The sequence below is a fragment of the Anabrus simplex genome, chromosome 11, assembly GCF_040414725.1.
Source record: "Anabrus simplex isolate iqAnaSimp1 chromosome 11, ASM4041472v1, whole genome shotgun sequence".
Taxonomy (NCBI): domain Eukaryota; kingdom Metazoa; phylum Arthropoda; class Insecta; order Orthoptera; family Tettigoniidae; genus Anabrus; species Anabrus simplex.
This window is the reverse complement of record NC_090275.1, coordinates 52,051,412-52,179,474: the sequence shown is the minus strand read 5'-3', so window position 1 is coordinate 52,179,474 and position 128,063 is coordinate 52,051,412. Positions and strand designations below refer to the sequence as shown.

Genomic DNA, 128,063 nt, shown 5'->3' with positions numbered 1-128,063 from the left:
AAGTAGTTCCATGATTATTTTACAGATATGAGAAGCTTACAGTTTTGATGCGTAAAACCGTGGAGTAAACTTTCTGGTTCACACGTCTAGCGCATGTACTCTACTTCCGTTCGTGATGGCACCTTGTTTCAAGGCTTATCATGTAACTAGAGTCCCGTTGACAAATGAATTTCTATACTGCAAACCTTGTGTAACTTCATGAACAGCCTTCACAATGTTTAGTGAGTTTTATTATTTTATGAAATTTTCTATTTGTAATAAGACACGTTGAAATAGTGTAATGATAACATACAGGCTGTAACAATAAATTACAGACAAAATTTCAGGACACATTCCAAAAACTCAGAAGAATATGATAAGTTTTACAGACATGGGCTCGGAAACGCTTTATTTCTATGTTAGAATTTAATTTTTGTTAGAACTGCACATAGTACATTAATCATATGAAACACACTGGAACAGAACGTACCAACATACTTAACAAATGAAATTCTCTCTAAAATTAAGTGCTCAAAATGCCCATCGTTACCATTGATATATGCATCAACCTGCCATCAACGCATCCGGGATTCAATCCAGCGTTGGGCAAGAATTTCAAGTCCTTGTATTCTTTACCGGACAAAGTGCGATTCCCTTTATTTTTATTTTTTTGCTATTGCCTTTACGTCGCACCGACACAGATAGGTCTTATGGCGACGATGGGGCAGGGAAGGGCTAGGACTGGGAAGGAAGCGACCGTGGCTTTAATTAAGGTACAGCCCCGGCAGTTGCCTGGTGTGAAAATGGGAAACCACGGAAAAACATCTTCAGGGATGCCCACAGTGGAGTTCGAACCCACCATCTCCCGAATACTGGATACTGGCCGCACTTAAGCGACTGCAGCTATCAAGCTCGGTAAGTGAGAATTCAAAACTATGGATGTATTGTAGGCCCACATCTAATCTATAATGATTGCTGGATTCCAATCAGTTATCATCGATTTTTTACAATGTGTTTTACGTCGCACCGGCGCAGATATGTCTTTGGCGACGATGGGATAAGAAAGGCTTAATAATGTGAAGGAAGCTGTCGTGGCCTTAATTAAGGTACAGTCCCACCAATTGCCTGGTGTGAAAAATGGGAACGAAAACCTACAACGTGTTTTGCAGTCTGTGACCGGGTCGGGGATTGAATGAATTAAGCCCCGATCTTGCGGCGAGGATAGAAACTGTGTCGGCTGCCGAAGCCTGTCGCACTCCTCTGGGGCAATGATTAATGACTGAGAGATGAAATGAAATGACAGTATAGAGTGTTGCTGGAATTAAAAATTACGGGGGAAAACAGAGTACTCGGAGAAAAACCTGCCCCGCCACCGCTGTGTCCAGCACAAATTTCACATGGAGTGACCGGGATCTGAACCACGGAACCCAGCGGTGAGAGGCCGACGCGCTGCCGCCTGAGCCACGGAGGCTTCTTAGAAAACGGAAAACCACGGAAAAACATCTTGAGGGCTGCCGACGGTGGGGCTCGAACCTACTATATCCCGGAGGCAAGCTCACAGCCGCGCGCCCCTAACCGCACGGCCAACTCGCCCGGTATTCTGCATTTAGAGCTATCAGTCAGGTGGCAGACTCCCTATCAATTCTTTGTCTGCTCTTTCATTAAATAATTACGACCGGACGAGTTAGCCATGCGGTTACAGGCGCGCGGCTGTGATTTTGCATCCGGGAGATAGTGGGTTCGAATTCCACTGTCAGCAGCCCTGAAGATGGTTTTCCGTGATTTCCCTTTTTCACACCAGGCAAATGCTGGGGCTGTACCTTAATTAAGACCAAGGCCGCTTCCTTCCAACTCCTAGGTCTTTCCTATCCCATCGTCACCATAAGACCTATCTGTGTCGGTGCGACGTAAAGCCACTAGCAAAATGTTTACGAAGATGTGGAAATTAATTGAACATTTTTCTTGTAAAATTATTCCAGTCCCTTGCTTCCCTTCCTATAAACAAATAATTTCCCCAAATTGTCCCCTTGAACTCCAACGTTATCTTCATATTTCCTACTTTTAAAAGTTCCACTCAAGCCTTTTCGTCTACAAATGTCATTCCACGCCATCTCTCCACTGACAGCTTAGAACATACCGCTTAGTGGAGCAGCTCGTCTCCTTACTCCCAAGTCTTCCCAGTCCAAAGAATGCAGCATTTTCGTACCACTACTCTTTTGTCGGAAGTCACCCAGAACATATCGTGCCGCTTTCCTTTGCACATTTTCCAGGTGCATCACTAATGGATATCCTAATGCACCGATCCGAATGCTAGAAATGCTTCTTTTAAAACCAAAAGTGGAATTATATGGTTAGCAGTTACGAAGAAAATGGGTATGGATAGTTATATCGAAAATTTTATTACAAATCCTGCAAGAAAGCTACATTTGTGACAGGTGTTTGTCGGGTAGGAGGCAAACCACAGATAATAATCCATTTCTGGTAAGTTGTAAGAAAGTGCATATTAACATTTTTATAGAAAAATGAATTGATAGTACACTTGGTGAGGTCGATTTTATTACTGGACGAACTGTTCAGCCAGTGAATAACTTTTTTCTCTGCTATTGGTTTTACGTCGCACCGACAGAGATAGATCTTATGGCGACGATAGGATCGAAAAGGGATCGGAATAAGCGGCCGAGGCCTTAATTAAGGTACAGCTCCAACATTTGCCTGGTGTGAAAATGGGAAGCCACGTAAAACCACCTTCAGGGCTGCAAACAGTGGGGTCCGAACCCACTAACATCCGAATGAAAGCTCGCAGCTGCGCGCCCTTAACCACACGCCCAACTCGCCCGGTGAATTCACTTTTAAGGGTTCTGTGTGCACAATGTTTCCAATTTGCCCCGTTTAATCCAAGAATTACCAGTTCGTTTGATCAGCAAGTAGAATTATAAATAGCCTACAATAATCTTCAAGAAATAATCGTTCAACGATTAAATGAATTCTGAACTCTGTTTAGTAGTTCCTTAGATTGCCTTTCATATATAAGCAAAGTTACAAAATTTCTATTAGTACAGATTAAGTAAATCCAATGTCAAAAACTTCTATGAAGGTATAATAACTTCGTGTGGCTATTTCTAGCCGAGTGCAGCCCTTGTAAGGCGCACCCTCCGATGAGGGTGGGCGGCATCAGTCACGGGGAGGTAACTGCGTGTTATTGTGGTAGAGGAGTGTTATGTGTGGTGTGCGAGTTGCAGGGATGTTGGGGACAGCACAAAAACCCAGCCCCCGGGCTATTGAAATTAACCAATGAAAGTTAAAATCCCCGACCCGGTCGGGAATCGAACCCGGGACCCTCTGAACCGAAGGCCAGTACGCTGACCATTCAGCCAACGAGTCGGACTTCTATGAAGGTGAGGAATGCATTATGTATGCCCATACAGCGATGGACTGAATTTAAACTGAATCTCCGATTTTAACACCAGGCCTTAATTAAGGCCACATCCGCTTTCTTCCCATTCCTAGCCCTGTCATATTCCGTCGTCACCATAAGACTTTTCTGTGTCAGTGTGATGTACAGCAAATTGTAATATTTACGCAGCAGCCATGGAAAGCGATCTTTCATGTTTCGAGTGAGATGTTTACGCCCGAACCGCAGGCGAAATCTCGGAATGAGTAACGTAAACTTATCACTAGACTCCGGATTTTTGGGCAGTCGTCTAGTCCGTTCTTCCGTCATGTAGCAAGAGTAACACAATCTAGGGGTTCTGATGGGCCGTACCCCTAAAGTTTATGCAAGACTCATAACATAATCTTTGTGTTGAGTAGAGGCTATACTTGTTACCCGAGTCTGATGGGCCGTACCCCTAAAGTTTATGCAAGTCTCATAACATAACCGTTGTGTTGGGTAGACTATATTTGTTACCCGGCTCTGATTGGCCGTACTCCTAAGGTTTATGCAATACTCATAACGTAACAGTTGTGTAGGGTAGACTATACTTGTTACCTGAGTCTGATTGGCCGTACCTTAAAGTTTATGCACGGATCATAACATAACCGTTGTGTAAGGTAGACTATACTTGTTACTCGCTTCAGTACGTTTGCATTCTAATCTATTACTGCCTAAAAATCATGACTATACCGATCACTTTATTGGCTGTTGCGTACAATATTTTATTTCATACTCTGGTGAAATTATTTATTTCAAATTAAATGAATTTAATTCTACATAATTTTGATTCGTCGCGACACAAATCGTCCATGTTTGATCACCCACGTACTGATGTTTTGATTTGTTGTTCGTATCTGTTATGAAATATATAAGGGGTGTTTACATGGAGTTATATGGTAATAAAACATAAAAATTAATGTTACTTGAAGCAGCGAACAGTCCACTAAGCTACACAATCGTACACATGGTCCTGTGTTAATGAAGGTAAATGAACTTCATGATATATTCGACATGTTGGAAATGGATTAACCTGTACATTAGTCAGTGTAGTGATGGCGGCAGATTACTTGTGCTGGTAATGATGAAACGCCACTTTTTGTGTAGATGAGCACGGAACCTTGGTGCTGCACTCACATAGAGAAACATGTCAACAAAGCTTTCAAATTTAGTAGCAGAGTAGCAGAGTAGCAGAGTCAGGGCAGGTTCGATCCTGGCTCAGTCCGGTGGTATTTGAAGGTGCTCAAATACGTCAGCCTCGTATCGGTAGATTTATTGGCACGTAAAATAACTCCTGTGGGACAAACTTCCGGCACCTAGGTGTCTCCGAAAACCGGAAAAGTAGTTAGTAGGATGTAAAGCCAATAATATTATTATTCTTAAGTTAGGCACCATCCCGTCATTGGCCTGGAGAAGTGGGACACGACGGAGGATCACTTCCAGGATGACTGATGTGAGAATTGAACCCCTTCTACTCAGCTGACCTCCCGACGCTGAGCGGACCACATTCAAGTCCTCATAAAACTTTCAAATTTAGTAGCAGAGTCAGGAATTGCACTCAGGCCTCCGAGGATGGCAGGTAATCGCACTAACCTCTACACCACAGAGACGGACATGAGTTCCTTAATACATGACAAAATATCCGATGACTACCCGTGTTTATGTTACTGTGAAGCGGAGTTCAACCAGAAATATGAGTTGTGAGGGAAATTATTACATTACGGCAAAATATCATTTATCGTACCGTTTTGAGTACGGAAAGAAGGTAATTACGTCATAGGATGAAATTTAAAAGAAAAGTGAACCACAACGTAGGAAGCTATATTTTGACATAAATATGTCATGTTCCTGGGGGTCACGTAAAATATTAGTGATGAAAAAATGTGTAAAGTGATGTTAACTAGCAACCGTTGATTGATGGCCATAACCGAGAGATATTATAAGGCACATTTATGTTCTTTTGATTTTCCCATATGGAAATTTCACAGCAATTATTTTAGCGCACACGTAAATAATGAAACAGTTTCTACAAATTCTTGGAAATCAAAGCCTCCTCTGTTCAGTTACTTTTTTAATGCACGGAGATTCCAAGAGAAGCAAAGGAGAATTGTAGTAATTTTTAATATAAATTTGTAAGTATCAGAAATATTCTGGAACGAGTTTCTTAATTCATTTATTTAATCCTCCAGGGTTGGTTTTACCCTCGGACTAAAAGGAGGAATCCCACATCTACCACATCAATGGCAGTGTCCTGTAGCGTGAGACATTTGGTCGAGGATACAACCGGGGAGGAGGATCAGTACCTCGCTCGGGTGGCCTGACCTGCTATGCCGAACAAGGGCCTTCTGGGGGGTGGGGGTGGAAAGATCGTAAGGGATAGGCAATAAAGAGGGAAGGAAGTGACTTTTGTCTTAAGTTAAGGCCGGGCTGAATGGCTCAGACGGTTGAGGCGCTGATCTTCTGGCCCCAACTTGGCAGGTTCGATCCTGGCTCAGTCCGGTGGTATTTGAAGGTGCTCAAATACGTCAGCCTCGTATCGGTAGATTTATTGGCACGTAAAATAACTCCTGTGGGACAAAATTCCGGCACCTAGGTGTCTCCGAAAACCGGAAAAGTAGTTAGTAGGATGTAAAGCCAATAATATTATTATTCTTAAGTTAGGCACCATCCCGTCATTGGCCTGGAGAAGTGGGACACGACGGAGGATCACTTCCAGGATGACTGATGTGAGATTCGAACCCCTTCTACTCAGCTGACCTCCCGACGCTGAGCGGACCACATTCAAGTCCTCATAAAACTTTCAAATTTAGTAGCAGAGTCAGGAATTGCACTCAGGCCTCCGAGGGTGGCAGGTAATCGCACTAACCTCTACACCACAGAGACGGACATGAGTTCCTTAATACATGACAAAATATCCGATTTGTATGATTCCAAGTCTCCTTATCACCAATCAAAATGCCTTCAGGATGGAAGAGAACAAGAACTGACCACGATTGTGATGATTAGGCCTATTGTTTTGACGAGAAATATAACTGGGCAACCATCCTCTATCAACACTAATCACGGGAAAAAATGAAGAGGATCTATCCTTCGAAAAATGAAAATATTGAGAAAATGAAAGGAAGGGACTCGCAGAGCGTGAAAATTAAGGACTCCCTAGGTTTCGTAAGCCTAATAGTGTCCGAGTCGGAGGATAACAAGAGTTGACCAAGTGAGGTCGGACAGGAGTCAGTCATAAGTAAGTGGAAACATGCGAGATTCAACCAGGGCTTCGTGCTTGCCACCCACGCTCCCCTGTTGAAAGAACCTTGGGCCAAATTTAGTCACCTCTTACGACAGGTAAGGGATGCCCTATCCATAGGGAAATTTCTGTGCATACAGTAAGTTATAATTTTCGGCAAGGATGGGCCGATTGTCACTGATACGTAAGTTGTTTAAAGAAACGTAAGACATCTGCATTTTTTTTTGTTTACATCTTGCTTTGCGTCGCACCGACAGGGATAGGTTTTACGGCAACGATAGGACAGGGAAGGCCTTGGAGTGGGAAACAATCGCCCATGGCCTTGATTAAAGTTCTACCTCCTGGTGTGAAAATGGGAAATTACGGAAAACCATCTTCAGAACTGCCGACAGTTGGGTTCAAACACACTATCTCCCGAATGCAAGCTAACAGCTACGTGATTCAAACCATTCAGCTACCCTCAAAATCTACTCAACCTATTTCATTTTCCCGCCCAATCAAAGAAGGCACTGTCTTTAGAGTACACTTCATATCAATCATACCGTCTCATTATCAATTAGGAGATGTCGAGGCACACGCGGAACATGATCAAAAATTAAAGTGTATATGCTGGTTCATTTTCTATCTTACCAAGCGAGATGGCCGTGCGGCTAGGGGTGCGCAGCTGTTAGCTAACTTTCCGGAGATAGTGGGTTCGAACCTGACTTGCGGCAGCCCTGAATGTGGTCTTCCGAGGTTTCCCATTTTCACACCAGACAAATTCTGGTGCTGTACCTTAATTAAGGCCACGGCCGCTTCCTTTCTATTCCTAGCCCTTTCCTATCCCAGCGTCGCCATAAGACCTATCTGTGTCGGTGCGACGTAAAGCAGACTGTAAAAAAATATTTGACTTGGCTGATTGATCGACATAATGGGCTTCGGTTCACAGGGTTCCGAGTTCGATTCCTGGCTATGTAGGGAATTTTTGACTAGTTAAGTCCTCGGGTTTCAGGACTGGCTATTTGTCCTTCATACAAATATATTTATTGGAACACAACAGACCACACTGTCAATCACCATAGAAACACCCGGGAATGAATTCCTCCCTCCAGATACGATTGTGTCAAGAAGGGCAACCGACTATAAAATGGGACCATGTCCACAGATTCGCTACAACTCTCACCTGCGAGATCTCGACAGGTTGCGGAAAAAAGCGATATAAGAAGAATAACAAGACGCCCAACAAGTTGCTGCATTTAAAGGGAAGGATAAGAGGAGGTATGTTCATGATACTGTACATTTCTGAATAAGTATCGTATGCCCGCTAGAGAGCGATAGACCAATGCAAGTATCTAGAGACATCTGTTGAGAACTCAAGAAACTAGTAGAAATACTTAGTCTGCACTAGCGAATTTCACGATAATTATTCAAAGACTTATCACGAACTTACCTCTATCACGAATATGCCTCCCTTTATCCCACTAAAAGAATTCGAAATCTAGAAGGCGACTGAGCTGCTTTTAACCCTTTCAGACCGGAAAGAAAACTGGAGGTGTGAATTTTTGTTTGTACGTCAAGAACTGACTAAAATGCTCCTCAATACACATATTAATAGTTTATTTTACAAAATAAAAACTAACATCCGAAAAACAGGACCCACACAATTGTGCGTATCAAAATTCAAAACCTCGTTGTATCACGTACGATGGTGTAGCTTCAAAATTTACGTTCACTAACCAATGTACACACTTCATTGAATATATTCCGGTATTCAGTAAAGCTTCTAGATTAATATAAACGCAGTAAATAAATACTTACTTTCGGCACTACTGCTTCCTGCCATCTCGCCGATCAACTGTGCTTTTTAAACTCTTCTTCCTTCGCCCTGGCGGTCAAGCGCATACTAAAATCAATTGAAATACACGCCACGTGTCCTGCACAATCACTGCAGTCCGGTGTAGCGCCGAAAAAACATCAAATACGGTCAGGGATAACTAAAATACGAACCCGCACAATTGTGCGTACTCGGTCTGAAAGGGGTATGGGGAGATCTATTACTGTTCTGTTTCCGCTGTGGATCAGTGACACAGTGTCGGTCTTCGCATTCGAAGACAGCGGGTTCAAAGCCGGCAGAGGCAGTCGGATTTATGGAGGGCGGACAAAAGGCTCATTCGATACTGCATGTCGTACGATGTGGGCAAGTAAGAAGTCTCTGGTGACTCTTTTGGTGTTTATCATCAATCAAAATTAAAATTCAGCCATAGACGCCCAAGAAAGATTCTATTTCCACTGCCATCTAGCGGGGAACGTCTAAATCGAGGAGCACGCAGCCAGATACCGTCAAATTAAAATGCTTGCATATAGTGGCTGACGCAACACGATTATTATTATTATTATTATTATTATTATTATTATTATTATTATTATTATTATTATTATTATTATCATCATCATCATCATCTGTTTACCCTCCAGGTTCGGTTTTTCCCTCGGACTCAGCGAGGGATCCCACCTCTACCGCCTCAAGGGCAGTGTCCTGGAGCTTCAGACTCTGTGTCGGGGGATACAACTGGGGAGTATGACCAGTACCTCGCCCAGGCGGCCTCACCTGCTATGCTGAACAGGGGCCTTGTGGAGGGATGGGAAGATCGGAAGGGATAGGCAAGGAAGAGGGAAGGAAGCGGCCGTGGCCTTAAGTTAGGTACCATTCGCCTGGAGGAGAAGTGGGAAACCACGGAAAACCACTTCCAGGATGGGTGAGGTGGGAATCGAACCCACCTCTACTCAGTTGACCTCCCGAAGCTGAGTGGACCCTGTTCCAGCCCTCGTACCACTTTTCAAATTTCGTGGCAGAGCCTGGAATCGAACCCGGGCCTCCGAGGGTGACAGCTAATCACGCTAACCACTACACCACAGAGGCGGACCTATTATTATTATTATTATTATTATTATTATTATTATTATTATTATTATTATTAGTCATCCCAGTAGTGTGAAGGTAGCGTGCCTGTCTCTTATTCCAAGGCCCTGCGTTCGTTTTTCAGCCTGTTCAATTATTTTAATTCTGGACTGAAGAGTAGAACGGGGTTCACTTGATACGATATTTTCTCATTCTTTTAGTCACAGGAAGAAAGCGCATAGTGAGAAGATGACGCTGCTGACCGATTGTACATAGAGGAACGCTGATTGCTATGGTTACAATGGGGTCGGGAAAACAATGACGCTAATTCCAGAGAGACCCCCAGAACAAAAACATATCCAAGTTAAAAGGGAGAATTCACGATGGGTGTACAAATAAAAGACTCACTTGTCGTCAAATCGAATACCGTTCGAATCACAAGAGTTGACAAAGGGAGGTCTGATAGAAAAGATAAGCCTGGCATAAGTAAGTGGAAGCAATAGCAGACTTATTTAGGATACCCCAACCCGCGGTATTCCATCACATGATTTGTTCCCTGACCCCGACCTTTGTCTTGTGTGCACGAGCATCCCTCTTTGTTGACCTTGCACAAGTGATGTCCGATGTCGCAGTATTACTTCAGCTATTCCCAAGTGTGTGTGCGTTTTGCTCTTTTCGGCGATGGGTGGATGGAAGGATAGCCGCCGAGGCCTTAGTTATCTGGTGTGGAAATGAGAAACCACGGAAAACTATCTTCACACTTAGCACTTGAATTTCTTTAGCTGGTCACATACCTGTACTCGTATTTATTTTTCTCGAAATCTATCGCTAAACTGCGATCTGTTCTTATGGCTAAAACAATGTATTCTGAAAATCTCCATGAAATAGAAGCCAAAACAGGACTCCGAATTTCTTATGAAAGGACGAAGTATATGGAAGGAAGTCAACCGTTAATCACCAAATATACCGAGCTCGATAGCTGCAGTCGCTTAAGTGCGGCCAGTATCCAGTATTCGGGAGATAGTAGGTTCGAGTCCCACTGTCGGCAGCCCTGAAAATGCTTTTTCGTGGTTTCCCATTTTCACACCAGGCAAATGCTGGGGCTGTACCTTAATTAAGGCCACGGCCGCTTCCTTCCCACTCCTAGCCCTTCCCTGTCCCATCGTCGCCATAAGACCTATCTGTGTCGGTGCGACGACAAGCAACTAGCAATCACCAAATATAGAAATATCGCTCAAGTAGACAAGCTAACAAAGAAAGAACTGCTAAACTTCATAGATTATATAAAATTACTTGGAACAGATAACGTAAAAAACGGTAAAATTACTGCATTATAACACAGTAGTTAAAGCGGAAACAATTTATGCATCTGAAACTATTATAACTGGTGGCAAATCTCGAATAAATATGATCGAAAAACAAGAAAGGGAAATCCGCAGAAGACTCTTAGGACCAGAATGTGAACATGGAATTTGGATGAAAAAGAAATCACATGAAATCTATCACGTTACAGAAAAAAAAATTACCAGATACAATCAGAAAACGGTGGTTACAATTTTATGGTCACTTATATCGAATGGATAATAACAGGCTCACAAAGAAAATTTTTAACTTATCCTTATTAATAAAAAGTCGCAATAATTGGCTAAAAGAAATCAATGAGGGCCTAAATAAAATGGGCATTAATGAAGAAACCAACCAAGACGGAATGAAATTTAGAACCTTAATTCACAAACACACATTTTCTGTTAAGCCCACCTGAATAAATACAGGATGGACGGAACAACGTAAAATGGAACGCAGGGAGAGGATGAAGAGATGCTGGGAAGAGAGGAAGGAAAAACAAAAAAGTGCTAATTAGTTCAAACGCACTCCTTAGTCTGGCATAAGGAATTTTAAGAAAAGCTGGACAAACACTCAAAATGCGTGTGTCAAATTATTTCTGTACAGGTGTCAATATGTGAATGATGAAATTATTGTAAATATTAGCTTACTTGGTCTATGAAGCATCTAAAGTACATGTGGCTTGCCCTTTTTCATTATACCAACCATAAAATCTGTATTATTCGTAATAAATAATAGGGATGTTTACGTATCATATAAGGTACTGCCTGGCCGAGGCTTATTGGTTTCCCAAGCCAAACCAAACCCCATGGCACTACAGCCCTTGAAGGGCATTGGCCTACCAAGCGACCGCTGCTCAGCCCGAAGGCCTGCAGATTACGAGGTGTCGTGTGGTCAGCACGACGAATCCTCTCGGTCGTTATTCTTGGCTTTCTAGACCGGAGCCGCTATCTCACCGTCAGATAGCTTCTCAATTCTAATCACGTAGGCTGAGTGGACCTCGAACCAGCCCTCAGGTCCAGGTAAAAATCCCTGACCTGGCCAGGAATCGAACCCGCGGCCTCCGGGTGAGAGGCAGGCACGCTACTCCTACACCACGGGGCCGGCTATTGGTTTCCCAGTTATAGCAATCATCTTCTTCTGAGGAATAGGAACCCTTTTCTAGTTCATACTGACTGGATATTTCGGAAGCACGCCGATACTCACTTCCCGAATCATGTTCCAAAAAAAAAAAAAAAGTCATCTTCACTCGAGTTCAGATCATTCACAATATCACTACTTCTCAGCCCACTTGATTCGCTTGAGGCAATTTTGCGCCTTCCAACTGTAATCACAGCGCTGGATACATATTCCGAGGAGTGCCTGCGTGGATCAAGCTAAGACTTACATTCAGAAGGCCATGAATTGTCTTAGGTCTAGGTATTGCCCGAGAATCGCTACCTAGTTACATTATCCCGTTAAAAAACGTTGTTCTTAGAGTAAACATTATGTCGGAGAATTTCCGACATACCAGCATAAGGAATTATGTGGGATTGGAACGTACCATCTCCCGAATGGAACCTCACACCTATACGACCCTAACCATGCGGCCAACTCGAACGATTGAAGAACTGGTGGTGGTGATTATTGTTTTATGAGGAAGTGCAACTAGGCAAGCATCCTCTATATAAAAGTAATCAGAAGAAAAAATGGAAGGGACCCGACACTTCGGAAAATGAAGGTCACGACCAAGGGAAAACAAGGGCCACAAAGGACGCGAAAATGAAAAACTCCCTAGGCCTCAAATGCTCTAATACCGTCGGGGAAGGAAAAGAACAAGAGTTGACCAAGGGAGGTCAGATAGGAGAGATGAAAGTGAGGAACTTGATACAAGTAAGTGCCGAGGACTCCATGGTCACCATATCCACGTTCCTAAGTTAAAAGCCCCTGGGGCCTCTTTTAGTTGCCTCTTACGACAGTTAGAGGACACCGTGGGTGTTATTCTACCACCCCCACCCACAGGGGTTGAATACCTGACCAGTGTAAGTAATTTAATTTTCACAGACATTGAGAGTCAAACAATCAACTTATAGGCGGTCGTTCCGCACGTCTCTGGAATGAGCTACGGCCTGATTTAAAAGCCTCTAACGCAGTTCACAAAACATGAAAATAAAAAGATGTAAATCTGTGTGTGAACATGGACGAGAATGAAAGGGAGTGTGTTATCGAGTGAATCAGTTACTGTAAGTGTAAATATGTGAATAATGTAATTATTGTAAATATTAGCTTACTGGGTCGGTGAAGCAACTAATGCACATGGGGCTTGCCCTTTTTAACTAGACCGCCGGGCTGAGTGGCTCAGATGGTTGAGGCGCTGGCCTTCTGACCCGAACTTGGCAGGTTCGATCCTGGCTCAGTACGGTGATATTTGAAGGTGCTCAAATACGTCAGCCTCGTGTATGTAGATTTACTGACACGTAAAAGAACACATTCGGGACAAAATTCCGGCACCTCGGCGTCCCCGAAAACCATAAAAGTAGTTAGTGGCACGTAAAGCCATTATTATTAGTATTATTATATTCACTAGTACATCAATAAAAATCTGTATCTGTGGTAAATAAATATATAAATAAATACATAAACAAATAATAGAGATTTTTACGTGTTATATTTTCCATATAAGTACAAAATGTAATTAGTGGCTGGCCGAGGCAGAACGACCAGGCTTCGATTCCCCGTCAGGAAGTCGAAAAGTTTAAGAAATGAAATTTCCTTTCCGGAGGTGCACACCTAAACCAAAAATGAGTACCAGGGGCAAAGGCGCCCGGGTGTAGAGCTGACCACTCTACACCACCAAGTACCGAGGTTACGGATAGTGAAAGCCTTTACCTCCCACCCCTCCATGCTCAGTGCGGGGATATATTTGCCTTTTATAACGTATAATTGAAGGGTTTCTATGTTTAAATTCATTGCTAAATATTTGAAAACGTAATTCAATTGTAAAGACGAACCTTGTGCTACTTTAGAAACAACATAAGTGAAGGCTTTTTAATACAAAGGAATGATTTAGACGATTTTTACTAAACAAGGAGACAAATCCATTTTAAATGTGATAAAGAACTCCCAATACAATTATCACTATTCTTGCTGTTACCCGCGAATTTGCTCGCGTGAATTTCGTAATTTGATAAAAGTAATCATTCTAGCTACTGCACCAAGACATTTTATGAAAATTCCTAAGATATAAAAACTCACAGAAAAATTGAGTTTCATTAACCCCAGTACCTCTTTGTACACCACGTTCTTTGTATTGCCTATTGAGGCTAGGATGACCAGGCTACTGGCAGAGCTAACTTCGGATCATGCGACATAGAACTGTCCATGTGACAAACAGCCTACTCTCAAGTAGAAATAAAAAGCTCCTTTATTTTGAAACGAGATTCCAAATATCAATTATCACGTTTGTAACATGTGATTTTGATATATTAGTATCCCCATAAAAAGAATTCAACCCCCTTTCAGTTAAAGTGGAGTATCCGAAAAAATACGTATTCTTTCAATTTTAAAGGAGATTCCATATATCAATGTTCACATTTGCAATATCGTTACTTATTGAGATATAAGTATCCTCATGCAAAGAATTCAACTAAATTTCAATTCTTTCACCCCCTTAAGGGGATATTCCGAAAAAAAGACATGTTTCTTTATTTTTAAAGAAGATTCCTAAACAAATGTTCATGTTTGTAACATCTTCAGTTTTTGCGATCCTTATGAAGAGACTTCAAACCCTTCATCAGTCCTTTCAACAACCGCATAGCAAAAGAAATACATGTTTATTTATTCTCAAGTAGAAATAAAAAGCTCCTTTATTTTGAAAGGAGATTCCAAATACCAATTTTCGTGTGCGTAACATCTTCATTTTTGAGATATAAGTGTCCTCATAAAAGGTATTCAACTCCTTTCTCACTTTTTCCAGCCCCTCTTCCTTTAAAGGGATTTTCTGAAAACAAAAAGTACATTTTGTTATTTTTAAAAGAGATTAAGAATACCAGTTTTCACGTCTGTAACATGTCACCTACTTTTATATATACTGTATGTATACTCAGTTTAAAAATTCACCCCCACTTCCATCATTGTCATTCCTGTTCACTCACTCCTGGATTTTCCAAAAACAAAAAAATACGTGTTGCTTTATTTTTAAACGAGATTCCAAATAGCAATTTTCATATCTGTAACATATTCAGTTTTTGAGATATAAGCGTCGTCATAAAAGATATTCAAACCCTTTTTCACCTTTATTCACCCCCCCCCCCCAATAAGGGTTTTTTAGAAACAAAAATATGCATTTATTTCTTTTTTGTGGGGACTCCAAATACCAATTTTTACATCTGTAAACTGTTAAGTATTCATATATAGATATACTCTTTTAAATAATTCACCCTCTTACTAATGGAATATTCAATAATCCTCCCTCAGCGAGCAACTATACTGTAATAAAACTGTATCTCTAAAATTTCATTTCTTTATGTCCAGTAGTTTTGGCTCTGCGATGATGAATGTGTCAGTCAGTTAGTCAGTCAGTCAGGACATGTCATTTTATATACATAGATTTATGATAACAATATCCTTGTAGGAAGTTTTGTTTTAATTATTGAAAATTTGCTCTTTACTGAGACGTTGTTTCTGAAATAAATTATTCATATATAAATTAGCGTACCTTAGTCCTCTGCCTGCCCATTCTATCTGGCGGAGGCGCAAGTTCGTTCACATTGTAGCCCATACAGTAAGAATATTCACCCTGGGGAGGATACAACCCGCTCTACAGCAGCGATAACACGGACACGGGTGTCCTTGCACTGGCATAGCTAGGAGTTAAGCCGGCAAATTGTCCGCCCACGCTGTTAGGTGCCTTTGCATACCTTCCAGATGTTCTAACTGTAGGTACAAGCGGACTTTGGTCCCATTCATATATTATGCCCTGCCCCTATGGAAATCGTTCTATCTATGACTATGCTACACCTTCAGCCGTGGCTCACTTCCAGTAGTGAGCGCAGGGTACAAACAACAAGGCAGATAATGCACGTTCTTTGAAACCTACACCAGAGTACAGTATATGAGTCCATATACTCGTGTGTTTAAAGACGACGAGCTGACGTCATTCTTGAATGAGTCAGCAAGTCTCTAATGCAGTTAACCACTCAGGTTTTTTCAAGAGTGCCTGAAGAGAACGTCCGGATATGTTTGCTAGAATCTGGTAAAGTAGAGCTGAGCGAATCCAAGTCTGTCTGGGACTAAAGCTAGCTATAATGGTTGGACTCTCTAAAACTAGGATTTCTCACGCTCAGTCTAGACTTGACTCTTTAAAACCAGGACTGGATGATCGACTCTCGATGGACGAAACGTATCTTCAGTAATTTGACGCAAAACCAAAAACGGCAATGCCATGATACGTTAATGTCAAGAAAGATCTTAAAGAACTGGGCCTACAAGCAGAAGATGCACAAGACCGAAATCTTTTCAGAGCAGCCATCAAGACTTTTGGGACTTTCCGGGACGAAAAACGGGCAACTGGTGCTAAATGGACAGAAGAACAGTGAGCTAATGAAGACGATGTGGATCAAGCAAAATATGAACAAATGCCAGAATGTAAAGTGAGGCTTATCGTGGTCCCTAGTTGGCCGATTAGCGAATTTGAATGAATAATAATAATAATAGTAATAATAATAATAATAATAATAATAATAATAATAATAATAATAATAATAATAATAATAATAATAATAATAATATCATCAATATGTTATTGGGTTTACGTCCCACTAACTACTTTTACGCTTTTCGGAGATGCCAAGGTGCTGGATTTTTGTCTCTCAGAAGTTCTTTTACGTGCCAATGAATCTACCGGCTCGAGGCTGGTACCATCTGATATCACCGTACTGAACCAGGATCGAACCTGCCAACTTGGGCTCAGAAAGCCAGCGTTTTACCGTTTGAATTTCTCGGCCAAAACCGGGACTGATTCTGGATCATCATCATCATCATCATCATCATCATCATCATCATCATCATCATCATCATCTTGGATTCTCCACACTAGCAGGCCGGGTGTGGGAAAGAACGATCCTCCTCCATAAACTTGTATCTGACCACTGCTTCTCTGTCGGTATCTTCTTCTCCTTTGGGGTGCTCCTCGCCCAGCCTTTTACCGAATGCTTCTAGACAATTCTAGGTCTAGTTAAGTAAGGAAGAAGGTAATTCGTCTTTATTAGCGGCGAAGTTAGGGTTCAAGGCCCTCTCTTAAACTTAACTACAACATTAAAATTATACATTTACTAACTGTAGTACTTGTCCTTAAAATTCATATAGCATGTGAAAAGATATTTAACCCTCCTGCCACTACTACTACTACTGAAAATGAAAACCTACATCCTGTTTTCCAGTCAATGACCGGGTCAGGGATGTAATGAATGCAGCGGATATAGGCTATTAGTACGATGGGGTCGCCACTCCCAAAGTGATTTATTAGTGACTGATAGATGCTATGAAATGAGAATGGAGAGTGTTGCTGGAATGAAAGGTGACAGGGAAAGCCGGAGTACCCGGAGAAAAACCTGTCCGGCCTCCACTTTGTCCAGCACAAATCTCACATGGAGTGACCGTGATTTGAACCACGGTATCCAGCAGTGAGAGGCCGACGCTCTGCCGTCTGAGCCACGGAGGCTGCTCCTGCCACTACTACTACTAAAAGGTTTTCGTCCTCCCATGAAGGGGGAGGCGGGCCTCTTAGGCGGTGACGCCATCTCTCAGGCCGGGAGATTTGTGACGGTGAAGAAGATGCTCGGAGAAGGTGACGGGGTGTGCAGCCGTGGCCTATACTAGGAACTGTTCCGGCATTCGCCCTAGTGCAGGAGAATGGAAAACCACGGAAAACCATTCTCAGGACAGCCGACGATTGGGGCCAGTCGTGAGGTCCAGCCCTGTCCCGTTTCCCGAATGCAGAGGCGCAGAGCCACGGTAGAGCCGTGGCCACCCCTCCTCTGCTCGGGTGGCCGGTCAGAGTGCAGAGCTGCCGTGGTAAATAATGAGCCGAGACCCACTCTGCATCTACCAACCCCGACGGAACTCAGCAGTAATAATAATAATAATAATAATAATAATAATAATAATAATAATAATAATAATAATAATAATAATCGTATGGCCTCAGCAGTAATCTCATCTATCGGAGAACATGTACGAGAGTTAAGTTTGTAGCTTTTTACGGCTAACGGTCCCTCGAATTCGAACCGTGTCTGCGTGTTCCTTAACTCAGAAAGGATTGAAGACTTTTTGTAGAATAACTTTTTATTACAAGTAGAAAGGTCTGGTTGCTAATTACAAAGTTGCTTACATGGTCTGCTTATAGCATAAGACCAGCAGCGTGTCACGTTTGTGACCGTCGTGTACTGCACAGAACAGTGGTGAAGAGAATGAACCTCGAGTAGGGATTCCTTCCTCCATTTATACTATCTTAATGTACAAAGATCAATACAGTCATAACAGCAAGTGGCTGTTATGACCAACAGCCCTCATGACGCATGGGGTACAATGGTCAGTGCGAGTCATGATGTTGGTTCTCCAGTGAGTACAGTTTGGAACCTTTCAGACAATACGTTAAAATGAATATTCCTGTGAATTAGCAGGAATATTAGATACAGGTGATATTTCGGGCAAGGAATATAACTCGAGTGCATACAGCCGAAAACTGAAAAGGCACGGTCAGAGTATGGATGATGCCTGCCAATCATGTGGTCAACTGGACACTCTGGAACATCTAATAACATTGCGTGCAAGTGGTGGTGGTGATTTTTGTTTTAAGAGGAAGTACATCTAGGCAACCATCCTCTACAAAACACTAATCAGAGGGGAAAATGGAAGGGATCCGACACTTCGAAAAGTGAAGATATCGGCCAAAGGAAGGCAAGGGCCATGAAGGGCGTGAAAATGAAAATCTCCCTAGGCCTCGATACCTAATACCGTCGGGGTCGAAAAAGAACAAGAGTTGACCAAGAGAGGTCGAATAGGATAGATGAAAGTGAGGAGCCTGGCACAAGTAAGTGGAAGCAATGCCAGGACTCACCTAAGGGCCCTGTAGTCGCCAAACTAAGTTCCAAAGTTCAGAGGCTCTGCGGCCCCTATTAGTCGCCTCTTACGACAGGCAGGGGATACCGGGGGTATTATTCTACCGCCCCCACCCACATCATGTGACAATGCAGCAGTGATATGAAGATGGACACTCAATGCAGTTCGTAGGATTAGTAATGGTAGGATAGGACTATGAAGGTGGCAAGAAGCTCCAATATTTTGAAATCAAGAAAGTGTCAACTGAGAAATTCAATTCTATTCTGCGGCTCACAGCTGGGCCAATCCACTGCAACATTAGGGCTCATAACTTACAAGAACACACCTTAGCATTTTTTTAAATTGCCGGTAACGAAAGGTGGAAAGTAGTGAAACAGTGTTCACATCAGTCAGTGTTTGGCATGGACTTGTATCAATTTTAGGAAGTTTTACAAGTGGTTAACCCATTTATTTTTCTCCACGGAGGTAGTCATAGAAGCCGTACGCCATTCAGTTGGAAGCGATATATTCGGAAATTTATTTTATATGTTCATCCCGTCTCTCGCCTGCATATAGCCTATGTCCGTTTCTGTAGTATAAACAGGTATATAGCTTTGGGTGTATTTTCTGTGCGGGCATTTTTTGAATTGGTTGTTATTCTGTCTATTATAGCTACTTCTTTCTTGAAGAAGGTTTGCCTTTTTAGAATTAGACGATGCGAACTAAGTGCACAGAACTTCATGTAGGCAGTATCATATGAATCATCTTGTGCTAGCTGAGCAAACGGATATTTTTGTCAGAAAGGCAACACATTCGTAATCGATAGCTACAAGTTTTAAACCACCACGAGATTCTGGCAGATTTAGTTGATATAATCTATAACGGTATCCTGACCATAAGAAGAACCCAACTGCCAATTTCAACCGCCCCCACTGTCGGCAGCCCTGAAAATGGTTTTCCGTGGTTTCCCATTTTCACACCAGGCAAATGCTGGGGCCGTACCTTAATTAAGGCCACGGCCGCTTCCTTCCCACTCCTAGCCCTTCCCTGCCCCGTCGTCGCCATAAGACCTATTTGTGTCGGTGCGACGTAAAGCAACTAGCCAAAAAAAAAAATTCAACCGCTCGCATATCACGTGCTGTGCGAGAAGGATTTGAGCAATGTACCATAATTTAGACAGGGCATAGTTACTGATGCATCAGTTTTTTTTTTATGAACTTCAGTCTCCTCGATAAGTTTTCTTTCAGTTGAAATCTCACAGCATTCAAAGCCGAATGGAAACGAAAAACAATGTTAGAGAAATATAGAGTGCATTTATTTGTGTGTGTGCTTCTCTTTTCTTATTTCTCGTATTTTTCCTTGAGAAAGAATCTATATTAGTGTAATAACGTGAGTTACACAGGACGTTAAAGACATTAACAAACCGAAGAATATGCTTTAGTGACAAGATACAGTATATGAATGATGGTGGTTATTTTTCTGTCGTTCAATTGTATTATTTTAAATGCTTATGTATTTTGAGAAATTGTTAAAAAAAACACCGAATCTCGAGAAAGTGGGTGAACAGAATTTTAGGCGACACTCCGGAGATAAAATGATATTTTTACCTAATGCATGGATTTTCACGAAACTTTGTGGGAATGTCACCTACATAAAAGTAGAGGTATCACGAACATTTCATTGATATACAATTAATAGTTTTTCCAAATTAAATGTTTTCTTTTGAAAATTTTAATTCCTTTTTTTAATGAAATTCAATTAACATGTTAGTGTAAATTCGTAATTAGGTAGATAATACTTATTTGGAAAGCACTACGTATCGATTTTTCTGTACATAATTCATATAAGGATCTATACGTACAGATGTGTGTGTAATTTTTAGGTTCTAAAATGTTGGACTTAAAAATCCCTAATACTTGAAAAAATTCTGCAATCAAAAATTCCATATGGAGGTTTCTTAATATAGCGGTGATACATATACCATACACATTTTGTTACATTTGGCAGAATATTGTGGGATAAAATGGGATTTAAATGTAAAATTAAAATTGGCAAACAAACATTATTACAGTGATAAATTGTTTGAATTCAGCGGAATAACTTCGTGATAAGAAAAATGAAACTCAATCCTTTCAATATCAGTCATAAAAAGATTCATAAAAAATGACCAAAATATTGATTTTTATCTCCAGAGTGTCGCCTTAATGAAAATCCGTATGTAAAGTCTGGGAATAAGGTAGTACAGTGGTATTCAAACCAACATTTTGGTTGACGTGCCTCCAAAATCCAATTGTTTTACATTTGCACCCCCCCCCCCCCCCCGCCGAAGTACGAGTATATTGCGATTATACCAGAAATAATAAATGATGAGGCATTTAAAGTCGCATGTCCTTCCCGACATCACGGCAACACCAGGAATCAAACCACGGTCCTCGGGATGACAGGAAAGCAGCCAAGTGGCTACACCACCCTATTCCCCAGTAATAACAATAATTTACCGTATTAGGGTACATAATTGTCAATGGCTAAAGGGAACCTCGTAACTCCTTCCGAATGAAGTTTACAGGAACCCAGAACTGAGCGGCCAGCAATGGCCAGAGAACTGTTCCTGGAATGTTTATTACTTAATAATAGTCCAAGGATTCGACCATTGGAGTCTTCTGTTCCCTTTCTTCCTTCTCAGGTAACGCGGTAAGCCTTCACAAGACAGATGGAGAAGAGTGTTTTCCTCGTGAGTGGAATTACGACGTTTTCATTGCCTAGCAACGATATATATATATACCAGTACTAGCTGTTAACCGCGACTTCGCTCGCGAGGATTTCGTAATTTTATAAAATAAATCGTTCCCCGGTACTGCACTAAGACATTACCTGAAAATCCCAAAAGTATGGAAACTCACCGAAAAATTGCGTTTCCTTTACCATAGAACCTCTTTTTAAAGTACGTTTTTTGATATTGCCTTTTGGGGCCAGAATGATCAGGCTACTGGCAGAGCTAACTCTGCAACATGCGACATGGAACTCTACTCAAGTCGAAGACATTACAAATACCTATTTCCACGTCTTTAATATCCCCAGTTTTTGAGATATAAATGTCCTTATAAAAAGAATTCAACTACTTCACTTCCTACCACCCCCTTCTCCCGTTAAGTGGACATCCCGAAAACAAAAATACGTGTTTATTTTGAAACAATATTCCACATACCAATTTTCACGTCTGTACTATCGTCAGTTTTTGAGACAGAAGTACCTTTATGAAAATAATTCAACTCTTTCCTCAGGTTTTTCACCCAACATCTTGGCCTTAAGTGGATTTTTCCGAAAAAATGTGCGTTTCTTTACTTCTAAATGAGATTACAGTTATCAGTTGTCATGACTGTAACATGTTAGGTTTCTGTGATATATATATACATTTTAAAAATGTACCCAATTTTTCAATTCCTTTCACCCCTTTGCGTGAACTTTTCGAAAAAGAGTACGTGTTTAATGACAAGTTTTCCGGTTGTAACATCTTCAGTTTTTGAGATATATGTATCCTAATAAAAATAACTCGACCACTTTTTCGGTCCTTTTCACTCCCTTAAATGGACTTTTCGAAAACAAAAAGTACATGTTTCTCTTTAAAGGAGATTCCAAATGCGAATATTCACGTCTGTAACATATTCCGTTTTTGAGATATAAGTATCCCAATTAAAGGATTCAATCCCATTTTCAGCCGTTCTCCCCAGACCCATCAAGTGAATTTTCCGAAAACGAAAAGATACGTGTTTCTTTATCGTGAAGGAGATTCAAAATACTATTTTTTAAGTTTGTAATATGTTAAGTTTGAGATATACTGATTTTAAAATTTCACCCCCTTTTCACTTCTTTTCACCCTATTTAAGTGGATTTTCCGAAAACAAAAAAATAAGTGTTTCTTTGTTTGATGGAGATTCCATGTAACAATTTTCATGTCTGTAACATCTACATTTTTTTAGACATAAGCATTCTCATAAAAAGGTTTCAACCGTATTTTCACTTATTTTTACTCCCCTTAATTGAATTTTCAGAAAACAAAAAATTACGTGTTTGTTTATTTTTCAAAGGAGATTCCAAATACCAATTTCCACGCCTTTAAACTGTTCAGTTCTTGAGATATAGATATGCGCATTTTAAAAATTCACCTCCCCTTTTCACGCCCTTAGCGACGGTATATCTAAAAATCCTTCCTTAGGGAGCATCTACACTGTAATATAAATGTGTCCCCAAAATTTCCTTTCTTTACGTTCAGTATTTTCGGATCGGCGATGATGAATCATTCAGTCAGTCAGTCAGTCAGGACATGCAATTTTTATACAGTATATAGATTATTATTGTCGGCCCCGTGGTGTAGGGGTAGCGTTCCTGCCTCTTACCCGGAGGCCCAGGGTTCGATTCCTGGCCAGATGAGGGAGTTTTACCTGGACCTGAGGGCTGGTTCGAGATCCACTCAGCCTACGTGATTAGAATTGAGTAGCTACCTGACAGTGAGATGGCGGCCCCGGTCTAGAAAGCCAAGAATAACGGCCGAGAGGATTCGTCGTGCTGACCACATGACACCTCGTATTTTTCAGGCCATCGGACTGAGCAGCGGTCGCTTGGTAGGCCAACGCCCTTCAAGGGCTGTAGTGCCATGGGGTTTGGTTTATATAGATTATTATTAAAGCCCGGATTTTTATGCAGTAATAGGTTAGATTGCAAACTAATTTGGTTAGTAGGAAGTGTCGGCCACCCGCTCTGCCATAGTATAGTAAGAGTAACATAAATTACAGGGGTTTTGATGGATCTTACCCCTAATGTATATGCAATCCCCATAGCACAACGGTTGTGAACGTAGACTATTCTTGCAACTCGCTTCAGTTTGTTTGCATTTTAACCTATTAATGCATAAAAATCCGGGCTCTAATTATTATTATTAATGCAACAATTACTGCTGTACTGTATACATTTCTACTGAAGAAATCGAATTGAATGAGTGGATTTCGAAACATAAAATTAAACAAGAGCAATGCAGCATAAGTAAGGATTTTTACATACATAGTCAATGAGACATACAAAATGACACACATTTTAGAATGAATAGTTCGGAAAGTGGACACTTTGTAGTGGTAGACAAAAAACGCAACAAAAACAAGGTTTTGTTTGAAATGATCAGGCTGGACTCTTTTCTGCTGAAAACAGAAGCTGCGATAAATTTGCGTACCCCTTGGTACGCGTACTACACTTTCAATACCGCTGGTCTATGCTGTCAATTGTATTCACGCTGGATGAAATTGTAGTTGACGAGAAGGTGCCTACAGTTTAATGTTTTAAATACCTACGTTATTGGTCCTATCGAAAAGTATTACATAATAAAGTTATAGAGAACTAGCAAATGTACCCGTGCTTCACTACGGTATTCTACATTGTATACGGATATCGACGTAAATACTGTGCGTGCAGCAAATGAGATTGTTTTAAAATTGCATGTCTCTTAGCCTTATCCGAGAAATAGCATGGGGAGGTCCACATACGTTGTTTCCAATGTAAAGTGAGGGTTGCGGAGTTGTGATGAAAACGCCAGGCTCACTTGCCTACTGCCATTCACAATCGAGTTGGCAAGTTTACATTATAATTGCAGGCCCCAATGCCTACTGCGCGGTCACAATCGATTTGGGGAGTTTTAGTTACAATGGCAGACCCATTTCCTACTTTCAGACAGGTTACAGTTGAGGAGGTTTTATTATAATACCAGGCAACTTCCCTACCACCAGTCAAAATTGAGTTGTGCAGTTATCATTATAATGACAGTCCCTTTTCACTGCTGCTAGCCAGCTTACTGCCAGCCACACAGAATTAGTGAGTTTCCATGAAAATAGCAGGCCACTATGCCTAATGCTAGTCAAATTTTAGATTGGAACATTTGTTTATAATGGCGAGCACCCTGGCCTAGAGCCAAACACAATAGTGTAGGGGACTTTCGAACAAAACTGCATGATCCCTTGCCTTCTGCAAGACAAATCGAAAAGTGAATTATTCATTAAAATGGTAGGCCCTCCTTACTAATGCCAGTTACACAGGAGTTGGAGAAGGACCCCATTCCTACTGCCAGCAGTCAAAGTCGGTGTAGGGAGTACTGATTACAATAGCAGACACATCCTTTCTCGATCGCTACAAATCGACATCAATGAATATATACAGATGGACATACGAAAGTATATGAATGTTTACAATATTGCAGACCTTCATTTACAGATTAACTGCTGCTAAACGGTACGTCATATCGACAAAGGATTGTACCGTAAGGCGCAGTATTTAGCGATCTAAATGGCTGGTCCTATGATATTTTCTCGCATCTAATCTATTCGTGGGTCAGATTGAATCACAAACGTTGAATAGGTTGAAATTTGTGTAAGAATATCTTACATTGCATTACTTTTCGGATAATTATGTGACATAGCATTTGACTCAATATGGGTACTGGGTGGGCCAATGTTCGTGTAGAGTTTGATCATACTATCTTTCCTGTAAGTGATTGAAATGATGCACATGAGAAGAAAAGGTTTAGAAATTAATTTCCATTAAGGCAGGTAGATTTCCATTAAGTTTGGTTGTGTGTATTTTGAGGGAGTGCAAAATCACGGTTTCGGTTTCGTATAAACCTCCAATTAGTTCAGGGATTTAGAAACAATATTTGCCCTAAAACCTCCCCAAAGGACAGGTGGATTCTAAATATGAAGTTTGGTGGAAATATATCCAGTAGTTTTCAAGTTAGAGAAAAACAAACAGACCAACAAACAAACAAACAAAGAAACTAACTAACTAACTAACTAACTAACTAACTAACTAACTAACTAACTAACTAACTAACTAACAGACACCAAGGAAACCTACCCTTGGACAGATGGATGCTATATATAAAATTTGGTTCAAATATCTTGTTAGTTTTCAAGTTGTAAGAAGTACGCTTTACACGCACCCGCTCTTGCGTTAAGTCCGCTGGGATTTGTACCGAAAAACGGTCCGTTAATGATATCTCCCTTACTAAATCCTGTTATCGAAATGATGCACATGAGAATAAAAAAGGTTTAGAAATTAATTTTCATTAAGGCAGGTTGATTTCCATTAAGTTCGGTTGTGTATACTTTGAGGGAGTGCAAAATCACGGTTTCGGTTTCGTAGAAATCCCCACTCAGTTCAATGATTTAGAAACGATATTTGCGCTAAAACCTACCAAAGGAGAGGTGGATTCTAAATATGAAGTTTGGTGGAAATATATATTTAGTAGTTTTCAAGTTATAGAAGGACAGACAAACAGACAAACAGACAAACAGACAAACAGACAAACAGACACCTAAGCTAAAAATGATGCAGATGGTCATTATTACACCTGAAACGGATAACTGTACGGAAATTTTGCCAAAATAATCAATGTACAGACATACGGTCGTTACGATTTTATTTTTTGTGCTAAAACCTACAAAAGGACAGGTGGATTCTAAATATGAAGTTTGGTGGAAATATATCCAGTAGTTTTCAAGTTATAGAAGGACAGACAAATATAGAAGGACAGACAAACAGACAAACAGACAAACAGACACCTAAGCTAAAAATGATGCAGATGGTCATTATTACACCTGAAACGGATAACTGTACGGAAATTTCGCCAAAATAATCAATGTACAGACACACGGTCGTTACGATTTTATTTTTTGTGCTAAAACCTACCCAAGGACAGGTGGATTCTAAATATGAAGTTTGGTGGAAATATATCCAGTAGTTTTCAAGTTATAGAAGGACAGACAAACAGACAAACAAACAGACAAACAGACACCAAAGCTAAAAATGATGCAGATGGTCATTATTACACCTCAAACGGATAACTGTACGGAAATTTCGCCAAAACAATCAATGTACAGACATACAGTCGTTACGATTTTATTTATATAGATGACGGATAAGCATGAGCACGTTGAAAAGTGCAGACTTCCACTTCGAGATTCATATCTCCTAAACGGTTTATGATATTAAGAAACGGTTTGCGCCATCAGACGCGTCATTTATCTCTCTAAATGTTTGTTGCTAAACCATATCCTCGTATCTCCCATATTAAGGGGGTAAATTGAGTTCAAGGTTTGAATAGGGTGAAATTTGGGTGCATTTTTAACATTTTACATTACTTTTTGCCTACTTATGTATAAGCTAGAATCATGAAATTCTGTACACATATGTCCCTTAATCGTGCCAATGTGCGCACCTAACGCGATGATCCTATCATTCATATAAGTGTGTCAAACAATGAAATATACTTGTAAAAATCACCAAATTTACGAACAATCCAGAAATACGGCCAAATTTAACGTATAAGGGAGAGAGATACGACAAAATGTCACAGGACCAAAGTTGTAGATCACTCCGAATTGAAGAAACATTGTGCCATCCGTTTTGTGATACGACTTACCGTTTAGCCAAAAAAAATAGCTCAAAAGGAATGTCTGCACAGTCATTAAAATTGCCTCCATATTTCGATATCTTTAGGGGTAAAAAGTGAAAAATTTGAACATCTTGGAATTTTCCCGTCGGTTAGGGACCAAAAGCTATAATTTCACCAAATTTCAATTGTCTACGTAGTCTGGCAGGTTGGGCCGCCATCTTGATTTGGGGGGATAGGGGATAAAAATGAGGAAATTCCCGAAAATTTTTAAGCCCACGAAACCTATAGGTTATCGTTTTGGATATACTATACGAATGTGTTCTTATGCTGAGCCCAAAATTTGAGCCCCCCCCAGCGTGCCCCCTTCAGGGAATTTTGAGAATTTCCGATTTTTCTAGGGATCCTGGGGTCATCAGTTTCCCCCGTACCAAGTTTCAAATTTCTGAGATTTCTGGAAGTGCCTCATTAATTCACGTCTTTTTTCATTTTTAAATATTTATATATACATCGCTCCAGCCCGACTTGCTTTTATATATATAGATGACGGATAAGCACGAGCACGTTAAAAAGTGCAGACTTCCACTTCGAGATTCATATCTCCTAAACGGTTTATGGTATTAAGAAACGGTTTGCGCCATCAGACGCCTCATTTATCGCTCTAAATGTTTGTTGCTAAACCATATCCTCGTATCACCCATATTAAGGGGTAAATTGAGTTAAAAAATGAATAGGGTGAAATTTGGGTGCATTTTTAACATTTTATATTACTTTTTGCCTATTTATGTATAAGCTAGAATCATGAAATTTGGTACACATATGTCCCTTAATCGCGCCAATGTGCGCACCTAACGCGATGATCCTATCATTCATATAAGTGTGTCAAACAATGAAATATACTTGTAAAAATCACCAAATTTACGAACAATCCAGAAATACGGCCAAATTTAACGTATAAGGGAGAGAGATACGACAAAATGTCACAGGACCAAAGTTGTAGATCACTCCGAATTGAAGGGACATTGTGCCATCCGTTTTGTGATACGACTTACCGTTTAGCCAAAAAAATAGCTCAAAAGGAATGTCTGCACAGTCATTAAAATTGCCTCCATATTTCGATATCCTTAGGGGTAAAAAGTGAAAAATTTGAACATCTTGGAATTTTCCCGTCGGTTAGGGACCAAAAGCTATAATTTCACCAAATTTCAATTGTCTACGTAGTCTGGCAGGTTGGGCCGCCATCTTGATTTGGGGGGATAGGGGATAAAAATGAGGAAATTCCCGAAAATTTTTAAGCCCACGAAACCTATAGGTTATCGTTTTGGATATACTATACGAATGTGTTCTTATGGTGAGCCCAAAATTTGAGCCCCCCAGCGTGCCCTTCTAGGGATCCTGGGGTCATCCGTTTCCCCCGTACCAAGTTTCAAATTTCTGAGATTTCTGGAAGTGCCTCATTAATTCACGTCTTTTTTCATTTTTAAATATTTATATATACATCGCTCCAGCCCGACTAGCTTTTATATACACTGACTGACAGAGCAAATGCAACACCAAGGAGGAGTGATTCGAAAGGGATGAAAGTTGGGGGAAAAACAGAGTCGGCACGGAAGAATAATTGATGTTTTTTTTCAAACCGATATGCAGGTTACACAATGCGCACGGCATCGACTCAGTAGGATGTAGGACCACCGCGAGCGGCGATGCACGCAGAAACACGTCGAGGTACAGGGTCAATAAGAGTGCAGATGGTGTCCTGAGGGATGGTTCTCCATTCTCTGTCAACCATTTGCCACAGTTGGTCGTCCGTACGAGGCTGGGGCAGAGTTTGCGAACGGCGTCCCATGAGATCCCACACGTGTTCGATTGGTGAGAGATCCGGAGAGTACGCTGGCCACGGAAGCATCTGTACACCTCGTAGAGCCTGTTGGGAGATGCGAGCAGTGTGTGGGCGGGCATTATCCTGCTGAAACAGAGCATTGGGCAGCCCCTGAAGGTACGGGAGTGCCACCGGCCGCAGCACATGCTGCACGTAGCGGTGGGCATTTAACGTGCCTTGAATACGCACTAGAGGTGACGTGGAATCATACGCAATAGCGCCCCAAACCATGATGCCGCGTTGTCTAGCGGTAGGGCGCTCCACAGTTACTGCCGGATTTGACCTTTCTCCACGCCGACGCCACACTCGTCTGCGGTGACTATCACTGACAGAACAGAAGCGTGACTCATCGGAGAACACGACGTTCCGCCATTCCCTCATCCAAGTCGCTCTAGCCCGGTACCATGCCAGGCGTGCACGTCTATGCTGTGGAGTCAATGGTAGTCTTCTGAGCGGACGCCGGGAGTGCAGGCCTCCTTCAACCAATCGACGGGAAATTGTTCTGGTCGATATTGGAACAGCCAGGGTGTCTTGCACATGCTGAAGAACAGCGGTTGACGTGGCGTGCGGGGCTGCCACCGCTTGGCGGCGGATGCGCCGATCCTCGCGTGCTGACGTCACTCGGGCTGCGCCTGGACCCCTCGCACGTGCCACATGTCCCTGCGCCAACCATCTTCGCCACAGGCGCTGCACCGTGGACACATCCCTATGGGTATCGGCTGCGATTTGACGAAGCGACCAACCTGCCCTTCTCAGCCCGATCACCATACCCCTCGTAAAGTCGTCTGTCTGCTGGAAATGCCTCCGTTGACGGCGGCCTGGCATTCTTAGCTATACACGTGTCCTGTGGCACACGACAACACGTTCTACAATGACTGTCAGCTGAGAAATCACGGTACGAAGTGGGCCATTCGCCAACGCCGTGTCCCATTTATCGTTCGCTACGTGCGCAGCACAGCGGCGCATTTCACATCATGAGCATACCTCAGTGACATCAGTCTACCCTGCAATTGGCATAAAGTTCTGACCACTCCTTCTTGGTGTTGCATTTGCTCTGTCAGTCAGTGTATATAGATACAAGTTCCGATCATATACAGTTTTACCATACTGGTTACGATAATAGAATTCATGAGTTTAGACTTTTGTTGCTTAGTCCATACCGGGCGAGTTGGCCGTGCGGTTAGGGGCGGGAGATAGTGGGTTCGAATCCCACTGTCGGCAGCCCTGACTATGGTTTTCCGTGGTTTCCCATTTACACACCAGGCAAATGGTGGGGGCTGTACCTTAATCAAGACCACGACTGCTTTCTTCCCACTCCTAGCCCTTTCCTATCCCATCGTCGCCATAAGTCCTCTCTGTGTCGGTGCGACGTGAAGCAGATAGCTTAGTCCATATCAATATCGAGCGTAGCTAACAAGGAAATATTGTTTATTGTGTTAAATAGCTATGGTTTTTGTCATGATTGTCTTAAGGCGTAAAATCGCGTGGTAATCGGTCCATACCGACAAGAAAAATGTTGCGAAGAGGATTATTGCTAAATGAGAAAAATCGCAAAGGAATGATCACTTTAAGAATAACACAAGAGGGAACCATGAAAGAAGGAAGGACTCGATTTACATTAGATGCCCTAATATCACAGAGTTGGAGGAAAACTAAAATGTGTGGGCCTACATTATCGGAAGCTAATAAAAATGATCAAAAATTATGTAGGCATCTTTAGTCACTTTGTCAAGTTCCAGTTGATGCGTTTGCTTCGTTATCGAGTCCATTAATCTGTATTATTTCACCTAGGTATTTAAATTTATTAACTTTTTTGATTTTTCCGTACTCTATTATTATTATTATTATTATTATTATTATTATTATTATTATTATTATTATTATTATTCAGTGATTTCTCACGACTTTTCTGTACTGAACCATGAAGAGCGTGACTTCGGTGTAGTATTTCTTGACTGCTAATGAAGGAAATAGCTGGCTTTCTTTACTACAACGCTTTTTGTCAGCCGTGTTCATTTTCAACAGGAAACATGGTCTTTATTTTCCGTTTGTGGACAATGGCTTGCTTTAATACGTCAATTCTGACCAAAAAAATAAAAAAGCACACTATTAACAATAATGACGCGTCTGTTACCTGCACTGAATGCCAATTATTAGACCAGGAGTGAACGTCTGAGAATGGGTTAGTGAGTTGTCTGAAGTTCAAGGATAATATACAAAGAACCAATGAAATGGAGAGAGAAAGAATGAACACGAGACAAAGAAGCTCCTCGTAATAATAAGAGACGAGACGAGTGGGAGGGGGCCAGGATTGTTTCAAAACCTGTTCAGCAGTGTCCAGAAGGCCATGGAAAGCATTCTTACCCCGAGGCCACCTAGTGACGCATGGCGAAACACACGCTTCTCACACGAAAGAAACATATACACAGACGAAGCAGGCAGGTGGCGGTCAGGAAGAAAAAAAAACACAACCTAATCACACGTCACGTATGTTAGTTTTGTTCTGATCAGTGTATCGACAGCAAAAATAAACTACAGTACTTGTGTGACGAGTTTTAATACATGTGTGTGATGAAGGACTACCGGTTCGTGAAGTAGGTTTGAAGTGTCAAACCGGTGAGCTTCACTTCTTGAATGTAAAGTGTTTCTTTTCTCTTTTTAAATGTGTCAAAAATATCACAAACTGGATCTGTGAAGCAATATTAATCTCTTTCCTGGATTCAACAGGATCTGAAACGGATAATTACCGTGAGTATTACATAATGGTCTCTAGAAATGTGTCTTCTATCAGTCTTTTTTTAGTTCAGTAAAACGCCGGTAGTCCGAACTAATTGGGGGTGTGGTCTGATCGGATTATCCGGAATAAAAGCATGCCATATTATATACACAATAACGTATACAACCACAGGTTCAGTGTTTGTAGCCGCAAGCCAATACAGCGTACAGAATAGAACAATACAATGCTTTCAGTTCTTGGTTTCTAAAATTGGGGGAGGGGGTGGCGGTGAACCTCCCTGAGGGGGGAGAGGGGGGAAGGCTTGAGATATTTACAAGGGGGGTTCAGACAACTTACTCAAAATAAATAAGAAATCCGTGACTTGATAAATTATTTTATTGCCTGGTGCACGGCTGCATTTGCTATAGACACAGAAGTTTCAATATAAGTGCATGCATAATCTAAAAAGGAACATCCCGAGGTATCTACGAAAAGCACTATACGATAGTTTGGAGTAGATATTGTACTTTATTGTATGATATTGCTTAGATGGTTCTTGAGAATAGCCACTGAGTGCTTAATTATCGCTGTCAAGGCTTTTTGTCGCATGCTCTTCTCTAATTTGTTCATCACACACCATATATCTTTTTAAGAATCTTGCTATAATACAGCGAGCTCGTAGAAATAGACTAGTCACAGTTCTCCACTTTAATGGGAGTCATGAGTGAAATTTTGAACTTCTACATTTTACCACTTATCAAAATCAAATTGAAAACACACGCGTACATTAATAAGCTGTATCCCCACAAAAAATTTGGAGTTGATAAATTAATTGGCTGCAAAGTTATTGACAAATGTTTTTTATATGTTGAATGGAAAATACTTCCTGCGGCAGTTTTTCATTTCCTCGGCGATAATTTTGCAGACTTGTCAAAAATTCTCGTATATTTAAGAACAACTCCCGGTCTTTCAGTCAGGTATAAAGTATAGGAGATATTATTTTTTATTATTCATTCAATAGGCAGAAATCTAGTTTTGTGCTGTTTCAGGAGCAAAAATATGAAGGTAATATTCAACTGATAATAGAACTACTTTTAATTCCTATGTATATCAAACATTCTCTGAAAATTTCGGATGAATTTGATTTTAAAAATCTATCACAAGGACCAGTTTATGCATGACTAAGAGCTGAAATATTTTTAAGGTGACACTTCGGAGATAAGAATCGATATTTTGGTTAATTATTTTTATGACTGAAATTGAAAGGATTGAGCTCCTTTTTACCTGTCACGAAGTTATTCCGCTGAATTCAAACACTGTAATGATGCTTTGTTTACCAATTGTAATTTTACATTTAAATCGCATTTTTCTCTCATAATATTCTGCCAAATGTAACACAATTTGTATGGTATATGTATCACGGGCCAACGTCCGTAGCCGTGTTGAAACACCGGATCCCGTGAGATCTCCGAAGTTAAGCAACATTGGGCGTGGTCAAGATCTGGATGGGTTGCCACGCGCTGTTGGTGGGGGTTAAGGGAATGGAGGAGCGGAAAAGAACTGGCCACCCTACCGTACGTAAACTCCGGCTCAGGCACTCTGCGGAGGTTCGGACCTGCCTTCGGGCAGAATACACCTTTACTTATGTATCACAGCTATATTAAGAAACCTGCATATGGAATTTTTGATTGCAAAATTTTTTCAAGTAGTAGGGATTTTTAAGTCCAAAATTTTAGAACGTAAAAATTACACAAACTTTAGTACGATATATTTCCTTACATAAATTATGAACAGAAAGATGGATACGTAGTGGTTTTTAAATAAGTATTACCTACCTAACTACGAATGTACATTAACATGTTAATTGATTTTCATGAAATAATAGAATTAAAATTTTCAAAAGAAAGCATTTAATTTGGAAAAACTATTAATTGTATAAGAATGAAATGTTCGTGATACCTCTACTTTTATCTAGGTGATATTCCCACAAAGTTTCGTGAAAATCCATCCAATAGGTAAAAATATCATTTTATCTCCGGAGTGTCGCCTTAAGGTTAGAAAAAATAAATTGAACGTTTTAAGAAACACACTTGCTTTAAAACTGCCCTGGACTGTAAATTACTCCCTCAGATCTCAGCGTAGGCCAACTACAGGGGTATTATTGAAATGGTAGTCCGAAAGAACTTAAGCTACTGTTGTCTGACAGCGTGGGTGAAAGGGGCGTATGCCTGGTCTATATACGCCTTAGCGCTACCATCTAAATTTGGGATTTATAGTTTTAAAATGGTGTTAGGAAAAAAATTATGACGGGATTTGAAAGAGGAAAAATTGGGGTAATTTATAAGCTTAAAATTGAAAATTCAATTATTGTTTTTGGGTAAAAATATCGCAACTTTTCAGTCATGACTCCCCTAAGACGATATGATTGAAGAAAGTGTGGTATAGTTAATTCATACATATTTTTATTTTCGTTGTCCACTTCTTAGAGCTGATTTAGCGATTGCTCAAAGTAAAATAAATAAATAAATAAATAAATAAATAAATAAATAAATAAAATTTACAAAAGGGTTGTTAATTTGAATTCATAATCATCATCATCATCATCATCATCATCATCATCCGCCGCCTGCGTAGCGTAACAGTTAGCACTGTAACCTGCCGTCCTCGGGGACCCGGGTTCGATTTCTGGGACTACCTGAGATTTAAGAATGGCAGGGTATGTTGGTACATGCAGCTCACGTCCATCGGGGGGTGTGCCTGAAATGAGCTCCACCACCTCGGGATGAGGACACGAGTTCACTTTACTTATCATCATCAGTATCATCCTTCAACCAAGTATCAGACCATCTGGTGTTTTACGGTTTCACGTCGGACGTCGCTCCATGGTTAAATGGTTAGCGTGCTGGCCTTTGGTCACAGGGGTTCGGGGTTCGATTCCTGGCAGGGCCGGGAATTTTAACCATAATTGGTTAATTTATCTGGCACGGGGGCTGGGTGTATGTGTTGCCTTCATCATCATTTCATCCTCATCATAACGCGCAGGTCACCTACGGGAGTCAAATAGAAAGACCTGCACCTGGCGAGCCGAACATGTCCTCGGACACTCCCGGCACTAAAAACCATACGCCATTACATTTTTTCATCGGACGTCCAGTAGATAATTTCCCAGTGGGTATATATTTCAAACTTTTCGGTATCCTCCACCTGTCCAGTCTCCCAACATGGCTCTTCCAGTGTCCATGTACTGAGGCAACGCAGGCCCACAGTGTCGCTCATACAGTGGTACTAATTACAGGCAACGCAGACCCACAGTGTCGCTCATACAGTGGTACTAATTACAGGCAACGCAGGCCCACAGTGTCGCTCATACAGTGGTACTAATCGTAGGCAACGCAGACCCACAGTGTCGCTCATACAGTGGTACCAATTACAGGCAACGCAGGCCCACAGTGTCGCTCATACAGTGGTACTAATTACAGGCAACGCAGACCCACAGTGTCGCTCATACAGTGGTACTAATTACAGGCAACGCAGGCCCACAGTGTCGCTCATACAGTGGTACTAATCGTAGGCAACGCAGACCCACAGTGTCGCTCATACAGTGGTACCAATTACAGGCAACGCAGGCCCACAGTGTCGCTCATACAGTGGTACTAATTACAGGCAACGCAGGCCCACAGTGTCGCTCATACAGTGGTACTTATCATAGGCAACGCAGGCCCACAGTGTCGCTCATATAGTGGTACTAATCATAGGCAACGCAGGCCCACAGTGTTGCTCATACAGTGGTACTAATCATAGGCAACCCAGGCCCACAGTGTCGCTCATACAGTGGTACTAATCATAGGCAACGCAGGCCCACAGTGTCGCTCATATAGTGGTACTTATCATAGGCAACGCAGGCCCACAGTGTCGCTCATATAGTGGTACTAATCATAGGCAACCCAGGCCCACAGTGTCGCTCATACAGTGGTACTAATTACAGGCAACGCAGGCCCACAGTGTCGCTCATACAGTGGTACTAATCACAGGCAACGCAGGCCCACAGTGTCGCTCATACAGTGGTACTAATTACAGGCAACGCAGGCCCACAGTGTCGCTCATACAGTGGTACTAATCATAGGCAACGCAGGCCCACAGTGTCGCTCATACAGTGGTACTAATTACTGGCAACGCAGGCCCACAGTGTCGCTCATACAGTGGTACTAATTACTGGCAACGCAGGCTCACAGTGTCGCTCATACAGTGGTACTAATTACAGGCAACGCAGGCCCACAGTGTTGCTCATACAGTGGTACTAATCGTAGGCAACGCAGGCCCACAGTGTCGCTCATACAGTGGTACCAATTACAGGCAACGCAGGCCCACAGTGTCGCTCATACAGTGGTACCAATTACAGGCAACGTAAGCCCGTTGTGTTCTGCATGTAGTGGCACTAATCACGGGTACTGTAAACCCTATCCTGATTCACAGTCTGTTGCTACTAATCACAAACCTATTGTGTACCTAACATAGTGGTACTAATCGCAAGTAAAAGCAACCCATGCTGTTCCCCGCATGATGGTACTAATTAAAAGTAGTCACATGGCTCTAATTCGATCATCCCTTCGTCGCCCCTCATAGTCGCCTCTTACGACAGGCAGGAGATACCGTGGGTGTATTCTTCGTCTGCGCCCCCCACCCACAGGCGGTTGTGTGTTTGATCCGCGAGAGCTATTTTATTTCGCTCAAGTCCGCGGGCAACCCGGTTAAGACCTCCCACGAGAGATTGTCACCTCACCCCCTGCTACACCAGCGTAGTGGGTTCGTGGTCAACAGGAACAAGTAATCATATCTTGTGTGAAAATGGGAAACCACGGAAAACCATCTTCAGGGCTGCCGACAGTGGGGTTCGAACCTACTATATTCCGAATACCGGACACTGCCCATGAAAACTTTAAACACCGGTATTTTTCTGCTCCATGTGTCAGCACTAACTTTAAAAAATAAACAAATTATTTGTATTCTGAAGAAGAACGAGAATTGGCTTTCAAAGACTGTGTTCAGAATGACGACCACCAGTTTCAATACAAGCCTCCAGTCTGTCATGCAAAGATTAATGCAGACGTTCTAGCATTTCATCAGAAAGTTCAGCATAGGTAGCAATAATACGTCGTTTCCTATAATCTGGTATAGTCGGTATGTCCGTGTAAACAGTGTTCTTTAGCTTTCCCCAGAGAAAAATTCTAAAGAGATCAAACCTGGTGAACGGACCATCCAAGGTCCCCGTCGTCCAATCGAACAGTGTGGAGACAAGCTGTAGTACATGCAAGCACAGAAATGGTGTCCCGACGTAAACAATCAACGCTGCCCCACTCCAGAAAAGGAGGGGAGGGAGTGAACGAGTAGTGCTAAAGGCACAGTGTGTGTATTGCTATACATCCACCACTGTGCCCATTTCAGTCACAAAAGTTTTGTAGCGGGCTGTCTACCTGCAGCAATGCGTTAAACGTGGAGGTGGGGGTATACCATGTTTTGTTTATATCGGGACACCATTGCTGTGCTCGCGTGTACGTTGTGCACTACGCGCTGGACAGCCATCATACTGATACTACATGTTTCTGCTAGTCTTCGGTGGAACAGTCTTGTACCATCAGCGGAAGATGGTCTATTAGGAGGTTGAGATACTTTTGAGAATCCAGTGTTCTTTCTATGAACAAAAAAAAAAGGCCTATGGGCTGATAGTTCATATCACATATTTAAACTCCGCGGAAGCTGACGTTCCATTTGTCAAAGCCAATAGTGATTGTTTACGGACCAACTGCGGATGTTTCGTGATTTGTAAATGCTGCTTCATCATTAAACAAGATTCATGATAAATCTGGTGTGTATTGTGTTTGTGTCGCCCATTTACAAAAGTTAACACGATTCCCCAAATCGTTTCCATACAGCACTTGATGAAGACAGGCATGATAAGGATGGAACTTACGCCGGTGGAGAACGCGAAATACACTTACCTGACTTATGCCACTCCCTCACGCGATTACACGGGAACTAACATAAGGATCTACACTTACATGGAGAGTGCAATTCTGACAACCTGAATGTTTCTGAAGAAAAATCAATCAATCAATCAATCAATCAATCAATCAATCAATCAATCAATCAATCAATCGCCACTGACCAGCATTTAGGGTAGTCGCCCAGGTGGCATATTCACTAGTGTTTTATTAAGACATTGAAAAGAATTCGGAAATTCATTAAACACCTCCCTTGGTAAAATTATTCCGATCCCTAACTCCCCCTCCTATAAACGAATATTTGCCCCAATTTCTCCTCTTGAATTCCAAACTTATCCTGATACAGTCATCTTTCCTACTTTTAAATATACCACTCGAACTTATCATCTGCTAATGTCATTCCACGCCATCTCTTCACTGACAGCTCGGAACATACCACTTAATCCAGCAGCTCGTCTCCTTTCTCCGAAGTCTTCCCAGCCCAAACTTTGCAACATTTTCGTAACACTACTCTTTTTTTGGAAATTACTCAGAACAAATCGAGCTGCTTTCCTTTGGATGTTTTCCAGTTCTCGATTGAAGTAATCCTGGTGAGGGTTCCATGCACTGGAACCATACTCTAGTTGGGGTTTTGTCAGAGACGTATACGCCCTCCCTTTTACCCTTTACTTGTATTAACACCTAGATTCTTACAGTGATCCCCATAAGTAACTTACACCCCATCAACGCAGTAATTAAAACCGAGAGGACTTTTTCTATTAGTGAAACTTACAACCTGACTTTTAACCCCGTTTATCATCATGTTATTGCCTTCTGTCCATCTCACAACCTTGAAACTTATTTACTACTCTATATAATATATCATCATCCAGTTCTTTATTCATATCATTTATATGAATCGTTTTTTTTTTTTTTTTTTTTTTTTTTTTTTTTTTTTTTTTTTTTTTTTTTTTTTTGAAACGACACATGTCAAGATTTTGCCAAAATTGAGTTAAGGCAAGTAATACAGTCTTTAAGTATAGATCTATCGTTTTCTGCAGACACTACACACCTCACTGCATTGCTTTATCTGGTAGCTCTGCCTGGTAATAATAGTTTGTTGGAGAAACAGCACTTGTCACTGACATGTGCACTTTATCCGTAAAATGAACTGGCTTGTTGTATCCAATTGGCAGTTCCACGCATCCAGCTGGCAGACATTGCACCTATTATTGAAATGAGAGGGAATGTGCAATATACAGACATGGAGAAGAGAAATGAGAAATGCTTGGAAGACCATTCAATTGCTGCTATTACATTCGATTTTATGCAAAATTTGCCCCTGTCAGATATCCCTGTCAGGATATTTTTTTACTTCCGCCAGTTAACAGTGAATATATTTAGCGTCACATCACTGGGTCCTAATAAGACGAAGTTTTATACATATCATGAAGGGCAAGAACATAAAGGTCCGAATGAGGTTGTCTCTTTTCTTTTGGACTTCATTAACAATGAAATGCCTAATTCAGTACAACACCTCCATGTGTTTTCAGACTCTTGCCCTGGACAAAATCGTAACCACACGGTCATGCGATTTTTCTTAGCTTTGGTGACTATGGGCAGATTTCAGACAATTAATCAGTGTTTTCCGCAAAGAGGACACTCTTATTTACCCAATGGCAGGCATTTTGCTGCAGTAAAAAGAGTGGTAAGGAAAAATGACAGAATTTACGTTCCCGAAGAGTATACAGAGATGATTGTACTGCCCACAAGTCAAAGAACGTTTACAGTTAAAATGGTTGAATCCAAAGATATTATTGACTTCAAATATTGGTGGCCTTCATTCTTTTAAAAAAATTGCCTATCTGTGGAATCAATGAATCGCAGACTTCCACGAGACCAAAAATAATCGTTCCAGATATCGTTCTTCAGTCACTTCACATACTCAAGTGAAATGCCGAATACTGTTCAAGCTCGAGATTTCATTGACGGTCTAGTGCACATACGTTCAATCTAGGTATCAGGAATTCAATTAGTGTCATAACGTTCCCTACAAAGCTAGCATATCCAGGAGAAAGACTGCCTATTCAGGAGAAGAAAATACAGGATATAAGGAACCATGTGACCTTGCCGGGGTGGGGAGGCTTGCGTGTCCCAATGATGCAGATAGCCGAGCCGCAGGTGCAACCATATCGGATGGGTATCTGTTGAGAGACCAGACTAACGAATGGTTCATCGAAAGGGGGGTAGCAGCCTTTCGATAGTTGCAAGGGCGGCAGTCTAGACGATTGACTGATACGGCCTTGTAATAATACTCAACATGGCTTAGCTGTGTTGATACTGCTACACGGCTGAAAGCAACGGGAAACTACAGCCGTAACTCACTCCCGAGGACATGCAGCTCTCTCTGTATGAATGATATACTGATGATGGCTTCCTCCCGGGTAAAATATTCCGGAGGTAAACTAGTCCCCCATTCGGATCTCCGGGTGGGGACTACTCGAGAGGGGGCGAGATGAAGGTGAGATGGATAGATCGAATCACGAATGAAGAGATACTAAATCAAATTGGTGAGAGGAGATTGATTTGGCTAAATTTGACGAAAAGAAGAGATAGAATGATAGGACACATCTTAAGACACCCAGGACTTGTTCAGTTGGTTTTTGAAGGAAGTGTAGGTGGTAAGAACGGTAGGGGTAGACCAAGGTATGAATATGACAAGCAGATTAGAGCAGATAGGATGCAATAGTTACGTAGAAATGAAAAGGTTAGCGCAGGATAGAGTGGCATGGAGAGCTGCATCAAACCAGTCTATGGACTGATGACTCAAACAACAACAAGGAAAACAATGCAGTATATTCCAGAAGAGCATCTTGATTTCTACAATGAGATTATTAATTGGCCAGTTACCAAAGATAATGTGTTCGGTGATGACTAGAATGAATACTGACCAAACACTTTTGTAAAAGAGCGAAAATAAAGATATTTTGTAACAAATTAATTTTTACCGCCCATTTTTTTTGGTAAAACAGCACATGTCAAGGGAATATAATTTCCGACAAACCTAAACTACTGCAATATTAATTCGTTTCTTTTTTCAATAAAAACATAGATTTCAATGTCCTCTACCTAAAAAACATGGTGTTTTTACAACGTGTCTATTGTTTAGCGTTCCTGTGCGTCTTAGGTGGATATCTCCAAACTAAGATTTATTGACATGTGCTGTTTCAGAAAAAAACGATTCATATATATATTAAACATAAAGGTCCAATAAGGTATCCCTATACATCATATTCATTCTTTGAACCCCAAAAGGAACTTTAGAAACCTGCAGACCCCACTATGAGAACCGCTAACCAAGAGATAAATGAGTTAAAATTTTATGTCATTATTATGGCAGTTATCTTATCAACTGATGCTATATTTTTCCTTCCTTCTAATGAGCATCTTGTTTACGTTATTTTAATTAATCACCTATTCAAAAAAATGAATTTATTACGTGTTAACCGGCTGGATACCTCAAGTTCTTGTATTAACTCCCATACAATTTACAAACTACTAATTTAATACCTTAATTTGTGAAGCAGCTTTTTTTCTTGTTGTCGCTCCTGCTTGTTTGTGCGACAGGTAAAGTAATTATTTTCTCAACAGTACATAAGCCAACTATTATCTTGTTTGTACGGTGTTAAATATAATTAACATTAATGAAAGCGTGTAATATCTTAAGGACAATATGTAATTACCCACACTATTATATAAGCCTCAAAAACCTTCTGATGAGAAAAACACCGCGATAGATTTTGTAAAATATCCATAGATCTTCCCGGGGAGCTCACGATTTTACGAGACGTATTCAACGATAACGCGGACTATTCTTCGCACGTTCCTGGGTTAACAATATTATGTTTACCGTCTCTTGGCTGAGTGGCTCAGATGGCATTCTCATCCCAAGTTGGCGTGTTCGATACCAGTCCAGTACGTCAGTACTTGAAGGTGTTCAAATATTCCAGCCTTGTGTAAGTAAATTTAGCGACACGCAGAAGAACTCCTGCGGGGTAAATTTCCCGCACCTCGATGTGTCCGTATTTCTCCGAATCGAAGAGGACGTTTTATTCTCAGAATCTCATGTGAAAAATCAAGGGTCTTCTTTCATTCGCGACCTAACAGTAATGAACACCACTGGCAGGTATCACGGTAACCACGCTGCTACTTTTCACACCAACCCCCCACCACCACCCGCGTGCACACACATAACTCGTAGACACTCAACATCCGCCTCTTTACTATACATCGCTAGCCGCGGCTACCGGTTGTACAGTCCCTCTGTTTAACGTCACAAGATCTCGAGAAATAGAGAATAGAGAATGAAATTCTATTAGCCTCTACAAAAAAGTTTCTCAAATCTGCAGAATGGCATGAAACATGCCAGCCTTCGAATTCTTAGGAAGGCCACGACTCTCAGTGGTAGAGTTATAACGCGTCAACTGTACTTGACTCTTAAACTTAGCAAAATTAAGTTTTATATACAGCAGGAATATTTCCGTGATGGATTGTCGCATTTAAAGACACGCGGAACAGGTACTCCCGGCAAATTTTCAACGGGTTCTCGTCGATATTATGATGCCAATTTTAAGTTAATGGTTATTAAACACGCGGAAATGAAGAATAATTGTGCAGCCGCAAGACAATACGGCATAAGCCTAACCAAAGCCAATATTCGGCGTTAGCGTGAAGACAAAGATAGGTTAAAATATGCGTACTGTACAAAAAATGTATTCAGTGGCCCGCAACGAAGACGAAGATGAAATTGTTAGGTATGTGCGCGAAAAACGAAAGGGAGGAAAGGTCATACCATGGCGCAATAAACTCGTTCGTTGTCCTTCAGTGTCCGCGTCGTTATTAGGCCTATACATCGCTAGCCGCTGAAGTCGGCCGAACCTGGCAAGCGAGACGTGCGTGTAGCGGCAGCCGGTTGTACCCGAGCCGAACATAAGTAACAGTTTATTAGACAGCAGTAATATTTTCCTGATGGATCGTCGTATTGTAGAAGCGCGTGGAACAGGTATTGGCGGCAAATTTTCAACGGGTTCTCTTCAATATTATGGTGCCCAACTAAGTTAATGGTTATTAAACCCGTGAAAAAGAAAGAATATTTGTGCAGGCGCAAATAAAACCGGCATAACTAAAGCCAAAGACAGTCTAAAATTGCGTACTGTACAAGAAAGGCGCGGCCAAAAGTATTAACTCCCAGGTAGAATGGATTGGTGACCTCGATGCCATAGCTGAATCTGGCAATACCCTTCCCTTTCTTTGCAAATATGTTTATTCCCTCTGCTTAGTGTTAATAGAGAATGGTTGCCCAGTACTACTTCCTCTTAAAACAATAATAACATTAATTTTAAGGGCGTGTTGGCCGTGCGGTTAGGGGCGCACAGCTGTCAGCTTGCATCCGGGAGATAGTGGGTTTGAACCCCACTGTCGGCAGCCCTGAAGATGGTTTTCCGTGATTCCCCATTTTCACACCAGGCAAAAGCTGGGGCTGTACCTTAATTAAGGCCACGGCCGCTTCCTTCCCACGCCTAGCCCTCTCCTATCCGATCGTCGTCATTAGACCTATGTGTGTCGGTGCAACGTAGAGCAAACTGTAAAAAAAACTTTTTTATCTTATTTATTTAGGTACGACTGCTTGGCTGAATGGTCAGAGGGTAGCGGGTTTGATTCCCGGCCGAGTCGGGGATTTTAATCGCTTGTGATTAATTCTTCTGGCTCGGGGACTGGGTGTTTGTTTCTATCCCATCTCTCTCCTCTTCACATCCAGACAACAAACAACACTGGGAAGCTTCACACAAAGAGGCAGCAGTATTTTATTAAGTTTTTAACAATTTGCTTTAACATCGCACCATCACAGAGCGGTCTTATGGCCACGCTGGGACAGGAAGGGGCTGGGAGTGGAAAGGAGTCTTAATTAAGGTTCAACCCCACCATTTGCCTGGTGTGAGAATGCGTAACCACGGAAAGCCATTTCCAGGGATGGCGACAGTGAGGTTCGAACACACTATCTCCCGTATACTAGATACTGGCCGCACTTAAGCGACTGCAGCTATCGAGCTTGGCACGCAGTAGTGAGTAGATATCTCTACATAGGGTTGGCGTGAGGAAGGACATCCGGTCGTAAAACAGGGCCAGTCCAAGTGTGTGACGCAGTTTGCAGCCGCGACCCCACAGGTCAGGGAAAAGCTGCAGGAGAAGAAGACTCTCTTATTATTTTATTTAGCGTGTGCCAATGACAATGCAAAGCACAGGCCCTATAGATAATGGAAATGAACACTACTATTAAAGTAATGCAGAAAAAACAGGACATGATGGTCACTGGTGCGGTGATCCTTACACTTGACAATGACGAGTAACATCCGTAGTCTTGTCTATTACTTAGATAGGAAACTGAAGTGGATAATCGACTTCCAGTTCCTCCAGTCACATACAGATGACGGTTCAAACCCCACATAATTGATGACCATTCAGATAAGCTTCCAGACTGAGATCATATTATTATTATTATTATTATTATTATTATTATTATTATTATTATTATTATTATTATTATTAAGTCGTCAGACCATAGACTGGAATGATGCAGCCCATCGGTGCCACCCTATCCTGCGGTATTCTTTTCATTTATACGTAACTATTGTATCTGTTCTAATCTGCTTCTACTCCTGCCGTTCACACCTCCTACACTTCCCTCAAAAACTGAAGCTCGATAGCTGCAGTCGCTTAAGTGCGGCCAGTATCCAGTATTCGGGAGATACTGATTTCGAACCCCACTGTCGGCAGTCCTGAAGATGGTTTTTCCGAGGTTTCCCATTTTCACTCCAGTCAAATACTGGGGCTGTACCTTAATTAAGGCCACGACCGCTTCCTTCCCAATCCTAGCCCTTTCGTGTCCCATCGTCGCCATAAGACCTATCTGCATTAGGGGCCAATGACCTTCGATGTTAGGTCCCTTTAAACAACAAGCATCATCAAGACCTATCTGTGTCAGTGTGGCGTAAAGCAAGGTGTAAAGGAAAACTTGCCCCAGAAACTAAGTGAGCAAGTCTTGGGTGTCGGCCTCCTCTTTTGATTCGGTATCTCTTCATTTGTAATTCGATCTACCCATCTCACCTTCATCACTCTTCTGTAACACCACATTTCAAAAGCTGCTACTATTTTTCTTTCTGAACTAGATTTCGTTCACGTTTCGCTACCACACAATGCCACGCTCCAGGCGAAAGTCTTCAAAAACATATTTCTAATTCCTGTATCCATGTTCGAACTGAGAACATGGGTTTTTTTTCTTCTTCTTTTTTTTTTTTTTTTTTTCTTAAGAAAGGCCTATTTGCTAGTGCTAGTTGAATTTTATGTCCTCCCAACTTCTGCCATCGTTAGTTATTTTATTACCCAAGTAACAATATTCATCTACTTCCTCTAAGACTTCATTTGCTAATTTATTATTATTACTTAAACACACCCCTTCATGTTCATATAACATACTGTACTGTGAACCATAGTAGAAACATCGAATAATGAGTGCATACATTCCTTCATATATGGTTGGCGTCAAGTAGGGCATCCCACCGTGAAACAGGACCATGTGTGTGACTCAGTTCGTACCCAGTATCCAGTTGGGTCTAAAAAGAGCGGCGAAAGAAACAGGAAGAGAACAAGAAGAAGAAGAGGAAGAAGAAGAGAAGTAGCAGAGTTTTTAAAAGTACCAAAGATAACAATATGAAGATAAAGTTGGAATTCAAGAGGAAATATTTGGCTAAATATTTTATTTTAGGAAGAGTAGTTATGGATTAGAATAATTTACCAAGCGATGTTTGATAACTTCCAACGTCTTTGCAAACATATAAAAAAAGACAAGGTGAATAACTGATTCGGAATCTGCCACCTGGGCGAAAGCAGATTGATTGATTGATTGATTGATTGATTGATTGATTGATTGATTGATTGATTGATTGATTGATTGATTGATTGATTGATTGATTGATTGATTGATTGATTGATTGATTGATTGATTGATTGATTGATTGATTGATTGATTGATTGATTGATTGATTGATTGATTGATTGATTGATTGATTGATTGATTGATTGATTGATTGATTGATTGATTGATTGATTGATTGATTGATTGATTGATTGATTGATTGATTGATTGATTGATTGATTGATTGATTGATTGATAGTAAAACAAATACTGGAAATTGGAAATTATAATATGAGATTGGATTTCCCATTGTCCGTTCAACCTTAAAATGCTTGAGAAATATAAGATTAAAGAGAACTACGCGAATTAGGAGCACATCTATATTAACTTTGAGGTAATGTTCGTATCATTCTTCTCGAAATAATCACCTCTTTTCCTAGTTCCTTTTGATTTACAAAGACATATTCCTTGATATTATTGCAGTAAAAATAATATTGGGATTGTTGGCAGATATCGTTGTGTCTTGACTACTTTCACTTGCCCTTGCTAGCAAACGTGACAGAACAAGAACTTACTTATCGTTCTGCATATCTTGGTTATATGAAGGTGTTGAGAAACTAGTATTGCCAGCTTTTGTTTGAGAAATACAGTACCTCGAATGATATCCTTAGTTCCTTGTTTCTGTCGTTTCCTTGAATTTTAGGAGATCAGATCGACTGTCTGAATGAATAGACGAAACGTTGATAGATTTAGATAGTTAACCAAAGAAAACTATATGAATGACCAGTATTCAACATCAGATTGCTCTGTAGACTTTGTAACACTTGTCAGCTGCTGATATACAGTAGTAACAACTCGATTTCTTTTGGGTGATTTCCGACAAAATAGTAGCGTTACGAAAATGTTGCAAAGTTTGGGCTGGGAAGACTTGGGAGAAAGGAGATAAGCTGCTCGACTAAGTGGTATGTTCTGAGCTGTCAGTGCAGAGATGGCGTGGAATGGCATTAGTAGACGGATAAGTTCCAGTGGTGTTTTTAAAAATAGGAAGGATCACAGTATGATAAATAGTAAAACAAGTACTGGACATTGCAATTATATTATAATACTAGCTGACCCGACAGACGTCGTTCTATCAAAAATAAATTACAATGGAACGAACTGAAATTCAGTCTGTACTGCACGCAAAAATCAGAATAATGCAAATGACTACATTCTTCTTCTTGAGGCGCCTTCTCCTAGTGGAGGTTGGCGGTCCACATAGCCAGCACCGAACGTGATGTTGCAGCATGGAAAGCATCTTCCGAAGTGCAGTTGTGCCATCTTCGGATGTCCTTCAATTCGAACTTTGTTGTCGTACGGTACCCTTTGATCTTTCCAAAACTGTCGGGCTTTCTAGTCATAGCAACGTTGAAAGAATTTCCCCCCCCCCCCCCCCGGAGATCCGAATGGGGGAATAGAAACTCCGGATAATAATTTTACGTTAAACAGAGCCATGCCATGTGAACTTAAAGGGATATCCTTCAAGATCTTAAATGCAGTGGTTTCCCGTTGCCTTCCGCATCCTAATGCCGTTCACCAGTTGTAGATTCTTCCGCCTTTTGGGACCATTTCCTGTCCCAAGGACAATAGAGTGCCCTAACCTCTACTCCCACCCTCAAGGAGACTGTTGGCACTTGATATAGGGGATCTTCTTATACCGGGAGGTAATCGGTCCCTTCATTCGTTAGCCGCCTGCATATAACAAAATTGTCATAAACAGTCGTTGCCCCCTCTCAACCGCGGGGAGGTGAATGTCAGGATTTCACCGTCATTGAAACTGAGACCATAATGGCTTTTCTCAGTTTCCCTGTATCTTCAGAGAGGAATGCCACGAACCTGCTACGCAGGCGTAGTAGGGGGAGAGGTGATACTCCCACGTGGCGCGTCCCAGGTGGCGGATAGGGGGGTCCTAACCGGCTTGCCGGCGGACTTGAGGGAAATAAAATACCTCTCGCGGACCAAACACACTACCCCCTGCGGGTGGGGGACGCACATGTAGAATACACCCGCGGTATCCCCTGCCTGTCGTGAGAGGCGACTAAACGGGGCGACCAAGGGATGACGGAATTAGAACCATGAAACAACTTTTTTTTCGTACCAACACGTGGGGAACACCATGGGTTGCCTGTACTTGCGAGTAGTACCACTATATTAGGTATGAAATAAGTTTGTGATTAGTAGCAGCTGGAGGGGGTTCTCCTGTGGGTTTCCAGTACCCGTGCGTCGTACCCATGTGAGCAACACCGCGGGTCTGGGCGTTGCCTGTGCGTTGTACCACTATATGAGCGACACCGTGGGTCTGCGTTGGCTGTGATTGGTACCCACTTTGTGAGGAACACCACGGGATGTGTGGTTAGTACACCTAGGTGAGGAACCTTATCGGTTTGCGTTGGCTATGAGTGGCGCCATTGTGTGAGAAACACCATAGGTCTGCGTTCCCTGTACGAAGTGCAAAACTTGAGAGTAGTACCTTCTTGTGTGGAACACCGTTAGTCTTTGCTACTTTTGATTAGTACCCCGACATGACAAATACCATGGTTCTACTTTACCCGCGACATGTACCATTCTGAGGGGCCTTAGATCTGGATTTTGGACCCCTATCGACATCAAGCATTCTCGATTCAGGATTGTGCTTTATGAGTGGTCCCTTGGCCAGTCATACATTAATTATGATCTTTTTTGAGTTGGATCCACTGTTTTTTGTTTGCTCGTTTTCTGTTTTTTGATTTTTGGTTCATGTCCATCCATTCTTTCTTCACGACATTTTTATTTTATTTTGGTCAGTGGATGAATTTGATTTCTTTTTTTATTTCATTTCGTACCATTAGGGGCCGATGACCTCGATGTTAGGCCCCTTTAAACAACAAGCATCATCATCATCATCATCATCATCAGAGAGGAATGACTACATTATCAACATCAAATGAGTTAATTTTCTACTGCTACCAAATGTTAGTAACAAACTACTGACAAAACGTGTATTCATTACCTGCAATATTAATAACTTGATTGTGAATAAGGAAGTGCTCAAATAGATCACAGCATATCACTACCCAGAAATGACCCTGATTGACTGTAACGTAGATGGGAACTGTTCAGTAGGTCTTCAAATCCCTCACAGAGTCATAATTATCCCCCGTTGCAAATCAAGTAATCTGATAAGTTGACGGCGTGAAGATAATGTGGCTGAAGTTACTCCTCTTTCTTCGTAGGAAATAATTATCGTAGAAAACACTGATTCCAATGAACACTGTTCGGAGGTATCTGTGGAACAGCAGAGGTGAAAGAAGGTGCGGGTTGGAATAGGTCTCAACTACCAAATTAAAGTTAATTTAAAACTTTAACAAAGGTTATATTTTCTTTTCAAAATCAACAAATGACAACAAATAACAAAAGTGTAACAGGTACCAAGTAGCAACTCAACAAATTAGGAAATTATAGATTACAGTCGTTACAAGTTTTGGGGCTTCGAGCCCCGTTTTACATTCCTTGAGCCTTCAGCTCACAACCAAAGGGCAGAAAACCCCTTCATACCAAGGAGCAATTGCCCCTAATTAGAATGTCAAGCCTCCTAGATGCACGCAGAGATCAAATTTGGAAAGAGTAGTCCCGCTCTCAAGTTTACAAGCCTATCAAAGGCCACAACAAACTTCATTCCTAACTGCCCTCAAGGCACACATACAGTGAAACAGGGGTATCTTGTACCCAACCTACAGGGCCTTCACATGAAGAAAACAAAACTTTGGGTTAATTAAATGGCCAAAAAAAAAAACCCAAATTGACTGGAGGCGTAGCTTGCACTCCTACATGAAACTTCTTAAAACCTAGGTGGCACTCGGCCAGTTATACAGGGGCTAATCCCATACTAGGGAGGTGACTCGTAGAAGAATAATTTATTACATAAGAAGAGAAGAAAATCGGTTATGAAAACGTAGTCACCTCAAAACAACATGAGTGGGAGCTCGAGAGGGTTAAGCACTCTCTATCCCAAATTGCGGTTAATTTACATTAATATAGTAAGGTTTACATTGAAAAGGATTCGAACCTTCCCCCGCGGGTTAAAACTGCTGAGCTAGCAAGAAATAAAGTTCTTAAATGGCCGTTACCTTGTTGATGAACTGCTGCCCGAAGAAAGAGGCGCTTCCCGCCCCCTGCTACATAATCACACACTAAGCAAGTTGTCGATGAAGTGGCAACGAGCCATGAACCTCGGCAGTTTTATACCCATACGGAAGCTTCGAGACCTTTCATGAAATAAAAGCGCCACACCCCTTCCCTTTATTGGCTAACATCAAAAGTTACACACAACATGAACAAGAAACCTAGGATTGGAGGAAAATTAATTTAGAAAATTCGGGATTGGCTGAATTCAAAACTGGCGGAAACAGAGATCAATATTGCCAACCCAAAAACTGAAAGAAAGAAATTTAACAAAGAACAAACTTATGGATACAAGGTTTCTTCAAAAACAGTTCCATCACTTCGCACCAGAGTGCACAATCGTAGTCTTTTCTCTGTAGAGACATCTAGAAGAGAATGTCCACACTTCTTGACACAGGGCAAAACAAACACACTTCGAAATAGACACAGTTCAGAACACTTCAAAATTACAAAATTTACAGGGGTGACATCTTCCGAGAAACCATTGAGTTAATTCAGTTTGTTAAAGTTCAGGCTTTCTCCTGTAGAGGAGTTTCAACTGGCGCAATATTTGAATTAGCGGCGTGGAGGTGTACCGCCCGGTACAAACACTATGAAAAAAACAAAGTTGATGGTTTTCCAACACGGGAACAGGCAAAATACAATTGGCCATGCGAGAAACATGGGTTTTCAAGATTAATGACGCAAACACTCAATGACTGCCCCCTGGGATTTATTTATGGTCATAGCAGAAGCGAGCCGCATTGGAAACTGCAGTCGTTTAAATTCAAAGTGATAACCATCTTCACCTTGCCAAAATGTGATGGGATATTTTCGCGCATCATATGAGCGGTGTGTTTCATACACACGCTGCAGCTGATCATTCCGGCGATGTGAAACAGTATCACGGGCTTCCGAATTTTCTCCAACTATAACAATGGTTACTTCAAACAATTGTTGGCGCATTGAAACGTCTTGCATGTTGGCCGACAGGAGTTTTATCAGCTTTGATTACAATTTTGTGATTATCATATGGCATGAGATCCAGTGCAGTTTTGAACAATGTAATCAACTGATTGTGTTGATGAAAGAAATTTTGTAATTGTTCTGACCTCTTCACTGAACTATTATGTGCACAACGCAGATCAATTTCTTGTATTGAATTGCCCATGAAATAAATTTGCAGGAATTTGTAGTCGCCATCTAACACGGGCAACAGTGAACCTGCTCTGTGATATATTTGGCCTTGTATCTGTCAATTAAGAAGAACATGTTTATTTTTTTTGTCTCAAAAATTATAAAATAAAATAAATAAAGCAATATGGGGGATAAGTCCGTTTGTTATATGTTAAAAGAAAGCAATGCTATATGTTACCTTGAAACTTGGTATGAAATAGTTGTTATATTTTTGGATATTTGTAAGGAAATGTATGGAATCTGTTCTGTTCCTGAAACCAGTGAGTACAATGGATCTGGTGTGGAATCAATGGCACTAATTTCACTTTGCCATTTGCGCAACACAATCCAGCGGCTTCATTTTTGTATTTCACTGCCTTACAATTTTGGCAAACTGAGTGCATAGATCCAATAGCAACGCATTGGTAGGCACTGCAGTCAATTGAAACATCGTAACTGAAAGCTTGGTCGATTCAAACTTGGAAGATTATTACCTGAAGACGCGTTGCACGGGTTTGTGATATTCGAATCCTTTCAGTTCCATTTCGCTCTTCACGATGTTGTGCAGTCCGATTAAACTGAAAATTAGCTTGGCTTGTAGCATTTCGAGTTCTTATACGCGGCATGAGTCTTGAAATGAGTATACTGTATATGGAAGCACACACAAAATAAACCAAAGAAATCGACGAACTTGTTTGTTGAGAAGCGAAGATTTAAAAGCAATCAGGGTAGACAAAGGTCTCCAATTATAACAAAACACGACGACACTGCATGCGACTGTTTGGGAGATCCGTACCGGCAGTCGAGGCACCCAGAAGGCCAGCCAGCCTCACGCGCGAAACCAAAACCCAAGGAGACATTCTTCCTGTCACAAACTGAGAACTACGCGAGATAAGAACTTGGTGTTTGTTTTAAAAATAACTTCCATATCTGAAGACCATTTGCCTCGCTTTGACCCCCCATGAAAATTTAATAGCAAAGAAGTTGGCCAGCGACTGACTTTTCGTGCCTGCACATAAAAATCTCTTAACATGACTGAAAAGAAACACAAATAGTGCATGTTCTTATCATTTATATTTAAAAACAAACTTATCAACGTCGAGCTAAAATATTCCTTTACCAGCAGTGAAATATTACAAATATAGTGAATATAAAATAGGAGTTATGACATGATAAGTTCTATGCAATGAAGATTTTGCAATTGAGGTAACATTCCATTATATTAACGTTTTCACACTCAATTATTTTGTAAACTTTCCTTTTGTTAACGGCAACAAATGCGGCTTGAAATTTTGTACATAATCCGATATTCACCCATAACATTGAGATGTACGGACATTTGGCAAACGCGCTGGATTAGAGGAGGACAGCGCTAAGCGCAAACGTGGGAGAAGGAAAGAGAGACGAACAATTTGAATGGAAAAAGAGAAATGGGGCTTTTACGTTTTTCCTGTCATTTTTTCCTATTTTTCTCTTCGTAAAAACCTTACTCGGACTTCGACGAATATTTGAAAAAAGAATTAGCCGAATTGGTCCAGCCGTTCCCGAGTTTTGCGCTTAGCAACACATTTAACGATTCATTTTTATTTATATAGATGAGATTATTTTACACAGTCTCTGTTCTGTCTGATTTCTACAGGACAAACCGGGGCGAATATTCGTGTATAAAAAGAAGAGTTAAGGATTAGAATAATTTACCAAGGGAGATGTACAATAAATGTACAAATTCTTTGCAATGATTTAAGAAAAGGCTAGGTAGGCAACAGATAGGGAATATGACACCTGGGCGACTGCCCTAAATGTAGATCAGTGGTGATTAATTTATTTATTTATTTATTTATTTATTTATTTATTTATTTATTTATTTATTTATTTATTTATTTATTTATTTATTTTTCTTCAGAAAAATTTTTTCGTGGTAATATTGTCAGATGTGCTCAACGTAAGTACCATACAATCCCGTTAATCCTAACTCCGATAATCCGTAAACTCGGATTATACGAACTAAATATTTTAAAGTGTCCACCTCTGCGGTGTAGTGGTTAGCGTGTTTAGCTGCCACCCCCGGAGGCCCGGGTTCGATTCCAGGCTCTGCCACTAAATTTGAAAAGTGGTACGAGGGCTGGAACGGGGTCTACTCAGCCTCGGGAGGTGAATTGAGTAGAAGGGGGTTCGATTCCCACCTCAGTCATCTTCGAAGTGGTTTTCTGTGCTTTACCACTTCTCCTCCAGGCAAATTCCGGGATGGTACCTAACTTAAGGCCACGGTCGCTTCTTTCCCTCTTCCTTGTCTATCTCTTCCAATCTTCCCATCCCTCCACAAGGCCCCTGTTCAGCATAGCAGGTGAGGCCACCTAGACGAGGTACTGGTACTCCTCGTCAGTTATATCTCCGACCCAAAGTCTTGCGCTCCAGGACACTGCCCTTGAGGCAGTAGAGGTGGGATCCCTCGCTGAGTCCGGGGAAAAAAACCAGCCCTGGAGGGTAAACAGATTAAGAAAGACAGGAAATTTTAGGAATGATATGCATTTTTGCTTTAACCTAATAAAATTTGTAAAAAATACGGCTATAGAATGAATTGTGACCTTTATTCAAGCGTAATGTTGAAATATGCTATGTTGGTAGAATTTCAACCTATTTATTACAGTTGTTCAAGAGTTGTGTCATAGGTTCGCCATCCCTGGTTTAAACTGACTGACTGCTGACTTGCAATTGTTTTGCCGTCTACTTGTCTTCCGACATTAACATTCCACACAAAAAATGGATTTAATGGAGTTTCCCCAGGTGGTTACGTATCCTTCAGTCTGTGAGTCTTACGAAATATAATTACTGATTTCTTTCAAGGTCTTCTGTCATAACCCTAGGCATCTTAACATCTTCCATAATCCATAAGCTTGACGCTTGTTGACGGTATAAAGGATACAGAAGGAAACCCACTTCTCAGAGAAGAAAATTACCACAGTCTGTGTTCCGGCTCAAAATACCGGGTCAGTTAGAAAATAATTTTCTTTTCTCTGGCCTTTTCTATTTACGTGGGCGCACAGCTGTGAGCTTACATTCCGGAGATAGTGGGTTCGAACCTCTCTGCCGGCAGCCCTGAAGATGGTTTTCCGTGGTTTCCCACTTTCACACCAGGCAAATGCTGCGGGTGTATCTTAATTAAGGCCACGGCCGCTTCCTTCCCATTCCTAGTCCTTTCCTATTCCATCGTCGCCATAAGACCTATCTGTGTCGGTGCGACGTAAAACAAATAGCAAAACAAAAAATTACGTGGGGTCAGTAATATGTATATATTAGGACCAGTTTTACGTCCGGATGTTTTTCTTTCCTTTTTAATGTTGAAAACATGTCCTAGCAGACAAAGTAGTGGTCCCTATACTACGAAAAATGTAAAATTGTGCCGAAAGTTAAAGGGGTAAAGGGCCCGGAACGATTTCAAATTGTGAGTAGGCCTATTGGATAGCTCTATCAAACTAAATAAACAAATTTTGAAAATCACTTTCATCTTAAATGCAGTTTCGTAAAAACAGTCTAAAATAATTTGTTTATTTTACCCCATTTCTCTTTTATTCAAATCCTACCCAAATTAACTTATTTACATAATTCTTTATGTATTGTATTCCATGTTTCAATACCCTCAGGCTTTTTTGATTTGTTTGAAAAATGTCCACGCCGAATGAAGTTATAAGGACGTAAGTAAAACACTGTATTCAGTCACATTAGCGCTCGTAGCAGTGCTTAAGTGAAACAATGTATTGAGTCACATTAGCGCTTGTGGTGATAGAAAGAGGCAAACTGCTAATCTAATCGACCGGATAACGATGATTAAGAAATGGATTGTAATTTTTAGGAATAAATAAAGAATATATTATCAATTTATCATGCTCTATTATATTTTATCTACCTAAAATTCGTAGCTCATATCCCTAGGATGTTTTCAACATTGAGTTACTTGCCTGAAGGGCTAGAACTGTGGATTATTTTGCTACTTGATTAACGTCACATCAAAGATTTTCGGTGACGGAAGAATGGGAAAGGTCTAGAATTGGGAAGGTACCGGCCATATTATTAAGATACAGCCCTAGTATTTGCCTGGTGTGAAAGCCAAGACTCGACTGTCAGCTGGCAAAGTTCTTGCAACCGTTTTTTCGATCGGCGAGGCATTTTACTGGTTGATTTTTTGCATGAACGACACACAATCAATGCTGCTTACTACTGCGAGCTGTTGAACAAGGCAGGCTTGCATATTGTCGCAAAAGACGAGATCAGCCGATTCGACAGGTCATCCTCCTCCACGACAATGCACGGCCCCATACTGCAGCTGTAACTGTCTCCAAGCTACAGGAAATGCAGTGTGTTCCGAAAGGGACCATTCTCGTATAATAATAATAATAATAATAATAATAATAATAATAATAATAATCATCTTCCGCAGCTTATCCCTATTTCTCAGGGTCCCTACATGCATTAAGGCATGAAAATTAGAGATGGCTGAAAAATAACGTAGCAGTTACTTTCTCACAGTTACATGTCTGTCACTGTTACAAATGTAACGAGGACAAAAAATAACAGGTTAACGAGTAACGACAACAGAATAACGTACTAGTGAAAACAGTAACTGGGAAGTGAGAACTGTCACTAGTAGCAGCTTACAGACACAGAATGTGACCTTCAGAGTTCAGATAGTACGCATGTCTTCCAAGTGAGAGCGCTTTCGTAGGAGATTGCTTTTAACTCAAATACACTGTAGTGTATAATATACTATATAGTGTATTTTTTTAAGTTGTTGCTGCCATCTGATAACTACAGTGTAAAGTGTTATGACATATTTAACTCCTCAGGGGTAATCGTTGACTCGGACATCGCTCAGGGATATCTCCATTATAATATTATTAGGCCTATAAGTTCCACCCTATAATTTTTCTTGTACCATAAATAAATTAGTATGCTAACTTTCCATATTGATAATATAGATAACATAACACTGTTTCATTTTAATCGAGCCTCTTGTACCTGTTTGTGTCGAGTTTGGCAGACAGATCATCATGTTTTCTTGTCTTCTATCCTTGATCGGGGCATTGTCAAACTCACTCCTCTGGATTTCAGAAAAGACACTATGTTGCCTTTTCATTTCATCCGTTGTCTGCGTATCGTTAACTTTATATCAAACAGGAATGCGTGTTTTGCTGCACCGACTTTCAACAGTGTAGTGATGCGTGCGCGCATGTGCGAGTGAATGAATGGGACTTAACAACACAGCCGTAAGGAGACAAGCTTGAAGCCGTGACCAGGCGGTAATCAATAAAAGGTGAGTAACGTTGTACGTTATTTTAACTGTTACTTCTCACAGTTACTTTATTGTAGCAGTGACAGATGTAGCAGTTACACAAAAATGACTGTTTGTCACAACTCTAATGAAAATATTCTTGTCGGGGATTTAAGGTCACGTGCCCTTCCTGGCACCACGTGATTTTCAACTGAAAATCCCGCCCAGGAACACCAGAAATCAAACCACCTTCGCCGGGATTACAGGCAAGCAGCCAAGTGTTCACTACACCTCCCTGTTCCCCATTAAGCCTAATAACAATACTGTAACTATATCTTTAAAACCCAGGCTGATTCTTGTTAAAGCGAGTTTGAGAGAATGGCTGAACCGACTGGCATCGTAAAGCATTCTGACGAAAGCTCTTGGCCTGTGGATTTGCAGAGTGTCTTCAAAAGCACAAACATTTCTTGCAATATATTTTGAAATTAAACTTATTAGAGGAAAATGCAGCATTCTGATAGGCCAATGCGATCGCCAGTACTCCAAGGCCACCTGGACTGTGGGAAGGCTGAGGCGTGATGTGAAGCGAGAGACGAAGTGGAAGGGGCAAGCATGCATTCGCAGTCTGACATCTTTCTGGTCAGCTGGTCCAGTCTGTCTTGTGTTACAGAGAGTCGCTTAGTCGAGAAGAAACTATTCAGCGTAATGTTAATGTCTCTTTGTAGTTCCCCCTATATTTCTAGCTTGAAGTGATGTGGGAGAAATATAAGAGTTTTTTCCCCATGTCGTAATTTTAACATTAAGGCTGCGAACTTCTTCCACTCCGGTAGTTAGGAAAGTGAGTCGATCCTCCGTGTCATAATGTACTGTCATGGAAACCCGAAGGATTGTACCTTTACTACGAGAAAGCTGCTAATGTGCCAATTTTCAATTATGATTTTTCCGATATTGTGCTCATAGCAAACCAGAAGCAACTTTCAGTTACATTAATGAAATCCTTGACGTGCCCCAGTAAAACAACACAAATGTCAAAAATGCATTTTTCATCGATGGTGCCATGAGCACTGGAAGAACATGTACACTGACTGACAGTGACAATGCAAAACCAAGGAGGAGTGGTTCGAAAGGGATGAAAGTTGGGGAATAAACAGAGACGGCACGGATGAATAATTGATGTTTATTTCAAACCGATATGCAGGTTACACAATGCGCACGGCATCGACTCAGTAGGATGTAGGACCACCGCGAGCGGCGATGCACGCAGAAACACGTCGAGGTACAGAGTCAATAAGAGTGCGGATGGTGTCCTGAGGGATGGTTCTCCATTCTCTGTCAACCATTTGCCACAGTTGGTCGTCCGTACGAGGCTGGGGCAGAGTTTGCAAACGGCGTCCTATGAGATCCCACACGTGTTCGATTGGTGAGAGATCCGGAGAGTACGCTGGCCACGGAAGCATCTGTACACCTCGTAGAGCCTGTTGGGAGATGCGAGCAGTGTGTGGGCGGGCATTATCCTGCTGAAACAGAGCATTGGGCAGCCCCTGAAGGTACGGGAGTGCCACCGGCCGCAGCACATGCTGCACGTAGCGGTGGGCATTTAACGTGCCTTGAATACGCACTAGAGGTGACGTGGAATCATACGCAATAGCGCCCCAAACCATGATGCCGCGTTGTCTAGCGGTAGGGCGCTCCACAGTTACTGCCGGATTTGACCTTTCTCCACGCCGACGCCACACTCGTCTGCGGTGACTATCACTGACAGAACAGAAGCGTGACTCATCGGAGAACACGACGTTCCGCCATTCCCTCATCCAAGTCGCTCTAGCCCGGCACCATGCCAGGCGTGCACGTCTATGCTGTGGAGTCAATGGTAGTCTTCTGAGCGGACGCCGGGAGTGCAGGCCTCCTTCAACCAATCGACGGGAAATTGTTCTGGTCGATATTGGAACAGCCAGGGTGTCTTGCACATGCTGAAGAATGGCAGTTGACGTGGCGTGCGGGGCTGCCACCGCTTGGCGGCGGATGCGCCGATCCTCGCGTGCTGACGTCACTCGGGCTGCGCCTGGACCCCTCGCACGTGCCACATGTCCCTGCGCCAACCATCTTCGCCACAGGTGCTGCACCGTGGACACATCCCTATGGGTATCGGCTGCGATTTAACGAAGCGACCAACCTGCTCTTCTCAGCCCGATCACCATACCCCTCGTAAAGTCGTCTGTCTGCTGGAAATGCCTCCGTTGACGGCGGCCTGGCATTCTTAGCTATACACGTGTCCTGTGGCACACGACAGCACGTTCTACAATGACTGTCGGCTGAGAAATCACGGTACGAAGTGGGCCATTCGCCAACGCCGTGTCCCATTTATCGTTCGCTACGTGCGCAGCACAGCGGCGCATTTCACATCATGAGCATACCTCAGTGACGTCAGTCTACCCTGCAATTGGCATAAAGTTCTGACCACTCCTTCTTGGTGTTGCATTTGCTCTGTCAGTCAGTGTATATACAGATGCTTAATACAAAAGTGCTTCAATTTAGGGCTTCGTGTAGTATTAGTAGCATGGACAGGAATATCCACCATTTTGCTTTCCAACGGTCGATCAGTGCAATGTACATTCAAAATAGACAGTGAGCTATAATTTCTAGAGATGAGTTAATTCCATCAGATAAAAGACTAATTTCCAATTCGCTTGGCATTTTGTATCACGATTAGTAAACTCGAGGGAAATATTGGAATGTGCAGGTTTCAATTTACCTCAGCCAGTTTTCAGGCATGGCATGTGTTGAAATGTCAAGAGTGCAAACTTTTGACATCCTTAAAGTTTGCAATACTGCCAAAAATAATTGTAAAAATAATGTCTTATATATGAAAATCCTTCACTGCCCATCTCATTGGCTGAATGGTCAGCGTTGAGGCCTTGGGTTCAGAGGGTCCCGGGTTTGATTCCCGGTCGGGTCGAAGATTTTAATCGCCTTTGATTAATTCTTCTGGCCCGGGGACTCGGTGTTCGTGTTTGTCCCAACACTTTCCTCTTCATATCCAGACAACGCACTACACTACCAACCACCACATAAATACGCAATAGTGATTACATCCCTCCATATAGGATTGGCGTCAGGAAGGGCATACGGCGGTGAAACAGGGCCAAATCCACATGTTCGGCACAGTTTACACCCGCGACCGCACAGGCCTGGGTAAAGCGATAGAAGAAGAAGATACTCATTTTAAAAATTCACCCGCTTTTTAAAATTATTTTCAGCCCCATGAGTGGATTTTCCAAAAAGAGCGTGTTCATTTTTAAAGGAGATTCCAAGAACAGGGGCCTTGCGGGAGGACGGGAAGATTGGAAGGGATAGACAACGAAGAGGGAAGGAAGCGGCCGTGGCCTTACGTTAGGTACCATCCCGGCAATTGCCTGGAGAAGAAGTGGGAAACCACTGAAAAAAACTTCCAGGATGGCTGAGGTGGGAATCGAACCCATCTCTACTCAGTTGACCTCCCGAGACTGAGTGGGCCCCGTTCCAGCCCTCGTACCACATTTCAAATATCGTGGCAGAGCCGGGAATCTAACCCGGATCTCCGGGGGTGGCAGCTAATCACACTAACCACTACACCACATAGGTGGACCATCCTGTACTTAGAAGTTCCTGGTAGGCTGCCACACTGTATGAAGACATAACCATTACTATGTAACACATGGTATTTGTATGCTCCGTGGAAACACGAACTTGACACGGATCACTAAGTTGTGACGCAAACGACACTCATTTTCTGTATTCGTTCAGGAGAGCATTACAACACAAGACTGTTCCATCAAGATATTTCAGGGGAATAGCTAAGAAAGAAAAACGGAATGGTATTCAACCACCACACTTTGGAGACCTGTACATCATACAGGCATGATTCTATTTTACAGGACTATTCATAAAATAATAATAATAATAATAATAATAATAATAATAATAATAATAATAATAATAATAATAATAATAATAATAATAATAATAATAATAATAATAATTTGCTAGTGGCTTTTACGTCGTGCCGACACAGATAGGTCATATGGCGACGATGGGACAGGAAATGGCTAGGAGTTGGAAGGAAGTGGCCGTGGCCTTAATTAAGGTACAGCTCCAGCATTTGCCTTGTGTGAAAATGGGAAAGCACGGAAAACCATCTTCAGGGCTGCCGACAGCAGGATTCGAACTCACTATCTCCCGGATGCAAGCTCACAGCTGCGCGCCCCTAACCGCACGGCCGTCCGACTCGTTGGCTGAATGGTCAGCGTACTGGCCTTCGGTTCAGAGGGTCCTGGGTTCGATTCCCGGCCGGGTCGGGGATTTTAACCTTAATTGGTTAATTCCAGTGGCCCGGGGGCTGGGTGTTTGTGCTGTCCCCAACATCCCTGCAACTTACACACCACACATAACACTATCCTCCACCACAATAACACGCAGTTACCTACACATGGCAGATGCCGCCCACCCTCGTCGGAGGGTCTGCCTTACAAGGGCTGCACTCGGCTAGTAATAGCCACACGAATAAAAAAAAACCGCACGGCCAACTCGCCCGGTAATAATAATAATAATAATAATAATAATAATAATAATAATAATAACCGCTTTGTCAGGCTCCATGCCTAAATATTCACTGCCTTCCGTTCATGGGGGACCAGTGATCAGTTCCCGATCAGATCATCTATTCGAGCCACGTCTCGTTTATATCTCGAGGACCTGGTGTTTGTGCATGTTTATGTGCATTCCTGTCCGACTCGTTGGCTGAATGGTCAGCGTACTGGCTTTCGGTGCAGAGGCTCCCGGTTTCGATTCCCGGCCGGGTCAGGGTTTTAACCTTCAATGGTTAATTCCAATGGCCCGCTAGCTGGGTGTTTGAGCTGTCCCCAACATCCCTACAACTCAGACACCACACATAACACTATCCTCCAGCGCAATAACATGCAGTTACCTACACATGGCAGATATCGACCACTCTCATCGGAGAGTCTGCCTTACAAGGGCTGCACTCGGCTAGAAATAGTCACACGAAGTTACTTATAGTACATTCCTCTCTACACAGACACAAAACACAACACAAGCAAGTGACCACCACCCGCGACCACACCAGGCCGATGGAAGAAGAAGAAAGAAGAACAGAGTAAAATTTCCTGAATTTCCTGAATGAAAAAGTCCACACCCTGTTTCCAGTCGTTCGACCGGGTCAGAAATGGAATGAATGAAGCCCCATCTAGCGGCGAGGTGAGGAAATGTGCCGGCTGCCAAAGCCTGTCGCACTCCTCTGGAGCAATAATTAATTAATGACAGATGAAATTAAATTGTAATGGAGAGTGTTGTTGGAATGAAAGATGACAGGGGAAAACGGAGTAGCCATAGAAAAACCTGTCCCGCCTTCGCTTTGTCCAGCACAAATCTCACATGGAGTGACCGAATCACGGAACCCAGAGGTGAGAGGCCGGCACGCTGCTGCCTGAGCCACGGATGCCAATTTCCTGAATCAAAAATTCAAAATGGGGTAATTTCGGACGATCTTTGCAGTTTTCCTTCTATAACAAACGAATAATTGATTGAATTACTTGTATTCCAGTCCTTATCGTTGAGTATCAGGAACGTCTTATCGTGTAAATTTAAACAATACTCTTTTAAAAATACAGTGTCCGAAGTCAATCCGCGTTTCAGGTAATTTCGGGCATACATGTTTCCAGTACATATCAGGACTGTGACGACATTTGGGGTTACTTCAGAAACCTAAAGAGTAAAAAAGAAACTCCCAACGTGCGGCTTTCAAAATTCCAACCTTTAATATTCTCTGATCCCATGCAGACAAGCTAGGCTGCCTGTTAATACTCTTCGGGATCGTCTTGTCAAATTTGTTCTCTAGCGTCGAGGTACCCCGTACTTCTCCGCGGCTTCTCTGTATATGAGTTGTTCATCCCGTATTTCATTAACAGCCCGCTGTGGATGGAGGCGGTAGAATAGCGCCCACGGGGATCCCCTACCTGTCGTAAGAGGCTACTACGTGGAGCCCCACAGAAGAATGCTTTGATGACCACAGGGCCCTTATATGAGTCTTGACATAGCTTCCACTTGCTTGTGCCAGGCTCCACACTTTCATCTTTCCTATCCGACCTTCCTTGTCCAACTCTTGTTCTTTTCGACCCCGACGCTGCTAGGTTCCGAAAGCTAGGGAATCATTCATTTTCACGCCCTTCGTGACCCTTCTCTTTTTGGCCGATACCTTCGTTTTTCAAACTATCGAATCCGTTCCATATTTTTCTCTCTGATTAGTGTTATGTAGAGGATTGTTGCCTTGTACTTCCTCTTAAATAATAATCACCACCACCACCACCACTAATAGCTTTATGGACCATATTCCGCATTGTAATTATGACAAACCATGCTTCCAAGTTTATGTTTATATTTTCGTGGCATTGTTCGAATTTTCTTCTTATTTCTTTCCTTCTTTCTTTCTTTCTTTCTTTCTTTCTTCCTTCCTTATGCCCTTTCAAAGAGCGCGTTTCAACTTGTTCGTTTGCCTTCTTGAAAACTGAAAATCCGCAGCCTGTTTCCAGTCAATGGCCGGGTCAGGAATGGAACGAATGAATTCCCCATCTAGCGGCAAAGATAGGAAATGTGCCGGTTGCCGAAGCCTGTCCGTTGCCTACGCTATAATAGAAGTCCTGGACAAGCAGACACATTTCTGGGCGAACAAAGTAGTTCAGGCATTGGCCGCTTGGATCGCGTTTATGTTCTGTTATTCTCGTGTTCTGTCTATATCCTTATATTGAGGATTACGCGAAATAATACATTTTATTGTCATTATGCCCGGTGTGGATCAGATATAAATATATAAAGCAACTTAGAACACACTACACTTCATAGATTTCTTTCATTTTGCACTTGTTTATCACACAAGAATAATAGGGAAATAGGCCTAAATAGAAGTATTCACCCGATTTTTCCCTATTTATATAATTTCAACACTTTTCTGCTGAGAGGCTTGCTCTTAAATTTGTTTAATAAATCAGTCATTAGTCACATTATTTGCACTTTTATCAAGAACAGGCCTGAAAAATGTTGTAAGTATAACGTATGTGATGTGTGCATGATCACAGTCGCGGCACTGAAACGTCTCTATAAACTTTGGAGCGGTAAGGAATTTCAGCTTTCGGACAAGGTTACATTTTCCGAGATATCCTAACGCCCGCGTTCTAAATATTAATACATTTTTAACAAGAAGACGAATTTGCGTCGGCTCTTTGTCGGGGAGCAGAATTCCCCTTACAGTACTTACACTGTAATCTGATTCGACAAAGTACAAACTACATATTCTGGAGTTATCATTAGGATCACAAAGAGATACTTTTCTGCTGACATGTCGAGAAATAGCAAGCCTCCATTTCTCCCGTAAACTCGGATCTTTAGGAAAAAGATGAAAATTTATATTTGTGTATATTTCTTCGCTGTGTCAGATGTGCAGTTAGGCACGCAACAATAAACCATCTTAACCTACAGAATGGAAAGAGAAACTTGACGGTAATTGGCCCCAGGGGCTCTGAACTTTTGAGCGTGGGTTGGCGACCACGGGGCCCTTAGCTGAGTCCTGACATTTCTTCCACTTACTTGTACCAGGCTCCTCACTTTCATCTATCCTATCCGACCTTCCTTGGTCAACTCTAGTTCCTTTCCGACCCCGACGCTATTAGGTTTCCGTGGCCCTTGTCTTTCATTTTTCGAAGTGTCGGGTCCCTTCCAGTTTTTCTCTCTGATTAGTGTTATATAGAGGATGGTTGCCTAGTTGTACTTCCTCTTCAAACAATAATCACCACCACAACCTTGACGGTAATTTGGAAGCACATAACTAAGAAATGTTAAATACATCTCAGCAACCATCCATATATTGCAAATCGTGAGATCAAATAAATTAAAAAAACGACAAAACTCTTCATATTTCGTGTTAGATAAGGCCATACCTTATAAAATGACGTTTAATATGTTATTTCTTCTCATAAAACATGTTGCAGTAACACACGTTATATAGAATTTTCCCCAAACAACAGAACATAAACGCGAACCTAGCGGTGGAAAAGAGAAAAACTGTTACCCCGCTTTTAATGCTTTCTGTCCAGGCCTTCTAGTATGTAGTAGGCTTTGGCCTGACGCACTCCTCTGGGGCAATGATAAATGACCGACAGATGAAATGAAATGTTAATGGAGAGTGTTGCTGGAATGAAAGATGACAGGGAAAACCGGAGTAGCGGGAGAAAATCCTGTCCTGCCTCCGCTTTGTCCAGCACAAATCTCACATGGAGTGATCGGTATTTGAATTACGGTATCCAGTGGTGAGAGGCCGGCGCGCTGTCGCCTGAGCCACGGAGGCTCGTTTTTGCCTTCTTATCCTCCCAAAATCTCATCATGAATGCATTGTTTTCCATCTTGCGTTCTGTGGACCACTTCCTACCAGTTTTCTTTTTAGGTGCTTGGCCACTATTGTACTAAAGGCTCCACGATCTTCTGTGATGTCATCCGTGATATTCATATTTTTCCTATTTTCTATTCACTTTACGTCGCACCGACATAGATATGTCATATGGCGACGATGGGACAGGAAAGGGCTAGGACTGGGAAGGAAGCGCCTGTGGCATTAATTAAGGAACTGCCCCAGCATTTTCCTAGGGGCTGCCTGGCCGAGGCGGTAAAGGCGTGCTCGGTTCGCCCGGAAGGACGTGGGTTCGAATCCCCGTCAGGAAGTCGTAAAATTTAAGAAATGAGATTTCCACTTCCGGAGGTGCATATGGCCCTGAGGTTCACTCAGCCTATACCAAAAATGAGTACCAGGTTAATTCCTGGGGGCAAAGGCGACCGGGCGTAGAGCTAACCACTCTACCCCATCAAGTGCCGAGGTTACGGATAGTGGAAGCCTTTACCTTCCACCCCTCCAAGGGCCTTCATTGCCTGTACGGAGAAGACTTTGCTTTGCTTTTCCCAGCATTTTCCTGGTGTGAAAATGAGGAATCATGGAAAACCATCTTCAGGGCTGCCGACAGTGGGGTTCGAACCCACTGTCTCCCGAATACTGGATACTGACCGCACTTGAGCGACTGCAGCTATCGAGCTCGGTGATATTCATGTTTTGGAGTTTCTTCTCTGCCAGTTTATTTTGATCTTCTTTGAGTTGATTACTTTCAATAATCATTCGGTGAGTCTGTCACGGTCCATTCTATAGGTATGGCCATAGAATTCCAGGCGTCTCTTGCGTACATCATCAATGAACCTGTCAGCTAATGAGTAAAAGTCCGCTGTTCTTATCTTAATCCAATTTTTATTTTCTCTCGTGGGTCCATAAATTTCCCGGAAAATTGTATTTTCTTGATTTTTAATTTCTATAATTTTAGTGACCTCCAAAGGATATGGTTCTGAGGCGCATAAAACTTCCTGCAAAACAACTGTTTTGAAATGTCGTAAATTTCTGCATTACGTGATATGACTCTATTGTAGAAGTAAATCCAAGTTAGTCTGTACGCCCTATGGAGTGTAGTGGCTGTTTCTATGTTCTGATGGTAGTATGATTTCTCCAACGTATTTGAAGATGACACTTATGATATTATGTCGTGTTCCATCTCTTGCGGAGTTTTTGTTCGATTTTAATTTTAATTCTTAATATTTTTAAAGACCAATATTTCATTTCAGTCCGTCTAGTACTTCCCAAATATTTTTCTTGTTACTGAATCGTAACGTTGTGTGAATGCAGAGACTGACATGACGCACGTTACAGTTTAAGGCCACATATTATCTTCTATGTATTCTTGGTCATTGAAAAAGCTAGCATGTTGTAATACTCTGTGACGTGTGTTCCAGGCGACAGTCAAGAGAGAGAAGGAAACAGTTAAAGTGGAACTTAGCGCTACTTCGCATACTGATCACTCACCTTGGCTACAGCTGCAGGTGCGGAAGAGTGGATCAGCTTACCTCAGGAGGCTTTGGAACCGCTCGTGCCACAATAAGAAACAATTGAGTGCCGAAGTGAAGACATTACTTAACTGTTCGTAAACGTCAGGCTATGCAAACTTAATTAAATTATTATTATTATTATTATTATTATTATTATTATTATTATTATTATTATTATTATTATTATTAACAGATAAACATCGTGTTTGCCTAAAGTGTTCAAAGAACTTCAAAGAAGGTTTAAGTTTCAATGAATTAAGGCGGTTGTTTTGTTTTTTCTTTTTTGTGATATAGCAAGTCAGCGAGTGAATGGCCAACTTGTTGCCCATGACTGAGGTATGTTGTATGAGCTCAAGGTCTGAATGTAGACATAGAGGAAGAGGAAATTGAAAGAGACATTCGCCGGCAGTAGTTGACAGGCAGTGTGTGTGTGTGCGTGTGTTAAGTGGGGCGTACTTCGACTGCATTTAGTGGAGGAATATCTTGTGAATGTTGGTGTGCAGTGTGAGTTGATTCTTTACCGATATACGTGTGCCCTTGAAAAGGGATTACAGTGTACTACGAAACAGGAATAATATATATCTGATAAATGGATTAGATTTTTGATGAGGCTTAAGATGCAGTGTGGTAGGAATCTGTAAATAATACATATTTAAAGATTTAAAATAATTAAAATTTCGGATTGTAATACAAAATTTCAAAATGAAATTCGCAAATAAATAGAATGAATTTGCTTATTTGAATAAATAAACGGTCTACAAACGGTTATTTTCTTCATTATAGTATTGAGCATTAATTACCAGTGGATTTATTTAAAGGCATAAAATCTTTCGGCCGGGCTCTACCCATTCATACATTTCCCGTTTTGAAGGTTTTGATACAAGTACTTGAGTGATTATTAATATAGTTTAAAATACTGGTTAACAATGAAAACACAAGATGGTGAAATTGATGGTGCCTCGTCCACTGGTGAAAGTATTCAGATCGCTTCCGATTCAGAGACTGCGCGAGTCGGTGAAGATTCAGCAACAACTGGTGGAGACTTGACGATACAAACCAAAGACACTGAACTACAAGGTAGTCCGAATAACGCTAGTCTTAGAGAAGAACACCACAGAACGCATGAGGTCTTAAACGAGATAAAAACAGGTTTTGAAGCGAATGATGTCAGCGAGAATAAAGGTGTGGAAAACGGATCTGTTGAGCAAGAAGATAGCCTAGAAAAAGGAGAAGTATCTGAAGCAATAAACAGGACATCAAGACCTAGCATTGAAGAAAATAAAGATCATAATTCACAAACCGGATTTACGGTTACAAAAGAGGTTGAAAATGACATAAATCAAAGGCCTGAAGGCACGCATGTATCTCAGCAGATAAATTCCACTGAGGGTGAAATAATTGCACCTCAAGATTTAAACGAGGATAAAAATTCATTACCAGAGGTGGATAGCCACATCAATCAAACTGTAAATAATCGAGATTCTGTAGACGATGTTGATAAAAGTGTGAATAAAATATCAAACAACTTCGAGATCAAAGACACTTCACCTCTACTTCATCAAGATACAATTATTTCACCGAACAATGTAGGAAACAAAGACATTCCGCCCAATTTATCACCCTCCACACAAACTCGCGATGTAAATAAAATTTCAAATAGCTTAGAACTCAAAGAGATTCCACCTTCTGAAGAAGCCTACGATAATCCTGGATTTGTGCGTGACGAAATTTCAGCCAGTGTCACTAGAGTTAATGCAAACATTGATGTGGTGCCAATCAAGACAGTTTCTTCAGAGGCAGATATTGGTAATCCAAAGCTATCTCGGCGGGTGTCGTTCAGTGAATTACCCCCGAAAGCAGTTTACAATAATCTAGTTTTCAGTGGTGACGAGAAAGAGGGTGGGGAGAATGGTAAAGTGAAACAAGTGTCAGCAAGTGGTGATAAAGAAGAGGGTCAAGAAATCGACTTCCTAGCCAAGTATGGACCTGGAGAAAAGTGGAGGATCTTGAGGAATGTAGTGCTGATGAGTGCCGCCTTCATGATCCTCTTTACCGCATTCTTCGGTGCTGCCAACCTCCAGAGCTCGGTGAATGCTAAAGCTGGGCTGGGAACAGCATCCCTTACCACTCTGTATGGTGCACTCGTCGTGTCCAATATGTTCTTGCCAGTGACAGTCATTCGGTGAGTACCACATCCCATTCATTCTATTGCCACTTTGATTTCAGTGTGTAATTACTAAAGTGTACATATTCTTGTATTTTGTGTTGAGGGTAGTGCTGCCAGAGCCTCCATGGCTCAGGCCGAAACGCACCGGCCTCTCACCGCACGGTCCCGTGTTCAAATCCCGTTCACTTCACGAGAGATTTGTGCTGGACAAAGCGGAGGCGGGACAAGTTTCTCTCCCGGTACTCCGGTTTTCCCTGGCATCCTCCATTACAGCAACACTCTCCTCCAACATGGGCGCCCGCAACGGGGGGCAAGGGGGGAGCGGTTACCCACCCTGGAATTTCATATCATACCAGATTATTTCATAAACTGAACTTACTGACAGTCATCTAGCATCTGTTATAACCGGAAATTTCTGTAAACAATTTAATGTTGCTGACGTTATATTGGATTTTATATTCAAGAAAATTGTTAATGTGCCCCCCCCTCCCCCCATGGAAAAGGCCCTGCAGGCGCCCATGCTCTCCAATATCATTTCATTCCATTTGTCAGTTATCAATCATTGCCCCAGAAGAGTGCAACACAGGCTTCGGCAGCCGGCACATTTCCTATCCTCGCCACTAGAGGGGGGGGGGGCTTCATCCATTATTAACGTGGCCCGGTCGAATGACTGGAAAACAGCCTGCGGTAGTGTTGCTAACACCTTACAAAGGAAAAGAACTACGTTTCTATTTTCTCGAAAGATGGGATTGGAGACCTCGTCACAGAAATAGAGCTAATGTCGGGTCCGCGGTCTAGGTATAGAGACCCTGCCTCGTAACAGGAGGCTGTAGGTTCGATTCCCACCAAGTTAGGAATTTATTTAACCTAAACCTAAGTGTTCATTCAAGGCTCACTCAACCCACGTAAAATTCGCCACTTCAAAGAAACCAAATAAATAAATAAATAAATAAATAAATAAATAAATAAATAAATAAATAAATAAATGATCGACAGACAGACAGACAGACAGACAGACAGACAGACTGACTGACTGACTGACTTTTTATTACTATTTGCTTTACGTCGCACCGACACAGATAGGTCTTATGGCGACGATGGGACAGGATAGGCCTAGGAATGGGAAGGAAGCGGCCGTGGCCTTAATTAAGGTACAGCCCCAGCATTTACCTGGTGTGAAAAAGGGAAACCACGGAAAAACATCTTCAGGACTGCCGACAGTGGATATCGAACCCACTATATCCCGAATGCAAGCTCATAGGCACGTGAACGAGACCGCGCAACCACTCGCTCTGTTTACTATAGCAACAGTGACCATGTTACTAAATAGCAGGTGGCACTATTCAGCTACCGAATGACTCCTGGGGTCAGACTATGCTAGTTCTTAAAGTATTTGATTCCTTTCCATCTGTTCCTTTTACTTCTGGTATTATTATTATTATTATTATTATTATTATTGCAATCTTCTTCTTTTCTTCTGGCGCTCTTCTTCTTCTCTTATTTATCTTTTGGTCTTCTTCTCCTTCTTCTTCTCCTCCTCCTCCTCCTCCTCCTCTTTTCTTTCTGGTGCTGCTCTTTTTCTTCTCCTCTTCTTCGCTTTCTTCTGGTGCTATTTTTCTTCTTCTTCTTTTCTTTCCTCCTCTTCTTAGTTTCTTCTGGTGCTCTTCTTATTATTTTTACTTCTGGTCTTCTTCTTGTATTCTTCTCTTCCCTTCTTTTACTTCTGGTTCTCCTCTTCTGCTTCCCCTGTATTTTCTACTGGTGCTCTTCTTCTCCTCCTCCTTTTGTTTTTGTTTTGGTGCTCGTCTTCTTATTCTCCTCCTCCAGCGCCTTCATCTCCTTTTTTCTTTTTCTTTTCCTTCTCTTATTCTTCTACTCCTCCTTTAACTTCTCATGCTCTTCTTCTTCTTCTTTCCTTCTGGCGCACATTCCACACCCTCAAGGGGTCGTGGATACTAATAGTGTCGCAAATGTTTTACAGCCAAATGCCCTTCCTGATCCCATCTCTATGTGGAGGGATATGTTCGCTACAGAGTGTTTATAATAATAATAATAATAATAATAATAATAATAATAATAATAATAATAGAAACACGCTGTAATCAATATATCCGTCCGTATGGGGACGGCATCACTATTAGTATTCAGGACCCATTGATGATGATGATGATGATGTTGATGATGATGATGATGATGATGATGGAAATTTTGTTAAAGTTCTTTAAGAACTAGCATAATCTGATTCCAGGATTTGTTCGGTAGCTGAATAGCGCCACCTGCTATTAGCAATTCTTTCTGTTCTCTAGTTACATCACTGAGGTGTCTGCACGTGCAGCCTTGAGTAATCTCCTTTCTGTCAGAAATGTAAACATCATCACACCTCCAGTAATGCCTACTCAGTGTACTTATTTCTTCATTCCTCTTTGAGGTACCTATAGAGGATGGTTGTCTTATTGTACTTCCTCTCAAAACAATAATTACCACCACCACAACCTTTGCACTGCCTGAAAAACAAGAAATAGCTCCTTCATGATATTATGACAACAGTGAATAACTGACCCTAATGAAGACAACATTTAGCTCCCATGAGATCCATCAGAGTTCGTAAAAATATATATCAACACACGATGCTGTTATACTGGCTGATAATATTGGAAGTACCTAGGTATTAATATAAGTAAAGATCTCCGTTAGGATAATCACATTAACTAGGTTGTAATTACATACATACATACATACATACATACATAGCCTACATACATACATACATACATTATAATTATAGACTATTATGCCTTTCAGCGTTCAGTCTGCAAGCCTCTGTGGATTTACTATCGTCGCCACATGGGCCGATGACCTTCGATGTTAGGCCCCTTAAAACAACAAGCATCATCATACGTCGCCACAATACTCGATTTGCAACTAGTGTTGTGGCCTCATTTAGTTCTATACCTCTTATCTTTAAATCGTTAGAAACTGAGTCTAACCATCGTCGTCTTGGTCTCCCTCTACTTCTCTTACCCTCCATAACAGAGTCCATTATTCTCCTAGGTAACCTATCCTCCTCCATTCGCCTCACATGACCCCACCACCGAAGCCGGTTTATGCGTACAGCTTCATCCATCGAGTTCATTCCTAAATTAGCCTTTATCTCCTCATTCCAAGTACCTTCCTGCCATTGTTCCCACCTGTTTGTACCAGCAATCATTCTTGCTACTTTCATGTCTTTTACATCTAACTTATGAGTAAGATATCCTGATTCTACCCAGCTTTCGCTCCCATAAAGCAAAGTTGGTCTGAAAATAGACCAATGTAAAGATAGTTTCGTCTGGGAGCTCACTTCCTTCTTACAGAATACTGTTGATCGCAACTGCGAGCTCACTGCATTAGCTTTACTACACCTTCATTCAATCTCACTTACTATATTACCATCCTGGAAGAACACACAACCTAAATACCTGAAATTATCGACCTGTTCTAGCTTTGTCTGTTTAATTTCTTACCTACTGACATCAATTTAGTCTTCGAGGGGCTAATTTTCATAGGTTGGATTACATATTTCTTGGTATGGTTATTAGTATATATAGAAGTTGTCACAAGGATGTTAAGGAGAGGGTGTACACAGAGTGGTGTTCCTCACATAGTGGTACTAATCAGAGGCAATGTAGACCCACGGTGTGTCACACATTATGGCATCACCCACAGGTAACACAGACGCATGGTATTCCTTACATAATGGTACTATTCACAGGCAAAGCAGACCCATGTTAGTGATCTTCACATAGTGATACTAATCACAGGTAACGCAGACCCTTGGTGTTCCTCACGTAATGGTACACAAGTAATTTCATGGTTCTAATTCAATCATCCCTTGGTCGCCCCCTTTTAGTCACCTCCTGAGTGGATTGCGTTCTTGTATATTTTCATGAGTAATCCCCATCTCCTGTAGGTCCCTTTCCACTTCCTTGAACTAAGTTGGCTGAGTCTTCTTACCTTTAAAATAGGTAAAGATCTGGTTCGATAATCTTGTTGGTTTCATTCTTATACCAGACACATCAAGGATGGAGTGGCTGCGGCCGTAATAGCAATGAATGACATCTTGATCTTACGCAAACTTTCGGTTGAAGTCGCTATGAAATTGTTCCATGCAAAAATATCTCCGATAATGACGTATGGACTAGAATTGATATGGGAACATCTCACTAAAGGAAATATTCGAGACACTGAAAGTGTAAAAGCAATCTACATGAAAAAGGTATTATGTTTGTCCAAATTCACTCCTTCAAGACTATGTTACGAGCTGACAAGAGAACTCTTCTATACAGAAGAACTACGTCACAAACTAATATTGCCGTCTACAGATGCATTCAACCAGTTACAAACAGAGCTGCAAACCAAGAAGGGAGATATATGGGAAACATTTTACACCACAGAGGCTATGACCAGTACGGATTGGATGAAATGAACTCAGGCACATAGTGACTAGATTAGCAACACACGGTTTTCATCATCGTGTGTGTGCTAACAACACTTTCCACACCCCGAGAAAGGAATGTAGGTATATGTGTTCTGTGCGAGAAAACTTGCGACTTATATCATGTGAGGACGTGTACTAAAAGACAGATGGGACTAACCAAATTCTGTTTGATTAATTAGTCATGTAAACATATTTTAATGGCCATTGGCTGCAGTAAAATCTTTATTTATTATTCTTAGCAAGTGGCCATATAATGCAATTTTCCTTCTCGGCATGACATCAGAGGTCTTCTGGACACGAGTATACATCTCATGGTTATGCTGACGTCCATAGTCATCTTTGTCTTTAACTGGGCCAAGAATTTTGCTTAAGATCTTTCTTTCTTTCTTTCTTTCTTTCTTTCTTTCTTTCTTTCTTTCTTTCTTTACTTCTCCAACTTTTTTATCAGACATTTCTTGTTCATGTCAAGGCATTCCGCTGTATGCAAAGTGTCTGAGTTTTGCGTTCGTGGATATTAGGCCTATTATTATTATTATTATTATTATTATTATTATTATTATTATTATTATTTTCCACTAGCTGACCCGACAGACGCCGTTCTGTCAAAAATAAATGACAATAGAACGAACTGAAATTCAGTCTGTACTGCACGCAAACGTCAGAATAATGCAAATGACGACATTATCAACATTAAATGAGTTAATTTTCTACTGCTACCAAAAGTTAGTAACAAACTACTGGAAAAAACGTGTTTTCAATACCCGCAATATTAATATCTTGATTGTGAATAAGGAAATGCTCAAATAGATCACAGCATATCACTATCCAGAAATGACCCACATTGACTGTAACGTAGATGGGAACTGTTCAGCAGGTCTTCAAATCCCTCTCAGAGTCATAATTTTCCCCCGTTGAAAATCAAATAATTTGATAAGTTGATGGCGTGAAGATAATGTGGCTAAAGTTACTCCTCTTTCTTCGTAGGAAATAACTTTTATTTTTTTGCTAGTTGCTTTACGTCTCACCGACACAGACAGGTCTTTTTTTTTTGCTAGGGGCTTTACGTCGCACCGACACAGATAGGTCTTATGGCGACGATGGGATGGGAAAGGCCTAGGAGTTGGAAGGAAGCGGCCGTGGCCTTAATTAAGGTACAGCCTCAGCATTCGCCTGGTGTGAAAATGGGAAACCACGGAAAACCATCTTCAGGGCTGCCGATAGTGGGATTCGAACCTACTATCTCCCGGATGCAAGGTCACAGCCGCGCGCCTCTACGCGCACGGCCAACTCGCCCGGTCACAGACAGGTCTTATGGCGACGATGGCAAAAGAAAGGGCTAGGAGTGGGAAGGAAGTGACCGTGGCTTTAATCAAGGTACAGCCTCAGCATTTGCCTGGTGTGAAAATGGGAAACCACGGAAAACCATTTTCAGGGCTGCCGACAGTGGGGTTCGAACCTACCATCTCAGTGACATCTTTATTTATTTTTTTATTTATAAGCTGAGGCACCTGAGCTAAAGCTCGCTGTGGTGCAGTACATTCTAATATTATGGCTCCAGAGTATTTATAAAGTAAATTAATACACTCCAGTAATACAAGTTTGATACATTAAATCAGTTAATAGTAATTTTGGTTACATGAATAGGGGGGGGCTTTACGTCGCACCGACACATTACATGAATAGAGCTAAGTACTACATATCACACATAAGTTACGTTAGTTTCATAAAATATTAATATATCCTATAGAATAATCATATGTACCGGTATATGTTTTGTTTTATATAATTGAATTGTTTCATAATGATACGCTGTAAGAGTAAACAAGCACTCACACCAACTACTAAATATACAAGAAAGAAAATGTAAAAGTCAGTTTCAAAATTCGTTCTCCCGAATACTGGATACTGGCCGCACTTAAGCGACTGCAGCTATCGAGCTCGGTTGGAAATAACTATCATATAAAATACTGATTCCAATGAATACTACAGTATGAAGATATTTTTAATTGTAAATTTTGTTTGATTACCTGGCGCGTAAACAAACAAAGTTGTTGGTTTACCAACACGGGGACAGGCAACATACAATTGGCCATGCGAGAAACATGGATTTTCAAGATTAATGCCGCAAACATTCAATGACTGCCCCCTGGGTTTTATTTATGGTCATAGCAAAAGCGAGCCGCACTGGAAACTGCAGTCGTTTAAATTCAAAGTGATAACCATCTTCAACTTGCCAAAATATGATGATCATTCCGGCGATGTGAAACAATATCACGGGCTTCCGAATTTTCTCCAACTATAACAATGGCTACTTGATCAGTTGTTGGCGCATTGAAACGTCTTGCATGTTGGCGGACTGGAGTTTTATCAGCTCTGATTACAATTTTGTGATTATCAGATGGCATGAGATCCAGTGCAGTTTTGAACAATGTAATCAACTGATTGTGTTGATGAAAGAAAGTTTCTAATTGTTCTACCATAGAGCTCTTCACTGAACTGTTATGTACACAACGCAGATCAATTTCTTGTATTGAATTGCCCATGAAATAAATTTGCAGGAATTTGTAGTCGCCTTCTAACACCGGCAACAGCAAACCACCTGCTCTGTGATATATTTTGGCCTTGTGTCTGTAAATTAAGAAGGACAGGTTTATTATTTTTGTCACAAAAACTATAAAATAAAATGAAATAAAAACAAAATAAAATAAACAAAGCAATACGCGTGATAAGTCCGTTTATTATATGTTAAAGGAAAGCAATGTTATATGTTACCTTGAAAGTTGGCATAAAATTGTCCCGAAGTACATTTGTTGCCCCAAATGAAGTCATTTGAAAGTAGTTGTTATATTTTTGGATATTTGTAAGGAAATGTATGGAATCTGTTCCTGTTCCTGAAACCAGTGATTACAATGGATCTGATGGTGGAATCAATGGCACTAATTTCACTTTGACATTTGCGCAACACAATCCAGCGGCTTCGTTTTTGTATTTCAATGCCTTTCAATTTTGGCAAACTGAGTTCATAGATCCAATAGCAACGCATTGGTAGGCACTGCAGTCAATTGAAAGCAGCTCGATTCAAACTTGGAAGATCATTAGGTGAACGACGCGCTGCACGGGTTTGTGATATTCGAATCATTTCAGTTTCATTTCGCTCTTCACGTTGTTGTGCAGTCCGATTAGACTGAAAATTAGCTTGGCTTGTAGCATTTCGAGTTCTTCGACCGAAGTTGCTGCGACCGTGTCTTATAGGCGGCATGAATCTTGAAATGAGTAGGCCCCTATACTACATATGTAAGCACACACAAAATAAACCCAAAAAAAAAAATCGATGAACTTGTTTGTTAAGAAGTATCTGTTGAGAAGCGAAGATTTTAAAACAATCAGGGTAGACAAAAGGTCTCCAACTATAACAAAACACGACACTGCATGCGACTGTCTGGAGAGCGTATGTTTGGAAGATCCGTACCGGCAGTCGGGGCAGCCAGCCAGCCAACCTCACGCGCTAAACCAAAACCTATGGAGACATTCTTCCTGTCACAAACTAAGAACTAAGCGAGATAAGAACTTGGGGTTTGTTTTAAAAATAACTTCCATATCTAAGGACCATTTGCCTCGCTTTGATCCCCCATGCAAATTCAATAGCAAAGAAGTTGGCAATTGACTGACATTTTCGTGCCTGCACATACAAATCTCTTGAACACGACTGAAAAGAAACACAAATAGTGCATGTTCTTATCATTTAAATTTAAAAAACAAACTTATCTACGTCGAGCTGAAATGTTATGTTTACCAGCAGTGAAAAATTACAAATATAGTGAATATAAAATAGGAGTTATGACATGATAAGCTCTATGCAATGAAGATAAAGGATTTGAGATAACATTCCATTATATTAACATTTTCACACTCAATTATTTTGCAAACTTTTTTTTTGTTAACGGCATCAAATGCGGCTTGAAATTTTGTACATAATCCGATATTCACCCATTTTAACCGATAACATTCAGATTTACGGATAATTGGCAAACGCACTGGATTGGAGGAGGACAGCGCTAAGCGCAAACGTGGGAGAAGGAAAGAGAGACGAACAGTTTGAATGGAAAAAGAGAAATGGGGCTTTTACGTTTTTCCTGTCTTTTTTTTTTTTTTTTTTTTTTTTTTTTTTTTTTTTTTTTTTTTTTTTTTTTTGTTCTCACCGTTGCTCCGGTTCCAAGATAATTGGGTGACCCAGTAGTAAACCCCAACAACTCCCACACCGTAGCAATTACCCACAGAAGACTCATTTCCAACAACGACCGCATATCCTTGCCTGAAGTATGACTTCAAAATCCAGTTGATAACCATTGACCAACACCTTAACTCGTTACATGCATTAAATAATTTCAAATTTACTATTCCTTTCAGTCTGAAAGAAGAAGCTATTCGTAAACCTCTTCTTCCAATATTCGACTTCGACTACTGTGACATATTTTACAAAGACGCAAAATCAGAAAAGCAGAACTCCAAAATAAATTACAACGGTACAGAATGTCTGAGTGGGATTCACATCTCTAACTTGAAATTGTTTGATCATGTTTTTATTTTATTTTATCTTTTACGTCCCACCGACACAGATAGGAGGGAAAAAGGTTAGGAGTGGGAAAGAAGCAGCCGTGGCCTTAATTAAGATACAGCCCCACCATTTGCTTAGTATGAAAATGGGAAACCACGGAAAACCATCCTCAGGGCTGCCGACAGTGGGGTCCAAACCTACTATCTCTGATGATTTTATCCAATCTTACGTTCATTTCGGATGGCTACACCTTGAAGACAGACGCATGCTACATTTTTTGACATCACTGCAGCGAACTCTTGCCTTACAATGCCCAACCTGCATATAAGACCTATCAACGATTTCACAGCCTTTCTGAATATCGTGATGTTAAGAAAAACAGAGCTCTGAAAACGATATAGCTCGCTTTTCATAAACGCAAATCCTCAAGCTACAACAACTCCTTCGCTGTTCTCGTATTATCCCCATGGAATGAGCATGTCTTCTCCTTATATTCCACTTCTTCATATTACTTTTTTTACATCGTTATGCCCTACTTAGGAGCTCGATTGAATTAGCTTAGCTGATGTATTGGCCTTCTCCTCCCTAAATCTCTTCATCCTCTCGCTGAGCTTCTTCCTTCGTTCTTTTGTCCAAGTTATAGTGGCTCTGGTGTTGGGTTTGTCTTCAAACTGGTGATTGTCGATTTTGGTTCTGAATTTAAATCTGTTCTGTAGAATGCCTTCCGAGATGTTGATTTCCTGGAGATCTATTTCAATTTCACGAAGCCAGCTGCTCTTGGTTTTAGATGAAAGGGCCAGATTGAGAATTATTTTAGTTAGTCTCTTACTGTTCGTTCTGATAATGTGTCCATAAAATTGCAATCGTCTTTTCCGAAATGTGCGAGATATTTTTATCAGAATGACAATATATTTCCTGGGATGATTTTTTCCTCCATATTCCCTCTATACAAGCTGGGGCAAAAAAAAAATCTTAAAATATTCCTTTCCTGTTCCTCTATGTCTTTGGTTAGAGACCCATCACCAATGATTAAGGTTTCTGAAACATATAACGCTTCGGGTTTGATTACTGTATTATAGTATCTAAGTTTTATATTCTGAGATATTGATTATTTTATTGTTCCTGTTCCAAGTGATCTTGTAAGCTTTCTGTAATTTGGAAATTATTTCTGTATTTGCTTCGCGGTTTAAACCAGAAGGCTGCATAATTTCTCCCAAATATTCGAATTGGTTCACCTGAATGATTTTGCCGAATTTAGTTATCATAGGTTGTACATCTAAGTATACCGGGCGAGTTGGCCGTGCGCGTAGAGGCGCGCGGCTGTGAGCTTGCATCCGGGAGATAGCAGGTTCGAATCCCACTATCGGCAGCCCTGAAGATGGTTTTCCGTGCTTTCCCATTTTCACACCAGGCAAATGCTGGGGCTGTACCTTAATTAAGGCCACGGCCGCTTCCTTCCAACTCCTAGGCCTTTCCTATCCCATCGTCGCCATAAGACCTATCTGTGTCGGTGCGACGTAAAGCCCCTAGCAAAAAAAAACATCTAAGTATCGTGAAGCTCCTTCCATATATTGAGTTTCCTCATACGAGATTTGAAGTCCCATTTTGATGGCAATTTCATATTATTATTATTATTATTATTATTATTATTATTATTAAAATTAGATCGCAGCATTAGTGCTCAGTTGTGGTTCTCCAATTCAATATCCCCCATCAGAAGTTTGTAACATTACATGATGATTATAATATAGTTTTTAATATTATCGTTATTTCATTACTGAGCCTCCGTTGCACAGGCAGCAGCGTGCCGGCCTCTCACCGCTGGGTTCCGTGGTTCAAATCCCGGTCACTCCATGTGAGATTTGTTCTGGACTTCTGGACGAAGCAGAGGTCGGCCAGGTTTTTTAATTTTTATTTTTTTTCGGGTACTCCGGTTTTCCCTGTTATCTTTCATTCCAGCGAAACTCTTCAGTATCACTTCATTTGATCTGTCAGTCATTAATCATTGCCCCACAGGAGTGTGAAAAGCTTCGGCAGCCGGCACAGGCCCGGGCTAAGGATTTTCATTTCAATATTTCTTTACTATTGCTAATAATATTTTCATTATTTCTGTTAATTTATACATAGGTGTTGTATGATTATGTATTTAGAGGCTGAATATCCTATGTTTTATATTAGATATTTTATGTACAGGCCATTTAAATCACTATAGTAAGGTAGGAATTGGGTTCATGCCTACGAGAGAACTGTGACGGTAACCACCATCTGCCTGACCCCCACTTCACGGCCTGTAACCCCACCCTCGCTCCTAACACCCCAACCAGACAATAACTCATATCGTAAAGGCAAGTCAGCAGCTCGGTGAGCCCTCGTCGACGCCCTCCCTGACCAACCGACCAAGTAAAGTTGCCTACTGTATACACCTTATGTACAAAGACACCTCCATACAGGCCATGAAGGCCCTTAGAGGAGTGGAAGGTAAAGGCTCCCACCTTTGTTAACCGCGGCACGTGATGGGGTACTCATTTTTGGTGTAGGCTGAGTGAACCTCAGGGCCATATGCACCTCCGGAAGCGGAAATCTCGTTTCTTAAATTTTACGACTTCCTGACGGGGATTCGAACCCACGTCCTTCCGGGCGAACCGAGCACGCCTTTACCGTCTCGGCCAGGCAGCCCCTTATGTATGTAAGAATAACTATCTAGCTGGATCATATTGTAAATAATCCCATTTATATTTTTTCTACTTCATACACTGAAAAATACCTATCATCTCATATCATTGTATAGAATGTATACATGTAATTATAGCTATCTAATTGGTGTCATATGTAAATAGTCCAATCAGAGCATTTATTCTACTTTATATTGTAAAACTCCTAGCATCTCATGTCATAGTATATACCGTATTCATGTAACTATCTAGTTGGTATCATATTGTAAATAGCCCCATTACAACAGTTGTTGGGATCACCACCTTCACCTCCTTCACCTCCTTCACCTCCTTCCACTCAGCCTACTTCATTGTATATACCATCACTTGAAGAATACACCAGTTGTAAATTGTAATTCGTAAATTGCAAATGAAGCGTTTGTAAATTTCTGAAACGATTTTAAAATACCCAAGATGGTAAAAAGAGCACACAGCCAAAGCAGAAATCCCCCCACCTCCTTCACCATGCCAAATCACCCTAGCCCATCTCCCTACTTCATTAAACTCCCCTACCGGGCAAGTTGGCTGTGTGCGGCTGTGAGCTTGCATCCGGAAGATAGTGGGTTTAAATCCCACTGTCGGCAGCCCTGAAGATGGTTTTCCGTGGTTTCCCATTTTCACACCAGGCACATGCTGGGGCTGTACCTTAATTGAGGTCACGGCCGCTTCCTTCCAACTCCTAGGCCTTTCCTATCCCATCGTCGCCATAAGACCGATCTGTGTCGGTGCGACGTAAAGCAACTAGCAAAAAAACTTAAACCCTAACCCCGCCGAATCTCCTGGCCAGAGAGAACGCGTTACCTTCTAGGTGTCCCGCCCCTCCTCTTCAGGGAGGAGAATGAAAACTTTTCATGATGATGATCAGATTTCATCATACTTCTACATAAACATTACTGGTTACGTATAAGACAGGGATAAGAGTCTGTAACTTTGTTAGGAAAGATTAATCATCTATCTAATTAATATATATCGTCTTCTGCGTTCTCTAGTAACAAGCATAGGACAAAACTCATCAAGAACTGATGGAAAGTAGGCTGTGTGTGATTAATAACACATTCTGAATACTTCTGTAAAAACATGAATGTGGAAAAACATATTCAACATTGAGCATAAGTAAGACCGTTAAATAGAGGGAGGCGATATTGTGCAGAAAATATCTCCAACCATTTTATTTTTCTAAGATATTACTTTTTTAATACTCTTTTTGCTTGTATCGATGGGAGTGACCGCGCATGTGAATGGAGCCAAGCTCTGCATTCCAGAAGGGGCTGCATGGCCGAGGCGGTAAAGGTGTGCTCGATTCGCCCAGAAGGACGTGGGTTCGAATCCCCGTCAGGAATTCATAAAGTTTAAGAAACGAGATTTCCACTTCCGGAAGTGTACTCAACCTACAGCAAAAATTAGTACCAGGTTAATTCCTGGGGGCAAAGGCGGCCAGGCGTAGAGCTAACCACTCTACTCCATCAAGTGCCGAGGTTAGTGATAGTGGAAATCTGTACATTCCACCCCTCCAAGAGCCTTCATGCCCTGTGCGGAGATGACTTTGCTTACTTTCCCGACCCCGTGATGTAGGGGTAGTGTGTTTGCATTTTATCCGGAGAACCCGGGTTCGATTCCTGACCATGTAAGGGATTTTACCTGGATCTGAGGGCTGATTCGAGGTCCAATCAGCCTACGTGATTTGAATAGAGGATCTATCTAACGGTGAGATAGCGGCCCGGTCTAGAAAGTCAAGAATAACGGCCGTGGGGATTCGTCGTGCTGACCACACGACACCTCGTAATCTGCAGGCCTTCGGGCTGAGCAGCGGTCGCTTGGTAGGCGAAGGCCCTTCAGAGCCATGGGGAGGTCTTCATTCGGGAGACGCATGGGTTCGAACCCCATCGTCGGCTGTCGTGAGAATGGTTTTCTGTGGTTTCTTATTTTTCACTCCTTGGCAAATGCAGGGTCAGTTCTTATTCATAGGGCACAACCGATTCCTTCGACCTTCTTACCCAATTTCATTCACCATCATTCATTTCATCTTCTTTAGCTCCTCAAGTGATCTTGGAATCAGGAAGAGCATCCGGCCGCAAAAATATGCCACAAATTAATCTCTCCTCATCTCCTACGCCGTATCAAGTTACGGGCTAAAGGGTAGACATAATCTTGCATGGATTTCATGCGGTTTTTCTCACGCAACTCTGAGCTTGCATTTGGAGACAGTGAGTTCGAACCCCACGTTCAGCAGGCCTGAAGATTGTTTTCCATGGTTTTCCATATTCACACCAGGCAAATTCTGGGGCTGTGTCTTAATTCATTTATTTATTATTTCTTTAATCTGCTTACCCTCCAGGGTTGGGTTCTTCCCTCGGACTTTGCGAAGGAATCCCACCTCTATCGCCTCAAGGGCAGTGTCCTGAGCGTGACACATTTGGTCGGGGATACAACTGGGCTGGAGGACCAGTACCTCGCCTAGGCGGCCTCACCTGCTGTGCTGAACAGGGGCCTTGTGGGGGGAGGTAAGATTAGAAGGAATAGGCAAGCTAGAGGGAAGGAAGCGGATGTGCCCTCAAGTTGAGTACCATCCCGGCATATGACTGCAGAAGAAGTGGGAAACCACGGAAAACCACTTCCAGCATGGCTGAGTTGGGAATCAAAACCCCTCTACTCAGTTGACCACCCTTCCAGCCCTCGTAACACTTTTCAAATTTTATGGCATAACCGGGAATCGAACCGGGGCATCCAGGAATGGCAGCTAACTACACTTACCAATACACCACAGAGGTGATGTGTCTTAAGTAATTCATTTACCCCAAACCCCATGGTACTGGAGCCCTTGAAGGGCCTTGGCCTACTCAGCGACCGCTGCTCAGCCCGAAGGCTTGCAGATTACGAAGTGTCGTGTGGTCAGCACGACGAATCCTCTCGGCCGTTATTCTTGGCTTTCTAGACCGGGGCCGCTATCTCACCGTCAGATAGCTCCCCAATTCTAATCACGTAGGCTGAGTGGACCTCGAACCAGCCCTCAGGTCCAGGTAAAAATCATGACCTGGCCGGGAATTGAAGCCGGGGCCTCCGGGCAAGACGCAGGCACGCTACCCCTACACCATTTAATTGAATATTTAATTATCGCCACAGTCACTTTCTTCCCAATCGTAGCTCTACCCCATCCCAACGCCACCATAAGACCTGCCTGTGTGGGTATTACGTGAAACAAATAGCAAAATCACGTGGATTGCCTCACAAGTACACTGGACTTTTAACCACGTTAATCCGATTAACTTATATAAAGCAATACAACATAGCGAGTGTCTAGGTGGAGGTGACAAGATCAGGAAGTAGAGCTTGTCTGCCCACCTTGACTTTATCCAGTCTACTAATGGAATGTCAATGTCAGCCACTGACCACGTGCTCTTGCTGGAGGAGTGGCCTCGCGGCTAGGTCGTTCTCTACAGACAGCGGATTGTCTTCAGGTGGAGTGGTCATCCTCAATACTTACAAGGCTACTGAACCTCATTGCTATGACCTACCCGGATATGTTTGTATGTTTGTTTGTTTGTTTACTCACCTTACTAGACAAGCCGCAGTGGACCAGACAGACAATATTACATCGGCATCTAGTTGAACCACCGTTGCTAACAACCACTGACATTTCGTATTCATCAAAATGGATTCTATAAAACAGTATAATGTACGCTAGGATAATTCATTAATTTGTGAACTATTTTCATCTGAAGATGGCCACTATTCTGATATTCTGAGACCTTAAATGAACATTAGGCAACGAGAAGTTGCAAAGTGTTTGTGTTCATTTGTTAAATATTTGAAATATTTTTCTGTGTATTAACTATTATGTGAAAATAAACCAGATGTATTAAAAGAGCGCTATCATTTGACATTATGTAGTAAAGGAACAAAATCAGTGAGTATGCAAATCAAAGAAACTAAGAAGGAAGAGAACACAAGTGTACACGAACGTAATTTTTGTGTAAACTGTTATTCTAAACTTTGTACGGCTATTTAGCAATAATAATAATAATAATAATAATAATAATAATAATAATAATAATAATAATAATAATAATAATAATATGGATAAAGACCAAGTGGATCACCTCAGTAAAGTCAGACCTAGAGGAACTACAGATCCCATTAGTGACCATAGAGAACCGATCTGAGTACCGACAGGCCATCCTACAGGGAGTCTTCCCACTGTCCCTCAGAAGCAAAAAGACTACAGGGACCACCAGACTTGAGTGGACGGATGGAAGGAAGCAGGCACACAGCCAGAAAATGAAAGCATACCGGTACTGGGCCAAGAAAAAGCAGAAGACTTAACCTAAGAGTTAAAACGAACCCGTAGTCCCTAGTAGGCCAAAACGAACCCCCAAAAAAATTGAATTAAATAAGAGGAAATGTTTAAAAATAAGATAAATCAAGGTCAAACAAATATATAAACAAAATAAAAACAAGAAAATGAAAGAAAATAAAAAACAAATAAAAACAAATTAAAATGAAAACAAAAACAAATTAAAAAGTAAAATCAAGAATAGAAACAAAAATTTAAAATAAAAACAAAGAAAAATACGAACTAAAAACAAACCAAAAATAACAATAAACGGTACAAAGGGAAAAACAAAAAGATTGGAAAAATGAAATGAAATAAACAAAAAACAAAACATAAATAAAAGAAGAAAAAGGTAAAAAGGTAAAAAAAGGACGTATAGAAAAGAATAACAAAACCAAAATTAAGAGCAAGAAATAAGAAATAAAAATAAAAAGATAAATAATTAACAAAGCAAGAAAAAACAAAGGTCCGCATCTGTGGTGTAGTGGTTAGTGTGATTAGCTGCCACCCCCGGAGGCCCGGGTTCGATTCCCGGCTCTACCACGAAATTTGAAGTGGTACGAGGGGTTGGAACGGGGTCCATTCAGCCTCAGGAGGTCAACTGAGTAGAGGTGGGTTCGATTCCCACCTCAGCCATCCTCGAAGTGTTTTTCCGTGGTATCCCACTTCTCCTGCAGGCAAATGTCGGGATGGCACCTAACTTCAGGCCACGTCCAATTCCTTCCCTCTTCCTTGTCTATCCCTTCCAATCTTCCCATCCCCCCGCAAGGCCCCTGTTCAGCACAGCAGGTTAGGCCGCCTGGGCGAGATACTGGTCATCCTCCCCAGTTGTATCCCGACCCAGAGTCCGCAGCTCCAGGACACTGCCCTTGAGGCGGTAGAGGTGGGATCCTTTTCGCTGAGTCCGAGGGAAAAACCGACCCTGGAGGGTAAGGCGATAAAGAAGAAGAAGAACAACAAAGGAAAAGATAAAAAATACAAAAAATAAAGATTAATACTAAATAAAGATAGCAAGAAAAACAAAGAAAAAGAAACAAAGCAAAAAGATATAAAATAAAAACAAAAAATATACACGTAAGGACAGGTGCCGTAGTGCTTTAGCGACAACCTCCCCTCCGCTGCTCAAGGAATGATATCGTAGCGGGAAATTGTCACATCAATATATTGCCGCCTGGCAAAACTGCTATGTGAAAACATTTGTGGAGAAATACTGGCCCGCAGCATACATACCGATCGCCTGGTTCATACGGTGGACAACAAAAAACGAGCGATTTTGAGTTATTTATATCATACTCTTCCAATTTTCAAACTCTTTCTTGTTGAGTACTGCAACAAGTTGAGTTGCTAATCAAAAGCGAACTTCTTTTTTTTTTTCTGCTAGTTGCTTTACGTCGCACCGACACAGATAGGTCTTATGGCGACGATGGGACAGGAAAGGCCTAGGAATGAGAAGGAAGCGGCCGTAGCCATAATTAAGGTACATCCCAAGCATTTGCCTGGTGTGAAAATGATAAACCACGCAAAACCATCTTCAGGGCTGCCGAGAGTGAGGTTCGAACCCACTATCTGCCGGATGCAAGCTCACAGCTGCGCGCTCCTAACCGCACCAGTGACTTTGAAGACATACAATATTTTGTAATCGATATACTTTGTCCTCGTGGCAGCCTCCTCTTTAATAATAAAATATCCAAAATACTGCCAAATTTCAAAAAGTATATTCAAAATAATTTATTTGGAAAACTATTAATTGTATATTAAAAAAATACTGCTAAATGTAACAAAATTTGTATGGTATGCCTGTCACAGCTATATTAGGAAACCTGTATTTGGAATTTTCGATTGCATAATATTTTCAAGTTGCAGGGATCTTTAAATCCATAATTTTAGAAGATACAAATTACACAAACTTTAGTAAGTTATAATAAATCCAAAATACTGCCAAATTTCCAAAAGTATTTTCAAAATAATTTATTTGTAAAACTATTAATATTGTATATGAAATAAATTAAGTGATATCCCTAGTTTTGTTTAGGTGACATTCCCACAAAGTAGGTACTATGGCTGATGATCTCTTGTTATTTATTTCTAGGTGGCTGCGTTGCAAGTGGACAGTGGCGCTGATGGCCCTGGGTTTCGCACCGTACGCCATGGCGCAGTTCCACGCAGAGTTCTACACGCTGATCCCGACAGCGCTCCTAGCAGGCCTAGGAGCAGCCCCCATGTGGTGCGCCAAGTGTACGTACCTGAATGTCGCAGCGGACGCGTACGCTAAGGTGACAGGTTCAGCTCCCGAACTTGTCATGGTGAGGTTCTTTGGCGTCTTCTACGTGCTGTTCCCTCTGGGACACGTCTGGGGTAACCTCATCTCTTCAGAGGGTAAGATAATATGAGTAGCTAAATCAATATGGTGGAGATTAAAAAATACTATATACAGTGTGTAACAAAACTCAACAGCATACTGTATCTTCGGCCATGTATTACTCATATCCATCATACAGTACATACATTTTCATTGAGACTTTCAGGGTTCCCTCTGTGATTTTACTTTTTTTTTTTTTTTTTTTTTTTTTTTGCTAAGGTCTTTACGTCGCACCGACACAGATAGGTCTTACGGAGACGATGGGATAGGAAAGGCCTAGGAGTTGGAAGGAAGCGGCCGTGGCCTTAATTAAGGTACAGCCCCAGCATTTGCCCGGTGTGAAAATGGGAAACCACGGAAAACCATCTTCAGGGCTGCCGATAGTGGGATTCGAACCTCCTATCTCCCGGATGCAAGCTCACAGCCGCACGCCTCTACGCGCACGGCCAACTCGCCCGGTGCGTGTGTGTGATTTTACTAACCGCCACCACAATCCCTTATTTGTAATTAGTTCCGTGGCCTCGTTTAGTTCTGTAACTCTTATCTTTAAATCATCAGAAACTGAGTTTATTATCGACGTCTTGGCCCTCCCTCTATTTCTCTTACCCTCCATAACAGAGTCCATTATTCTCCCACGAAACCTTTCCTCCTCCATTCGCCTCACATCACCTCACTAACGCAGCCGGTTTATGCGTACAGCTTCATCCATCGAGTTCATTCCTTAGCCTTTATCTCCTCATCATTCCGAGTACTCATCTGTTTGTACCAGCAAACATTATCACTGTCCGCCTCTGTGGCGTAGTGGCTAGTGTGATTAGCTGCCACCCCCGGAGGCCAGGGTTCGATTCCCGGCTCTGCCACGAAATTTGATAAGTGGTACGAGGGCTGGAACGGGATCCACTCAGCCTCGGGAGGTCAACTGAGTAGAGGTGGATTCAATTCCCACCTCAGCCATCCTGGAAGTGGTTTTGCGTGCTTTCCCACTTCTCCTCCTGGTAAATGCCGGGATGGTACCTAACTTAAGGCCACGGCCGCTTCCTTCCCACTTCCTTTCCACTTCAGCATAGCAGGTGAGGCCGCCTGGCCGAGGTACTGGTCATTCTCCCCAGTTGTATCCTCCGATCCAGAGTCTGAAGACTCCAGGACACTGACCGTGCGGCGGTAGAGCTGGGATCCCTCGCTGAGTCCGTGGGAAAAACCGACCCTGGAGGATTAGCAGATTAAGAAGAAGTAGAAGAAAAAGAAGAAAAAGAAGAAGTGTTACTAAGTTTCGTGACAAATTTATTTTAATAGACTAATTAAGACAATGTTCTTCATTCTGGATTATTTTACGTGCGTTTCATTTTTCGCTTCAATCTTTTTTTTTTTTTTTTTTATAACTATGTACAGTTTAGTATTATAGTGTGTTTGATAAGCTGTTTCTCTCATAACAAAACCAGGTAGCAGCATTTTACAATAACAGTTTTCTCTCTCTTGTATTCTTATGCGTCATGGTCAGGCAGAATAGCAGGCCTGACAGCCTGAGTCAGACAATAATAATAATAATAATAATAATAATAATAATAATAATAATAATAATAATAATAATAATAATAATAATAATAATAATAATAATAATAATGTTATTTGTTTTACGTCCCACTAACTACTTTTTAAGGTCTTCGGAGACGCCGAGGTGCCGGAATTTAGTCCCGCAGGAGTTCTTTTACGTGCCAGTAAATCTACCGACACGGGGCTGTCGTATTTGAGCACCTTCAAATACCACCGGACTGAGCCAGGATCGAACCTGCCAAGTTGGGGTTAGAAGGCCAGCGCCTTAACCGTCTGAGCCACTCAGCCTGGCAATAATAATAATAATAATAATAATAATAATAATAATAATAATAATAATAATAATAATAATAATAATAATAATACACAAGTTGTTTTATGTCGCACCGACGATGGGACAGGAAAGGGCTAGGAGTGGGAAGGAAACGACCGTGGCCTTAATTAAGGTACAGCCCCGGCATTTGCCTGGTGTGAAAGCGGGAAATCACGGAAAACCATCTTCAGGGCTGCCGGCAGTGGGGTTCGAACCCATTATCTCCCTAATACTGCAGCTATCGAGCTGGGTAATAATAATAATAATAATAATCATAATAATAATAATAATAATAATAATAATAATAATAATAATAATAATAATAATAATAATAATGCTTGCCTCTGTGGTGTAGTGGTTAGCATGATTATTAGCGGCCACTCCCGGAGGCCCGGGTTCGATTCCCGGCTCTGCCACGAAATTTGAAAAAGTGGAACGAGGTCTGGATCTGGGTCCACTCAGCTTCGGGAGGTTATCTAAGCAGAGGGTTTTGATCCCCACCTCAGCCATCCTCGAACTAATTTTCCGTGGTTTCCCACTTCTTATCTAGGCAAAATGCCGGGGTGGTACCTAACTTAAGGCCGTGGATGCTTCCTTTCCTCTTCCTTGGCTATTCTTTCCAATCTACCCATCCCCCCACAAGACCTCTGTTCAGCTTAGCAGGTGATGCGATCTGGGCGAAGTATTTGTCCTCCTTCCCAGTAGTATACCCCGAAATAAAGTCTCATGCTCCAGTCCGAGAGAAAACTAACCCTGGACGTTAAATAAACAAATAAATGCATAAATAATAATAATAATAATAATAATAATAATAATAATAATAATAATAATAATAATAATAATAATAATAGTTTACATTTTTAGGGGAATTGTATCAACCATTTGATGTTTAAACAGGGGCCCGACAAGAAGATCGGTTGTCCCCTCCGTTGTTTAATCTTGTTTGGGAAGAAAATGATTAGGACTTGGGTTAAAAAGTTTAAAGGAATAACCCTTGGCTGACTACGTAAAAAAATTAATTTACAGTGTTTTGGTCTCCGCTGATGACTTAGCAGAGTCGTCCAATAACAGACAGAAAGGGATTGCATCCATTGAAAAACTCCATGAAATTGCATCCAGAAAAGTACTCGAAGTCTCATACCAGAAAACCGACTGCATGGAAGGTCCGGCTCCATGGCTAAATGGTTAGCTTGCTGGCATTTGTTCACAGGGATCCCGGGTTCGATTCCCGCCAGAGAACCATCATTGACTGGGTGTATGTTCCGTCATCATCATCATCATCATCATCATCATCATCACCACTTCATGCTCATCGGGAAGCGCAGATTGCCTACGGGTGTCAAATCAGGAGACCTCCAGTTGGCGAGCCGAACATGTCCTTGGACACTCCCGGTACTAAAAGCTATACTACATGGAAGAATCTCTTCGGTACCTAGATGGGCAACCAATGAAAACACAATATGGAAAAATATCCCACGTGCCTAAATTAAAATGCCTGGGAGAAGTATCCAACAATCAGGACTGAATCGTGAAGCAAAGAAAGAAAGTACCTCTAAACTACTGTCTTCCTTTCTTAATCCTTTTGCTCTCCAGTGTTGATTCTTCCATCGGATTCAGCGAAGGAACCTACGTCTATCGCCTCAAGGGCAGTGTCCTGGAGCGAGAGACTTTGGGTCGAGGGATACAACTGGTGAGAGGGACCAGTTCCTCGCCCAGGCGGCCTCACCTGCTATGATAAACAGGGGCCTTGTGGATGGATGAGAAGATTGGAGGGGATAGGCAAGAAAGAGGGAAGGAAGCGGCCGTGGCCTTAAGTTAGGTACCATCCCAGCGTTTGCCTGGAGAAGTGGAAAACCACGGACAACCACTTCGAGGGTGACTGAGGTGAAAATCGAATGCACCTCTACTCAGTAGACCTCCAGAAGCTGAGTGGACTCCGTTCCAGCCCTCGTAACATTTCTTAAATTTCGTGGCAGATCCGGGAATCGAACCCGGGGCTCGCGCTAAACACTACACCACAGAGGCGGGTATCTCTAAACTACAAAAAGTGTGCTGAGTCACTTGGAACAGATATAGTAAAATATCCCCATTCCGAAATGCAAAATTATGCAAAATAAAATTTGCCTAGTGTGAAAATGGGAAACCACGGAAAACCACCTTCAGAATTCGAACCGACTATCTCCCGAATGCAAGCTGATAGCTACGTGACACAAACCGCATAGCCACTTGCTCGGTACCAAGCTTAATATAGCTCAGGAGGTAGAACGCTGGCCTTCTGAGCTCATGTCGGCGTATTCAACCCCGGCCGACTCCGGTGACATTTGAAAGTGCTCAAACAATACGCCAGCCTCATGTTGGTAGATTTTCAGGTACGTTAAGCAATGCCTGCGGGACAAAATTATGCCACCTCGGCGTCTCCGAAAACCAGTTACTAGAACGTAAAATGAATAGCATTTTAACAAATCGGCGGAACAGAACCAAAGAAAAAGGAGTCAACGTCGCCTTGTAAGCGGTTTATTTATTTATTTATTTATATTTCTTGATACTTCCTTGAAGGAATCGTAGTTCAATCCATTGATTGGTCGGCTTGGTATGCAGACGCCTCGGAATGTCTGCGTCATTGTTGAGAATGTGTCTCAGGTTGCTTCAAGGCTTCGGACTCCCCAAGACTGTGCCCGCTTACCGGCGTATATATCCTTAACTGAGTGCTAGTGAAGCACATACGAGTGTTAACACATTATCTTTATTATACAGTTTCTCTTACACACAAGGTTATTTTTGTTGATGCTAAGTTCTTTACCTTAATTTTTTACACCAAACAAAATGTAGCTTACTCCTCATCCACTTCAGTACACAGTGCAACTGCTGATTTAGGTTGTCTGCAAGTAGATTGCTATACATGCACAGCATAAAAATGTTCTGCTTGATTTGAGGACTGCCGGCGTGACGGCTCAACGGCTCTCAACCTCTTACTAGCAACTTGGTGAAATTCAGCCTCAAGGGACTAGAAAAATAATTAAAAATCACGATAGACTACTGCTGCTGCTGCTGCTGCTACTACTACTACTACTACTACTACTACTACTACTACTAATAATAATAATAATAATAATAATAATAATAATGTCCGCCTCTGTGGTGTAGTGGTTAGTGTGATTAGCTGCCACCCCCGGCGGCCAGGTTTCAATTCCCGGCTCTGCAACGAAATTTGAAAAGTGGTACGAGGGCTGGAACGGGGTCCACTTAGCTTCGGGAGGCCAACTGAGTAGAGGTGGGTTCGATTCCCATCTAAGCCGTGGTTTCCCACTTCTCCTCCAGGCAAATGCCGGGATGGTACCTAACTTAAGACCACGGCCGCTTCCTAACCTATCCTTTCAAATCAACCTTGAAGGGTAAACGGATTTTGTAATAAAAAAAGAAAAAAGAAAGAAAGATAGAAAGAAAGAAATAATAATAATAATAATAATAATAATAATAATAATAATAATAATAATAATGTCCGCTTCTGTGGTGTAACGGTTAGTGTGATTAGCTCCACTCTGAGACCCGTGTTTAATTCCTGGCTCTGCCACGAAATTTGAAAAGTGTTACGATGACTGAAACGAGGTCCACTCAGCCTCTGGAGGTCAACTGTTTGGAGGCGGCATTCGATTCCCGCCTCAGCCATCTTCGAAGTGGTTTTCCGTGATTTCCCACTTCCGGAATGGTACCTTACTTAAGGCCACGGCCGCTTTCTCGCCTATCCCTTTCAATCTTCCCATCCCCCCACTAGATCCCTGTTCAACATAGCAAGAGAACCGCCTGGGTGAGGTATTGGTTCTCCTTCCAAATTGTATTCCCCAGCCCAAAAGTTTCACGCTCCAGGACACTGCCCTTGAGGCTGTAGAGTGGGAGACCCAGGGAAATACAAACCCTGGACGGTAGACTGATTTAATAATAATAATAATAATAATAATAATAATAATAATAATAATAATAATAATAATAATAATAATAAATGGCGTAGGGCCTATGGCTTTTAGTGTCGGGAGTGTCCGAGGACATGTTCGGATCGCCAGGTGCAGGTCTTTCGATTTGATTCCTGTAGGCGACCTGCGCGTCGTAATGAGGATGAAATGATGATGAAGACAACATATACACCAAGCCCCCGTGCCAGGGAAATTAACCAATGATGGTTAAAATTCCCGACCCTGGCGGGAATCGAACCCGTGATCCCTGTGACCAAAGGCCAACACGCTAAGAATTTAGCCATGGAGCCGGAAAAAAAAAAAAAAAAATAATAATAATAATAATAATAATAATAATAATAATAATAATAATAATAATATCCGCCTGTGTGGTGTAATGGTTAGTTTGATTAGCTTCCACCCCCGGATGTGCGAGTTCGATTCTCGGCTATGCCACGTAATTTTCAAAGTGGTGCGAGAGCGAGGGGGGGGGGGTTCGATCCCCACTTCAGGCATCCTCTTAGTGGTTTTCCGTGATTTCCCGCTTCTCCTAACTTAAGACCACGGCTCTTCCTTGCCTGTCCCTTTCAATCTTCCCGTTGCCCACAAGGCCCCTCTTCAGCATAGAAGGTGGGACCGCCCTGTTGTATCCCCTACCAAATGTCTCACGCTGCAGGACACTTTCCTTGAGGCGATAGAGGTTGGATACCTCGCTGAGTGCGGGAGAGAAACCAATGGAATGTTAAACAGATGGTCTGTCTGTTAGGTCATCAGCCCAGAGGCTGGTTGGATCCTCAAACAGCACCACCAGAGGCTGTGCAATTATAGGAAAACCACAAAAACCAATGGCAGAGCCCAAATGAGGCGTACTAGGCAAGATGAGGACCAGAAGGTACTATTCCAGCACGACTGATCCTATGAGCAACACCTTTCATAACATGCAGATACTATTTGTGCTCCAAATGTCATTACTCAGCACCACGCATACCCCAGCAGCTTCCATATTGTCACAGCCATGGATGAGACTGGGACTTTGGTGGAAGCTACACTTTGCTCTGGCCTGTGCCAAGAGATGGATACAAAAATACTGCATCCATCAAGAAATGGCAACAGGCTGAAACAGATGGTGAGATGATAAATGAAATTAGTACATGGTACATGCAGCTCACCTCTATTGGGGTGTGCCGGAATAGAGTTGCACCACCTCGGGATGAGGCCGCGAGATTACTTTATCACAAAAATACGTTTCAAAATATAACTTTAAAATACCCAACTCCGGGATGGACAGCTCAAGCGGTAGTGCACTGGCCTTCTGAGCTGAATTTGGCGGGTTCGATCGCGGCCCAGGTCGATGGTATTTGAAGGCGCTCAAATACATCAACTTCGTGTCGGTAGATTTACTGGCACGTTACAGAACTCCTGGGGGACAAAATTCCGACAATTCCGTAAACCGTACAAGTAGTTAGAGGGATATAAACCCAGTAACATCAATTAATTAAAAATGGCAAATATCAGTCATGACACTACAAACATTATTAATCCTTTACAACTTGTGAAAAACTGCATTTTTCCTTTTCTTTCTTGAATTGATTTGTGTGATACGTGCAAACTCCTCAAGTTTATACATTGATTCTTGTTGTCCCTCGGTAGCAAAACCTAACCTTTGTTCCTTCATCTCTTTGCAATTATTCACGAATATTCTATCAAGTGTACCCATGGTCCATCACCCAAGTCTTCAGTAGCCAGTGGAATACTCATTTCACCTGCTGACACCTGTCACAATCAACTCCACGCGAAGTTTAGGCCTACCAGGCGGAGCTGTAATTAAAACGGAGAGGACTCTTTTTCTGGATGAAACTCACAACCGTTCAGCACGGCACTGGACTGCTTTTCTCTTCCACATCATTCTTAATGTCCGGCTCCGCGGCTGAATGGTCCGCGCAGTGCTCTTCGGTTTAGAGGGCCCCGGGTTCGATTTGCGGCCGGGTTCGAGAATGTAACCTTAATGGTTACTCCCCTGGCTCATGAACTCGGTGTTTGGTGCTGTCCCCAACATCCCTGCAACTCACACACCACAACAACATTATCCTCCACTACAATATCACGCAGTTTCCTATACACAGCAGATGCTACCCACCCTCGTCGGAGGGTCCACCTTACAACGGCTACACGAAGCTAAAAATTGCCAAACAAAATTTAATGTTTTAATCATTCTTAATGATCATCTTTCTTCCTTAATTCATTTACCTTCCAGTGTTGGTTTTTCCTTCGGACTCAGCGAGGAATCCCACCTCTACCGCCTCAAGGGCAGTGTCGTGGAGCATGGAACTTTGGGTCGGGGATACAACTGGGAAGGAGGACCAGTATCTCGCCCAGGCGGCCTCATCTGTTATGCTGAACAAGGGCCTTGTGTATGATGGGAAGCTTGGAAGGGATAGACAAGGAAGAGGAAAGGAAGCGACCCTCGCCTGAAGTGAGGTACCATCCCCGCATTTGACTGGAAGAGAAGTGGGAAACCAAAGAAAACCACTTCGAGAATGGCTGAGGTGTGAATCGAACCCACCTCTACTCAGTTGACCTCCAGAGGGTGAGTGGACCCCGTTCCAGCCCTCGTACCACGTTTAAAATTTCGTGTTAGAGCCGGGAATCGATCTCGGGCCTCCAGAGGTTGCAGCTAATCACGCTAATCGCTCCACCACAGAGAGAGTTCTAATGCGGTATTTTAAAATCGAATTGAACACAATATAATATTCGAATTTAAACACGAATTGTTTATATTGTGTTGTGCTGGAGGAAGGTGAAAGGATTCCGAGATTCACGCTCTAAACAGCCTAACCAATTTCTATTGTATTTTCGATCTCACATTTAGGTTTATTCAAAGAAATTCGAATCGTTTAAGACAGGCATTGCCTTAGTCCTACCACGCCTGGTTCCATTAGTAGTTCTGTAACCAGCACAACGCAGTGAATAGATAGCTTTCCTATTATGAAGGAGCTTAAAGATCTTTACCGAGGAAGACCTCACTGACAACATTTTCTGGAGGAGTCTTAGAATTTATATTCCCTTCAGTGCACAATCAAAAACTCAATAAGTCGTGAATTCAAAACAGTCGAAACAAATGAGTAACAATGCTTCCAATACTTGTCCCGTTTCTCCACGGAGTCAGGCATGAAGTGAGATGAATCGTTGTACGGAGGTTTTACGACAGGATGCCGTTTCTGACGTCAACCTCACCAGAGAAGTTAATGAGATGAAATGAATGACGTGATATACTGGATGAAAATAAGAAGTGTCGGCACATAGCCTACTCATGTTGTATAGCACGAAGGGGTTTGTTTAAGACTCAAGGATCTCATCCGACGGACGAATCACCATCAACAGCGTCATATGCCCTCACTCCATAGGAACACTGCGGAGAGGTTTAGAATTGGATTCAGGCTTTTGGCACGCAACCTAGTGATTAGAAATTTTAGAAAACCAACTCTCCTACCCTCCCGGCCAACACTTTGATGGTGAAAATATTTCGACCAACGGGACTCGATTGGTTAACCTCGGTGTCGAACCACATACTTGACGCTTTGACGATCATGGTCACCAGGCGGGCTAAAATGGTTAAATTAATGCAAATGTATAAGTAATTAAACTAACAATTATAAAACCTAAAGATTATTGTATTGCCAGAACTAAAATATTACGTGAACAGTGTAGTGTAATGCCACAAATAAAATATTATGTGAGCAGTGTAGTGTATTGCCAGAAACAAAATATTACTTGAGCAGTGTAGTGTAATGCCACAAATAAAATATTATGTGAGCAGTGTAGTGTAATGCCACAGTGTAGTGTATTGCCAGAAATAAAATATTATGTGAGCACTGTAGTGTAATGCCACAAATAAAATATTATGTGAGCACTGTAGTGTAATGCCACAAATAAAATATTATGTGGGCACTGTAGTGTAATGCCACAAATAAAATATTACTTGAGCAGTGTAGTGTAATGCCACAAATAAAATATCATGTGGGCACTGTAGTGTAATGCCACAAATAAAATATTATGTGAGCAGTGTAGTGTATTGCCAGAAATAAAATATTATTTGGGCACTGTAGTGTAATGCCACAAATAAAATATTATGTGAGCAGTATTGTGTATTGCCAGAAATAAAATATTATGTGGCCACTGTAGTGTAATGCCACAAATAAAATATTATGTGAGCAGTATTGTGTATTGCCAGAAACAAAATATTACTTGAGCAGTGTAGTGTAGTGCCAGAAATATAATATTACACCAGAAATATAGTGCATTGCTAGAAATAACTGACTTGAGATGTGAAGTATTAATTATAGTCCGAGAAGTGACCAGAAATTATATCAAGCTGAAATTTTGGAGGGCGTTGCTGAAATTTTAAATAGAGGATGGGATGCGCGCATTGGTTGGGCCAAGTAATAGTTGTGATAAAGGTCCTTGAAATATGTTTGTAAATGTTACAATAACAATTAGGGTGAGGAATAGATAATTTACTATTACTGAGGTTATAAGATGGTTTGGTTTATGATACAATTTAATTACATGAGATGTTACTTTTATATTTAAACTGTAAGTGGTTATATCTATACATGCAAGGCAAAAATTATTAGTTTCGTGTTTGTTTTATTGTCTTGTTATTTATTCATTTTAATTTATATTTATCTACTTTTTCTGTTACCTGAGTTTGAATAAAATTAACATTAAAATAACAATTATTCACGTTTACTGAATGTATTTACCGATTATTAATGAATTATTAAGAGAAACATTAGAAAATTCAAATATTTTACTGTGATAGTATGTGAAATAAAATGTGTGTGTTACTGAATCATAATGAAACATATTTCGCGTAAGTTCCCCCCCTCCACCCACCAAGTCTCTATCCGAGAGAATATGAAAATTATCTATTACAGTGGAAGCCCGGTTAAATGCGATCCGATTCATCGCGGATTCGGACTGAATGCTGTACAAATTACGTCTGCGAAAAATACAAAACAAGTGACCGTGTTGGTTTTGATATTTTGTCACACAATCTCCTAGTTAAGTCCTGTGTTTCGTGCACGTGTTTTAATTTCACACAAAAAAGAGAAGCGTGCTCTGTGAACAATGAATCGAACATAATCGATCGTGCGGAGAATGTAATGTCGAATGTGTGTATTTTTTGTCGCCTAAGTTATTTTCCACTCAACGCGTTGAAGCTATAATGCGGGGTAAAGCATATCCCCCGGCAAACGCAATGGATCGGGCTTTTATTGAACCCATTCGTAATTATTTTGAGGGTGAAATCAATAAGTGTATTCTTCAAATCTGTAGAAAATTTGACCCAAAATATTAATAATGCCTCGGGCCCCCATTATGTCTCCAGTTCTATTGATGGATGCCAGGTGATCTTTATGTTTATTATAACAGTTTCTCTGTAATCTCATTACGTGTAATACATTTATATGTAAACATTTTTTTAAATTTTACATACAACCTGAAGTGATAAGAAAGAACGAATTTATCAAAAATTCTGCTTCCTCCAACTATATTTTGTTAATAAAAAATACGGAAGTATGTTAAAATTGACATTTAGCATAAGAATTACAAACAATAGTGATACATTGATACAGTAATTCGGGTTACCTTCTGGGAGAAATATCGGAATTATAACCTGATGCCTGAACCGAAGTGATGCAACTGAACTAGCAGAAGTGTAATGTTGGTTGCCTGCTGTACAGTGGATATCGTATATGGGCCCACATGAAGAATCAGCGTAGTGCTCTTCGGTTCAGAGCGTCCCGGGATCGACTCCCGGCCATGTCTGAGATTTTAAACTTAAATGTTTAATTCCCCTGGCTCGGTGGACTGCGTGTTTGTACTGTCCCCAACATCATGGCAACTCACACACCACATACAACACTATCCTCAACTACGATAACATGCACTATGCTATACACGGCAGATACCGCCCACCTTCCTCGGAGGGTCTACATTATAAGAGCTGCACAGGCTATAAATAGCCACATGATATTATTATTATTATTATTATTATTATTATTATTCAGCGTAGAAAATATTTGTTAAGAAGGAAGCCGGTATTTTGCAGTGCCAATTCATTTAATGAAACTTATAGTTTTTCAGCCTGCTGAATACGCGGAATGTAACACTACAACATACCTGTAAAAGAATGGACAATTGTAATAATTATTCCGTAATGCAGCAAATGTAACATAAATTCTAGGCGTTCTTATGGGCCGTATGATGGGAAATCTTCCTCATGAACAGTCGAGATTTTAGACACCAGTCTGACTGATTCTGATGGTTCCGTCAGCTTCCGCTTCGAACGCTAGCGCTGTACCGCGTCCTATGAGCCATCTGGTGACGAATGAACGTACCATTTCCACTTCTACTATAACGTCTAAATTGAAAGCTCATTGTTTAAGAAGCCTTTATTGTGGACAGTCGAAACTTCTTTCTGATGACGCAGAACAAAGTTCTCTGCGAAACGTAGAGAGTTTCACCTCATTTTCTTGACACGACATAAGCCCAAGATCCCACATCATGGGTTTTTTTTTTTTTTTTTTTTTTTGGTTATTTGCCTTACGGCGCTTCGACACAGATAGGTCTTATGGCGACGATGGGAGAGGAAGGGCCTAGGAGTGGGAAGGAAGTGGCCGTGGCCTTGATTAAGGTACAGCCCCAGCATTTGCCTGGTGTGAAAATGGGAAACCACGGAAAACCATCTTCAGGACTGCCGACAGTGGGGCTCGAACCCACTATCTGCCGAATACAGGATACTGGCCGCACTTAAGCGACTGCAGCTATCGAGCTCGGTATATATCATGTCTACAAGTGCGGGCCGTGAGAGCATCAATGTTAAGGTTCTTTTAAGGTACAACGTGCTTGATGATGGTAGGCCTGGTCGGATATGTCAGTGGGAGTCATTATTATTATTATTATTATTATTATTATTATTATTATTATTATTATTATTGTTGTTGTTGTTATTTAGGATCGTTTCAACTTCCTTGACTGTTGATGTTCTTTCCTTTTACGCCAATACTCCTTCGTTCTCTGACTCTCTTTTGCTTGTTCCTATTCCAAGAACAGCCTTCTTGTTCTCTTGGGTATTTCTATAATCAGATCTGTCCACAGTTTTCCTCCTGAACACAGTTCTGTTTGTAATATGTCTCCCTCCTCAATGCCACATTTTTTAAGATCCTGATTAACTTCTTTCAGCCATGGTACTTGGGTCTTTCTTCTTTCCTGAAATATGAGGATCTTATTTGTTAGGCGTTCCGGTCCCATTCTTCTCATGTGTCCATAGAAAGTCAGTCGCCTTTTTCTTATCGAGATTGAAATGTTTTCGTATTTTTCATACAGCCCTTGATTTGATCTCAAATGGAAGGTAAACTCATTTTCTGTTGCTTTCTTGGGTCCCAGAATTTTCCTCAGAAATTTACGCTCTTTCTTTTCTATTTTGGTAATCCCCTTCCTGGCAATTGTCTTTGCTGCATAGAGGTATTCATGTTATACCACGGTATTATAGTGTCTGAGTTTGCCTTGATAGGAGAGGGATTTGGACTTATAAGTTTCCTGGCATAGTTTGAATGCAGTCTCCACCTTCTTTGCTCTTTCTTCGATAGCTGGCTTCTCGTTGTTTTAGGAGTCAGAATCTCCCCTAGATATGTGAACTTGTGAACTCCCTTCATGTCACCATACTTGGTCTTCATTGTCCATGTTGGTTCTTTGGAATCTATGTTCATGTCCTTAATTATCTCAAAGGATATTTGAAGTCCTGCGTTTTCAGCTGTTTCTTACAAAACCTCTATCTGTGTAGTGGCGGGTCTCGAGATTTTCAGCAAAGAACACTAAGTCGCCTGCAAATGAAAGACATTCAAATTTAAGTTCAGCCTTTTTATGTCCTATCTCGATTCCGTTCGGGATATTTTTTCTGACTCAATTCTTTTCGCCATTCCCTTATCGCCTTCTCCAAGACACAGTTGAAAAGGATTGGGGAGAGGCCGTCTTCTTGTCTCACACCTGTCTTGATTTCAAACGGTTCTGATAGCTCTCCAAGGAAATTTACTTGAGACCGGGTGTTTGTTAATGTCTGTTGTATTTGTTAGTTGTTTTGTCATCAATTCCAAATTCTTTCAGCACTTTTATTAATGTGTCCCTGTCGACAGAGTCATGTGCCTTTTTGAAATCTACAAGTGTCATAATTACCTTCTTCTCTGCTGCTAAAGTTTTAGTTTCGATTAAAGTCTTGATGGTAAATATCTTCCCCGCACAAGACCGTCCTTTCCTGAATCCTGCTTGGTATTCTCCCAACTCTTGATCTATGGGATTCGCTCTTGTATTCTGGAGCGCTTTTGGTTATTCTACATTATTATTATTATTCTCAGTTCTATCGAGAGGTGGAGAAGAAGAGAGCATGAACATAACAGTGGATGTGGCAGCGCTGTGTGGAGCCAACTACTGTCCGGGGCTAGGAGCTACAGAGAACCCTAACCTGCAGCGACCTCCTGACTACCAAATAAACACCATCGCTGGCATCTTCGTGGCGTGCTCCCTGCTAGCAGTCCTACTTGTAGCTCTGGGCGTCGACAACCTTAAGAGGTATAGTAGTATTACAACATGGATTATGTGTACTTTAACATATTTTCAAAATAAGTAGTACAATTGGTTATATCTAGATTCCAGATTGTTTAGCAGTGATCGTTTAGAATGCGAACTATTATAGTTATTAGTAAAAGTCGTCATAGAGTTCTATTCTATATGCTATGGTGTCGTCTAGCCCATTCCTCCGCTATGTAGCAATCGTAACATAAATTCTATGGGTTATGACGGGCCGTACCCCCAAAGTTTATGCAAGACTCATATCATAAGTGTTGTGTAGGATAGAGTGTATTTGTTACCCACTTTAGTAAGTTTCCATTCGAACCTGTTACTGCATGAAAATCCGGACTCTAGATTTCGGAATCGAATCTTGGAACTCTTTCTTTCATTGAGACAATACATTTGTCGGCATGAGTGGCTCAGACGGTTGAGATGCTGGCTTTCTGAACCGAACTTGGCGGGTTCGATCCTGGCTCAGTCTGGTGTTATTGAAAGTGCTCAAATACGTCAGTCTCGTGTTGGTAGATTTACTGGTAGGTAAAAGAAATCCAGCTGGACAAAATTCTGGCACCTTGGCGTCTCCGAAAAGCATAAAACTAGTTAGTGGGACGTAAAGCCAATAACATTACTATTCATAGACAATACATTTTTTGATAGTGGCTTTACGTCGCACCGACACAGATAGGTCTTATGGGGACGATGGGATAGGAAATACCTAGGAGTGGGAAGGAAGCGGCCGTGTCCTTAAGGTACATCCCCAGCATTTGCCTGGTACGAAAATGGGGAACCACGGAAAACTATCTTCTGGGCTGCCGACAGTGGGGTTCGAACCCACTATCTCCCGGAAGCGAGCTCACAGCTGTGCGCTCCTAACCGCAAGGCCAACTCGCCCGGTCCATATCATCCCTTTTAGCTGTGATTTTTATTATTATTTTATTACATTTGAGTTGAGCCCTATGAAGTGTATGTTGACAGTCAATTTAAATTGCACTTTCTGGATATTATTCGTGCCGTTGCATGTCTCGTCCCCAGTCCGTTCACAAATGGAAACAAATAGCCTGTCTCGTCACTGGGTGCCGTCCGTGTATTTTCTTCAGTTCTTTTGTTAAATCATGAACGTGTATCGTCTCTCGGTGGCATTCGTGTATTTCCCTCATCTCTTTTGTTAAACCATGAACCCGTCTCGTCAACAAGTGGCGTTTACCTTATCCCCTCAGCGTCGATGGTCGAGCCATCAGTCATCAGTATGCTGAATGTGAATGAACGGGTTAAATCTTCTTTTATTTTTTTTTATTGATAAATAGGGTTCCAGAGAGCAAGAGCTCTGTCAAGAGGAACAATACATAGATAATCACAACAATGGCGGATTAACGCATAAGGTCTAAAAGTGAAAGAGTAATAATAGTGGTTTTACATATACTTTAAGTATCACAATTTACCTAATGGATAGGATTATATTAAGTGGATTATTATCAGAGTAACAATACAGGAGGAACAACTTTTTGACTTTTAAGATTTGGAAATGAAAATATCAGAGAAATAACTGTTACACATTTATAGTGCCTAACAGGTACTTCTTAAGCTTATTACGAAATGGCACAGTTTTAGAGATGATTGCTATATTGTCAGGAATGCTGTTATATTCAGATATTAGTATTGATGGGAGCTAAAGAGAAGAGTTCCGCTAGGAATGTGGCCGGGATTGCGTTAGGCCTCGCTTCTCCCCTCGTCCCTGGCTTCACGTCACCAAGCTGGTGTATGTACTTGCGTTTCTGAAAACGTTCGTCCTCGCAGTCGCAGTGTCCTTTGCTGGTCTCTTCCTGCGAGGCACTCGATGTATTTTTATATATCGCAGGTGGGTAACATTATTCATCTGTTAATAGACTACATCTGACCAGCGAAATAGTAAGACAAGGCAGTTTCCAACTAATAGTAATCTAGGTTAATTTCCACTGACACTGGGAATTTATGCCAACATTCGATTTTATCAGGAGCGGAGTCCATCCTCAAGGTGCAAATCGAAAGAGCTTCTGTTATTATTTTTTATTTTAATATATATACTGCATTAATTATTATAATACTTTTTACACATTTTTACAAAATGTCCCATGACGATTAGATCACTAAAAAGAGGACGATATTTATTTCCTATATTTCAAATGTAGTAAGTTTCAAGAAGTGAGCTACAGGCAGGTCAATTTCGTTCGTCAGTGTGCCGAGTTACGAATGCATTCTCTCTCACACACACATGTACCGGCGTGTTCGTTACGTGAAGAAAATAATAATAATAATAATAATAATAATAATAATAATAATAATAATAAAAATAATAATAATAATAATAATGAACCAGATTGAATATATGCGCGTATAACAATTTTTATGATTACGATCCAATAATGCAACTCATCCAGACATGCAGTCATTCCCTCATTCAGTTAATATATAATGTCTATTGTAAGCTAAGGAGAAATCTGTTCGGACTTATAAACAATTTTACACTAATTAATAATAGGAGTACGGGCAAGATACGTGTTGTTCTAGACAATATAACACTGTTAATGTCTAGGACAAAAAGAATTATAAGGAAACAAAATTAAAAACTGCAATTTAAGATTGGGTGTAAATAATGATTAGGAGTAATTATAATGTTTAATGTGGTAATAGATACAAGAAGGGCATTCATATCAAAAATAGCAATAAATTATTACTCTTTCCAGCCGATCCGGAACTCGGGGAAGGGGTATTCTATTCTACTATTCTGTATAACAATGTTCCCGCTTGTGCGTCACGAATTCTGTGCCGCAAGGGTTACTTTATGTGTCGTTAAAGCTATCGACTGACGTATAGGCTGACGTAGTTCAGCACCTTCAAATACCATTGCACTTAGCCGAGATTGAACCCACAAACTTATTGTAAGCTCAGAAACCCAGTGCTGTACCGTCTGAAATGGGTGAGAGGGGAAATAACTTATTCATTATTCGACCAGTTAGTTTACTGAAGAACATAATTTTATAGAATATTAGTAATCGCAAAATATTTAATACAATAGACTATAGGCCTACATTAGCTTCAGAAAGCCTTGTGTCCCTATGTCATTTTCCTTGATACACACAACCATCAAATAAATTAACATTAAAAACAATAGACTGTAGGCCTAAATTAGTTTCAGCAAGCCTTGTGTCCCTATGTCACATTTTTATACACAATACTATGAAATAAATTAACATTTGAAACAATAGACTGTAGGCCTAAATTAGGTTCAGTAAGCCTTGTGTCCCTATGTCACATTTTTTATACACAATACTATTAAATAAATTAACATTTAAAACAATAGACTGTAGGCCTAAATTAGCTTCAGCAAGCCTTGTGGCCCTATGTCACTTTTTTTGACACACACAACCATCAAATAAATTAACATTTAAAACAATAGACTGTAGGCCTAAATTAGCTTCAGCAAGCCTTGTGTCCCTATGTCACATTTTTATACACAATACTATGAAATAAATTAACATTTAAAACAATAGACTGTAGGCCTAAATTAGCTTCAGCAAGCCTTGTGGCCCTATGTCACTTTCTTGAAACACACAACCATCAAATAAATTAACATTTGAAACAATAGACTGTAGGCCTAAATTAGGTTCAGTAAGCCTTGTGTCCTTATGTCACATTTTTTATACACAATACTATGAAATAAATTAACATTTAAAACAATAGACTGTAGGCCTAAATTAGCTTCAGCAAGCCTTGTGGCCCTATGTCACTTTCTTGACACACACAACCATCAAATAAATTAACATTTGAAACAATAGACTGTAGGCCTAAATTAGGTTCAGTAAGCCTTGTGTCCTTATGTCACATTTTTATACACAATACTATGAAATAAATTAACATTTAAAACAATAGACTGTAGGCCTAAATTAGCTTCAGCAAGCCTTGTGGCCCTATGTCACTTTCTTGACACACACAACCATCAAATAAATTAACATTTGAAACAATAGACTGTAGGCCTAAATTAGGTTCAGTAAGCCTTGTGTCCTTATGTCACATTTTTTATACACAATACTATTAAATAAATTAACATTTAAAACAATAGACTGTAGGCCTAAATTAGCTTCAGCAAGCCTTGTGTCCCTATGTCACTTTCCTTGATACACACAACCATCAAATAAATTAACATTAAAAACAATAGACTGTAGGCCTACATTAGCTTCAGCAAGCCTTGTGTCCCTATGTCATTTTCCTTGATACACACAACCATCAAATAAATTAACATTAAAAACAATAGACTGTAGGCCTAAATTAGCTTCAGCAAGCCTTGTGTCCCTATGTCACATTTTTATACACAATACTATGAAATAAATTAACATTTAAAACAATAGACTGTAGGCCTAAATTAGCTTCAGCAAGCCTTGTGTCCCTATGTCACTTTCCTTGATACACACAACCATCAAATAAATTAACATTAAAAACAATAGACTGTAGGCCTACATTAGATTCAGCAAGCCTTGTGTCCCTATGTCATTTTCCTTGATACACACAACCATCAAATAAATTAACATTAAAAACAATAGACTGTAGGCCTAAATTAGCTTCAGCAAGCCTTGTGTCCCTATGTCACATTTTTATACACAATACTATTAAATAAATTAACATTTAAAACAATAGACTGTAGGCCTAAATTAGCTTCAGCAAGCCTTGTGGCCCTATGTCACTTTCTTGACACACACAACCATCAAATAAATTAACATTTGAAACAATAGACTGTAGGCCTAAATTAGGTTCAGTAAGCCTTGTGTCCTTATGTCACATTTTTTATACACAATACTATTAAATAAATTAACATTTAAAACAATAGACTGTAGGCCTAAATTAGCTTCAGCAAGCCTTGTGGCCCTATGTCACTTTCTTGACACACACAACCATCAAATAAATTAACATTTAAAACAATAGACTGTAGGCCTAAATTAGCTTCAGCAAGCCTTGTGGCCCTATGTCACTTTCTTGACACACACAACCATCAAATAAATTAACATTTGAAACAATAGACTGTAGGCCTAAATTAGGTTCAGTAAGCCTTGTGTCCTTATGTCACATTTTTTATACACAATACTATTAAATAAATTAACATTTAAAACAATAGACTGTAGGCCTAAATTAGCTTCAGCAAGCCTTGTGGCCCTATGTCACTTTCTTGACACACACAACCATCAAATAAATTAACATTTAAAACAATAGACTGTAGGCCTAAATTAGCTTCAGCAAGCCTTGTGGCCCTATGTCACTTTCTTGACACACACAACCATCAAATAAATTAACATTTGAAACAATAGACTGTAGGCCTAAATTAGGTTCAGTAAGCCTTGTGTCCTTATGTCACATTTTTTATACACAATACTATTAAATAAATTAACATTTAAAACAATAGACTGTAGGCCTAAATTAGCTTCAGCAAGCCTTGTGGCCCTATGTCACTTTCTTGACACACACAACCATCAAATAAATTAACATTTAAAACAATAGACTGTAGGCCTAAATTAGCTTCAGCAAGCCTTGTGGCCCTATGTCACTTTCTTGACACACACAACCATCAAATAAATTAACATTTGAAACAATAGACTGTAGGCCTAAATTAGGTTCAGTAAGCCTTGTGTCCTTATGTCACATTTTTATACACAATACTATTAAATAAATTAACATTTAAAACAATAGACTGTAGGCCTAAATTAGCTTCAGCAAGCCTTGTGGCCCTATGTCACTTTCTTGACACACACAACCATCAAATAAATTAACATTTAAAACAATAGACTGTAGGCCTAAATTAGGTTCAGCAAGCCTTGTGTCCCTATGTCACACTTCTTGATGATAAACGAAATAACGAAGTAAAATATCATTAAAAAACAATATTTCCTAAGGTGAACACTTACTTAAAGTTACACGAACGAATTAACAGAAACCCTACGAAGAAGTATTTGAAGAGCATCTTCGATGGGTTACTCACTGTCTGTTAGGGGATGAGCAAGTTCGGATTCGGACGAGGAAAACTGGTCATCGCTTGATTCATTAGAGTCACTATCCAGAGATATGATGAATTCTTCGAGCGCGTCTTCCATCAGTCCATCGTTCTTCCAGTACTCTTCCTCACTGTTACGAACGTGGGAACAATATCCTTCCCAGTCTGCTTTGGTAATGGAAGAAATTGCAGTTCTCGTTACGGCTTCAAGCTTTGTCATGGAAATGTCCCCGGTAACATTGCTTTCCCGTACAATCCTCTTTGCCTTTGACCAAGCCAGTTCAATGGCATTAAACTCGCACATGTAAGGCGGCAAACGAATTACGTCATGCCCATGCGACCTTAACATCTCATCAATCCGGAAGATTTTCTCGGGACCTTTATTAATTTCAATCAAATGAAAGAGCTCCGATTTTCTCATATCCTCACCGTATGGCACATAGTTCCTTTCTAGCCAGCTTTTCATTTCCTTCTTAACAGCATACTTCGTGGGGGGTTTGTTCTGTTGCACACAATGATACGAAGCATTATCTAACACTATAACACTGTTCTTAGGGAGGTTAGGCAACAGCTTCTCACGAATCCACTTCTCAAAATTCTCTGCGTTCATCTGGCCATGATAATCTCCTGATGATTTCCCGGCCTTAAAAATAACCAACGCTCCTTCCAGGAACCCATCTTCACATCCCGCGTGTACAATAATTAAGCGATTCGATGAGCTTCTGTTGGTCATAACACCAGGTTGATTGTCACTTTGCCAACACTTATTAAATGTTAAATTATTATCTACCCATGTTTCATCTATATAAACAATAGAACGATTATCACTTCTATAACGCCGCATAGCTCTTAAATACCTACAGCGCCAACTGACAATGTTTGGGCGCTCCACCAAAATTTTTCTGAAATTCTGACACTTCTTCCACTTAAATCCCATATCTCTTAAAATTCTCCTCAAGGAATGAACGCCCCACGGAAATTCGATTTTCTCCTTGATGGCACTCAAAAGCTTGGGGCAAGTAGGCACTTTCTTCTGGACTACATAAAAGTCTTGAATTACTTCTCTTATTACATCTCTATTAAACCCATCACATTGCACTTTTCTTTCTTCGGGCTGTGGGCGATGCTTCCCTGGTGTTGATAGTGACGTATCGCCAGCTGCTGTACTTTCCTTGCGAATTCTACTCACTGTGCTGACTGAAATGCCCGTGTAATTAGATACACGCAAATTAGTTTGCCTCAGTAAGTGTTTCAGTTGCCCTTCTCGTGCCTCTTCATCACATTCTTGGATAACATGCCTGATAACCTCCCTAGCTTCGCTGTGGATAGTCTTTCCTTTCTTCCGGCAGGGTTCCATGATTGTAATACAAAGTAGCACTATAATAACATAAATGTTTTATAACACAGTTATGTAAGCCTCAGTATTTAAATCGCTGTTCAACACTTACGACACGTAGACAAGATGAACGCTACCGAACTGTTCGACTGGCCACTTGCATCATCAAAGGCAGACTGGCTGCTGGCTGGCTGACGATAGTTTTAGGAAGAGCCATAGCCGAGACGACAGAGAGAGAAAGCTGCTCCCCCGTGTCCCACCTCACGCCCCGCTAGTCTTCTCTTCAGCTCGCATCAATAAGTGTTGCACTCCCTTAGTGCCAAACCTTGTTGTATAATTTTGATGAACATGTAATTTATTTTTTTGCATTGTCTTATATGAATGGATGTCAGTGACTTTAGGAAATTCACAGTTGGTGAACATTTTATTATGCAAGACTTTATGAATAAGAAGTGATGCGTTTAATGAGATTAATTTCTTAAGAGGTAATATATTTGTTTCAGAGTACATTTTATTTCGAGAATATAGTTGATGAAATCCATACATAAATCTAATAACCCTGTTTTGTAATACCTCCAAAGTATTTAAGTTATTTTGGGTTGCTTTGCCCCAAATGAAACACAAGTAAGAAAGTCGAGATTGTATCATTGTGAAATAAATTAGACGAAGAGTGTCAATTGTTAGTAGGTACTTAATCTTGCCAATGATACCAACCAAGACAGAGATTTTATCTTTTACGTTTAATATATGAGGTGTCCAGGAGAGGGCGCTATCAATTATTAGTCCAAGATATTTAACTTCTTTAACCCATTTCAACTTCGTAGTGCCAAATAATATATTTGTAGTTGCATTTAGGTCATTTTGTGATTTATCGAACATGATACAGACAGTTTTTGAGTAATTGGCTGTTAGAAGATTTTTTCTCAGCCATTCATCTAAGATACAACAGTCATGCTGGATATCTGCAACTATTTCATCTTCAGAATTTGATGAATAGAACAGTGAAGTATCATCTGCCAAAAGTGATATTTTACCCTTAAAAGAACACAGGGCTATGTCATTGATATATATAAGAAACAAAATTGGACCCAATATGGAATCTTGTGGTACACCAAAGCAGATCTTTTGTAGCTCACTTTTATTCATGCCAATCTGAACATATTGTTGTCGATTTGATAAGAAATCCTTAAACCAGAGCAGCGAGGGACCTCTCACACCTGCCTTTTCCAGTTTGTATATCATAAGTCCATGGCTAACAGTATCAAAAGCCTTTTTTAAATCAATAAACAGCCCAGCAGTCTTGTAAATTTTATCAATAGAATTTTGAAGCTCAATTATAATGTCCACTAAGGCAGGATTCACCCCAGCCTTTTCTCTGAAACCATATTGAAATCTGGAAAAATAATTGCATTTTTCGAGGTAACTAATAAGCCTAACTTTGACAACAGTTTCTAAGATTTTAGATAATTCAGGTGGTACTGAGATGGGTCGGTAGTTTCCAGGGTCGGATCTGTCATTCTATTTGTGTATAGGAACCACTCTAGAGATCTTTAATGAATCAGGGACAATGCCTATTGCCAAAGAGCGGTTGATAAATTCAGATATTGGACCAGAGAGTGCTCGATTACAGATTTTGAGAAGCTTACTGGAAATACCATCACTAGCAACTGAGCGAGCATGTTTGAGAGAATTGATTATTGTAGACACTTCTTCTGGAGAACATGGTTCTAGGAAAAGGGAATTAGGATGATTATTGATTGTAGCAGTATGTTCAGGATGTGGAACAATATTTGAAGATAGTGTGGCAGGGACTGAGATAAAATGATTATTCAGGGCATTACAAATGTCACTTTTGTCTTCAAAACATTCATTCCCTAGCTTGATACGTGCAATATTGATTGTTGACTTTGAAGGTTTACCAAGAACTTCGTTTATGAGTAGCCAGGTGTGTTTAGTGTTGTGTAGATTGTTTTTAAATTGATTATCATAGTAAGACTTCTTGAGAGTCCTTTTCAGGGTTGTAACTCTATTGCAGTAACTTTTATATTCTTCTTTAATTATACTGTTGTGTGGGTGTTTTCTCAATTTACTGTAGAGAAGTGCTTTATGCCTGCAGAGGGATGCAAGTTCTGGTTTGCACCATGCATTCAGAATGGTGTTTGCATTTTGATGATGAAATTTTCTAACTGTCGATGCATAGTCAAGACCACTTTGAATGTATCTGGTTAAAGCAGCATATGAAGCATTTATGTCCCCACCATCTACCCACTGGAATTGGTGTTGCTCAAAATATGATCTAGCCCTTTCATAATCTATATGTTTATATGAGTGTCGTTTTGGCTCACTGGGAGTAGGCCTATAATTAGATGTTTTTGAAATATCTAAACTAAAGAGCAAGAGATTATGGTCACTCATATCATCAATTATGTTATCTACAGACCAGTTATTAAGTTTTATGCTGCATAGAAAGTGGTCGATTAGTGAATTGTTCGAACTCAGTCTGGTAGGGTATATTGTGTTACAGTTTTTAAGGCCATAGCTCTGCATGAACGATTTATATTCATTAGTTAATACTGCATTTGAGAGTAAATTTATGTTAAATTCACCAACAACAATTATATTTCTATGTTTTATTTTGTTCAGTATTATTTCTATGTCATCACTTACCTGTGTCCAGTTTGAAGTGAATGGATTGTAAACAGCTATAATAATATAACTACACCCTGACTTAGAAACCTCCAGAACCAGAATATTATGATGCTTTTGGACATTATAGATGATATTACATTGCCACAATTTGTTTTTAGCGTAAATTGATACTTCCCCACCCTTAAGTGATTTTTCAGAAGGAATTCTAAAGGAATGAAATCCTTCATAACCTGTGATATTGTAAAAGTTAGACTCATCACCGTTTACAGACAACCATGTTTCGACAACAACTATAAAATCGATATTCTGAATTAACTCTATGCGATCAGCAATCATCTCTAACTTACCATTTCGTATGCTACGAGAATTGAGATACATTATTCTCAAAGCTGGAGCAATTGTTCCAAGTGAGGTAACCAAGTCACTATATTGAAAGTATGAGTTCCATTGTCTTTCTGTCATTAGTGTAGTTCAAAAGAAGAGGAAGAGAAACAATCATACATAAATACAACACATAAGAAGGACTCTGTGAAGACTGACAGCTCATTTAGACCTAGATGCTGCGAGCCTAATCAATTTTTCAATAGCGTCTTCACATTTTGTTGTAAATACTTCGAGGGAGGTGGCAGAGATTTTTGCCAGAATAGTCCCTTGTCTCACAAATGCACGTTCAATTCCCTTTGTCCTAGCATCACGAGCCTTCTTGAAGAGAGATTCATTGTAGGGCGTAAGGTGTTCGTTCAAGTATATATTCACTTTTGGACCACCAAAGCCTAGGAGAGAAGAGGTTAGGATCTTCTGGCGTCTTGCTGATTTCAAAAGAGCATCCTTTTTCCAGCGTTGGACAAATCTGACTATTACGGGCTTCACACTGGTTTTGTTGAAAGAAGAAACCCTGTGAACAGTGTCGATGCTGTCCGGATGTATTGGTACATCAAGGATATCTCCAATTTTCTGGACAATTTCGGTTAAGTTTTCTTCTGAGTGGTACGGAATCCCGGATATTTTCATATTATTAGCTCTTGAATATTGTTTTAGTTCTTCAACGTCGAGTTTCAGCTGTGTCACTTCTCCGGAAAGGGTGCAGTTATTCGATTTTAAGTCTTGTACTGTGTTGTTCAGAACTATCAGTTCTGATTGCATTTTGCCCACCTCAACACTAAAATCGTCAAATTTGTCACTGACAAATTGGACAGAAGTCTTCAGTTCTTTATACACTGACTCTAGCTCACCAAGTTTGCTTAATATTACGTTAAATTTTGTGGAAATGGAGTCTTGTAAATTTGAGTCTGGTGGAACGTCAAGCTCAGGTTCGAGTGACGCCGAGTTGCAGGTCAAACATATCCATAGCCTATCCTCTTTTTGGAAGACTTAGGAGGCGATCTATTTCGTGTTTGGTTGACCTCATGCATACTTCCTCCATGTGAAACCACTTAAGGCACTTTTTACACTTTACCTTCATATTATTATCTTTAAATTTCTCGGAGCACTTCACACATCTATCCGCCATGTTTCTAGTTGCTTCTAGTTGCCTTAATTATAAATTTAATATGAACGGAATATTAGCTGTAAGGAAGAGAAACTGGTGATGTGTGGACCGATAGTACTGAATGGTTAAGTGGTCCCAAGTCTGTTCAAAGTAGGAGGGAATATTTTGTCTTGAGGTTAATTCTTAATATTACAAATGGCACGAGTTTTACTATCGGCTGCACCTAACGTTACATACCGGGGAACTATCAGATTAATGCCTGAAAACCAGACTCAGGATTATTATTATTATTATTATTATTATTATTATTATTATTATTATTATTATTAATAGTAATAATAATTTTGTAAGTCTTTATTGCAGGTTGAAATTGCTCTGTTCGTTTACTGGCAGGCCTACTTCCTTTCTTCCGTGCGTCAGATGTTCCATTTTTGTTCTCCCTGCTAACCCCTGAAGTTGTTGGTCTGCAGTCGGTACTTTGTTCGGTTGGAAATGTTTTACCGAATTTGTCCAATCCTCTCGAAGTCCTTCTTGACCTTCTTGAGCTACACGTCTGTTGTCTAATAATTTAAAAAAAATGTTCTGGTAATAGCTTCCCATCCATTCTGAACAGATGTCCACAGAATTTCAATGTTTGTTTCCTTATCGATTCCATTAGTCGTTCGTATTCGCAGTCCACTTCTTCTTTTCTCCGTAACCTAGTGTACGCCAGTAGTTTTGTAAAGGGTCCTTTTCTCAAATTTCTCGGCTTCTCTTTCCAGTTCTTCCAGGCATTCGAAGACATTCACATGGATTCCAACATCGCACTAATCACACCGCTCAGCACACGATAATTTCAACTCCATGGTCCATCAATGAGTTCCTCCGTGCACCATCCGTTGTGTTCACCCCACACACCATGATAGTAAGCTGCCTTTTGTTATGCTACTGTGAATTTATATCCTGGTGTTCACCAACGCAAACGGGGCTAGAAGTGCAACTTTACAAAGAGCAAATATTAGCAAACACTTGGGTGCAGGATCACACCGGACGGTCTTATAACGAATGGAGAGAGGCTCTAATGATGAATGCTATTATTTCTGGGTTGCACTCGGTGCCATGTAGATCGCTGGACAACAACTTCTGTCGGCATTGCCACGAAGAGAAAGAAAGTCTTCAGTCATGTCTTGAGATTCTGCAGATGCGGAGAGCTCCTGAGGAAATCGAAGGACCATCAGATTAGATCCTTCATCGCTGCTAAAGAGCTGAGGAAGAAGGGATTCAATGTACATGATGAGATGCACGTAATGGCCATAAAGGCAACTCGCAGAGAAATAAGGTCATAGCCTTTAAACACAACAGTTTACAGGGATTTATTTTAGATCCTGCTGTCAGGTTTGAACTCCATAGCGGTCAGTCAGAGGACAGTCTAGTAAAGAAGAAAAAGTACGAACCCACTATCCCTTACTACAAATCTAAATACCATCTTCAGGAAATTGAATTAGTGGAGATAATGGTTAGAGTTCGCGGTACCATAGGCCTACCTCGTCCCTCTTCCGCCACGTGGAAGCGCTTCTTCCAATGAAGTGCACCCCCTGAAATCGTGACTCCAATCCTCCGAGTATCCAGTAAAATTCTGGACACCACCTCTACAGCTCCGAAGTATAACCCTAGATATGCTGTCATGTGTATTCATTAGGTGTACATTTTAGAGATTTCCTTAAGTAGTAGAACTTTATAGGTACGATTTGGTATATATTACCTTGCTTTAATGGCAATCTGTAAATAGAGGAGTTTGGCTACTTAAAAAATGTATATGGATATATATAGTTTGACAGAATGTTTAAGGAAGCAGGATGATTTGAATATTATGCGACACTATTCCTATTTAAGCGAAAAAATAGTAAAGATAATAAAAAATAAAAAATGAAAAACAAAAAGCGATCGAAAAATATTGATTTTGACAACAAAATGCGAAATAAGTGAGTAACTAACTGTGATGCAATTTTGATTTATTGCTGAATTGTTTCTAAGGCAATATATTTTTAAATTAGCAATGATGAGATGTCCATTAAAACATTATTTGGAAAACGTCCGAACATTTTCCGAATTTTGTATTATCTGGTCAAAGGTGAGGGAATCATGACATTAGTTGTTCGATATAACTTGCAAATGGAAGCACCTACCCCGCGCGGAAATTGTTTCACCTACAAATCGGATCCTAAGAATCGCTGCTGTGCAAACCGTAGAGCGCTAGGTGGTTCCGTTCGGAAGTTATATAAAACAACTTATTCTAGATTTTCCCCACCCCTGTCTAGAAAAACTAAACTCAGAAAGTGCTCGGACGTTTGCGAAATAATTTTTCAAGGGACACTTCACCTTTGCTAATTTAAAATGCATAGAAACAATCCAGAAAAAAACCAAAATGGCATCACAGTTATTTTTTACTTTATTGTCAAAAAATCAATATAACAATCCATAATATTTTCTAGAAGAAGTAACCATCGTCGTAGAAGTGCCCAGTTCCCCCTCCCCCCAAAAAAATGTGTTTCCCATTGTTAATTAACAGTTAGAACATGATTATAATAATAGATTTATTGCAGCTATAAGCCATTAATAAAACAAATTGTAGCGATAATAAAAGGTTACCAGTATTCACTACATTAGTCCTTAAGAGACCCCTGTCTCCTATTACACCACTCAGCGTGATATATTTCACACTTCTGTCCACATAGTTCACAGATGCACTCTATGATTGGCTCGAAACTGGAATCCGTGCACTGAGAAACGAGACGCTTTCCAGTCTGAAGATGTCATGGCTTCAGTTGCATAGAATTCAGTCCATATTTAATTTTTCTTCGCTTGTAGCTCTGTTATCAGGTCTTGGGAGGCGGCTGTGGAGGATAGGCGCATCTGTCGTGTTATATCCTCTATATTCAAGGATTCCCTGGCTAATTCATAAGTTAGTCTGGACGGGGCATGTCGCGAAAAACAAAAAAATGTTCTTTAGAAAAGTTTCCTTTGTTTTTTCAATTTCTTTTGAGTTGTTTTTGGTGAGACATGGCCAATTGGTGGCGATGGGGCTTATTTTAATAAATAAGGTCTTCACAGCCGTGTCAATTGGTAGTCTTCCTAGCGGTTTGACGATTTTGCCACCCAGTAATATAGGGACAGGCTCGCATATGTTGAAATCGTAGTTTGTCATTATACTTTGTGGCAAAACTGTCCAGTATGTATAGGTTATTATCTCACGTATCGCTGCTTTCATGCAGGTAAAATTCTTGAACAAAATTATGAGAATCCAAGTTGAAAATGACATCCAGATCTCTTTGATATTTATATGTGGTTAATACTGCACATGGATTTTGCAGGTACAACGAAGGTGGTAGGACAGATAGCGGTACGGGACTGTCCGGACTGCAGCTGCTCGTTGCTACAGCTCGACTGCTGTGTAATCGCAACCAGATTGCACTGATACCCATCACAGCCTTCATCGGGATCTCTCAAGCCTTTCTCGGAGCGGATTTCACCGAGGTAATCACTGTTCTTCTTCTTTTTCTTCATGTGCCATGTCCTCGCAGAACGTTGGCGATCAGTAGCATGATCTGTTGTTTGCTCATAGCTGTTCTGAACAGAGTCATCTTTATTATTATTATTATTATTATTATTATTATTATTATTATTGCTAGTTGCTTTACGTCTCACCGACACAGATAGGTCATATGGCGACGATAGGATAGGAAAGGCCTAGGAGTTGGAAGGAAGCGGCCGTGGCCTTAATTAAAGTACAGCCCCAGCATTTGTCTGGCGTGAACATGGGAAACCAGAGAAAACCATCTTCAGGGCTGCCGATAGTGGGATTCGAACCTACTATCTCCCGGATGCAAGCTTACAGCCGCGTGCCTCTACGCGCACGGCCAACTCGCCCGGTCGAGAATAAGCTTTGTCACCCCAAACCATTGGCTCAAGTTGCCGAGCCATGATGTCCAACTTCTCCCCGGACCACGTTTTCAATTAATTTTCCCTTGGAGTATTACTTGCAGAAGGTGGTATTTACAGTTCCGAATCATATGACCAAAGTATTCTAGCTTCCTTCTCTTCATGGTAATGAGAATTTCTGGTTCTTTATTCATACGGTGCAAAACGTCTATATTGGTCATTTTAGCTGTCCAAGGTCCTTGATGTCCAACTTCTCCCCGGACCACGTTTTCAATTAATTTTCCCTTGGAGTATTACTTGAAGAAGGTGGTATTTACAGTTCCGAATCATATGACCAAAGTATTCTAGCTTCCTTCTCTTGATGGTAATGAGAATTTCTGGTTCTTTGTTCATACGGTGCAAAACGTCTATATTGGTCATTTTAGCTGTCCAAGGTATCTTCAGCATACTTCGGTACGTCCACATTTCAAATGCTTGCAACCTCTTACACATGGTCTCAGTTAGTGTCCATGCCGTATAACAGAAGGCTGAAAACGTAGCACCGGAGTAGTCGTGTCCGTAGTGAAATGGAAAGGTCATGGCTTGTCAAAAGTTTTCTAAGTCTCTGAAAAGAAGAAAATTGTACAACATCGTTTAATACTAGTACTCAGACTCGGATAAATACTATAAGTGTAGTCAATAATATCAAATTTATCTTACTTAACCAACGGTTTAAGACTACACCCGAATCAGCCCAGTATAAAATACGAAGTCCAAATTGGCTCCCAATTTTTTTTCTCAAATCAGCCTCCATGAAAAGCAATTTGCTCTATTTGCTTCCGAATTGGCTCCGAAGAATTTCATCGGGCCCCACTGCATCAAAATTTTCCATCCTACTTTCACAGACTTAGGACTGTGTCTACATCACTGCAATTACAGTAGTGTATTACTTCAAACATTATCTTAATCTCTTTTAATTGTTCAATTCTCCTTTTTACATGAATATGTTTTTGACCTGAGGGCATATCTGGAATTAGTCATCAGTTTCCTGAAGCCACTGCAATCATGGCAAGCGGTTCTGAATTTTGGCGCCTTATTTCACAAAGTGCTACTTCAATACTGATTTTCACCAGTGCTTCATCCCGGACTGTGGAAATAATTGCATCACTGGATGTGGCCTACTGTAGTCAACTATGCATCCGAAAAATGGGAAGTTCCATTAAAAAGGGCTTGGTACTGCTACCTGGGTGCTTATTAAACCACGTGAAACACGATGAACGTTCTTTCATGTGGCCCTCATTGTTAATTTCCTGGGCGAAAACCGCGCATCGCTATCTTTAATTTAGTCAAAAGATATTTAATGTGTAAAACGGACTTGGACAGTAGAGAAGCATGTACAGATAAATACACTGAAAGTAAAATTTCAGTAATTAGCTCGAAAGATACCTCACTGATTTTGTACTGATCTGTTCCTGATTATTTCCTTGAAGAAACTATCGTAGATTTTTCTAACATGTAGGCCTACTTATGAAGTTCATTTCAGAAACACAGTAATACACTGCAATAGGACACAACAGATTGCCAAAAATTCCACTCTCCTTTCCATGCAAAGTACGCTATCAGTTAAGCAAACCAAGTGAATGACAGCATATAATTATAACGTTAAATCGGTCGTATAAAAGCAAGCCTATGAAAATGAAATTATATTAGAAAACAGCATGAATTGCTATTGCCGGTACTTTATATTATATGAGATAAAACCAAACATGCTTTGCATATATAACCGTCTTGCAAGTAACTAAGTATTAGATGACCTAATAAACAATAAAGTTAGAATTTTTATCACAACCTACACGAGTAACTAATTGTAGGTTAGTAATCAAACTAGTACACTTGGAATTTACACCTCTTTTCGTGCTGATCATATCCATATATATTGTTTTAAGACCAGTAGTGAACGACTAAGCAGGAAGTTTAGACTAATAATTCAGCATGCAGTACCCAGTTTTTCATTTATTGTTGGTAGATCCTAGTGGCATACCATGAGCTCTAAACCTACTTAATTCATTACAATAAGCTTACTGATAGACTACATAAACATATAAAACGATAGGCCCAACATCGGAACCTTGCGGGATGACACAATACGGAATGACCGTCATCTTTCTATTGTTACGCTCCACAGGGCTACATCTCCTGTGCGTGGGGAATCCCTCATATTGGCTACGTACTGATCGGGTACGGACTTGCCAGTTCCATAGCATCGGTGTTTGTCAGCTGGGTGGTGAAGACTGCTGGAAGGCTGGTCGTCATTTGTTCCTCCATTACACTCTTCCTTATATTGGTGACTGTAATGAAGTTCTGGCAGCCCAGTGCTTCCCAAGGAGTCGTGTTCTTCACTCTTGCTGCACTCTGGGGTCTAGCAGACAGCACTGCCCTCGTGATAAATGGTAAGTCCTTAGACACTGTATTCCAAATTTTTGTATTGAAACATTATTTTTGATGTAGAATTTAATATCTGTAACACATGAATGCCCATTTTAGAAATAAATTCAAAACTATTCTATCTTATTAGTACAAACAATGAAGCATATATATCATTGACTATTTACCTCATGGCTCTATGGAAATACTTGATCAACAGCCTATAACTAGTTACATTTTTATTCTTTTAGTTTGACTGGTGTTTTGTCCGACTTCGTCGTTGATATCTTAAACTCTGTTTAGTCAATTTAACATTACCTTCTCGAAGGAATAACATATTGACAAAAAAAAAATCTGTATAATTATAATGATTTAGTCAATTTATGTACAATTTGTACATATTTTTATATTTGTTTGTATGTCATTTTCATAATAGTTATGTTTTATCAACATATAAAGTGCAAGTAATGATTCTTTTATGCTAATGGATTAACATCGTATTGATATATACAGTCTGTCTCAACATGTTTGAGATAGGTTTTCGAGGTTGGTTTTAGCAACGCAATCTACCGAGTTCGATAGCTGCAGTCGCTTATGTGCTGCCAGTATCCAGTATTCGGGAGATAGTAGGTTCTAACCGCACTGCTGGCATCCCTGAAGATGGTTTTCCGCGATTTCCCATTTTCACACCAGGCAAATGCTGGAGCTGCACCTTAATTAAGGCTTCGGCTACTTCCTTCCCTCTACCTCGTCTATCCGTTCCAATCTTCCCTTCCCCAATAAGGCCCCTGTTAAGCATAGCAGGTGAGGCCTACTGGGCGAGGTACTGGTCATCCTCCCCAGTTGTATCCCCGACCTAATGTTTCTTTTTGCTATTTGCTTTACGTCGCACTGACACAGATAGGTCTTATGGCGACGGTGGGATAGGAAAGGCCTACGATGTGGAAAAAGCGGCCGTGGCGTCGATTAAGGTACAGCCCCGGCATTTGCCTGGCGTGAAAATTGGAAACCACGGAAAACCATCTTCAGGGCTGCTGACAGTGAGGCTCGAACCCACTATCTCCCGATTACTGGATACTGGCCGCACTTAAGCAACTGCAGCTATCGAGCTCGGTCCGACCTAATGTCTCACGGTCCAGGACACTGCTCTTGAGGCGGTAGGGATGGGATCCCTCGCTGAGCCCGAGAGAAAAACCAATCCTGGAGGGTAAGCAGATTAAGAAAGAAAGAATTACTTTTTAATGCAAGATCAATTTTCTTTCTTGGATTTGTTAATCTATTATGTTCATATTGGCAGCTGTTATTTCATTGAGTTTGAATATCTAATCAAGCGCTTTGTGGCTGGCGTGATATTTTTTTATGTTCTTACCTTCACCGGGCGAGTTGGCCGTGCAGTTAGGAGCGCGCAGCTGTGTGCTCGCATCCGGGAGATAGTGGTTTCGAACCCCACTGTTGGCAGCCCTGAAGATGGTTTTCCGTGGTTTCCCATTTTCACACCAGGAAAATGCTGGGGCTGTACCTTAATTAAGGCCACGGCCGCTTCCTTCCCATTCCTAGGCCTTTCCTATCCCATTGTCGCTATAAGACCTATCTGTGTCGGTGCGATGTAAAGCAACTAACAAAAAAAAAAATTCTTACCTTCAGTCTGGTCTAAAAAGCCAAGAATAACGACCGAGATGATTCATCGTGCTGTCCACATGACACCTCATAATCTGCAGGGCCTTTGGGCTGAGCGGCGGTCGTTTGATAGGCCAAGGCCCTTCGGAGCTGTTACGCCAAGGGACTTAGTGTATGGATTTTGGTTTTTCCTTCAGTCTCTCTACTATGCGGAAAATGGAATTGTTTTAACTCATCTGTAACTATTGTTCAAGCGAAACAGGCTAATGAACGAAAAAAAAGAAATGTTTTTGAATAGGTTCAGAATACACGTGCTTGTTGCGATTGCTTTCTTTGACTCTCAAACATGGTGAAGCAGACTGTAGAAGATATCTGGTGACCCAGGGCTGTAAAGGGCTAGGATTGGGAAGGTAGCGACCGCGGACTTACACCTCAAGCTTTCTTCTAGTATAAATATTGGGAAACCTCTGAAATCAGTCTTGAGGGGTGTCGGCGGTGATATTCTATCTTACCATATCCTGAATGTAAGCTCACAATTACGCGAGCAGACTGTGCAGCTAACTCGCTCTGGTTGTACTAAGTAAAATACGAGGCTAATTCTTGCTCAAAATACGACTAAAAGACAGGTCCGATTCTCTTATCAAATGCTGAGCACACTCTAATCATATGTTCTAACTTATCGTTAGCTGTCTCTGTGGATCCGTGGTAGAGTGTCGGCCTCCGGATCCCAAGACAGCGGGTTCAAACCCGGCAGAGGTAGTCGGATTTTTGAAGGGCGGAAAAAAGTCCATTCCGACACTCCATGTCGTACGATGTCGGCATGTAAAAGATCTCTGGTGACACATTTGGTGTTTACCCGACAAAATTAATTAAATCTCAGCCATAGACGCCCAGGGGAGTTTCGGTTTACTCGGTCTGCCATCTAGTGGGCCTAGAGTAAAACGGAACGTCGAAATTGATGAGCAGCCAGCCAGATGGCGTCAAATTGAAATGTCTGCACACGGTAGCTGAGGCCATATTATTATTATTATTATTATTATTATTATTATTATTATTATTATTACTTATCGTTGACCAAAAATGATTTTTTGAAAAATAAACCTCTGAATTATTTTGTTTTCGAATTATAAAGGAACAAAAGAGTACAGCTCTTCAAAATCAAAATGCCATACAATTACGTAATATAACTTAATGAAAAATCCTTTTCACATCTTATTTTGTTGGTTTGGCAATATAAAATCTAAGAAGCTGAACAGTGGGAGATATAGTAAATTCTAGTAGTAGTGTGACAAATGCTGATGAAGATTATTCTGGAACGTGGAGAAAAATGTAGGAAAATGAAATTAACAGACATGGGAGAAGTAACAATAACTTCCATAAACAGATAGAAACAATACCAAAGAGAGTTCATAACGAAGAGATAAGGTATAGTTGGGAATTATAACCGAGCTCGATAGCTGCAGTCGCTTAAGTGCGGCCACTATCCAGTATTCGGGAGATAGCAGGTTCGAGCCCCACTGTCGACAGCTCTGAAGATGGTTCTCCGTGGTTTCCCATTTTCACACCAGGAAAATGCTGGGGCTGTACCTTAATTAAGGCCACGGCTGCTTCCTTCCAACTCCGAGCCCTTTCCTGTCCCATCGTCGCCGTAAGAATTATCTGGGTAAGTGCGACGTAAAGCAACTTGTGAAAAAAAAAAAGTTAGGAATTATACTGCAACTCCTTAACGTGTAGGCTGTCTGAAATGCTCATTCACCCAGTGGCAAATAATGTTTCCGGACAGAAGTCCTACTAACCATTTTTAAAATTCATTTTTGCAATTTGCTTTACGTCCCACCGATACAGATATGTCTTATGGCGACGAAGGGATAGGAGTGGGGATAAACTGGCCGTGGGCTTAATTAAGCCCCAGCATTTGCCTGGTGTAAAAATGAGAAACCACGGAAAACCATTTTCAGTGCTGCCGACAGTAGGGTTCGAACCCACTATCTCCCGAATACAAGCTCACAGCACGGCCACTTGCTCGGTAACTAAACAATTTGTGACAATCAGTTAAAATATTAGATACCATTATTTTCAAATATCATATTCATTGAAGTTATATTTTACTTTTTCAGCAATGTACGGTCTGTTGTTCCGAGGCAATGAAGCAGCAGCCTACTCGAACTTCTCCCTGTGGGGCTCTGCAGGTTTCATCGTCACCTACTCTTACAGCCCTCACTTGTGTATGAACACTAAGCTGGCGATCCTGGCCGTGGTGCTGATCCTCGCCATGGGCGGCTTCATCGCAGCGGAAATGGCGCTGAGGAAGATCATCCGAGAGCAGCAGGAAGAGGAAAAGTCCAAGAAGGCAGCCGCTGAACAACAAGTGTCCATCAAACCACACGTCTCGTGACCACACCGCCCGAGGATATCATTAAGAAAACTTAATTTAAATTTATTTATCATTAATGTTCTCATTAGACATTTGAAGAGCTTGTGTGCTGCAAGAGCAATGTTTTGCCACGTTGGAAGGAAAGTTTTCATGGTCATTATCAGGAATATAATTGCTTGATTTGTCAAACTATTCGAATTATTCAGAGAATCTCGAAGACGAATTTATAAGGGACAGTCAAACAAAAAACCGAGCACCCACTACAACGTGATCATGGAATGATTTTATTCAAAAGTAATTACCAAAAACGTTTATCCTATTTATCCCTCTGCGAGACGGGACGATCAATTGTACTTTTGTGGAAAGGGGTAAGGCAGGGGGCCTACATTTCATCCCCTTAACAGAGTTGGACTTGTAGAAATTCAGGAATATTATGGACAAGGCTAGAAATCGGTATATATATTAATGAATATATTCTCCACTTTCAGGGGAGTTACAATACAACTGTTATAACATAACATAAAAACTATATGAGGGTCGAGTCATAAGTCATGGCAATTTCTTTCTCTCGCGAACAACACGGAAAATCTACGATATGCATTTGAAAATACAGGGCATGTACTTATGCATCGTGCCTGAAGACAAATTCTGACTTCAGGAGATTCTCGTAGGGAAGTGACAGAACACAGGCCATTGGTAAACATTGTTTTATTATGGTATAGACAGCAAATACACAAGACTACGTACAAAGGACAGGTCTCCACTGGTTACAGACCTTCGAAATAATCACCCAAGGTTTCCGCTAGAGTCCAGCGCCTGTCCTCATGTAAACACTGATCGATCTCCATTATCCCTACATCTTTGTCCATGGACACTGGACGGCCTGGGCGAGGTAAATCGGCAGTTGATACTCTACCCCGTTTGAACGTCTCCACCCACCTCGCCACTGTTCTATAGGGCATGGCATGCACACCTAATGCTTCCCGCAGCTCTGCATGGCATTGGCGTGCATTTCTGCCGCGGAGAACTGCTATTTTAATATACGATCGTTGCTAATGCTTGTTGACTTCCATTTTGTGACGCTCTCACTCACACACTGAACTTGGGGGCATGCTTAGATCCACACTGTTGTTTACATACACCATCTAGTGGCATCATACGCAAGTACATACCGTACGTTTCCAAATGCATATCTTAGATTGTCCGTGTTGTCTCCTGTTAGCGAGAAAAAAATAGTTGCCATGATTTATGACTCGACCTACGTAAAAACTAAACTAAAAAAAATGTGTACGTAATTTCGTCCCCCGCCAAATTTATGAATGAAAAATACAATTAATTTTAATATATATATCCTTTCTAACCTTGCGAAACATTTTTCCTATAATGAATTTCGTGAAGGCCATTATAAAAGAAGTTTTCTTCGAACTCTTCCTAACAGTCTTTCAGGCTTGCTCGTGGGATGTTAAACGCCTTACGTTTGTAACCCATTATCTTGTACCTCACTCCCTTAATAGCCTTTGTATTAGCCTCCTTATCCCATTGCTTACGTTTTCCCTATAATAATAAACTTCATAAATAACAGATAAAATGAAGGGGGACGAAATTCCGAAAATTCCCTGATTTATCATTAATGGTCGCTACAGTATACCACGACAAACACTTCACTGTAACGATTACACACCAGGAACTACACCACACGACTGAAATCCACTCCAGTATTCCATACATATATCAGTGCTCACTCTAGGAATAAGAGGGTCTTAATCTTATTGCTGCCCTAACTCAGCTCAGTATGAAAAATTAATCCTCCTTGTACACGGAAACTAAATGTGGTGCACACAACCAACTCTCACAACAAGACAACGTTCTAACCAGTGTGAGCGCGGCTAAACTTTAGGTACCAACCATGCAAACTGGAAATCCCTATGGGGACGTACTTAGGTGCGGGGACGGAATTTGGCTGCCCTTCCTTTGATCGCTGATGGATCCATAACCGCACCCACTCTTGTACTTCCTCGTCCGAATGAAATGATGATAAAGACGGTACACACACCCAGCCCCTGTACCAGCGAAATTAACTAATGGTAGTTAAAATTCCCGAACCTGCCAGGAATGGAACCCGGGACCCCTATGACCAAAGGCCAGCACGCTAAACATTTAGTCATGGAGCAGAACAGATAAATAGTGATTAGAAAAGAATGCATGTATTAACATTTTTGGATTTCAATAAATGATTCCTACCTCGCCAGTTTCATGTTATCCGAAACTGCGGAGGACTATTCTATTTTATGTTATTTTATTTAGAATAATGTTCGTTGTGTTCATTTTCCTATGCCACATTGTAAAGATAAATTCACCTTACCGTACGCTCTATAGAAATGTGTATTTTGATGCAGTATTTACACATCCCTACACTAGAATGCATCTAAGGTTCATTTTCCTTCACACGTTAGCATAGGAAAATGAACGCAACGAACAATGTCTTCAGGTCGCCAAAAATGTGAAAACCATGAGGTGAAAGATGCGGGCTGCATAGTGGATGTTGAAATGTTTCCCAAAGAAATCGCTGAAGCGTTGCCTTCGCCAGATTGGAAGTATGGGGGCGGACATTATCATTCAACAGGATGACTCCGTCCGACAGCACTCCAGCATTCATGGCTGCGCCACCAGACAACGAACCACACTTCTCTGCTCTTCTTTGCTTGCCTCCATTTCTACGGCTGGAGGAACACATTAGACCAGTCCGTGCACCAACAAAGATATAACCCAACAACTGCGTGCCTCTGTGAGTTGACACTATGCAGTTCTCCTACCACAGCGATGGCAGTATCGATACGTAACAACAGTGTTACCACCTTTCGCGCGGAATGTGCGTTATGGCGGGTGTTCGGTTTTCATTTGACTGCCCCTTTTATTACATCGGCGCTGCGCGAGTAATACCTCGTTTTCTACAGTCCTCTTCCATTCTTTCTTTCTTTCTTTCTTTCTTTCTTTCTTTCTTTCTTTCTTTCTTTATCTGTTTACCCTCCAGGTTTGGATTTTCCCTCGGACTCAGCGAGGGATCCCACCTCTACCGCCTCAAGGGCAGTGTCCTGGAGCGTGAGACATTGGGTCCAGCGATACAACTGGGGAGAATGACCAATACCTCGCCCAGGCGGTCTCACCTGCTATGCTGAACAGGGGCCTTGGTGGCGGACGGGAAGATTGGAAGGGATATGCAAGGAAGAGGGAAGGAAGTGGCCGTAGCCTTAACTTAGGTAGCATCCCGACATTTGCCTGGAGGAGAAGTGGGAAACCACGAAAAACCACTTCCAGGATTGCTGAGGTGGGAATCGAACCCACCTCTACTGAGTTGACCTCCCGAAGCTGAGTGGACCCCGTTCTAACCCTCGTACCACTTTTCAAATTTCGTGGCAGAGCCTGGAATCGAACCCGGGCCTCCGGGGGTGGCAGCTAAACACAGTAACCACTACACCACAGAGGCGGACTACTTTGTACAATCCTCTTCCTGTCCATTATCCTCATTAAGACTGGTCACAACTCCCAGCCACTTATGGATATGAAGTCCATTAGAACAATGTTCGTTGCGTTCATTTTCCTATGCTAACGTGTGAAGGAAAATGAACCTTAGATGCATTCTAGTGTAGGAATGTGTAAATACTGCATCAAAATACACATTTCTATAGAGCGTACGGTAAGGTGAATTTATCTTTACAATGTGGCATAGGAAAATGAACACAACGAACATTATTCTAAATAAAATAACATAAAATAGAATAGTCCCCCGCAGTTTCGGATAACATGAAACTGGCGAGGTTGGAATCATTTATTGAAATCCAAAAATTGTAATACATGCATTCTTTTCTTATCACTATTTATCTGTCCTGCTCCATGACTAAATGGTTAGCGTGCTGGGGTCCCGGGTTCGATTCCTGGCAGGTTCGGGAATTTTAACTACCATTGGTTAATTTCGCTGGTACAGGGGCTGGGTGTGTGTGCCGTCTTTATCATCATTTCATTCTCAACACGAAGCGCAGGTCGCCTAGGGGGCATCAAATCGTAAGACCTGCACCTGGCGAGCCGAACATGTCCTCGGACACTCGCGGCACTAAAAAGCCATACGCCATTTCATTTCATTTTACTATTTATCTATCACTGCATTAAACATTACAATTAAACTTATCAACTATTTCAATCCAATTTCTAAATTACAGTTTCTTTTCTTTAAAGTGTATTTATTTTGTCCTAGACGCTAACTGAGTTTTATAATCTAGGGCAAACGTGTGTCTCTCTCCCTAAGTTGTATTACTGTAGCGCTTACTTTTGTGTCGTCAGTCTTCGTAGAGTTATCCTGCAATTGCAACAGACATTTTGAATGAATTGAATGAATGAAAGAATGAATGAATGAATGAATAAACACTCTTCTCACCCAGTCACGAATAGCCACCAACTGGAGAGAGAGCATTCATTATTATTTTTATTTATTTAGGATCGTCTCAACGTCCTATGGTTTACGATTACACAACTTCCTTGACTGTTGATGTTCTTTCTTTTTACGCCAATACTCCTTCATTCTCTGGCTCGCTTTTGCTCGTTCCTCATCCAAGAACACCCTTCTTTCTATCCTGGGTTTCTCTACGAACAGATCCGTCAACTTCCCAATTTCCTTCTGAACACTGGTCTGTTTGTAATCTCTCCCTCCTCAACGCCACATTTTT

At 41.1% G+C, this 128,063-nt stretch overlaps 1 protein-coding gene across 1 annotated transcript; it reads left to right on the top strand.

The window, feature by feature from the left end:
• The first annotated feature begins 66,738 nt into the window (after positions 1–66,738).
• On the top strand, positions 66,739–124,676 carry LOC136883077 (UNC93-like protein). Its single transcript, XM_067155248.2, has 6 exons — positions 66,739–68,690; positions 86,838–87,124; positions 101,333–101,546; positions 116,384–116,546; positions 119,116–119,380; positions 123,089–124,676. The coding sequence occupies exons 1-6, from the start codon at positions 67,435–67,437 to the stop codon at positions 123,364–123,366; spliced, it is 2,463 nt and encodes an 820-aa protein (XP_067011349.2). The 5' UTR covers positions 66,739–67,434; the 3' UTR covers positions 123,367–124,676.
• The last annotated feature ends 3,387 nt before the right edge of the window (positions 124,677–128,063 follow it).

Bases quoted from the DNA above. Each gene is read 5' to 3' on its own strand.
- LOC136883077 (XM_067155248.2), top strand. From the start codon at position 67,435: ATGAAAACACAAGATGGTGAAATTGATGGTGCCTCGTCCACTGGTGAA. The intron at 87,125-101,332 runs GTAAGATAATAT...TATTATTCTCAG, and splicing joins TAACCTCATCTCTTCAGAGG to TTCTATCGAGAGGTGGAGAA. The intron at 101,547-116,383 runs GTATAGTAGTAT...TGGATTTTGCAG, and splicing joins GGCGTCGACAACCTTAAGAG to GTACAACGAAGGTGGTAGGA.